The sequence below is a fragment of the Sebastes fasciatus genome, chromosome 22 (genome assembly GCF_043250625.1).
Source record: "Sebastes fasciatus isolate fSebFas1 chromosome 22, fSebFas1.pri, whole genome shotgun sequence".
Lineage (NCBI taxonomy): Eukaryota > Metazoa > Chordata > Actinopteri > Perciformes > Sebastidae > Sebastes > Sebastes fasciatus.
Window position 1 is genome coordinate 15,051,817 of NC_133816.1, and position 144,179 is coordinate 15,195,995.

Here is a 144,179-nt window from a genome sequence, read left to right on the forward strand (position 1 = left end):
ACTCTGTTCATAAGCCAGTCACTAACTGTGTCTGTCTGCTGTTTGGTACTGAGCAGGTAGTGTACAGCTGCCTGCTGTGGTTGAAAATTACACTAAGAGTAATGAGAATGAACCAAAAACAGCTAGTATGACATGGTTGGTAACAATGGATTCCTTAGGTTTTCTTGTTTCATATGATGCCTGTATCTTCACTCAGCTTTAAAATGTCAGCCCGGTACAACCTCAGAAAGATCGAAGTGTTAGAGAAATAAGTGGCGTTAAAACAAATTTGCGTGAGCGCGTTATTATCACGTTAACTTTGACAGCCCTAAAAAATAGTAATTATTGTCGAAGTTGAAGTTGGGTCTTGGGCATGAATTGAAGGGGTGATGGGGGCCCAATAAATGTACGCCCCAGGGTTAATCTAACAGGTTAATCCGGCCATGAAGATATGATTCCCCATTCTCTCAATGCCATATACAGGTATACTACCATTCACATGTAAAATAGCGCAATTTCTGAAAGTTTACGTGACTTTATTTGCCATTTGCTCAGGTATACAGCGTGCAAACATGGAGTTGGAGTTCTTGCGTGTTTCTCTGGGTGATTTAAAGAATGAAAACTGTCTTGTATCAAGGTTGAGTCTATAGTCTCTGTATACATGAATAATTGCATATTACAACCTGTATTTACAGTATATGCACAATGGACAATTTACAGTAGCTGCATGGAAACAAGAGAAGAAAACAAGAGAGACAAGAGAGGAGAAGTGAATGAAGGAAGATGATTATGAAGAAGCATTCAAAATCATACGTACATTATAATCATAGATGGATTGCTGAGCACAGACACACAGTTTGACAGTTATCAACATTTCTTATAACAATAGAAAACAGTGACAGTCAAGCTTACTTTGAAAGGAAGTCCTTGGTATGGGATGGCAGTCTGGAAAACATCTTAGGCACTCTGATTGTCAGTTAAAAATCTTTTATTTAGACAAGGATAACATCCTGGAGTCCTTGCAGAGCACCTGGTTTTCTACTTCAACATTATCAACACCCAAGTTTCCCGATCCAGTGCAGCAAAACATTTTTTTGTTGGAAATTCAAAGGGCTCAGTGATCTGTTATTTAGTGCTGTTAGATAAGAGGGGAGACCTTTTATACACCTGTACCCATCGTCTCATTATCCATCCACGATTATTATGATGCAGCACCACACTTCATCGGTAAATAACTGAAAACTGCACACGGCATAATAAGTGGAGCTCAGAGGTCAAGGCACCTGAGAGCTTTCATTATATATATCTCACCTCGCCTGATGTTGAGCAACTCCATCGATCGTAACCATGGCAATCACAGTGAAAACTATCCTCCCTGACATACTATTGTTAATTTACACATTGTGGATAAACTGTGTGCACCTCCGGGTCCCCGTCTTTGTCTCTGACCCCGTCCCTGTCAATAGCGCGCGGTAATGGATTTATTCCTATCTCTCTGAGCACATTGGCCTCAGGTGAGGCTGCGGCTCATCCCGTGATTGACAGCTGCTGATCGCGAGAGCCTGTTGCCAGGGGCTACAGGGGGGCGCTCCCCGCATCCATGCAGTTGCCATGGAAATATAGGGGAGTTCGGCCGCTCCGCCTGCAGGTGGCAACACTGCCCTCCAAATCAGGGCAGGGAGGAATGAGGTGAAATGAGGGGAGCCAGCAGATTTGGCACTGATGCCTCATAAAGAGCAGGATGTAGGTTTGATGCCATGGTTTGCATGTCGTCTCCTCTGGGTGCCGCAGTTCCCTTTAGGCCAGACTCTGCATTTTCTGTGTGCCAATCTTTGTGCTGCATCAATTCTTCACGAAGCATCACTAATTTTTTACACGATCCGATAAAGTAATGTTTGCATTTTTGGATATAGAAGAGAAAATGTACTGTAATTGCTGCAAGAACATAACTGCAAATCCTCTTTCATAATGTAAAGCAGTTGATTGTGCGGAGTTTGCATGTTCTCCTCGTGTCAGCGTGGGTTTTCTCCAGGAGCTCAGGTTTCCTCCCACAGTCCAAAAACATGCAGGTTAGGTTCATTGTTGACTCTATATTGCACATAGGTGTGAATGTGAGTGTGAATGGTTGTCTGCTTCTATGTGTCAGCCCTGTGATAGTCTGGTGACCTGTCCAGGGTGTACCCCGCCTTTCGCCCAATGTCAGCTGGGATCAGCTCCAAACCCCCACCGCGACCCCGAACCGAATGGGATAAGTGGTTACAGATAATGGATGGATGTTAGTTATGGCACATGAAAGACTGCATGTTTGGCATAAAAAACCTGGGAACTTGAACCCTTCTTTGGTGGCCTGCACTGCGCTAACCACTTCCATCTACTGCGGTTGCATTTCTTATTTCCTTTTTTTTCTGCTGCATGCACGTTTTTTTTTTTTTCGCTCATTACAGTTGGCAGACGTATGAGAACGACTAGGCTGACATGAGTGGATTTGCATACACTTTCAGCGTCCAAAAGGGCTGATCAGAAACATGTTTCTCATCGCTCTCCTCCTCCTGACAGTTCATCATATCACTCCAGCCGCCACAGTTTGGAGAGGCTTTTCTCTGCTGTCTGGGAAAAAGGTCATTGGAGGTCAAAAGCAGCGGTGGATTCCAGGAATTCACCTGCTGCTGCTGCTGCTGGAGTCAGCTTGCAGTATTTCTCACCCAGAAGGGAAATACTTCAAACTGCAGCTGGCTCTCTGAAACTGAAAGGAAGAAATGCACCCATGCGAGCATGTCCTCATGTATAAAAATCAGATTTGATATATTGCATCATGGCATGCAGCTGTCAATGCATCCCACTTATGATGAACTAAATTAAAAAAATGTGTGAAATAACAGTGAGATATTTGATGTATTCAGCCTTCAGATCCAGTTTGATAGCCACTGGTCTGTGCATGGTGCAGTACCAGCAGGTTTCCCACTGATTTTTTTGCAGCACACCGTGTTCCACATAGTCTGGAGTCAAACAAGGACAAGGCGTCTGAGGAATAATTTAATACGACCTTAAATGTTTGGATTAGTGCAGCATGAGAGATGCCTTTGTAAAGATGCAGCAGAGGAGATTAAAGTCAGTTTGAGGCTGTGTTGCAGCTGACACGCCTTTATGATGTCAAAATATGTGAAATTTGAGACATTTGTTTCATAAATTCCTCTACAATTTCAACCGTGACACCTTAAAGGCTTCACTCACTCCTCAGGTCTCCTCCAATAGAGCGAGGAGGCGTTCAGGAGCTGCTGGGAAAATAGTAATTCAGCTTTAAGAGCATATATAAAGAAGATTTTTCCTTTTCTTTCTTTTTTTTTTTTTGCTGTTATGTAACTTCAATCCTTTTCAGGAGACTATTTATGTAAAACAATAGTTACTTTTTTTCTTTTTTTTTTTTTTCTTTTGCTACCATTTGATATGTTTTATTAAAGTTTTACTTTATCAGTCTACTTTTACTCTTTGGTTACAGTTTTGTGTATGATAAATCAATTAAAACATCAAATAAGTGTATGCTTGTTGCAAGTTTTTTCCCACATTTTATAACCACTGCACATAAAGAATATATATAAAGAATAGTTTTCTTTCCCTTTCTTTTTTTTTGCTGTCGATATGTACCTGCAATCCTTTTCAAGAGACTATTTATGTATAAAAATATTATTATTATTTTTTAACTTTTGCTACCATTTGATAAGTTTTACTTTATCTGTCTACTTTTACTCTTTGGTTACAGTTTTGTGCATGATAAATCAATTAAAACATCAAATAAGTGTATGCTTGTTGCAAGTTTTTTTTTCCAACATTATATAACCATTGCACATAAAGTAATTTTTTAATACTGCTACATACAAACTCTGTGGCTGACACAGTGCAATGGAAATTTAACCAAGGCATATTGTTTGTTTATTGTTTGTTTATTTATTTTTGCACAAATTAAGACTACTGAATGAATAATATAAAGTGCAGGAAGAGGCAAAAAACCCGCTATAAAGAAATAAGATGACTACATAATAGTGATAACAAACTATTAGATATATAATAAGATATATATATATAAATATATAAATATATATATATATGTATATATATATATATATATATATATAAATATATATATATATATATATATATAAATATATATATATATATATACACACACACCATAGGTCACCAACACACTACTAAGATTATTTTCAATATCGATCAGGTTTTTAAAAAAATTAATAGATTAGCAATTTTGTCTATGAAACGTCAGAAAGAAAAGGGAATAAATGTACATAACAATTTTCCAGAAATGGGTGTTCAAAGTGCTTGTTGTTTGTCTTCTATTCTGGTATTCCTTTTTTGAATTATATAAAACAAAAACAGCAAATCTTAATATTTGAGAGCCTGGAATCAGCAAATAGACAGTTGTCAATTAATTTTCTGTCACTTGACTCGTTGATTGATCAACCTCTGAAAACCACATTGTTGCAGAATCAGAATCAAGTACTTTTATTTTGTTATTGCTGGGGTTTTTCATTTTTATGTGAAGCATTGTTTTGATAAGGGCTATATAAATAAAGATATAATTATTATAATTATTATTATTATAATTATAATTATAATTATTATAATTATTATTATTATTATTATTTATTTTGTATAAGAATTGAATCATGCCTGTTTTGGTACCTGTATATCAGTATGACGCCTATAGTTCTATGTTTTGTCATATTCTCCCACATTGTAATCAATTATTTCTACAGTAAATAATCCAAATTATAAACAATGAGAAATGTCTATAGAATCAGAATGACATTCTCTGTTAAGTTATTATTTATAAAATGTATATTGTATTTTTCTCTGTTTTTTATTTGACTATTATTATTATTATTATTATTATTATTATTATAATATATATATGTATATATATATATACATATATATATATATATATATATATATAATAGCCAAATAAAAAACAGAGAAAAATACAATATAAATTATATAGGTATTTTTTGGGAGAAATGTGATTTAATACCTACATTCTCTGTTAAGTTATTATTTATATAATTTATATTGTATTTTTTTTCTCTCTCTCTCTCTCTCTCTCTCTCTCTCTCTCTCTCTCTCTCTCTATATATATATATATATATATATATATATATATAATTTTTTATTTTTTTATAAGAATGGAATCATGCCTGTTTTGGTACCTGTATATCAGTATGATGCCTATAGTTCTATTTTTTGTCATATTCTCACTCAATAAATAAATGTGAAGAAAAAAACACTATATTCCGAGCCTACCAGTTGGCCCCTGAACGCATCACAGTTGTGAGATCAGCTGATTTTCTACGCTGCCATTTTGTGTCCGGCAGAGCAGCAGCAGCAGCAGACACCCAGACAGTCAGACACTCAGTCCGCTCAGAGAGGAGAAACCACTGGTGGAGACACTTTCTCAGACAGAGGACAGGACGGGGAGGAAAGAGAAAACCCAGCCGGATAATGTGGAGTCGACAAAAGAAGGAAAACACCAACTAAACCCGGAGGAAACCTCGAAAGGAAGTTAAAGGAGCTGTCACATTTTAACTCTTCAGCCTACAGAGAGAAGCTGGCAGGTTAGCTAGCTAGCTAACACCCAGCCAACCGCATCTCTTCCCAAGAAGAAACCACACCTGCCTCGGGCTTGTCACTTCCACAGAAACCTCTTATAAACTTTACAAACTCAAAAACAATGTGGTGTTCAACTGTGGATGACTTGTCACCTCCTCAAGGTGGTTTAACACACACTTTACCAACAAACCGCCAGTGATTACAGCTAACTATCCAAGCTGACGTGGAGGAGGAGGAAGTTTCCTTTTTCTGGGAGGGTTGATGTTCTTCTGCTCCAAAGCTGTGATTTATTCTGGATTACTTTTGGATTTACTTTTTTTAATATATAACCTATAAGGTGGTGTCCTCAAAGAACTCATCCAAGGTTACAAAACCCAACAAAACATGTTTATTTGTGGCCAGAAAGTAATTTCTAGTGTTTACAAATTCCACAGTGGGACTCTTTCCTGGTTTGAGTACTGCAACATTAGCTAACACACACTAGCTCTGATTAGTGTTGTGTTTACTTACCTAGATAGATAGATAGTGGGACTTTACTGTTGCCAAAAACTCACTAAATCAGCTGTTTGATTGTGGTTTTTTAAGCCAGTCTTGTACCTGTACCTGCAGTTTTTTTGTTGCCACCAACCAAGTGATCTGACATTACTTGCACAGATTTACCTGAAAAAGAAACAGTGGTTGATCTTGACATTACTTGCACAGGTTTACCTGAAAAGAAACACAACTTAACTCTAAATCAGCTGTTGATTGTGTTTTATTACACCTGTCTTGTACCTGTACCTGCAGTTTTTTTGTTGCCACCAGTCAGTCAAGTGATCTGACATCACTTACAGAGGTTTACCTGAAAAAGGTAACACAACAGTGAGGTGATCTTGACATTACTGCACTGGTTTACCTGCAAAAAGAAACACAACATTGAAGTGATCTTGACATTACTGCATAGATTTACCTGAAAAGGTAACTCAAAAGTGAGGTGATCTTGACATTACTGCACAGGTTTACCTGGGAAAAGGTAACACAACAGTGAGGTGCAAGTCTTTACCTCCCACTTGACAGTGAAGTCACGTTGAGTTGATTGTGCTATTTTAGCTGATTGAGGATAGAAGAGACACACAGAGAGAGAGAGAAGAGAGAGATGTCTGGACAATCTATCACGGATCGGATCGCAGCAGCTCAGCACAGCATGACCGGCTCGGCTATCAGCAAGGCTGTGTGCAAAGCCACCACGCATGAAGTCAGTGGACCCAAGAAAAAACACCTTGACTGTGAGTATATATATATATCCTCTTTTATTATATATATCTGTTGTCAGCCAGCCAGCCAGCTGCAGGGCTTCAAATGCAGACAGACCAGTCACCACTACACCATGATGATCTGATGTACACATTTCTTCACACAGTAGCTGTGCTGACTGGTTGGACAGGAAGACAGTTTAAAGATGATTACAGGCTTGGTTTGTGGATTTAACCTTCTGTACATTTAGCTTCTGTTAACTGTTGTAAAATGAAACAAGTGACATGTTAGCAATATAACATAACATAACTGTGGTGGTGATGCTGGACTCTATTCTTATCAATTCATTTGATCAATCCTTTGGTCTTTAAATGCCAGATATGATGACAAGTGCACCTTTTTTAAGTTTCCAATGTCCAAAGTAATGTCCAAAATGTCTTGACCAACAGTCAGATATCTTAAAAGGAACAGTGTGTAACATTTCGGGGGGATCTATTAGCAGAAATGGAATATAATATCCATAACTGTTTTCTTTAGTGTGTAATCACCTTGAAACAAAGAATCTTGTTTTCGTAAGCTTAGAATGAGTCCTTCATACCTACATAGAGAGCAGGTCCTCTTCAGAGTCCGCCATGTTTCTACAGTAGCCCAGAACGTAAAAAAACAAACGCTGTCTCTAGAGAGAGCCTTTCACGTTTTTACGTTACCTGAAGGCCACCGTAGTTCTCCGACACGCTTGTGAAACTGCGGTAACTTGAGCCGCAAAACCGTGGTACCGCCACCCGCTTGTCTGACTTCTGTTGCTCCTAAAGTAGTGTTATTATGGTAAGGATGGCCTCTGAGCGAAGTGAACCGCATTACCACGGTTTTGCACTAACTTACTGGTTGACATACAAAAATATGTAATCCCTGCAGGACTCAAAATAGCTATATTAAATTTGCTGTTCAACTAAACCGTCATCGACAAATCGTTTCACCCATAGACCGTGTATGAGAAGTGGACGTACTCACCGTGACGTCACCCATTGGTTTGTGGACTGACGTTTTGAAGCCTCCAGTTCGACATTTTGGCTGTTGCCATCTTGTTTTCTTGCAACGAGAAATGACCCGAGAGGGTGGAGCTAAGTATAACTGAACGCTGAATAAGACATTTTTAGGCGACCAAAAGGTTATAATTAACTTTCATGAACTGAAAACACACTGTGAAAGGGTTAAAGCTCAAAACACGGACAACTCCCACACCAGCCAACGCCGTGGTAGCGACCCGTCAATCACAAGGTAGCCATCCCCTGCTTTATGGTCTATTTGACTCTAAATGGGACCATAATTTACTAAATGAACACCATGCTGTATTGAAGAAGACTTGAAACTAGCAATTGAGACCATAAACTCATGTTTACAATGTTTACTGAGGTAATAAATCAAGTGAGAAGTAGGCTCATTTTCTCATAGACTTCTGCACAATTGGATTTCTTTTTGCAACCAGAGGAGTCACCCCCATCTGGCTATTAGAAAGAAGTTTAAGGCATTTCCAAGGTTACCTGTGGGGTACCACAAGGATCAGTTTTAGGACCTCTACTTTTTAATTTATACATGTTACCTTTGGGCAGTGTCATCAGGAGGCACAGCATCTCCTTCCACAGCTATGCTGATGATACTCGGCTCTATGTGGCCGTGTCTCCTGATGACACCAGGCCGATTGACTCACTTTTTAAACTGTATTTTAGATATAAAGGCCTGGATGTCACAGTATTTTTCTACAGCTCAACCAGGATAAAACAGAAGTAATGATAATTGGTTCAAAGACTCAGAGAGAGAAATTGGCCTCCAAACTAAATACACAAGGACTCAAGCCAAGTCAAGAAGTAAGAAATATAGGAGTGATTTTTTATTCTGATTTCAAGGCTCATGTCTGGAGTGTCACAAAAACAGCATTTTATCATCTGAAGAATATCTCCAAAGTGAGGCCATTTCTCTCTCTGAGCAACACAGAGAGACTGACGCTTTTATAACTAGCAGGCTTGAGTATTGAAACGCTCTCATTTCTGGTCTACCAAAGAATACAATAAATCAGCTACAATTAATTCAAAATTCTGCTGCACGAGTGCTGACTAAAATCAATCGCGCATTACGCCTCTGTTAAAGTCTTTACACTGGTTACCTGTTAGTTTTCGTATTGATTTTAAAATTCTTTTATTAGTTTATAAGGCACTACATGGCCTTGCACCAGACTGCCTTGCAGAACTGCTTTTGGGTTTATGAACCAGGAAGGCCCCTCGGATCCTCCGGTTCTTCTCTTTTAGTTGTTCCACAAAGCAGAACAAAAACATTTGGTGACGCTGCTTTCAGCCGTTACGCTCCCAGCCTTTGGCACAAACTTCCAGAGGAACTGAGAGGAGCTGAAAATATTGATATTTTTAAACATAAACTAAAAACCCATCTATTATACAGTCTTTCATCAGACCCGCAGCCCAGGAAGGACACACTGTGCTCACCTTATATCCAAGCAGAGACAGAAAGACGCAGCCGCATAGTGTAAAAAACTTAAGAAACATCATGTTTTGGGGAAACCTCTCGCACATACTTCAGATTCTTGGATCGTAGTTATGTCTCCAGATTCCTGGTTGTCATTTCACATCTTGCTTTGCTAATGACGAGTGAATTAAGTTGCCAGCAAAGCCCACTGAAATTACACTGAGTCATGTTGAAGGTGGCAATGATGCAAGTGGGACATAAGAGAGAATACGTTTATAAAAAATAGGAGTGAGTTGTGTGTTTGACATTACTGGGACGAAATGTGCTGAAGTTCTGTTTTTCTGGGAACCAGACTTTGTCGGCATGGGATGCACATGTTTGATCGATGCTTCGCCTCAGCTGCCTAGCATCCGTCAACTCCTCCTCCTCCTCCGCTTTAGGACTCAGCTGCTGACGTTCAACAAAAGTCATGTATTGTCTCCGCTCCTTTTGTGAACTTGGCCAGACCCGTACAGCCAATACGCCACGTCAAGCTTAATCATTGTAGGATATTGATTTCTCTGTGAGAGCAATGACCTCAGTGCCGCAGGGGGAACGGTCAGCGGGCGGCGCATCACATGAAGGTTCTGATTGTCATGTTGTTTGTGCGGTTGATGATTTCCCCGTGAAGGTAACATCGAGGCTGTCGAGTTCATTGCGTCGTCGGTATTGTAAGGGAAGGCGGCCAGCAGGCAGGAATGAAGGCAGGTTATAGGTGAGGTCGTCATTCACTCAGGCAGGTAGTCAATTTGTGAGTCGGTTAGCGAGCCGGGGAGGCTGGCAGGCAGTGTGTTCGATCATTACTCAGTCAACTAGCCAGCCAGCTGATCCAGCCTCTGGTAATGTGATGAACACAGGCAGCCAGGTGAGCTTCAGTCAGCCCTGTTCATAACAATGAAATAATCTGATCACACAGCTCTAACAGGTGGCAATGTGCCCAGAAGGTATGGCTAGTACACCAAGTTCCCAATGCAAATCTTAGATGGATAATCAATAACTTATATATATATTTGTTTTGCACGTTATCCAGCAGAGAGTTGCACCTTCGACGATATTATCATTTCACAGATGTCTTCAGTCCCACGGGCCAAAATATATTTATTCAAATTGCTTGTTTTACCTGACCATCAGTCCAAAATACTCTATTTACAATCATATATGACAAAAAATGGCATAAAATCCTCATATCTCACGACCTGGAAACAGAACATTTGACATTTTTGCGTGAAAAATTAGATTAATCGGTTATTAAAAACGTTGGATAATTTGCAACAAGTTGTTTCAGCTCTACTTCAAATTGCTTATTTTGGCAGGAAAACTGTCTAAAACCCAAAGATATTACATTTTTAATGATATAAAACAGTGAAAAGCAAAATTTGAGATGCTAAGACGAGCAAATATTAGTATTTTTTTGCTGGATAAATGACTAAACAACTAATCTACAGTGCTGTAGGAATGAGTCCTAAAATCTACCTTTAAGACACAATTTGAACAGATAAATAATGTGCGATTAATTGCGATTAACTATGGACAATCGTCAATTATAATGAAGTTAGATGAAGTATGATTGAAGTGAAATCTAACCAAGACACATTTAAGATGCATTGAGAAGCCAGGACCAAACTGCAGTCCACATCAACTGGATATTGGCACAATCTAGAATAAATACACCTGGAAACAACATGCTACAGGTTTCAGTTGCCAGCTAGCTAGCGGGTGAGTTGGCTAACAAGTCCACCGGTTAGTGAATTGTATGCCTGCAGAGCCATTTATCAATGGTAAAGAGAGAAACCAGGAGAAACGTGCAAACCTGACAGGCTTTGACACTATAATCATGGTTGGGTTGTGTTGTTGCTGACTTTGTTTATCTATCTTTCACACAGTCGGAGCCCCCTCCACCCACCTACCCACACACACACATACAGTAAACACACACAACCATCATTTTCTACCGCTCTCCCCTTGGCACAATTTCCCTTCAAGCAGCTGTGACTGTCTGACAGCAAGCTGTGAATGATCTCACCGGCATATTTGCATCTAGACCCAATAACCGAATAAACCCTGGCAGAATCCTTTCAGCGACCGCCAGCCGGCAGCCAGCGAGCGTGCGAAGGTTTCAGGGGTCCTCTGTTAGCCGGAGCAGCCGTGACATTCACGCACCACTGGCGAAAATAAGTGCCGTTTTAAAGCCATTTAGTGTCATGACTGGGACCGTCCACCTCAATTAACCCCCAGCTTGTGAGTGGGTGGCAGAAATGTCGAATCCTTCCCATCAGGTCTGAATAGCTCTTCTATTTCTGGAAAATAATCGCCATAAAAATCAATGAGGGATGGGTCAAATGTGTCAGAATGTCTGTCTGCTTGCGCACCTGCTTGCAGTTTTCAGGTTGTCAAGGTGAGAGTTATTGTGTGCCTTTTCTACGCAGTTAAGTGATGCCATCTCACATGCACACTTAGGCATCATTGAAACGCTGATTGTTTCGCCATGTTACAGCTGTTAAGAGAGAAGTTCTGACATTTAAACTGAAGTCTAGTTTCCTCTTCGCCGGTACTCTGTTGTCATGGCAGCAAACCGGCCAACTGGCTTGTGTTAAATGGACTTAAGTTGGCAGGGGGGGAAGTCGGATGGTGAAATCGTCTGCAGCCTCAGTAATGGTGCTGTTTTTACAGCCGTTGTTTATGCGGGTCGAGCTGGACATTTCTTAGAAGTAGTGAATGAAGCTTCCCGGTAATCCAGGTGATGGAATATCTAATAATGAAAAGCAGTTGAAAGAGTCAGCTCGTTCTCCTGCCATTTATCTGTTTTACTGAATGACTGGTGGGAAGTTTCTGCAGTACTTAACCTCTGTGAGCAATTTACACCCTGACATCACGAGAGCCACTTGCTAGTCATGGAGAGAGAGTCATTGGAGTCACATATTTGGAGGTGTGAATGAAATGATGTAAGTGGCTGGTAAAAGTGATGCTGCGGTCCAACCCTCCGGCTTTGTTCAGAGTCGGTTGTTTCAGCTTGATGTAGTGTTGATGGCCTTCTTCACGCCTCCTCTAAACCATCTGTCTTCTCTGTCCAAAATGTGTCATTCATTGTCGTCAAAGGGGGGAATGAGAGAGGAGGGGAAATCCTTTCCTTTTAACTTTATTTCCATCAGAAATCTAAAAGTAAGTATCTGTAAGTTATTGCTTTTATACAGTTAATTAAATTATATTAACCACTTTAAAAACGGACCTTCCGAGGGCAGCTGTGGGAGATCGTTGTTTGCAGGATCCTGTTTAAATCTGTCAAATAAAAACCTTAATAGCTAGCACATTCATTCTTTTTGCAGCAGAAAGCTACGGCTTCTGTCTTTTGCGTCAGCACGTTGAACGCTTGTGATGCCGTTACGTTACATGCGGAACGTAATGCCTTTGCACTCGATCTGCTCATTAAAATGAGCATATCTCAAAATCTAAAAATGTGCATAGTTCAAATGACTTACGGAGTGTTAAGAAATATTGTTCATGTATCTACATTTAGAAATCTTTTAGATCAGTATTTGGTTTATTTAGTAACATTTTATGAAAAAACATGTCACAAGAAGTGTAAAAAGAAATGTTCAAAGAAAAGAATACAGAAATAAATAATCTTGGGGAAATAAATAAGGGTGGAAATGCAAAGGGAAAATCGTGCATAAAATAAATAAATAAATAAATGCAAAAATAAAAAAATAAAAAAATGCAAAAATAAATAAATAAAAAAATATCAAAATAAATACATAAATAATTAAAACGGAAAATTAGAGAGTTAAGAGTAAATAAATAAGGAAATTAATAAAAAAATGAATACAGAAATATCAATTTGTCACATTTTGTCAATTAATTAATGGCTACATTTATTTTTAATATATTTGCTACATTTAATTATTTATGGAGTCATTTATTTTTGGTTCCTTCCTCCATAGTCCTTCATAAGGTTGTACAGATTTTAGAAATATAACGCTTGAAGAATTGAAGATTCTCCAAGAAATTACTTCACAATAAGCAAAAATACCAATGTAGGCACTGGCAGACCACTTCTATTGCAGAGTTCAAAGGGTTAAGAGCATTCAACAGTGTGATTTTAGAGATGGATGAAGTATCAATGTGTTGTTGCTCAGCTCAAACATACACCTGGTGAGAGAGTTGACCAAGCCGTGGTCACACAAAAGAGGACGATATGATGCTCAGTAAAGGCGTAGGCATGCTTCAAAAGTTTGTTTGAAACATGCCGACGCCTTTACTGAGACAGTCTAACAACTTTTTAAACCGTCTACCCAAACACCTTTGCGTAATCGACATTGGAGGGGCTGACATTTTTTTGTAACTTTCCAAAAGGAGGAAGGCTTTGAAGGATTTGAACGTTCCCTTTTGAGCTCCCCTTTTTCAATTCTTCACACAACTACTTCCGTCACTTTTCGTGTGTAAAAGGGGGGAAGGATAATGTGCACTGTTATGTCCAGTGCACATTATTGCGTCTTACCTTTCCTCATAGTGGGAGAACCTGCTTCCAGACGTGGTTGGATGCCATGTCGACGTTTGTTTCAAGCATACCCTGTCCTTTAAACCCAGAAGCTTTGCAGAAAGTAAAGTAAATGTCAGCACTACATTATGATTCTCTGATGCTTTTCTTTAGCTGATCTTCACCTTTGACCTTTTGGAGGACAGGAAAAGGTGAATAGAAAATCTCCCTGTAGCGAACACTAAAGAATCCCAGTGCATGTTCATTGTGTCTCAAGCAGCAGCATTTCTTGTGGAGGTTTAGCCTCAGTGTTGCTGCGTCATTACATTGAAATGTTGTGTTGCCAGGAAACATTTGACATGTTTTTGACCCTTTTGCTGGCTTCGTGGGTTGTTGCTATGCATCGTCCATGTGCATAGTTGTTGGACTCTTTATTCCCCAGGTAGCAGTTTGTGTGTACAGTTGATTGGTCGGTGAATAAATGCAACAACTCCTCGGCTCAAGACCCGAACTTCCTTTATCTTGCAACGCCGACTCAGACACTCTTAAGGCGGGCTGTTAAGGCGGACCAGCTTTTCTCCTTAAAGTGACAAGCCGCTCCTCTTGAGTTCTGCTCAGCTTTTTAATAAATTATTAATATTTCTTTTAACCGTTTAACCGATAGCGTTAATCAGTTACAATTCTTAGTGTTGAACGGTTAATTATTAACATCCCTAGTTAAAATAACTACGAAAATGGCGTTACTTAAGTACGGAAGTTACGTGACAAATGAGCCTATGTTTTGGGTAAAATAACTACTGAAGTGGCCTAACTTAAGTACGGAAGTTACGTGACAAATTAACGATGACATCTGGTTTCGCCGAGATACGCTGGGCAAAAGTAGTTTTTCACCCACCTATCCACCCCGACCTCCTTAAACGGCGTTTGTCGCTCTTTATACTTCCTGATTCACAATTCTGTGAATTACATACAAATTGATTTTGCTGGATATATACTGTATGAATTACATTCCATTACTTTTCATAGGTATAGCTATGAACGGTGTATGAGAACAACCTGCTTAAGAACAGTAAAACTTAGTAAAGGATTTTGTTTTTGTTTAAAATTTCTACAGAATCCTGACAGATTTTGTTTTCCATACTATAACAGGACCTTTCAAAAGACTTGCTAACCAAAGTCAAAATGACCATTTGTCTGGTACGCTGTTGTTGTTGTACTGCCCTGGTCAGGCAGTTTTATACCAACCGACATGCAATTCTAAACAGAAATCTTTACCACAGCTTTTGGCTTGGCGGTTTAGTCAGACTATCCTGTTATTGAGGGCATTTTCAGGCCTTTCTACTCAGGTTATAGAAGCTTAATACACACGGCACATGGTTTTTACCAGCTGGCTGAGCTGCTGGCCCACAGGTCCTTTGACAGCATGTTGTGTCGGGCCATTTTTAGCCAAAGCTTAAAACTAGGTTACACTTGCATGACAAATTGATGCGGTGCTAGAGTAGTCCAACACTTTGACTGGCTCTGTCTGGGCTACAGTGTGTCTCTGGGTTAGTTTAGGAGACAGATAGAGTAGAGACACGGTTTACAGCAGGTTATTGAGCTCAGGTTTGTGTGCTTTCAGCCTCTGGTTAGTTGGTGGGTCACCTTGACAGATCTATTCATTGTGCAAGAGTACATACTGTATGTTGTTGTGTTTAATGTGGGTGTATGGATGTGGTACTTTTGGGATTATTTCAAAGTTGCTATACAGCATTTCCCCTGTACAATAATTTATAATATTTTAAGAGTAATGCTGATTTTTCTTTTGATATAATTCACATTGAAGTTTATAAAATACCCTGAGAGGACACTTTGCTTCAAATACTTGTTGGTATACTGCTTTCTTTCCCTTAAAGTGCCATATCTGTATGGTTGATGGCTGTTGTTTTAGTCCAATCTGTGATTTGAGTACTCCCTTCATTTCTCACGTTAGTTATTACTCCATGTTGCTGCTGCCGTCACAGGACCACCTGTCGCTGTGAGTTTTGACAGTCTGTTATTTGTCATCACCACAACTGGACCCCATGAAAGAGAAGCAGTTAACGCTGGCCAGACAACCTCCTTTCTGTAATATGAGACAAACACGCCACTGAGTGTGCAGGAGATGCCGATTACTAAGCGGGTGTTGAAATAACAAGAAGGAAAATTAACGTTCATTTGGAATCCGTGGCTTCGTTTACATGCATACTAATATTCCACTATATGAGAATATTCTGAATTTGATACGGGTCATGTAAACAGCATATTCTAAATTAGGCCTTTCATGTCTTATTAGGACATGTGGGATATTCTGATATTATTCAGGTTTTAGGAGCATTATTTGGACTTGTATACAGCTCATTCAGAATATGCATTTCAATTGGAGCTTTTACAGCAGTTTGCGACACACAGCGTCTTGCCTATTCACAGCCAGCTCTGTGCGTTGTACACAAACCAACTAGCTGACAGTTTGCAGACATGCATGCCCAAAAGAAAAGCCCACATTTCTGTTCGTAAGGAGAAACGCATATACTTTTAAACGTTATGAAAAACTTGGGTATCAATAGATTTTTGGATATACGCAAATATCGCAACACCAACCTTTTCAAGAAGGTGGTTAAAGGAATGAATGAGGGATGCTGTGTTCCCTGCCGGTTACGTTAATTGGAGTATGCACGGCTGCATGTAAAAGTGAATATTAGTGGAATATTCGTTTAAATTAGCCATGTAAACAGCTTAGTAATGTGGGGCAATTGGATGAATATATTGGATATCAGCGAGTATGAGTACATCACCAATTTTTTGGATGATGTTTTTCATTTTATTTTGCTAATTTAATGGTCTGCCTCCAAAGAATGAGAGTTGCTCGGCCACGCGAATATTGGCAATTGCCGGTTCTGGTTTAACATATCGCCCAACCCTACTACTTAGTAGGAATATTGGCATTTTTTTTGGAATAAGGGCAAAAAACTGAATATTTTGTGCATATAAACATAGTTACTGCTAACTAGTTAGCCTATGTTGCCAGCTTCCACTTTCTGAGTGCAATACAAACTTAACAGCACAATGGGTCCTTTTAAATGTTGGAAGTTTTAAAGGGACAGATGTCTTAAATTGCTAATACATGTAGTTGAAAGTCAACGCTATGTGGGTTTATTGCAAATAGAATGGTGCAGGAATGAGTCCTAAAACCTGGGAAGGAGTTTGGAAGTCGATGTTTTTTTTTAATGGGGTTATTAGTTAGATGCCTGAAATAAGGTCTGTGGTTAACACAAGTTTACGAGATTTTAACGTTTTGTTCTGCGATATAAAATGCGTCAGTAAATGTCTCACTCGTGAATTTTGAAGCTTTTACGTGTCTTAAAAAAGGCGGTTGCTAACAAGTGGCTACGTCATCCCTGCAGCACTCTATGGCAAAAAAGGCTTGTTAATATCCACGTTCATAGGCTAAACAGGCATGCGGCATATCACACAACCTTTGCTCTTAAATGTCAGTCAAACACTGTCATGGGAAATGCCCACGAAAAAGCCTAAAGTTTAGCCGCCATTTCCACATATATGTTGATTTTATCCTCTTTTGAAAAATAGCTGCATTATTATTATAGATTATGTGGACTGTTGAATCTTGATTCCTCGCCATATTTAGTGTTTTCGTTTTTCTGCCATTCTGTCCTTTTTTTAATCTTTCTGCAGTCTCATTACACAGTGTGCACACATGGAGTGATTTATTACCATGCACTGAATACCACTAACGGTAGTAATCCCGGGAATTCATGTGATTTTAGGACATTTAAGAATACAAATAGTCCTGCTTATTTCCTGCTATTCGTGTTGCATTGATTCCAGCCCTGATAGAGCTGCTGCAGGGTGTAGCTGGTTGGGGGCATGGCGGGGGACGCCTGTGTCTTAAGTGATTGTTGGTGAGTCTAATGCTATCTAAACAGAGTGGGACAGCCCCTCCCTGGCTGCAGAGCTCAGATAGGCCCAGTTTAGACTGCCAGGCAGGAAAAAGGCTTACTGCTGACTGTCTGGATACGTCTGTTTCAAGCCCAGCCCAAGGGATTGCCCGTGAAGTGTTGAGTGTGTGAGACTGTCTGTGTGTGTATATGTGTGAGTGTGGGAAGAAGGATGAATTACAGTGCCTCCCGTGAGAGTGCTTCAGTGTCTTTGAGTGTGTATGGGATCAGTTGCAAACCAGCTACATAGTCGGCGAATATGTCATACTTACTGCGCTGCGTGCCCAAGTAGTGATTTAGTGACCAAATATCATCGACAGCACAGGACCTTGCATGACCAAATTCTGCTATGAAACAACACAGAGGAAAAGCAATATTAGCCTGCTTTTTTATTTAATACATAATTCAGGATCTACAAGATATTTGTGACAAGTCTTTAAATATACTGGGCTTTAAATTGGCTGGCTACATTTCATTACATTAATCATGTTATTGCTCGAAAGTCCCAATGTAATTAACTTTGTTTAGCATAACGTTTTCCCAGAACGGACAAACCAAACACTGGCTCTAGATAGAGATTTGCGTTTTAGCGTCAGCCACCATAGTTCTTCTGCATGCTTTGCACACGGGAGTAGCTTCAGTTTATTGCAATCTGCAACCTCACCATGAGATGCTGCCAAATTGTACACGCTGCACCTTTAAAACAAACACATTTGGTGATTTAATGTTTTCAAATAACTTCAAGGATTACACGTTCCTCTATGGGTTGAGAAAATACCTTATTTTTGTCTCAAAACACTTTCAGAACCCATTGAATTATCTCAAAAATGTCCTATTTAAATCAGTACTCTTATGAAAATTATGAAAGATATGCATTTCTTTAATTGGTAGACAGAAAAAAAATGGACATTAACCATACAGCAATAATGCTAAAGCAAGCAGAAAGCTAGTTCTTCACTAATTTATTGTGTAAACTACCGCAAGTTGGTTAACAAGCTAGTGTACTTGTAGGACTGTTCTGCTGTCACAGATCTCAAATTACAATAAGAATGAATTCAACCCTTCCTTATCTCAGAAAACTTCCCCAGACTATTTGGGGTTTATGCCGTTCTCAGGGGAACCCTCGCAGTCCCCTCGCCTACTCTGATCCAATGTACTCTACGATACAAAGGGAACACTACATGCTCATTTTACACATTTAGCGTATTAAGTAATGGTAGGACGCGGTTTTAAATAGGCTTTGTCTGTGTGCGTGTTTGGGAACATTCAGTACTTCTGTTGCCGTTCTTATGTCTGGTTATTTTGAGCCGTGTTCTCTCCGGAGCCGTTGGCTGGGTTCAACTGCTTGTTTTTATTCCCGTAGTCTACCTGTGTGCATGCACGTCTGTCTGCTTGTCTCTGTCGGCGTCACTTTCTTTTTTTTTTCCCCGACACAAACCGATAGACGTTCCCCCAAGTGCAGAGACATGCACGCAGAGACTTCAATCCTATCCGCTAGACAAGATTTCCCGAATCCCCCCCATGAAAACATGGCAGTTGGAGACGAGAGAGTTTGTCTGTCCCTAAATCTGTCTCTCTATATTTCTGTGTGACTAAGAGAGGCAGAGGAGAAACCACTCTTGTTTAAGACCTCAAGGGGGGAATTAAAGCTATAGAACGAGCCTATTAATAGACCAATTTCTGGTGACATTTTGTCTTAGTTTCTACACTATTTAGTCTACCCTCGTCTTAATCCTCTTTCCCCTTCTTTTTATTTCTCCTCCTCCCGTACTTCCTTGCTCATCTCAAATCAGGCCCAAAATTGGCTTGATTTTTGTGTAATGTGTACCCGGCATTAGTTATTGTTGGTAATATACGCTGACTTTGGATAAGGTTATGCATAGACTGTATGTATAGCAATGTCATCATGCAGAAATCTAAGTCAGGTCACATGGGAAAAAGTTTTTGGAAGGGCTTGGGAAAATAGCGCTTTGACGCTATTTGACATACTTCAACCAAAATTTGAAAGATCAGATTTGAATAATTAAGAAACACCACTTGGAAGCTGCAGAATGATAAAAGCCTCAAAAAACTCAAATAATGGACCCGCCATGTGGTTCCCTTAGACACATTTTTCTGTTTCTATTAACAGCTCAACTGTCGGATTAACAGGAATGAAATAGTGATTTGATTTCGGCCACTTAAGATAAAAGAAAAACGTCATTTCTATGTGAAAACGCTTCATTTCTGTCCACATTTTCACGAAGTTCTTCATCCACTCTAAAGTGGCAACACAGAAAAAACAGGAAAACACAAATCAATCTGTTCATTCTGTTGCCTCCTCCTCGCCGTGATTGCTTGTTTTGTCTTTTAATATAGCGGAAAACACAATTTAGTTGTTGTCATTGCCTGTTTTGGTTTTCAAAGAACTGCAGGAGAATAAAATAATGATTTGTTTGGTGGCTCGTAAATGCTACCTGCTAATCTGTGCTGCCGCCTTAAGGCAGTCAGTCAAATCACTGTGTTGTTCCGGAGAAGTCGTCCTGAAACATAAATGCAGATCAATGATATACCCTCTATTGTGGCTTTGATTGTATTGGCAGCAAAGTGAGCGATCATAGAAAGAATTGGATGTACTGCATCGCGTAGGAAAAGCTTTGTTTTTCCTGTCAACACTACAAAACAAATCTTTTCATATTCATCCACTCCTTTTTTTATAGTGTAGTATTTACAAAAAGCACTGTTAGTTAGGGCTTAGTGTGATTGTAAAGCCAAAAAAGAAAATGCTTCTTCAAATTTAGCAGGCTTACGATTCTTCACAGCTCTCTTCCTTGTATCAGGAGGATTTGAGAGGGGAAGAAAGAGGGAGGGAGGGGTGTACGGGGAATCCTCTTTTGAGGCAAACCCTGTCTGTAGTCCCTAACACAGAAGCAGACAGAGGAGAGAAGGAGATTACTAGTACATGCCAGACAAGGTGCTGATACTGCGCAGCGTTAATCTTTAACAGATTGGGGCTGCACTCCTGTGTCTGGCTTTTCATCTGCGTGGTGTCTGTTGGTGTGTGCAACCCCTCCTGTTACTCAGTACAGGCTTTGACTGAAGGTCAGTCAACCCTCTCTGTTAGAAGTGTTATAAAACCTTGATCGTCTCAATTGAGAGAGAGAGAGAGAGATCACAATGGAGTGATAGGAACGACAGGGTGGTCGAGCTGTTAGAGACGTCGTCCTTCAACTGGATGAAACATTAAAGCTTTCTCGTTGGCAAGTGTCCACCCTGCTGAAGTGTCCTTGACTAAAACATTGAATCCCCTACAAGAAACAGAGGTGTTATTCTGTCGTGTAGTTGACCTCCGACCTCCTTGGAGAGACGAAACCAGAAACAGAAAATCCCCTCGAGATCAGCAAAGAATTTTATTGCTTTTAGTTTTGTTTTTAAAGCCACTGGGAAGGCAAATCCATGATTGGCTCTTAATTATGTAATTTGGGATCTAATGTGCATATATATAGTATCGCCCAGTCCAATATTCTTACATTTACAGATATTGTATTCATTTGTGTACGTCTGAGATTCATTGCAGTGATATTCTGCGCTGCCGATGGTGGTAGAAATCACTATTTTGCAGCGATGCGGTTGAGTAAAGTGAGAAACTAAAATGAAGAAATAATAACGGCTATTGTAGTAACTTCTTGAACGCCCTCGTCAGAAGCTGCTGGGACTGCATTGTTTTCAGGAAGGTCACAAGTTCAGTGGTTACATTGGCATGTCATGTGTCCCTTCAAAGCATTTTGACAGAACTGTGTCAACACACTGTCTTCTCTTCATAAGAGTCTCGGTTAAACATTTAAAGTCTTTGAGATTTGTCCAGATTTTGTTCTCTAGAGTAGAGCCATCTCTTTAGGAATTCCAGCTATGTGAGCACAACCTTCCCTTGGTGGTCTCCGAAGGGACTGAAACTGTGTCAAGCACACAAAGCAAGGCACTGATGTCCCATCATGCCCGGCCAAAGTTTTAAAAGATGTCAAGATGGGATTGAGTAGCTGATTGCAAGTCTGGTCACAAGGGTTAATCCACCTCAGACTTTATCCCACTAGGAGAACTGTTGAATTATCTACATCCCACTTTCCAAATCTTGGTGTTGAGACTGAATGTGAAGTCCACTGATGCAACAAAGGGCTCCATACTGACTGATACCAGCTTTAAAATGTATAATAACACCAGACTCAATTTGTTTTTTCCATTTTCTTTGTTGTTTTGAGCTGCAGCAGGCAGCTGTTTACAGTGACTAAGCTCTAAATACCCTTCGTGCGCTACCTGCTCAGCATGAAACAACAGACAGACACAGTTGGTGACTAGCTGGCGCACATACTGGAGCATTTAGCAGCTAAAGAGCCGGATATTTTTCTCGGAAAGCAAAACAGAGCTAAACAAGAGTGAATATCCGACCTACGTTTGACAGAAACACGACTCCAAATGAATGCTAATGTTCCTCTGTGGCAACAGTTTGCTAAGATGTTTGTCATATCAACTTAAAAGTTAATAATAGTGTTGTGTTTACAGCTTGTTTCTGTTGACTCCAAATGTTAAATTCAGAGCATTTCTATTGACCCTCTTGCTGTGAGGCGACAGTACTAACCACTGCACCACCGTGCAGCCCAATTTCCACTCCAGTCTTTCCAAAATAAACACTTGTCTTGGTTAGGTTTAGGCAACAAAACTACCGCCCGTGAGAGGTCTGTTTTTAAAGGGTTAAGTAAAGGAGAATTTAGAGCTTTAAAATGACAATCAGAAAGGACCGGGTAATGAACGAATATGTTACATTAGCAAAACACGTGAACCGGATGAAATCTGAATCTTGTTAAAGGTTAATTAGTTTTATTTTCTAGCCGGTGGATGCACCAGACAGACAAGGAAATCAAAAGGGAGTCAGGACTCAAGTTTGTCTGCAGATCAGAGGAGATGAAGGAGGAGATGAAAGTTGTGCGCGTGTGCGTTTGTGTTGCGTGTGTGTGTTGCCCGGAAGTGGGGTGGATATGAGGGACTTAGAGGTGGATGAAGAGACGAGCGGAGAGCACTGATAGAAGGTAGCCAGCTGGGCCAGATGTGATCTCCGTCTCCTCCTCCTCCTGCCCTTCTTCCTCTGCTTGATCTGACCACCTGCTTTCTCGCTCACCAACACACACAAACAGGAAGATTGATGCTTGGTGACACGAATACATTAAATAACTATGTTACAAAACATTGATAGATTTCTCTCGGTTCATTGCATCAAATTGTACCAAGCACACGGTTCCTTGTGAGCTCTCAAGCCGGTCCCTCGGTACCAGGAAGTCTCTGGTCTATTGTGGTTCAGTCCGAAGCCCACAGAGGTCAACAGATGACAAGTAACAATGGACCTCAGATCAGAGAGGAACACAGAAGGCCACTGTTGGGAATGAGATCACATTTACTCAGCAGCCATGCCTCCCACATGTCTGTATGTGACTGTGTTAGTTAGGTTGTCACAGATGCTAATTTCTTGTACAAGGAAGCAATAATCAAACAAGATCAACAGATGAGGAATGTAAGGGAGAGGAGAAGGAAGAAACTATAAATAGACACATTTCCCTCATCAATCGATCAATCATTTTGTCTATAAGATGTCAGAAAAATAGCGCCAACGTCAAAGAGTAGAAGCAAAGAGACTAAATTAAACTAATCAAGAAAATAATTGACAGTGAAATTAATCGTTAGTTGCAGCCCTAGAGCGAAGGGGTACTGAGTTGGTTGCAATCTGCAACCACACGCCTAGATGCCACCAAATACTACACACTGTACCTTTAATATCCCTGGATACCAAAGTATAAGTAAGTAAAGAATGAAATAGTATTGTATTAGATTATCTGCCATATTGTACGAAGTAAACCTGCAGAATAGACCAATTGTATCCATACAGTACAGTCAAGTTCCCACCAAGACCTTTCGACTCAGCTTTGAGAGTATACATGTAGTGAGGACGGACTTTTGACATTGTGTTCTTTAACTATCTTGTGATGTGCCGGCGTCAATTAGCCGGGGTCAGATTCCTTTGTGCAGGTAATTGCTCGCGAGACGTTGACGTGTCGGTCAGTTGAGGACTGCATCTCGTGTATTTTTCCATTTGTGGTCAGAACAATTGCTCTGGGGTAAAAAAAAAACCCACATCCTCAGACCCGTTTCTGCTGCGTACCGCGTCAGGAAAAGAGAGGAGAGATAAAGCGAGGCGAGGAGGCTTGTTGAGCTGTGTCTGGATTCCTGCAAATTGTCTGGATGAAGAGACTCTCATGTCTCTCATGTCTCATTATCTTTTTTTTTATCTCTTTCTCCTTTCCCTCTATTCGTCTCGTGGTTTTCTCTCTTTCGCCCTCGTATCCTCCCCTCTTTGCCCCTACCCTCCTTTTTTTTATCTGTGCCATATGTTTGCCTCAATCGCCTTCCCCTTCCCTTTCTGTCTGAGATCAGTGGCATCTAATGCTTTCCACTCTGCCTGATTAAGTCAGCACATGTACCCTCTTTACATTATCACTCGCGCACATACACGCTCATGCACGGGGCGTCCCTACAGACCTAATCAGTCCTTCTCTTAGTCCTCTCTCTCACACCACCACCAGACCTAATGAAAAAACATGAGCTCTGTTAAAAAACGAAGGGGAGATGGACATGCAGATAGAAAAGGTAGCAGCAAAAATGAAAGAGATGGGGTGGATAGATTGAAAACAAAGCCACCAGTCGCTATTAATGCCTGTTTCCAGGTCAGAGATATGAATTGTATCTAATCAGCATTGGTGATGCCACGCAGGGATGCAGTAGGAGGGCGCAGAGAGACAGAAAGACAAGGTGAGGAGAACAGTCAGAGAAAAGAAACGACTCATTCAAAGTGCTGATGCATTCATATAAGCTGGAGCGTTTCATAATGGAGAACGGGATCGTGACGGGAGCGGCAGTGAGCAACGCAAGGCATTGTGGTATTTTTAGGACACGGATTGAAAGCTGCGGTAGAGAGCCGAGTGACTGGGAATCAAAAGAGGGATGGGACATACATGGAATAAAATATGACATCCACAGAGTCAAAATGCTCTCGTTATCATTAAAGTAGCTCGTTCTTGTTGTTGTGCGGAGCTCGGCTAGGAGCTTCATGAAGACAGCCAGCTAGCTTTAGCCCTCCAGCTGTCACAGAGTCAGTTTAGACTCTACATAATAAGCTGTATTCTCACTAACGTGACAATCTACAAGAAACAGATAATGAACCCAGTTGGCGTAATGTTAGTTATCAATGCTGTTAGAGTGCTAAAGACCCTGACGTTACCTACTGACATTTCATTACGGGAGACTTCACATAATAACGATAACGGTATCGACCGAAACAACCCAGTACCAGGTAGTGTCGAAACTTCTCCAGTCAAACGATACCTGTAATCGATTCCTTTTTGTGCCCGGATCTACAAAAAGATGACTGTTTAGCTCGCAGCCAATCACCGCAAGACAGTTATTGCGACGTGTGATTGGCCTACTACCACAACAGCTACGACCCATACAGCCGGAAATTCTTTGTTGATTTGTGTTTGTTGTCGCGTTGTGGTCAAATATGAATGAATCAAAATGAATGAATTCATGTAAACAACAAACGATATCCCGGATCATGGCGACCACTCCCCAGAATGCAATGTGACATGATGTTGTTGCCTATTCCCTGTAGGCATGAAATCCTGCCACTCTATGTGTTGAAAACTGCAATTCAGATGCACTCTGTTAGCCGCTGCTTGGCCATCATTCACACCACTCAATGCGGCTAAATGGATGTATTGTGCTGTAATGCACTTTTTATATTACATGACTCTCCTTTGTATCGACTAAATAGCCAACCACATGGTGTGTGTTGAAGTGGGAGAGGTGCCATGTTGAGTGAATGAGAATAATGCTGGACTGGAAGTCTGTTGTGTTTTGTTACTGTATGTGTGGGCAAGTGCTTGAGGGAGATGATGCGTTAAGTGAGTGAAGGAAAGATGGGCTTTATTGAATGAGCGCGTGCTCGTACGTACGTACGTGCGCGCGCAGCCTGATTACGCTGATGAAGCCTCCCGACGGGACTCTCCCAGCTACAGTCCTCCAGTAGTCTAATGAGAAGCTGTTTCCGTAGTTACCAGGTGTGAGAGCCGGCAGCTCGTAATGTCCTGTGGAGAAGAACAAAGGATGAGGAGTGGAGGTGGATGGAGAGAGATGGAGAGAAGGAATGAAAGGGGTGGAGAACGCCAGGGAAATGAAACAGAAAACTGGTGTGAATGATCAATTTAGCCGTGTGTGTCTGTATTGATGTTGGTGTATGAGAGGATCACTGTGTGTCACCTGTTGGGAAGGAAGACACTGGATCTTTGTAATAAGCTCGGGGACCCGAAACAGGAATCCGTTCAAATCAATCTCAACTAAAGTGGTGAGAACAGGGAGGTGGTGCCAAGCTGTTAGTATCCGGTCAGATCTTATCGAGCACCTTTCCAAATACAGTTGGCTCGTAGTAAATTAAAGAGGTTTTTTATGCATCGATGGCTGGATAAGATCTCGAGACTCGCAAATGTCTGCATATGTGGGGTTTTCTTAAGATGTAAATGGGGAAAAGGTCGGTGCTCATTGTTGTGAGAATGTGTCTATACTGTCTATATTTTTCTCTTGTCAGTGTATTTGGTAAAAGCTTCTCCCAGGTCTCTTAAAAACACCGAGTCATCATTCAGTCACATGCTTCTGCCTTGTTTCTTACCTATTCTACAGGTTCATTAAAATCAAAGCAGCATTTAACATGATGAGCACTAATGTAATACTTTAGCAGATTATAGAATACACACTTGTAGTTGTCAGGAAACCCTGATGGAAGTTAAAAAATACTTTTGAATTATATTTGGGGTCAATTTAGCGTTTTTGATATTATATTATATTTATAAATATTTTTTTCAAATGTAGACCTAGTCGTATTAAATGCATGTGCCAGTTAGCTTGTATTTACTGCAGTATTTAGGTCTGCACATTGTATATCAGCATGTGGCTGTGCTTTTTAGTGTTTTCTGTAATGTTTTTATGCTTTTGAGTGTATGTCGAGGTTAAAATAGTTGAGTTTTCAATTATTTATTTTAGTTTTGACTTTTCGATCTCATTTGAGCTAAAAAATTAAAACTGAAATCAATTTATGTTTATTTTTATTTTTATTTTATTTAGGTTTTTTTTCCCAGGCAATATTGTTTCAGTTCAGGATTTTGTTTTTATTTAGTTGAGTTTACAAACAGTATTTATCACTGCTTATTTTTGTTTTAGTTTTAGTTTACTATAATAATTCTAGTGTATGTGCTCCTGTGGCCATAGAATAGAAAAGATGGGGAATAGAATAAACTGTGTCATTCAATTCTGCAACTAACACAATATTGTTATCGATTAATCCAATTAATTATTTTCTGGATTAACCCCATGGTCTGTAAAAGGTCAGCAAATTTCCCAGAGTCTTCAAAAGTATTTTTTTTTTTCCGTCCGACCAGTAATCCAAAACCAAAGATATTTAGTTTATTATCATCGAAGACTAAGAAAACCAGAAAATGTTCACATTTCAGAGGCTGGATTCTGGATAGAAGAGCACTTCAGAACTTAGAAAGACTTGCACTTGTTTACTTGTGTATGTCACAACATACTGGCATCTCAGTGAGCCCTCCGAGTTGTGTAACTTGACATTCTTACGCCCGAAGGTTGAATTTTCCAGCAGGTTCAGTGAGTGAATGACACCTGAACTTCTGTTAACAGAGAATAGAAAAGAGGAGCTGGTGCAGCTGAGTGAGGAGAGGGGGAGGAGGTTAGAAAAGTTCATCAGCTAGCACCTGTCCTTCACACTTTATTCACTTAAGAATTCCGCTGGAGTGCGTGCGTTGTGTTCATCTGTCCTTGGCGCGTCTGCATTTTTCTGTCTTTGCAAAAGCAATTTGCTGTTGCTCTCGATCATGGTTATCAAACCTTTTTAAAAGCTTTTCTCGTCGCTGCTGTTGTATAACTCTTTGTGTGTCTTTTTTTTTTTTTATTCCTACCAGATCTGATCCACTGCACCAATGAGATGAACGTGAGCATTCCCCAGCTGGCGGACACGCTGTTTGAGCGCACGGCCAACTCCAGCTGGGTGGTGGTCTTCAAAGCCCTCATCACCACCCACCACCTCATGATGTACGGCAACGAGGTAAGAAGGCTCAAGCCCGGGCCACACGGGGAACGTCAGCAGCGCTTGGCGGCTGCGGAACATGTTTTTTTTTATTTCGGCGTCCATGTTAACAGGTTGTAGAGCAGCCACACTGCCCACGTCAGCAGCGCGGCTAGGCTGTGTGTCAGCTGCGTCTCTTCTAGAGATTCGAGGTCTCGCCTATTTTTTACCGCGATATCATACCAGCAACATTACTACACTTTCACTGTCTAGATATCTGTAGAATATGTCACGGACATGAAAAAAAGTACAAATTTATTTTTAAATCAACACTTCCTGCTTTCATTTCAAAATAAAAGCCGTCAAGTATTTTTTTCTGTGAGACAGAATTCCTTTATTTGTTACCACAAGGCTTTTATTCTGAAATATATGCAGGACAGTGTTGTAGAACATGCAGTGACTTGCACGGCTCCATAAGTGAATATAGTAAGGGGTTTAAATTGTGGATTATTACTATTATTTACAAATGAGAACACATTTCTTAACCTTTTTCTGTCTAAAATAAATATAAACAACATTTAGAATGAAATGAAATGGCCATTATGAAAGGCAAACTCTATGTAGAAAGAAAGGGCTGGCAGCAGCAGCAGAATCAGAAACGCTGCCGGCGTGGACAATCCACGCGTGAAACACGCAGCAATTCAGCGAGGCAGCCGTCACGCACTGCTCACGCGAGCAGTCTGGCCCAAGCGTCACACGCCAACACGCATTCAAATCATCAATGGAGGCTACATCAACAAGTTATTTTATTACTCAAGTCTGTCTCGCCCACTCACTCATAAATACAAACATACATGTATATTTGGATCATTTATTCCCATCCACATCAGCATTAGGATCAATAGTGGGGGGGCATGGGCAGCTACTGAGAACGTACACATTGGACACATGGAGTGAATAATAGAAATAGCTGTGGAGAAATTAATTAGCTCAGTATGAGCTGGAAGCAAGATGGAGGACAAGGATAGAAGTAGATGAATAATCAAATGAATTAAAAAAACATGGTTGAAAGCTGAAAGAAAAAAAACACTTTTCCTTCCATGGATTTGCAGACTTTCAAACGCAATAATTGTGAATTAAAAATCAACCAATCCCTGCTCTGTTTGGGAGAGCTTTTTGATTTTAGTAATTGTGGTTTTCTTTTATTTGCATGAAGAGGTCTGATCAAACCTCAAGTTTGCAAAATGTATATGCGACAGTGCAGCTTTTGAAAAAGAGAGAAGGGATTAATTCAGGGTTGTAGTTTTATTAATTTCTAACAAGATAGAAATAGTTTTGTTCTGCAAATAAACTATTGTAGCTTGCATTTACATTAATCCTCTAGTGTGAAGACTGTTAATAATTCAGAAATCAATCCCTTTAAAGCACAACTGATATACTGTACACTTTGATATTCATATGGACTGGTGCCATTTGGAGCTTACTATACTGGTATATTGTTTAATGTATATTTTATGAAAACAGCATTCCAAGCAGTTTGTTGCTTTGTTGTGACATACATATTTTCTTTGATCGCAACATAAAATGTATGATCCCTGGATTATTTGCAGTACTTTGAGTGATATACAGTTTGATACTATTATGTAATTTCATGTTACATTTTGCAGTACTCTTTGCAGTTTCTTTCCAATTTTAGTAACTTTTAAAATGGATCTCCCACGGGCCATCGTTGTTTGCAAGATCCAGTTTAAATCGATGTAAAATAAAAACCATAATAGCTAGAACATTCATTCTGTTTTCTGTCTTCCGCGACGTCATTACATTACGTTATGTGCGGAACAAAACTATCAAAACACCTTTGCACTCGAGCTGCTCATGAAAAATGAGCATATCTCAAAAACTAAAAAATGTGCATAGTTGAAATGTTTTGTTCATGTTTCTACGTTTAGCAATCTTCTGGATCAATATGGTTTGTGTGTTTACTTAGGCTGTCAATCAATTTAAATATTTAATCGCATGATTGTCCATCCCGATTAATCAAAATGTACCTTAAAGGGAGATTTGTCAAGTATTTAATACTCTTATCAACATTGGAGAGGACAAATATGCTGCTTTATGCAAATGCATGTATATGTCTGTTATTATAAATCAATTAACAACACAAAACAATGACAAATATTGTCCAGAAACCCTCACAGGTACTGCATTTAGCATAAAAAATATGCTCAAATCATAACATGGCAAACTGCAGCCCAACAGGCAACAACAGCTGTCAGTGTGTCAGTGTGCTGACTTGACTATGACTTGCCCCAAACTGCATGTGATTATCATAAAGTGGGCATGTCTGTAAAGGGGAGACTCGTGGGTACCCATAGAACCCATTTACATTCACATATCTGGAGGTCAAAGGTCAAGGGACCCCTTTGAAAATGGCCATGACAGTTTTTCCTCGCCAAAATTTTGCGCAAGTTTGGACCGTTATTTAGCCTCCTTCACTTTAAGCTAGAATGACATGGTTGGTACCAGCAGATTCCTTAGCCTCACTCTAGCTTTAAAACTGAGGCCGATACAACCTCCAAAAGACCGATTGTGTTAATGTGTAAAAGAAATGAGTGCCATTAAAACTAATTTGCGTTAACGCGTTGTTATTGTGTTAACTTTGACAGCCCTGGAAAAAACATGTAGGATTTTTGTGTTTTTTTAAATTTGACACAATTTCAATACTTTCATCAATTACTATTATTTATTGACTTTCAGAACCTTTTAAATTGCGTTGTGCAGATTTTAGGGAGCAATAGAAATAGTTCAACCTTTTGGGAAATATGTTTGTTTGCGTTCTTTCCAAGGTTTAGATGACAAGATCAATACCACTCTTAGACACCAGAGTGGTTTCGATCTTGTCATCTAACTCTGGCCAAAAATAAGCTTATAAAGCAGATTTTTCAAAATGTCAAACTATTATTTAAAAAACAAAAAGGATCATATTCTGCAGATTGTATCCATTTTTTTTAGCATATTTGTAAAACTGAGCATGCCTGGCCCCTGTAACCAAAATGTACATTGTGTGCTAATACACATCTTGAATGCAAAGGCTAATATAATGTACCTTTGTGTACACAAGCACACACACTTTAGTCAAACACATTCAGAAACAGACACACCCTGCACCACATTCCTTTAGATTTCCATTAAAATGGGGAAGCATTGCTTCCTTATTTAGTCAAGATCAGTTGTTTCGACATTACGCAACGCTTCCTTTTGTTCGTTCCTTGTTTACGTTCATCTAAACTTCCTCCTTTCAGAGGAAGACTCGGTGTGAGATCTTTGTGTTTTTGCCGTATAGGAAACGAGCTTCTAAAGTCATTGACACCCAAACGGCAGCATCGCTGATTCCACTGCTGCTAAAATAGTGTTTTAGGTGTAGAGAATTAGTACTTCAAGATTAGATGTTATGTTGGCGGGAGAGGTGCATAAGCCAAGACCTCACATGCAGTTCAGACAGACATCAGGTCATCAGATGACTCCGTGCTAAATGTTTGCTCAAGCTGTGGAAATTCCCGCAACATTTTTTGATGAAGCAAATCATAAGTAGGTCACTGCAGAGCGGCAGGAAGTGGTTTAGAGGTATTCCCAAAGCGTAGGCTGATTTATCTCTGAGATGTCGCTGTCAGATTGAACCTTTTTGATGTTGATATCTCAGCTAGAGTGACTTAACAATGACTGCAACAGTATAAATGAATCCCTAATTTCTATATATATTATATCTTCCTCCCACCTGATAAGGATTGTATGATAGGGCTGCGAATGGTGATTATTTTCTTTATCAATTGATCTGCCGATTAGTACCGCAATATATCGTGATATAGTGAATCGTAACCCCTGTATCGTGATACGTATCGTATCGCCAGGTTCTTGCCAATACACAGCCCTAGTTCAATCCATTGTGAAGTGATATTAAGGTAATAAACAGCATCCTTTTATCCTTTGCCAATTAGAACAGAAGCAATATTAATACTTGTTATTACATTTCTTCCACAATGCCCTGCAGCGAGTAAATAAGTCAAGCTGTGGATATGAAATGGTGCTGCATAATAATCTTGTTCCTTGAATTAATAACACTGAATTAGTAAGTGATTATTAAAGCCTTAGAGTTGCTAATAATTCAGGTTCAGTGGACATGTGAAATGCAGTGTTATGTTGCTCTTTAGTGGAAACTACTGCTATAATGTACAGTCATTTAAAAGCCCTTATTCAAACACACCTGCAGTACAATCGCAGCGCTGCATTTGTGCTGTGGTGAGGCGCCCGGCTGTAATGGAGCAGAGTGTGTGTACTCATCAGCCTGCATTCATCAGGGCTGTCAGGGCGGCGGTGCTGACTGAGGCTCGGCGGCCAGGTGTCCCTGCTCCCTCATGGCCGTCCCATCCATTACGGTCAGAGCTGAGAGAAATCTGGCCGTAAAATTAGAAACCACGGACCCACAGAATTGGGGTCAATAGACTGTACATTCCTTTTCAGATCAACACGCTGACTCGTTCCAGCTTGGCCGGCACTCTGGAAATGGCTTTGTGCGAAGTCCGATGAATGCTCTCATAGTAAAACACGTTTACATTAAATGAAACCGGACTGCTCTCTGGAGGATTTTTTATGAGAAAATAAATTGTCACATAATTTGATTTGAAGGATTATGATGCATATAAGCGTTCACGTGTAGCCGGCTCTGTCACTTTACATATTAGGTATCGGCCCACTTCTGATGTGATGAAGGCTTCACCCTGAAATGATATTTTCTCAGGTCACCCTGCCTTAAAGAGCCGCTAAGCCTGAAATAATTTAATTTGGTGTCAGTCCCAGTGTTTTAGTCTCCCCAGGACGGGCTTCCTAATTCTGATTGAAGGAAAAGCAGTACAGAAGAAAAGGAAGAAGAAGGGAATTAAATGATGAGATATAAAATAAAATAGGAGGTAGGGAAGTAAATGAGGGGGTAGAAAAGGAAAGAAGGAGGTAGAGAAGGACATAAGGAAGTAGGGAAGGAGAGATGTTAAAGGCAAGGAAGAAAGTAGGAGAAAGGAAAGGATGAAGTAGGGAAGGGAAGGAGTTACAGAAGGAGATGAAGAGGAAGAAAATAGGAGGTAGGGAAGGACAGGATGAAGTAGCGAAGGGAAGGAGTTACAGAAGGAGAGGAAGAGGAAGAAAGTAGGAGATAGGGAAGGACAGGATGGGGTAGAGAAGAAAAGAAGAAAGTAGAAAAAGACAGGATTTATGGAAAAAGAGGTAGAAGAAGAAAATATGAGGTAAAGAAGGATGTACAGAAGGAAAGGAGTTACAGAAAAAGAGGAAGAAGAAAGTAGGAAAGGATGATGGAGGAGTAAAGGTGTTATAGAAGGAAAGGAAGAGGAAGAAAGTAGGAGGTATAGGAAAGGAAGGATGAGTTAGAGAAGGAAAGAAGGAGGTATAGGAAGACATAATTTCTTTAAGGAAAGGAAGAGAAAGAAAGTAAGAGGGGAGTAAAGGAGGGGATAGAGAAGAAAATGAGTTGGAGAAGGAGAGGAAGAAAGTCTGGGGTAGGAAAAGATGAGGTAGAGTAGGGAAGGAAAGGAGTTACAGAAGGACAGGGACAATGTAGGAGGTAGAGAAGGAAAGGATGAGGTAGAGAAGGAAGTAGGGAAGGAAAGGAGTTACAGAAGGAGAGGAAGGAAGTTCCTTCTGTAACTCCTTTCTTTCTCTACCTCCTACATTCATCATACATCATTCATTCATACATCATTCATTCATACATCATTCATCATCAAATTAAATGATGAAATGATGATGTATAGGAGGAAAGAAGTTATAGAAGGAAATAAAGAAGAGAACGAGGTAGAGAAAGAAAGGAGTTACAGAAAGACATGAAGAGGAAGAAAGTAGGAAGTAGGGAAGGGAGGAGGAAATACGTTATAGAAGGAAAGGAAGAGGAAGCGAAAGAAGGAGGAAGGGAAACAAAATAGGGGGCAGAGAAGGAAAGGGAGAAGGGAAGGATGGAAAAGAGGAGCTAGAGAAGCGAAGGAGGGAAAGAAGGAGTAAGAAAAGGAAAGAGTCGGTGATCAACAGATGAATGTGAATCAACAGACTGTAATATCTGAGCATATTTAAATTTATTGTAAGTTGTTCTTGATGTCAGCAAAATGCAGCCGTTGTAAACGCAGCCTCTTTTATTCTGCTGTCCCCGGTAATATATGCCGCCCGTGCTTTCAGATCCAATGTGGGAATTTACCATTCACAGCAAATAGGAGGTAAATTAAGTTTCAATATCTCCTCTTTGCTTCAGCTGCCATATTTGTCAACGGGCCTGGGATCGTGATTAGAGTAATAGTGCATTTTATGTATGTGCGAAGGCATAGTCGACAGGCCGGTATTAATACTCAATTCAGTTCTTCACCTCCAGTTTTTTCCTCCCTGCCAAGAAGCGATCCTGGCTCGCTCCCCGGTGACACTCTGAATCTTATGAGCCATCAAGAGGCCGTCAATATCTTTGATCACTGGTGTGCTGCTACGAAGCTATACTTTAAGAGCATTGTTTCTACTCCTGGGTGATCATGACTGGGATTTTACAGATTAACAAATGCATAAAGGAAGAAGAGTACAGGATGAAGGGAATGAAAGGAGGAAAGAAGGAGGCAGAGAAGGAAAGGAGGAGATATAGAAAGAAAATAGGAGGTGGGGAAGTATATGAGGTGGTAAAAAAGGAAAGGTGAAGGAAAAGGAGGTAGAGAAGGAAGTAGGAAAGGATTGACAGAAGGAGAGGAAGAATGTAGGAGGTAAGGAAGGAAAGGATGAGGTAGAGAAGGAAAGAAGGAAGTAGGGAAGGAAAGGATGTATAGGAGGAAAGAAGTTGTAGAAGGAGAGGAAGAAAGGGATAAGGTAGAGAAGGAAAGAAGGAAGTAGGGAAGGAAAGGAGAGGAAGAAAGTAGGAGGCAGGGAAGGAAAACAGGAAGTAGGGAAGGAAAGGAGTTACAGAAGGAGAGGAAGAAAGTAGTATGAAGAAAAGGATGAGGTAGAGAAGGATTGAAGGAAGTACGGAAGGAAATGAGTTACAGAAGGAGAGGAAGAGAAAGAATATAGGAGGTAGGGAAGGAAAGGATGGAGTAGAGAAGGATAGAAAGAAGTACAATAAGGAAAGGGAGAGGAAGAGAAAGAAAGTAGGAGGAAGGGATGGAAAAGTTAGAGAAGGAAAGAAGGATGTAGGGAGGCAGTTAAGGAAAGGAGTAGGTATAGGAATAAATAAGTAACAGAATGATCGGGACTGAGCTTTACAGATTTTTTGACTTTCTCTACAGCTCATTGTCTAGCCGTTGTCTCAGTTCTCATGTGTCAGCGTGTGCCTCTGCTTCCAGGCCTTTGTGTGATCGGCCAATATGTACCAAAAACAATCCCGCAGGAAATTCCAAACAATGACTGGGAGAGCTGTTTTCCAGCCCGTCGCCTCTAGCCTCACCAGACTCCCATCCGTCCCCTCTAGGGAGCTCCATCCCTGGACAGGGAGCTCAGATTGCTGGGCCTCTCTCTCCTGGGAGCGTGGATGCTTCCAGATCTGAACAAGGTCATAGCAGGAAAGAAAGGACTCAATGATGCCGGATAAAAATGAAGAAGGTTAATTTGTTTGCAGAATTACGAGAACAGGGGGTGAAGATGTAGCGAATGATCGTAGAAGAAACGAGTGTTCGGAGAAATGGGGTCATATGGAAGTCAAAGTTATTTTAAAATCGATTTTGAGAGGCTAAAAGCACTTTTTCAAATGGTTACTCGACACATAATCCACCTGAATTTCTTTTCTTTCCCAGCATTTCTTGCAACTGATTCTCCCATACTGATTGAGTTATTTTCAATGTAATGAGATAGTTTTGTGGTAATGCTTTATCTGGTTTGGTTTCCAATAAACTCTTATTACTGCAACAGCTATAAAACAAAATCCCTAAAATAAAACAAGATGTCAAATTATATTAATACGGCATGATTATTCTAAAACTATCATCTCAAGGAACTTTATTAAATATTACATAAAATCACATTACTCAGTGAACACGTAAACTATCAATAACTTGTGAACAAAAGGAATTCATGCACATGGGTCTTATGTATCTAGGGAGGATTAATATAGCATTTTACTGGGGTACACATTGGGGCTGCACGATTAAGGCCAAAATGATAATCGCGATTATTTTTTTATCAATATTGAGATCACGATTACTCATAGATTTAAGGGACAAATTAGTTTTCTAATTCTAAATGTTATTCTTATGTCATCTATAGTGGTTATTTGCATAAAAACACACAATTCAAATGATTAGGAAATAAAATAAACGTAATTATTTGCTTTGATTAAAAAAAATCTTGGCATTAATAGTCCTAATTATATATTATAAGCTGCTTATAGCTAGTGTTGGGATGTTAAACAGGTCATAATTCCCTCTCTATTATCTATTTTATATTGCTGTGAAAACATCTCCTTCAAACAACTGGATTTATTTACGTCCAGTCCAGTATCGCCCACTACCTATTTTTACTGAGTAGAGCTTGAACACACCATAATGTGCTCCGTGCTGTCGACAGACTGGGTTTAGGGTTAAACCAGGGGAAATGGTCTGAGACACAGTCTGTAGCCAGAAATGATCAGGGTCAGGTGCTCCATGCTGTCATCTCTCTCTCTCTGTTGTTCTCTCTAGCAAACTACGGTAAACATTTGATTTGATTTGCTCAATGGAGTGAAACTATTGCCGTATTAACTGGGTTAGCTGTGCCGCGACCGCCAGAATAAAGCAACGTTTCGTGATTATTTATTGATGCCTGATGTAGGTGAATGAACTCAATGTGTGTCTCTTCAGCACAACCAGTCTGGTCTCTGAAATTGATGTTCACCGTACGGCTATTAGAAGATTATTCTGTTATTTAGTTCTGAAGTTGAAGATTGTTTCTTACAGTTGATCTTATTTATCCTAATGCCTAAGATTAAAAAGCAGTTTTGACAAATCAAGCTGTGTTTTTACTTTCTTTTATTCTAAAGACTTATTTATTCCAAAGAATAAATGCTTTTGCCAATTGAACACAGCAGAAAATCGACCCCCTGCAACCCCGACCTGTCAGCCTTAAACATAGTTATTTATTTTTAATGATGAATAGCCTTTTTAATAGCCCTCGTAGTTTTCCCTCAGCGACTTCGAGGAATGTCACAGTACAAAGATTTGCCAGACCACGAGGTACAGTATAACACTGCTGTGAACTGTTTGTTTTCAAGGACGTCAAGTCCTCAGAAATACTACCCATCATGCTTTTTTTCTTCGGGACAGGATAGTTGTAAGCGTCAGCGGGGAAAATTACAGTCTGATTGATTCCACCTAAGTGCATCGGGAATCTGGACGGAGAGCTGCGAGTCCGTACATCAAAACTGAATGCAGGCATAGGATGGCGTACGTTTGAAAGAGGGAGGGCGAAGGAAGGAGAGAGAGAGTAGACGGAGTGTGAGAGTCATTAAGGACATGAGAGGAGACGGGGACGGTCTGGCGAGGACACTGGTGAAAGTGCTGATGGCAGCAGGACGCTGCTTTCCTTTTCTGTGTGTGTGAGATAGAGAGGGAGGGTACAGTAAGGTGTGTGTGTGTGAGACAACAAAGTGTGTTTTTACGGCAGTGTGAGTCGCCACCGCCACCAGTGTCCCAGATAGCGGACGGCCCATTTGTTTCAGTGACGTCAGCGGCGGAGCACTCTGATCACTACGCTCTCCTCCGGGAAAGCGAGGACAGAGGCAGAGATTTTAGCAAAGATAGGGTGTGTGAGATATTATGAAAGACAAGAGAAGGAGGGAAGACGAAAGGAACAAGGGAGAATTAAAAGACAGAAAGAGAAAAGCGGGTGTAGAGATCTGCTGACTCAAGCACTGTGTCAAAGGGAGCTGGGACAGGGAGGATGTTATTTGTGTTTGAGGTCACCCTGACTCTAATAGGGGTCACTTGTGATAATCTGAAGAGCTTGAATGCACACCAAGTCATCACACGCGTGCTTCCTATCAGCTGCTGGTGTGGCGACTATAAATATGATTAGTGTAGAGGCAGATTGCAGTGCGTGAACAGTGTGTGTGTGTGTGTGAGTCAAACATCCTATCTCTAAAAAGTGAAAACTCCAGGGTGACCCACGACGAGCTGACACACTTCCTTATGCTCCTTCAGGCAGATAAACAAGTTTTCCCAGCTCCAGTAAATTGGCTGCATCTGTATGATCAATAGATGAAAGTAATGTGTGTGTGTGTGGCTGTCCTACCGGGCTCAGCAGACTCAGCCAGCCAGAAACTTGCAGGGTAAAACTAGCTCAATAGAGATTCTCCCAGTCAGGGATCTGGTTTTTTTTGTCACTTTTTGACTTGGTTTTTGGCCGTAAGCATCAAGGTTTTTGGCAGTAGGCATCTAGGTTTTTGACCGTCGCCATCTGTATATAAGAAGTGGCCGTACGTCACCCATTGGTTTGTGGACTGCCGTTTTGAAGCCAATCTTGGTTTTTGGCCTTCGCCGTCTTGGATTTTGGCCGTAGGCCTATAGGTTTTTAGCCGTAGTCATCTAGGTTTTTGACCGGCGCAATCTGTATATAAGAAGTGGCATATGTCACCCATTGGTTTGTGGACTGCGGTTTTGAAGTATTGAGTTCTGCATTTTGACCATCGCCATCTTTGTTTACAAGGTAGCCCCGCCCCAAAGCATCCCCTGCTTTATGGTCTATTTGACTCTAAATGGGACCATAATTTACTAAATGAACATCATGCTGTATTGAAGAAGACTTGAAACTAGTGATTGAGACCATAAACTCATGTTTACAATGTTTACTGAGGTAATAAATCAAGTGAGAAGTTGGCTCATTTTCTCATAGACTTCTATACAATCAGACTTCTTTTTGCAACGAGAGGAGTCGCCCCCTGCTGGCTATTAGAAAGAATGCAAGTTTAAGGCACTTCTTTGTGGGCTTCACTTTTCAGACCAGGAGGTTGGATCTTTACTTGGCAATCGTTCACACGTCGGGCGAAGTAGCTTACTACCAACAGTAGTAACCAAGCGTTACTTCCAAGGATAAGGAGCACATTATTAACTGCGTTAGTTTGTGGGGGTTGCAGACTGCGTTTGCAAGATACATCAGTGAACTCGGAGCTTTCAGAAACTTTCCACTTACAAGGTCATGAATACCACATGAGGGTGGCTTTCATATGGACTCATCTCGTGAACACGGTAAACACAACCCCATTTAAAAGCACCATTTATTTACAGCTGTCTAGAACTCAATGGTTGGCAGGTAACTAAGGGGGGGGGCGTGACTTAGCAAACAATCAGTTGACACTTTTTTGTGCCGTGCTTTGTAAATAAAACTTAAATGAATCCAGCGAGACAGAGACTGTTATCTAATTCAGGTTTGTAGTGAAGCCAAGTGTGGTCACATCTTCTATTAAACCCACAACGTGTCCTCATACCTAGCTGTATGGTTGTGGGGAAAACAGTGTCAGACGGTGTTTTAGAGATCAAACTGTATAGCGCAGCTCCTAATGTTCCATGAAATGGCGAAAGCCCACTTCCCCACCCCCTGAAAGCGTCCGGTCACGCAGGGCAACAAACTGAATCATGCCTCTCTTTTGTTTGGGCTGTTGTGAGGTAATCTTGTTTTTACAGCATCTCTGCTCATGTTTGCTCAGCAGTTGCACACTACATCTAAAAGGGTATTCTGCCTGTGAAGAGTTGTTTTACTCCTTCCACTAGACTCTCTTCAAGTGCCAGGTTTAATTAGTAGTACTGTAATTAGCTCTGCTGCTGCCACCCCTCCATACAATTGCACTTAAAACACTACAATTAGCTGTCTCACTGCATTTGACCTCCAGTTAAAAAATGATCTAGTAATATAAAAGTAATTGTTTTCAAGACTATAAACATGTCTCCCCAAGTTTTATATTTATGAATAAATCAAATTAAATAAAAAAAAACCCGGCACATTATTGTACTCTGATGTACTGTATGTTTACCAGATGTTCCAGTGACTAATGGCTTTCTATCAGGTCAAACACCTGAGCATTATGGCACACCCATATGTACATAAGGTGACATTTATTATGTAGGAATGCATGGGAATGTTCCTCTATGGCTCATTTTTGACTTGCAGGTGTTACCAATTGCGAGCTTTAGGTCTTCTTCTTCTGTGTGCACGACAACGTAAAACCATCATGAGGCACGTGTGTAATTTTGAGCACCCAAATTCAGCCTGATCTATGCAGGTCACCGGTTATGGACGATCGGCCGGCCGGTATCGACCGGCTGCCGATCGATCGGTGCATCTCTCCGCACAACCTGACTCTTTGCACTTCATGTTTCTGTCAATAGTGTACAAGTCAGGAGAGAACTGTACTCTTACCCAGTTTGTTATGCGTGTGTGTTTGTGCGTGCATTAGCGTTTCAAACGATGACTCATGTTGCTTAGCTGCATCATTGACCTCGCAGACACACTCATCCACCAGCAAGACACAACCGCTCCCATGAGAGCTGCAGCCCACACACTATCAGCCCTGTCACCTTGTAGGCACACACACACACACACACACACACACACACACACACACACACACACACACACACACGTTTAAACATAGACTTCTCTTTAATCCTATCACTCTCAGCACCCACCCAGCTTCCCTTTGACTCTATTTCTTTCACACTTAGGTTGAATTCAGAGGCTAAATGGTTGATTGCGTAAGAGAGGAGGAGAGCTACTACGTAGGAGAAAGGAGGAGGAGGAGGAGGACGAGGAGGAGATGAAGGGGGAGAATCCCAGGCAGTTTGGGTAGCGTGTGTGTGCGCACATGTATCTGTTCACACGTCTGTTTCCTTGTGTGCGTTTCTCTGCTTGCATAAGAGCTGCTTTCATTCAACGCAGCCCGATCACGACTCATTCTTCTCGTGTGAGTCATCACCTTTTCAGCGGAGCTCGGTCTGCACTCAGTTCTGTCATGTAAAGTAAAGTCGAGCACAGCAGCCAAAAACCAATTCCCACGAGGGCTCCCTGACCCCCCCGTCTGTATTCCCCGTAAACAGCAGTTACGATATGATGTGACTTAAAAAAAAAAGATATTTTGAGCTCTTTTTGAGCCCAGGTGGCCTCCTCCCTGCTGGCTCTGCTGTGTACACGTTGGCAGGTCCAAAGAGGGCAGAACGGGGAACTGTTTCAACTTCCCAGATATCATGTAATGTGACGTCAGTAAGCTGCACGCAGCGCACTCATGTTTACCAACCAGGCTGGTCTGTGATTTATTTTTTAATTTTTTATTTTTATACCAAAGGGAGGAGAGATGAAAAAGATCTGAAAGTCGGGGAAAAACAGCTTTTTCTGGGCAGATTACGCACTTCTGTTTCAGCCTTGAGTTACCGTTCATTACTTCCGTTGGGTAGAAAAATAAGAAAAAGTTAGGATTATATTTAGATTAAAAGAGGTAGCTTTAATCTAATATGTAAAGGGGTCAGTATGCTTCATCTGACGTCAAGATGCTATTTTCCAAAGCCCTTATAAAACTTTTTCCCATGTGACCTGATGTAGGTTTCTACATGATGATGCTGCTACATACACAGTATATACAGACGTAGGCAAAGTTGTTGGTAACGTTCCGTTAAAGAGAGAAAAACCCACAATGGTCACTGAAATAACTTGAAACTGACAAAAGTAATAATAAATAAAAATTCACTGAAAATTAACTAATGAAAATCAGATATTGTTTTTGAATTATGGTTCAGCAGAATCATTTAAAAAAACAAACTAATGAAACTGGCCTAGACAAAAATGATGGTAACATTAACTTAATATTTTGTTGCACAACCTTTTGAGGCAATCACTGCAATCAAGTGATTTCTGTAACTCTCAATGAGACTTCTGCACCTGTTGACAGGTATGTTGGCCCACTCCTCGTGAGCAAACTGCTCAAGCTGTCTCAGGTTTGAAGGGTGCCTTCTCCGAATGCATGTTTCAGCTCCTTCCACAGATGTTCAATAGGATTTAGATCCGGGCTCATAGAAGGCCACTTCAGAATAGTCCAATGTTTTGTTCTTAGCCATTCTTGGGTGTTTTTAGCTGTGTTTTGGGTCATTATCCTGTTTGAGGACCCATGACCTGCAACTGAGACCAAGCTTTCTGACACTGGGCAGCACATTTCGCTCCAGAATGCCTTGATAGTCTTGAGATTTCATTGCACCCTGCACAGATTCAAGACACCCTGTGCCAGATGCAACAAAGCAGCCCCATAACATAACCGAGCCTCCTCCATGTTTCACATTAGGTACAGTGTTCTTTTCTTTGGATGCTTCATCTCTTCGTCTGTGAACATAGAGCTGATGTGACTTGCCAAAAAGCTCCAGTTTTGTCTCATCTGTCCAAAGGACATTCTCCCAGAAGCTTTGTGGCTTGTCAATATGCATTTTGGCATATTCCAGTCTCGCTTTTTTATGATTTGGTGTCCTCCTCGGTCGTCTTCCATTAAGTCCACTTTGGCTCAAACAGTGACGGATGGTGCGATCTGACACTGATGTACCTTGACCTTGGAGTTCACCTCTAATCTCTTTGGAAGTTGTTCTGGGCTCTTTGGTTACCATTCGTATTATGCGTCTCTTCAATATGTCATCAATTTTCCTCTTGCGGCCACGTCCAGGGAGGTAGGCTACAGTCCCATGGACCTTAAACTTCTGAATAATATGTGCAGCTGTAGTCACAGGAACATCAGGCTGCTTGGAGATGGTCTTATAGCCTTTACCTTTAACATGAAGGTCTATAATGTTCTTTCTGATCTCCTGAGACAACTCTCTCCTTAGCTTTCTGTGGTCCATGTTCAGTGTGGTACACACCATGATGCCAAACAGCACAGTGACTACTTTTCACCCTTTAAATAGGCAGACTGACGTATTACAAGTTTGAAGATACCTGTGATGCTAATTACAGGACACACCTTAGTTTAACATGTCCCTACAGTCAAATTATTTTACATCTTTTCTAGGGGTACCATCATTTTTGTCCTGGCCAGTTTCATTAGTTTGTTTTTTAAAATGATTCTGTTGAACCACAATTCAAAAACAATATCTGATTTTCATTAGTTCATTTTCAGTAAATTTTTATTTATTATTACTTTTGTCAGTTTCAAGTTATTTCAGTGACCATTGTGGGTTTTTCTCTCTTTAACGGAACGTTACCAACAACTTTGCCTACGTCTGTATATACATCCTTATGGTGAGTGTATTAACGTTACATACTGTAACTTAGATGGCTCCCAGTTTGGAGAAGAAGACAGGAGTACCGGCACAGAAGCTAAGCAACGTACTGCTGTGGACGCCACGTTAGTTCGTATCAGAAATTCGCACAATAACGCAAACACACTGACTGATCGAGGCACCTGTAGACCAGCAACTCCTGTATTCTGCAAGGTAAAATGACTGTTTTTGTGAATGGAGTCTGGTGGCTTTGAAGACGGTGACATAACTGCTTCAGTTCACCGTCAGAAAATATAATAAGAAATAGCCCCAGACCAAAAGTATATGGACAAGGATGACCACATTCTGTTGGTCATATAGTGTACCTTAACCCTATTGTAGCATGCCTATATGACTAAAAAGAAGAAGAATCCGTCACAGTGTATTCAGTAATTTTAAACATTATGTTTTGCCATGGGGGATCTAATTAGATCTTCATCTCAGACACAATTTGTTGTTCAAATGCTACAACCGTCTACCGAGCTCCAGCCCCGGCTTCTCCTCACCATAACATGACTACACGATTCAAAAAAAGAAAAAGAGAAAACCACTTCAGGTCAGTGCTGAGGCCGTGGTGTTCGGTTACTAGGGAAACCACCAACTTGTGCACTTTTGAGAGAAAGACGTGGAAGGAGAAGAGGTAGAGAGAGAGAGAAAGAGAGGGTATGCTGGTAGCTCTATGTATAGCTATGTTGAGGTTGAAGAGAAGCAGGGAGTAGCCAGGGTCTACATGCATCAATAATACATGAGGTTGTTCTCCGATATGCTAACATGAATTATTTGACAAGCCGACCTGCTTCTCCGTCTCCCTCCCATCTCTATCTCTCGATACTCTCCTCTCTATTCTTGCACCTTTTTCTCAAAATCTGAATCTCCTCTCTCTGAACAGCATCTTTTTCTTGGAACCGTCTTCCCCGAATAATCTGGGGCTCAGCGGATTTTCCGAGTCTCCCTTCTGTGCCGAGTGTCTGCCCCTTTTATAGATTTTTCTCCCTTTTTAACTATATCCATGCGTTTTGTGTGGGTTCTCTCTGCCTCTGCCTTTGTATCTGAGGCAGAGGGAGAGACGCAGGCTCTCGTCAGATGGACTTTTGATGAGGAGGAGAGCAGTCGGCACACAAGATGAGACGGAGAAAGAAGAGCTTATGAAGTTCTCTCGCTATCTCTCTCCCTCTTTTCCCTTCTCTTTATCCGTGACCATCTTGTCTAAGTTTCTCCGTCTTAACCTGGGTTCAATTTCTACTCAGGCAGAATGCGAAAGTCATCATGTTCTCAATCTAACACATTTTGCATTTTGACAGTGCTGATCAGCATCTCAAATGAATCTTCAGGTTCCCAGCTTTCAGATGATGTACACCACTTCTATGTGACATCTTTTGTTGACCTGCTATCTCCCCCTAAAGACCCCCTAAACCCCCTTACAAAATACAATTGTGGGACTCAGAGGGTTAAACTGGTGCACAAGGCCAAATTGAGTGACTACACGTTGCTACTTTTCCTCCCCTCGGGCATCTTCTGGTCTGATTCCGTCGGGTTTCGTTTCGCCACAAGTTGATTCTGTTTTTTTTCCCCCGACATCCCCCGCGCTCCTTTTCTTGCCACAACCTAACGCACTACCCACATTCAAAAAAGATTTGGTGTTAATGCAGCCTTAAGCGTGATTAGGCTTGCCGCATCCGCACGGCCAAAGTGACGCCACACCATCAATCACAACCCTTCCTGGGGGTTGCGTGCGGCAGGCTTTCGCATGTCCGTGCATATCAGAATCTTTCTAACCACACAGACCCGGATGGGCGGAGAAAATGGAGAATTTTGAGGAGCTTTGACAATGTCTGAAAAACCTGCACGGAGTATAAAAGATCCAAACGTTTCCTCGTCAAGATTCCACGTCGCGTCCTTGCGGAAAGTAATCTTTACTTTCACCTTTACCACAGCTACTGCATGCACCCCCAAATCCGTACCTCAACCTTAACTTAGCTGTAACTCTAAAATGTCTTACTCTGAACCCTAAAATCAATGGTTGCCTTTTTGGAGCTAAATGTTTCTCCACAGATGGGAGCTGAGTCCGCACATGTGACAGCTAAACAAAGTTTTGTCCTCACAGTGTGAGCAAACACACAAGAAAAAGGACAAGAACAAAATCAAATCCTTTATGCTTTTTTAAACAGTCCCAGAGCCTTTGGAAACGTGTCAGTGCAGCTGAATCCAACACACAGGCCCGCAAGCATATTTGTGCTCACAAACGCACACACACACATTCTCAGATGCTCCAACCAGCCAGCGAGGGCTGGTTCACTGCCAGATCGGGAATTGGCAAACTGGCAAATCTCAGATCATTTTAAGTCGGTTGGACAGAGACGGCCTTAACGTTAAGATGCTTTTGGGACGCCTGAGGCCCGACTTCCCCAAACTATGGACGGCAGCCAAGAGTTATTCCACTGAACTGCACACGAGGGACACAATGCAAGTCCGGGGCTAGTCTTAGGAGACAGAGTCGGAGTTAATCTCAAGTTTAGAGTCCAGAGTTCAAGTCAGGTCTCAAGTCTCCTCGACGGTTTCACTTGGCAGCAATATTTCTGGGAAATTTCTCTGCAAATGAATTCTATTCTCTTCAGTAATAGATGAGCATATATAGGAAAAATAATTATACTTTTCAGTTGTAAAAATCTTTTTATTGCATTTTTTTTTGCACCCGCAGATAAATATAGAAACCATCAAGAAAATATAATTACTGAAAAAGTTTCAAGACTGGGAGGCCAAAAGTCTTAGCTGGAGTGTGAATGGTAGTAATTGGTAGCAGATGGAGAATTACATTCTGTTCATTTAGATTTAAGCTAATGTTATGTTTTGCTCATATGATCACATGAAACCGCTATAAAATCTGATTTAGTGATAAGCATAATTGGAATAAATAAACACTACAACTACAATTCGGTAAGTTTAAAGAGGACCTACTATACTTTTGTGCTTTTTCCCCTTTCCTTTAGTGGGTTGTATCGTTTTTTGTTCACATAAAAGGACTGCAAAGTTACAAAGTCCACACCAAAGGGAGTTCGTCTCCCCCACAGAAACACTGCTCCTGAACTGCCTGAAACGCCTTGCTTGAAGTCCCGCCTTTTCTTCCGTAACGTGGTGATGTCACTAAGTAACACACACCTGCGTAGCGACTAGTTTGACACGCCCTCAAACAAAGCTAGTCAGAGCAGAGTCCAAATAGTTTGGTGATCGCAACACAGCAGGTATGAGAAAAATAAAGTGTTTTTTGAACATTAAAGCATGTAAACATGTTTTAGGTCGAGGGTTAGTGACAAGTTGCAAATCATGTTTAAAGTCTTTGCAATGCAAGTCCCTGATGCTGACTCAAATAACAAGAAGATGATGAGCTACCAGCACCTGTTCAGGGACCGTAGTCCACCCAAAGGTCTGACTACGTTCTGAATCTCCAGCTCCAGCCAGAAAACAATCTGGGCTAGAGAAAGTGAATAAGTAAAGCTCTCCTCCTCATTAATATCTAAACATTGAGGTTCTCTCACGCAAGGCAGAAAACTCTCAAAAGAGGAGGTAAAGAAGCTGTAAGAGCTGCTCGGTAGCCAACAGTAAAAAATAACAGACGTTGCACTGGTCGACTCTCAGGTATGAGAGTATGAGGATGTGTAAATATCAAGTCAGGTGGTGTTGGAAAAAGAGCAGACACGCTGAGCAAACCTTCCAGCGCCTGCTTAGTGACATCAGATCTGTCAAAACGAACAAGTGAATAGTGTTGAGTTGTTGAAGGAAAGTAAGAGACGGAAAAATGATAAAAAAAAGCGATGGAAAAATGTTCAAATAGAAAACAGAGATGTCAAAACGTCTGTAAATGACAGCGATGACACGATCCATCACTTTCTGGAGACTTTAGATGTGATCTCGTTAACATTTTCACGGGATTATTACATCATAATTTATTATGTTTTGCTGCCAATCTTCTGCGTCCTCCCAAAGGTTAATGAATTTTTTTTCTGACCGCTTCCTCTTGCCATTTGTCCTCCCTCGCCAGTTCAGTGTGCGCCACTCAAAAGGACTCCTAAGAAATGACTGAGGGGAAAAAAAACACAGCAGGAGAGAAGTGAATTTTTAAACATGAACGGCCTGGCCTGAGGTGATGCAAGCGGCTGAGGTTGAGCCGTCTTAAGCTGCAGGAGGAAGACGGGTTAAATTTTCCTCCCTGCTGGTGTCTTAAGTGCAAAAAAACTGAATCCCCATTAGCTCTGCTGTTCTGTAGCTGAGCTATGACCTCTTTGCAGGAAAGCAAACGGAGACAAAAGACTTTCTGAAGACCTCAATTTATTATTTAATCATCATATTGTATTAAAACGTATTGAGAGATTAAAGGGAGACACCCCAGGCAAAAACATTGTTTGTTTTTTATGTGCTATGATTTTGTGCTATTTTTGCGATTATTTTCAATGTCGATTAATCTGTCAATCAATATATCAATTAATCGATTAGTTGTTTGGTCTATAAAATGTCAGGAAATGGTGAAAAATGTTGATCAGTGTTTCTCAAAGCCCAAGATGACGTCCTCAAATGTCTCGTTTTGTCCACAACTCAGATATTCAGTTTACTGTCATAGAGGAGTAAAGAAACCAAAAAATATTCACATTTAAGAAACTGGAATCAGAACATTTAGACTTTTTTTTTCTCTTCAAACTGATTAATAGATTATCAAAATAGTTGGAAATTAATTCAATAGTTGACAACTAATAGATTAATCGTTACAGCTCTATCTATGTCTATTTGTGTCTGTAGATTAATCCTAAATTTACCAAAAGTTACCATAGATAATGCCTCGTTTGCATATTTAAACATACAATTTCAGAAAAATTTTAATACAAAAAATTATTTTATTAATGTAAATAATCAACTGGGGAAGTTTCATGGTGATATCTATAAGTTAAAATTTTTAACCTATTCACTCGTAGTGTCTTCAAAATATATGGAATTTTACAATATTACAGGTTTTTCTCAAACTCTTGAGTCAGAAATCTCCATTTCAGTAGCACTTACGTACACACAACTTTCCAGTTTCATTCCCATCTATATTCTGAAGGTTTTTACAGAGGGGTCTGTTTATATATCATTCATAGTCTGAATTATACAACATTTTATTCCTAAAAACATGGCGAAAATATATATATTTTTTTATGGCTCTTAACAGTATTTTCTGATTTATAGAGTGATAAAAAGAGATATCCAAAATTCACCCTGTAAAAACCATTGACACTAATATGTCAACAAAATGAAACAAGAATGTTGAACCTGGCTTTATCCAATGTTCAGATTTCTGTTCTGGAAATGTATGCAAAGTAGCTCATATTTAATACGATTATGCCTCATTTGCATATTTAAACATCAACTTTCAGAAAACTTGTAAATACAAAAAAATAATTGTCTTAATGTAAGTAATCAACTGGGGAAGTTTCATGGTGATCATTATTAGTTATTTTTTTTACCCTATTCCCCTGGGGTGTGTCTCCCTTTAAGTGTTTGAGTCATAGCAGAAGATAGCTGCTGTGTGCTGCGTTCATGTCAGTGATTAATCATCTCATTCATCGTTTATTAGCTGTTGGCTAATGAGCACGAGCTACTGCCATCTGTCAGACAGTGTGAATGGCTTTCAGTTCTTTTCACTCATCTCAATAATCTTTGTAATAAGAGAAGATGGCCTTTAAAGGTGCAAGGGCATTTATTTTGTTTACAACTTTTTACAAGTTTTCCGTCACAAGAATACAGAAATCTGAATGCTTGAATAGACGTGACATTAGTTTGACCCTCGGCAACTATCATCAGGGCTGACAATTGGAATACAAAAGTGAAATTACAAAAATATACAAAAATAATAGTAAGCAGAAATAAAACAAATATCTATATACACAAATACATACTGAAAACAACAAAAACTAATCTAAGTAAATAATAAAACGTATGATATTAATAGGATTTCACAACCAATTTAAGAGAATGAATGACAGTTATAGCTCTTATAGGCATACTCATAGTCACTGACATAATTACATGTGTTTGTTCAAGGCATATTTAGGATGGCAATCTAATCTTTTGTTTAAAGGGCGGGTCCGTTTTGTTTTTTCCAAATGGAAACGCCCACTCAGCTGTTAGCAAAAAGCAGTGACGTAAGTTACCAAAGTAAGCTAATTAATAAGGTTATGAATAATGTGAACGCTAGCACTAGCTGAGTCAACAAGGGTTAGTTCAGATTTTTTGATGTGGGGCTGTATGTATACTCCCGTGTCCTGTAAAGTGAAATTACTGCTTTTGTGAATGGAGTCTGGCATAACGTCGGAAAGGGCTGTCTCGTTGACTGAAGCAGTTATATCACTCTCTTCAAAACCACCAGACCAGACTCCATTCACAAAAACAGTAATTTAACCTCGCAGAACGCAGGAGCTGCTGGTCTACCGCTGCATTGATCGGTTCATTTGTTGTGTCATTGTGTGACTTTCAGATCGACGTTGCATCCTCACAGTAGTACACTGCTTAGCTTTTTGCTTTAGCATTTGTTTTGTGTGTGTTTCATATTCATCCCATTTCCAACCTTCATTTGACCGAACATTAACTTTTGTCTTTTGTCTTTCTTTCCCCTCAGCGTTTAATCCAGTACCTGGCCTCCAGAAACACTCTGTTTAACCTGAACAACTTCCTGGATAAGGGAGCTCTGCAAGGTAAAGCACACAAACACCTGTTCTCTAAACAGTCCTGTGTACATAATGCACAACATTATGTTTTACTTATTTATTTCTAAAGAAGCAGATGGGCAGTGTATGCCTCAAAGGACATTACACAGAGCTCTAGAAAAGTCTGAATTGTTACCTCAGTGTGGTTGATCACTTGATTCAAATGCATCTGTTACAGTATAAGATATATATATATATAAAACAAATACACAGTCTATAGGAGAAATAGAAGGAATAATTTGTAGCTGTCACTCGGTATATTTCCTTCCCTCCAACTCCATCCACTCCTTTTCTCTCCCAGGTTATGACATGTCAACCTTCATCAGACGATACAGCCGTTACCTGAACGAGAAGGCCATGTCCTACAGGCTGGTGGCGGTGGATTTCACCAAGATGAAGAGGGGGTAAGGGAGGCCACGCACTCATACAATGACAACCCCACTCATCTTGTCACACACCAGAGACGAAGTTTAGCTTTTGGCACTAAAGTGAGAGGACAACAAAGGACAGAAACGGACAGTATACACTGTAAACGATGAAGTAACTGTTACAACAGAGTATTGTCTAAACCTCGCTAATGTTAGTTACAAATGGCTTAATATCTGCCTAGTAATACTTGAATTGTTCACTCTTTGTGTGGCTTTCTTGGATTTTTATTTATGTTTAGATACTGTTAACCTCTCCCCGTTTGTATCGAGGGCAACACTTTGCAAGAAAACAAAAATGCGCATTTCCCCAAATGTGAAATTTATTCTTTAAAGGGATAATTTGGATGTTTTTAAGTGGGTTTGTATGAGGTACTTATCCATAGTCAGTGTATTAACTACAGTAGATGGTGGTCGGTACGCAGACAGGAGTTACAGCACGGGAGCAAAGCAATGTACTGCTGTGAACAGCCGGCAGCAAAACGTATTTTAGCCACCTAAAAGAATCAATATCAGTTTAAGTGTACGCTATATTTACAATATTTTCACCGCTTTACCTTTTCGTCAGACAGCCCTTTCTGACAGGGAACAGAAGCCCATACAACCCCACTTTAAAACACCCGACCTATCCCTTTAATGTCAAGCCATTGTAATATTTGAATGCAGCAACTAATGCAGCCTTGCCGGAGACTTCAGTATGAAAGTGACAGTGGGAGCATCGTTTCTGGAGGTCGTGTTAGGAAGATCATTTCAATTTTCAGAAAGTCCAAGTATTGCAGAATGACACTGAATCCTTTGTCATGCTGATCCTGCCGAGCAGACTCTCGTTATCTATTTGCAAAATGTGTTTCAGTCGCCATTCGTTGTAAGACTTTTCACCTCGCCGTTACTTTGCATTACTGACAAAAACGTTTGTATGCAAAAACATTTCTTCCCATCATTTCTTCACTCCTGTTTTCCCCTAATTTGCATCAAAATTTGAATAAGAATTTCTCTCAACAAGGTGCCCGCTACAATTGTGTGTGTTTTTTGTTTCCTGCCTCACCAGCATTGACGGCGTGATGCGCACCATGAGCACAGAGAAGCTGATCAAGACGCTGCCCATCATTCAGAACCAGCTGGATGCTCTGCTGGATTTCCAGGTACTAAGTGTTGTGTGTGTGTGTGTTTTGCATACGTGTGTCTTTATGCACGCTTGTCAAAGCGGTGGTCGATTCACTTTCCAATCAAAATGTAAATTGAAACAGTTTGCAAAGTTTGAAACCTCTCTCTATTGATGGAGTATAAGAAGCAAATTATGGCGACAGATTTTTGAGTTTTAGCATTTGTGTGTGGGTGTGTTTGCGTGTGTGTGTGTGTGCGCAGAGAAAAGGGGATTGGGTGGGGACTTGCAGAAATTGGTGGGTGCATTGTGGTTTGTGCCAGCGAGCTTCAAAGAGCGATACAAATGGATGGTGAAGTTTCTCATTGGAATGCATATGTGTGTGTCTGTGTATGATTTTTATGTATGGTTTTCCTCACCTAAACTGAACTGACAGTTGCTGTTTGTGTGTGTGTGGAGGTGTGTTTGCGTCATACCACGGGAGAGAGAGGTGGTAGTAAGATGGAATAGAGATATCTCCTTTACCTCCTCCCTTCCCTCTTTCTCTTTCTTTCTCTCTCTCTCAGGCCAACCCTAATGAGCTGACCAACGGAGTGATCAACTCAGCCTTCATGCTGCTCTTCAAAGACTCCATCAGGCTGTTTGCTGCTTACAATGAAGGGGTCATCAACCTATTGGGTAACACACACAAACACGCACACACACACACACTAGAGCTGCATGATACGAGGAAAATCTGCGATAACGTTGTTGAATTTTGAGAATAAGATTAGGGATTTCACAATAACAGAAATTTAGTAGTTGATAGCAATACCAGTGATGGATTCTCGATACCAATTCAATACCACGGTGAAAAGCAAAAGTAAAATAATACACTACAATGCAGGGCTCGAGTTTAAGGACGTAATGTCATCCCGGGCCGGAAAAAATATGATCGGGGAGAAGGAAAATTAATTTTGGGACGAGAGTTGAAGGAAAAAATACCTGTTATATTAGAATGAACAGTGACGAAAATGACTGCACGTTTTGTGTAGCGCACCGTTACTGTTAAACCTCCTTGACAACATAAACGCATAAAAACAGTCCGCCAGAGTCTGACATCAGAACTGCGCCCATAGCAACGGTCTGTTATACATAGCAACGGTCTGCTATAAAGAAAAAACAGACTGTAGAACGCCGTGATTAACCAATCAGAATCGAGTATTCAACAAAGCCGTGTAATAATATTAGTTATTCTCAGACGGATATCGCTGACAGACAGACAGACAGACAGAAGAACATGTCGGCCAACGTTATCTAGCTCTCGTACTGCTGATTTCAACACAGATTTGTTGTTCACAATGTAGCATTATCAGGGAAAAATAGGGTGCGACCCCTGGATGCGTCGATAGTGAGTTTACTGCATCCCAAAGACTTTTGGGGATTTCATCCTCGTTCCTCCCTTCTGTCTCTACAGAGAAATACTTTGACATGAAGAAGACCCAGTGCAAAGACGCTCTGGACATCTACAAGAAATTTCTTTACAGGATGACGAAGCTGTCAGAGTTCCTCAAAGTGGCCGAGGTATATTCGCACACTCCCACACACACTGGACAGAACACGAACACACATCAGGGAGGAGATTTTTCTAGGGTCAAATTTTACCCTCCGATTTTTTTTTTTGTTTTTTGGGAAGAGCAACTCCCGTTTAAAAAAAACCCTTTTTACCCTTTTCCTCGAAATTTCTCGTGCTGACCACATCCCCTAAACTCACATATACACACACAGCCTCCAACACCTCTTTGTATCGGTGTATTTCCCACATAAAGACCCAATACTGCCACGTTTTTTGCTCACACAGCTACTGTACTGTACCGTGTGCAGACAGGAGTACCTGACTTACCCTCACTGCCCCACATTTGCTGTGCAGACACTTACACACACACACACACATACATACAGTATATACACACCCAAAATAACCCTAAGATGGAGGATGTGGTTTGGCGCTCCGTTAGCTCCCTCTCCCTCTGCTCCTCCATCTAATCCTCTCCTCTCCCTCTCTCCTCCTGACAAAGACGGATGCTCGTGCGGCTCTCCTTCGCCCAGTGCCCACAGAACATCCCTCTTTCTTTCCCTCCGCTCGCGCCCTCTTCCTTCCCTCCCTCCTTTTGTTTCAGCAGACCTGAAAACAGTGAGAATCAGCTACTGTCACATACATTGGTGGTTCACATTCTCTGCATTAATGCACATTCAACTAAACGTTCCCTTTGTCTTTTATAATTAGATTTTAAGGAGCTCTCTGGTATATTAAAACGTTTGATCTTTTACAGACGCAATTTAAAACAATAGAGCTTAATTAAAAATGCATACATTCAGTTAATAAACTTATGAGTTGCTCTGCTTTTTTATTTTTTAGTTTAACTCTGATCTGGAAACAGCTTTCTAAACATATTCCACCAATCTAAATGATTACCTGGGTGAGGTTTACTTTAAAGGGCATGAAGAGTTAAAAAATCAGCCCTAAAAGCACTCAATGTACGTGTTGTTTGCGCACTCACTGTGATAAGACATATATAGTATATATTATATCCATAAGTTGACAACTTTCTCAGTCGATTTTGCACGTAAACAGGCTGCTACATGTGGCCTTTAACTTTTTACCACCCACTGCTCTGCCCACAAGATGCTTGCACATTGTAGAACTTCCACAGACTAAAAGTTACATGAAATATAAGTTTTGATACATTAGTCACACGTCTTTATGGTCATTGTGGTCATTTTCAGAAGTGTTGCAAAAACAATCCAGATAAAATTCACAGTATATAATATATAATGGGGCCTTAAGAATATGGTGTCTCGTTACCATTAATGCAGTTGGCAGATAAATCTTTGAAAAGATTATATACAAATTCATCGCCAGGCTTTGACAGTAGAACCGTTAGGGGTCGCTTTAGACCCAAAACCGGCAACGGGCAAAATTCACCCGTTCTCAGAATGCATTGATTGTCAAGGTACAAGGTTCATTTCTTTATCATTCTGCAACACAGGGTTGCATAATGCAATGCAACAGTCCCTTTTATGCTACTCAAAACAGTCACAATCAACCCAGGACACAATCCTCAGCCCTGAAACCTCTTTCTCTTGTCCATAGTGAAGTTTAGCCTATGACTTAGCTCTTGTTACTCACAGTAGTAGACATCCCCATTCGTCAGTTAGACACAAAAACATGGGAAAATAGGGTCCAAGTATAAAAATACCAGAGTTATCCTTTAAAAGCAGGAGCTAGATGTCTGGAATGGCATCTTTTAAAGAACTTTTATCAACCATTATTCATATTTTCTTGCTGATAAATGTGACTATAAAAGTGTGTTCAACAACCAAGGTCATGTTTTAACAGTCCAGGACTTAATGTTCTTTATCTGTGTCTCTCGAAAAGTCCAACAAATGTTCCCTGTCTGCGTTGTTTCGGAGACGATTTTTTTGGCGTAGCTGTCCTATTTTATAAATGTGTTGTCACGTCATTAGCCATCAGTCGTCATGCCTCGCTCTCCCTCATTGGTCAGACATATTTATCACTGTCCAATCACCATCGTCATTCACTGTGAGGATTGCTCGGCTCAATCCAGATGTCGAAGACTTTTCCTTGTTTATTTCTGTTGTCGTTTATGTTGACACTGCCACTGCATGAAGTAATGATTCCCCTGTTTTTTTTTTTCTTTTTCTCATCTTCTTTCTTCTTCTTTTTTTTTTTTTTTTTTTTTTTTTTAAAATGGACCCTGCTCTTCTCTTTGTTTTGTTCTTGTCCATTTTATCCCACCTACCTTTCTCCCCTTTTTATTTTATTGGTTTGTTTTGTTTTTGACGACAGCAAGTTGGAATAGATCAGGGTGACATCCCAGATCTCTCGCAGGTCAGTATGCATCTCACCTTCCACTTCTTCCTCCTCTCTCTTTTCCTTGCTTTCCTACCTTTTTAATCTGGCTTTCCTTCAACACTACATGTGGTTTCATTCCTCTGTATTTCACCCCCACATATACCTGTGTCCCCCTCCTCTCCATCTCTCTACGTCACTCTCCACCCGCTCATTTTTATTTCAAACAGCCATCTCGTCTGACCCGATCTTAGTCGAGGCAACTCCCCTCTGGTTTGATTGATTTCCTGCTTTCTCTTTCACTTTCTAAATGCTCATTATGGATCCAACAGCAGGCCGAGGCGTGTTAAGTTGGCCTGCTTAAACAATGCGCCATCAGCAGGCCTCCTGCAGGTTTCATCACGTGGTTTAATGAAACCCTGAGCAACAATGAGCTTAGACCTTGGATCTGCAGAAATAATGATAATTGCAACAACAAAGGGCTTTAAAAAAAAAACAAGACGGCATCGCTGCAAGGGAATAGATTTCTGTTTTTAATCGTCAAGGATAATGTTTTTTTTTTCTTTATCTTATTGTGAATTCAGAGGAATCACTTCAAGCATGGTTTTCATCCTCTTGATGGTTTATGGGAGGACCTGAGAGACTATAGATGTCCCTGGTTTAGCTGCTACACATCAGGCTGAAAAAACTGAGAATTTATATTTGAATCAGCCAATTAAAAGTCATCTTAAAGGAATATTTCACCACAAAATGTGGTATTCCTTTCATTTTTAGTGCTCGAAAGAGAACAAAATTCAATTCCGGATATCAACGGATACTAGGGCTGTATTGGCAAGAATCTGGCGATACGATATGCATCATGATACAGGGGTTACGATTCAATATATGGCAATAGATTGTGCTTTTAGGAAAACTGTCATAGTATAAAGAACACACCACCACATGCATAAAATCAGAAGAGTGGGATCTCTATTTGCATTCATCACAGTCCCTGTAACATCCAACATCATAGTACTACTTTGAGACTACACATACACTGAGAGGGCTCAATTCTTAGCAAATGAAATAAAGTATTGATTTAGTTAATCTTTGCATGTAAACTGTTTATTAAAAGTCAATAGTGTTTTTGAGAATCGATACAGTATCAAAAACATGATATTGCAATATTAGATTTTTTCGATATTTTCTTACACCCCGAACGGATACCCTGAGTTTAGGTGTCAGAGAATGAAAATAATCGTTAGTTGCAGCCCTGGTTACGTTGACAGTTTCCTAAAGTACGGATACTTTGGCACAGACTTGTACTGAAAAGTTGGCACTTTTGAAATCTTTACAGACGGATCCAACTGTAACTTTTTACAGCCTCAGTGAACTGTGACCTTGGGTTTTGGAAGTTAACAGCATGTGGATTGACTGTGTGGGTGTTTAACTCGTATTAAAATCCGCTGTGGTCGTTAAATAGACGTTTTTCTTCTCCCTCGTCTTGTCGCAGAAAACAAAAGGATCATACATTGTAGGTGGTGGGTTGCACACTGTACTGCTTTACCCCCTCCAACCTGCTTAACCCCTGCATGAACAAACCCTACATGCACACTTTACTCCTCATACGCTCACAGGCATGCTCTTGGTTTGTCTTTCCTGTGTGGAGCGATATTGAGTGCAATATGTGTGTGTTGGCCTCAGGTGGCTCGCTTGTAGCTCTCGAACACACACACACATACACACACACTCTGGCACGACAAAGCTAAAAGGCCACGAAACCTCATGAATAGAAAATGAGGCTTCACCTCTCTGTCGTCTGCATTTGCATGAAAAGAATCCCTGCACCGGGTTTTCCACTCGCTCATTTATAATCCGCTGTTAAGATGTTGTTTATTTTATATTTATCATGCACAACATCATGGCTTCAACATGCATGGAGGCGATGCTTTAATAGCGGATGACCCTTGATGAGCATTACCGTGTAATCATTGTAAAAAAGAGGAAACACGAGAGAGAAGAAAGGGGGGGACAACTTCTTTCTACGTCTCCCTGCCTTCCAAAGTTAGCGCTATCGTTAAGCGTCTTTAGATAAATGCTACACTCGCAATTAGGGCTGTATCGGAATATTCAAATATTTGGTTGTTCGCTCGTTGGATAGGTAATTGATTTTCAATTTTGGTATTCAGGTATTCCTTGTTGTTGTTTTTTTAACCCCTCGGGATTACAAACATGCATAAAACACACCGAACCTTTTGGAAAATGCTTCTTATTCAATAACAAAAGTCAAACAACGATACTGTAGAATAACTTAAAGGTGCTATTGATAACATTCAGCCACTAGATGTCGCATTCTCCCTCCCGCGTTCCATTGCATTCACTTCAGAACGAGTCTTTGTAAAATCAGATACATGGAACGAAACGGTAAATAAACGCCGAGGGAACCAATCTTCCACAGAGATAAACAAAACATGAATTTTGGACCCGTCGAAATTTTTTAAATGATTAAATCGCAATAATATTTTTCAAGAAAAGCCATACTTTTATTCAGCAACTTTCCAAAGGCTCTGTGGATGTTATTTTGTTTTTGTAATATTCGTCTACATAAAAAATGTTATCAATAAGACCTTTAACTATTACTCAACCCTACTCCCAATATGTGAAAAGAAAGACAGTCAAGAGATGGGGAGACTGCAGAGTGTTTGTGTCAGAGCTAATATTGACTGGACGTACACAAGCTCCTCTTTTCACCCATTCAGACCCACTGACAGTTAAAGACGGCCTCTTTCTCTTCTGCGAGTCGCTGTTTCTTTAACAACCAGGCAACAGTTTGGCGAGAGCCCGCCGTCTCGCCAGCCGCAAAGCACCCAGAAGCCAAAACACTCCCAACTGTGTGTGTGTGTGTGTGTGTGTGAGTGTTTGTATGCAGCCCTACTGACAGCACACTTCACATTCTTGTGGACGGAGAGACAGACATGACGTTGTCATATTTTTTCTCAGTGGAAGAATTTCCTCTCCTCCTCTCCCCTCTCAGCCAAAAGTGAAGCTGAACTATTTACTTCGTGTTAAAGTTGTAGATGTGCGTAAAAAAAAAAGACCCACTTAATAATGCAGCTGTCTCGCTCGCTTTTCACCCTCTTGTTTCCCCCGTGGTTTTTAATGAGTTACCTAACGAGCACTGAAGACGTTGTGTTGTGCAACGCGAAGCGATTGGAGGTGAACTTGAATTTGCAGCTGAATTCTGTAGTAGCGTAGCAACGATCCCCCAAGTAACCTGATCACTAAGTTGAGCTCAAGTGCAACAAAGAGCATTTTTAGAGATGTTTTTTCTGGATAAAGGTTAAACAAATGAAGCTCAATCCCCCACGTGGAGTAAATATGCAGAGATTTGGTTCAACTAGAGCGGAGACTTACTGACAAGTCAGGGCCAGGACCTCACAGAGCGAGGGACACTGCGAGATAAGCAGGGTAAAACGCAGCAAAGGGAAGTCGAATGCTCATGTTAAGAAGAAGAAGAAGTGTTCGCAACCTCTCCTTCGCCGATCTCCACCTTTTTCCCCTCGCTCTTTTGTTTTTCAACCTCCTCCTTTGTTCTCTCTCTCTCTCCTTTGAGTCTCCTGCTAACAGTGCGAGTGTTTGCTGCATGTTGCCATGGCTATTCTTGGAGCCTGATGCACTCTGTTACCTTCCTGTGAGACCAACTAACTCTGGGTGCTGTGTGTGTGCTACTGTATGTGTAGGCAGGTCTTTTTGGTGCATATGAGAGAAAGAAAGAAGAGAGAAAGGATTCTTGAGAAGTGGAATTTCTTTCTCTTTTTCTCATATTTCTCTCTCTGTCTCTCCGTCAGGCCCCCAGCAGCCTCCTGGAGGCTTTGGAGCAGCACTTGGCCTCTCTGGAGGGCAAGAAGACCAAGGAATTGAATGCAGACACCAGGTTAGACGTCTGAACTGCCTGTCAGCTTTCAGTTTTCTTTAAACGTAGCACACCCAAACCAGAGGAGGCAATCCTGACCGACTTTACTGTCCTTCAGAGGCTGTACAGTAGCAGGTTTTAGAGCTAGAGTGAAGGTTAACCTAAGGAATCATTGCTACCAACCATGTCATGTTAGCTTGTCGGGAAGGAGGCTAAATAACGCTCCAATGTTAGGCTAAAATTTGGCAGGAAAAAACTGGCATTGACATTTTCAAAGGGGTCCCTTGACCTCTGACCTCATGATATATGACTGAAAATAGGTCCTATGGGTACCCACGAGTATCCCCTTTACAGACATGCCCACTTTATGATATTGAGTATTTTTATATTTCTGCATACTGGGGTCCCTAAACAGTCTTGGAATAACATAAATTGGGTATCACTGTAAAGCTGAGACTCTTGTGGATCCAATGAGTCCAACTGTATTCATGTGTGATGATGTTAGTCCCCATAGAGACAAATTTTTGAAACTTGACCTCACTGTATATAATGACCTGTGGTGACCTCTAGGATAATCACAGCCTCATGAAACTTTACAGCCACAAACTAGAGACCTAGAGCATTCAGAGGATGGATGGCTTTCCTAGGTAGATTGACAATAAGGGGGTTTCTGAGCAGTTTACACAACAGATGTGCTCGCCATCCAATCGCCGAAAAATGCAATTATTGCAGGAAAAAAAAAAAAAATCACAGCATGGCTTTTTCTATGGTGTTCCTCAAGGTCTTGGTGACTTAATGTGGTATTTTCAAGGGATTATTAATCATTTTTATCAATTCTTGAGCAGTAAAAAAACTTTAAATTTAGCACCAAATCTGTGTAACAGATAGTAGCCCTAGGTTTCTAATTTTTGGCTGTAAAGATTCATGAGGCTACTATGGGGACATCATCACACATGAATACAGTTGGACTCATTGGATCCACAAGAGTCTCGGCTTTACAGTGATACCCAATTTATGTAATTCCAAGACTGTTTAGGGACCCCAGTATGCAGAAATATTCAAACACACCATTTTTAGAATAGGCGAAAATAATACATTTATACTGCATGAAGAAAACCGAGGGACCCCTTTGAAAATGGCCATGACAAGTTTTTCCTCGCCAAAATTCAGCATAACTTTGTGGTGTTATTTAGCCTCCCTTGCGACTGTTGTTAAAGACACATAAATAGACCGTTTCAAAGTAGATTAAAATGGCTGCGTAAATCTATCTGAAAATGTTTTTTCGCAGAGCGTCCACTCTGTCCAGCGCCGTCTCATCTCTCTCCTCCACCGGCATGTCCTTCAGCCGCATGGACGAGAAGGAGAAGCAGCAGGCCCTGGAGGAGGAGCAGGCCAGACTGCAGGCTCTGAAGGTAACACTTTTTTATATTTTATAACAAATCCCCTCTGAATCTGACTCCGTAGCAGCAGCAGCAGCAGGTCAAGTAGATACTGCTGTCACCCTCTCACTCTGCTTTAAGCAGCTCTCAAGGATTTACGAGGGATGCATTCTAGATTTAGTCCCCGTTTACAGCTGGTAGTCATCTGCACTGGATATATTATTACGCCTATTGTTATCCTTACGATTATCACACTTCATGCATCTCCCTCTGGAGACACAAAAAGGCTTCACACAGCTTGTTTTCACATCTGCAGTAGTGCTCCCCAACACATGTAAACAGACTTGAATGTGTAAAATCTTCGGGTGTAACGATTCATCTACTACATCGATTTATAGTCCTACGATCCAGCTACATTGATAGGCGCTCGGCAAGTTGTCCTTTCAAGTCATTGAATCTAGATGAGCCAAATATCGTCCTTGAATCGTATCAGAACCATGGAAAGTGATTTGTATTGTTGTAAAAACGTATCGTTACACCCCGAGTAAAATCAGTGCACTCCCCCTTTTAATGTATTCTTCCTTATTCAGATAGGATATCCAGATACAGATCACACGCTAATGCCCCGTGTAAATGGGGTGTTTAACACCACATCCAATGTAGTAGTTCATAGAAAAAGAACTAAAATCTTCCCCTAACACATTGTTTATCCTTCGCTAGTTTGTTTTTCTTGTTTGAACTTTGTGTCTGTGCAAATATTCTCGATGTACGTTTTTGCTGTTTGCTGTGCTTGTGAGCACAGAGAGAACCAAAGTCTGATTTTCTTGTTTGTGTCGGGACATGACAGGACAATAATTCTGATGGTGTTTCTAAAATGTTTTATAACGGTTAGTTGGCCTATGAAGCATCTTGTATTGTCCTTTAATACATCATTTTAGTTTATTTCTTGTCATTTTAGTGTGATTTTACGTTATTTATTCATGCCATTGGGAGCTTTAGGCAACTGGACTGGATACACAAAATTCAGATTTTGCTTTTACGAAACTAGACATGGTAGCTATTAAACTCTTTATATATTTATATACTGTATGCTGGAAATAAAACATTTTAAGTGTATTCATTTAGATATTTTCCAAAGTAAAAGTCCCCAGAACTGTATGATTCAACTTCTTCTCATGGTAGGGTGTTACTTAATACTTAAAAATCGCAATACATATTGAATCGGCACCCAAGTATCGTGATAGTATCAAATCGGGAGATAAAGGTATCGTCCCAGCCCTAGCAAATGTTGTGTATTTTAATATGAAAATGTATCAGTGTGGATGTAGCTTTAGATCATCTGAACTAACAACAACAAACCACTGCAGTCATTGCCTTAGATTTAAGAACACGCTGTGACTTTGCTAGCAGAGCTACAATATACTTCAAAAATCTGCAGCAACTACTGAAAACTTGAGCCCTGACAAATGGCAAAAAATGTTGATACCAAAAAAAATATATAGCAGCGCTCCACTTTGCTGTGCTGTAGAAATCAGAGTGTGCTGTTGCTGATAGATTGCCCGGCAACTTTGCTGTTTGAGTTCTGAACTCCAGTTGAGGATAAAGGCCAAGAGTCTCAGTGGCGAGCGGAGCAATAGAAAAGTCAAGTGTAAAATGTGTTGACATTTCATGCTCCAGCCCCGGGAGTCCTGCCTTACAGCAAACTGTAATTGAGTAAGAGCAGCGAAGCTACAAAACAGGCACATAGCGGCGGCTCAGTGTGTGTGTGTGTGTGTGTGTGTGTGTGTGTGTGTGTGTGCATGTCAAGCATGCTTACATCCTGGCAGAGACGATACAGTGTGTGTCTAGCAGTGTTGCCAGTGAGCTGTGTTGATCTGTATGAAGCATGTGTATCTCCTGGCAGATTAGGGGCGCAGTGTGTGCTGCCAGTGTGCGTTTGTTTGTGAGTGCGGTTGATTGGATTTTAGCGCGCTGTTTACTCCGTGCCCTTCGTTGCCCTGTTTCTGCCAAGGTCCACTGATTACCTTTGGGTTTAGTCTGAAAGGAGAGGGGAGATAAAGTAAGAAACGGAGTGAGAGAGCCGGGTTGAGCAGGGGTCGTCCAAATACTCTAGTCCAGCTGTCTGCGCGCTCTGGTGTCCATATGGACTCGACACACACATACACACTCCGCTACTGTCCAGCTGGGGCCTTAACTCAAACAATAACATCAGTTCCCATTTGTTCCACGCTACACTGTCAGAATATAAATGAAGAGGACTCGGCCCCGGCTCAGGCTGCTACAGCGGGAGATCCTGTTTATTAATCTGCTCAAAGTCCAAATTCTTTTAAAGGTGGACGAGGTTGTAAAACCAATTGGATCATTTCCATACTTTTTAAAGTCGGGGTTTTAAACTGAATTAAAACCCCTGGGTGTCCGTGTATAAATAAAATAGGCAAGAGAAGCAGCATGTCTGCTCCCTCTGTGGCCATCCATACTAAGAATCTACACTGTAAATTGCTTTCCTCGCCTGCCAAACAGCACTGTTTTGTTTATCCCAGTAGATGTTCCTACATGATAAGAAACACATGTATTGATCCCCGTGGAGAAATGAGGTCATTGCTGCAGCAAAAGTAATAAGATCCAGCGAGAAATATAGGCAGATGGCACGAGAAATAAGCAATAAAACAGCAATTCAATCGATAAAGCAATACAACTGAATGTAGTCACTTATGGGATTATACACAAGCAGTACAGGCAGGTTGAACATGTTTTATAAACTGCATAGAGGAACAGTATGGATTACCTATAATGGATTTCATGAATTGTATTTATATTTACACTCACTGTCACACATTAAAGGTGCAGTGTGTGGGATTCGGCGGCATCTAGTGGTGAGGTTGCAGATTGCAACCAACTGAAACTGTGCCAAGCGTGTAGGAGAGCTACGATGGCCAGACACACCGCCATCCAACGTTAAAGAGGACCTATTATGCTTATTTTTGTCTTCATACTTGTATTTGGGGTTTCTACTAGAACGTGTTTACATGCTTTAATGTTCAAAAAACGCTTTATTTTTCTCACACCGGCTGTGCTGCAGCACCTCTTTTCACCCGCTGTCTGAAACGCTCTGTTTGAGCTCCTGCCCCGCCCTCTCAAAAAGCCCAGTCTGCTCTTATTGGTCAGCTGTATCACTGTTGTGATTTATCAACCGAACCAAACTCTTCGGACTACGCTCGAACTAGCTTTGTTTGAGGGCGTGTTAAACTAGCCCGTAGCCAAAATGTGTTACTTGGTGACATCACCGTGTTACAGAAGAAAAGGCAGGACTTCAAGCATTTCAGGAGCAGTGTTTTTGTGGGCGTGGACTTTGGGCTTTTTAACTTTGCAGATCTTTTACATGCACAAAAAACTATATAACACACTAAAGGAAAGGGAAAAAGCACAAATGCATAATATGTCCCCTTTAAAGATCAAAGTAAGAGCCCTACATACTGTATATTGAGCGCTGTCTTTTCTTGTTACATATTTGAAGTAATCGGTAACACCGGAAAATTTCCTCAACGTCACATCCCTAGTATGCAGAGATAAGCGTCTCATTCTAAGGTAGCGAAAACACGACGATTCTTATTTTCAGGTGATTATACACTAAAGAAAACATACTTATTAATATTATATTCCAATGTTACACCATTTTCCTTTAAAATGTGTTGTTATATAGCATCATCTAAAGTTATAGAGTGATAGGAAGTTGTTCACAGTCAGATTCCTCTGCTGTTGCCAGCGTGCGTCAAACTGAAACTGAAGCAAAATGTTCAAATTCATGCAAGAAATGAAAGTCTGGAGGAGGATGGGAGATGTCTTTAAAACTGAAAAATGAGTAGGAGCACCTTCAATGTACAGGAGTGTTGATCTGGGATCAGCGGGTAAAATAACCTCGGGCGGTTTAACTGTGTCATTAAGGTGGGTTTCTCCAGCAGTTATTGCCACTGTTTGTGCTAAATGAAAGCAATTTGCAGGCTTCTTACGTCTCAACTTAATCACCATGAATCAACTGAAAATGATGCAAAAGCCCCTCGCCGGTTTTGTTCTTGACGTTTCAGGTTAGCGGTGGCTGGACTTTGTTGATGTTTGTCACAGTCTACATTTCAGCTGCACCTGTGTCTCAGCAGGACAGGGTCAAGTACAGTTTGAGAGGCTTTTAGCATCACGAGGAAACAGCGCTGCAGAGCTTTTTGGTCACTAGAAACCAATATGATTTGTTTTAAAGTACTCTCAGCTAATCGTCCATCATTATATACACTGTGTATGCTGACTCCCACACCACCAGGCAACCTTGGCAGGAAAAACCAAGCAATAAACGGACTTTAGAAAATTCAGTTGGATGCAGGCCTGGATTTTAGACTTAAATCTAAAGCCAAGAACGGTCCGAATATCACCAAAGGATACAAATTAAAAAGTCTGCCTTCATGCTTTTACTCATAACGTCTCGAACATTGGACGTGTTTGCAATGAGATGCCTGACAGCTGAGTGAATTTTTGTCATTGTGCTCACCTTAAAGGCCGCGTGAGAGAATGTGTTTGTCATCTTCCAGGATTGTGAGTTTACTGGAAACAAAACTCGTATTCATTTCCAGTGGGAAATGACTGTTTAACCATTGTTTTCACATTGTGGTGTTTTTTCTTTCTGTGTGTGTATGTGGTGCAGGACCAGCGCCTGAAGGAGATGGGCGTGCAGACTCCTCCCTCTGCCTCCCCCAGCAGCCAGTCGATAGGCAGCGCCAACAACAACCACATCACACAAACCCCAGAGTTGTTCACCTCCACGCTGTCTGCCAGCAGGTACACACACAACACAGATAAACACACAGATAGTGCATTTTAAAAATGCACATTGGATTAAAACAAATGTCGACGATAAAGCACCATGTGAAAAGCTTATTCCCCACTACGGTCCTCTTAAACTGAGGAAAGCAGGACGTACGAATGGTTATTCTTCAACAACATATCACTTTTTGTAAAGAAGAAAACCTCTGCAGGCTGTTTCAAATTTATTCCCCAACAACAAAACAAATCCTTGTATCACAACCCCGACTGATTCCAGCTGTAGCAGAGTAACAATAAGACTATTTGTTCTTGATAATCAGTAGAGAATTTATACTCAGCATGCACAGACTGTTACACGCTCTGAACTTACTGGTCTAAACTGTTTTAATGCTGCCGTGGAAGTTTTAACAGCCCTTCAAAGAGCAAGGATTAATCTTTATCTGTGACAAAACGTACACTTTTAGCGGTGACTTTAGGTATTTATGCGTGATTGATTAAATATTAATGCTCCTTCTCCATCCGTCTTTCCATACCTCTTCTGTTTCTCTTCGTCTCTCGCTGACTTTTTCACTTTCCCTCATTCATCTTTCTGTCCTTTATTCTCCTCTATTCACCACTTTTTGTTTTTTTCCTCCTATTTTCTCTCTTACTTTTTATCTCCATCCTCTCTCTCTCTCTCTCTCTCTCATCTCGTTCTCTCCTCAGTGTGCCCAATCTGAACAGTGACCTGTTTGATCTTCAGCCGGCCTTCATCCCCGCTGTGCAGAGCACTCCTTCAATCTCCACCGCCAACAGTGCCTGGGGAGGTACGCTACCTACACACACACACACACACACACACTTGCACAAACACACACCTGCATGTACTAGTGTTGTCACGATAAATATCTCGATACCGATACTGAAACGATACCCCGGTGAAATCCAGGAAACCAGGAATCAGGAAAAGTAATGGAATAATGGATGACAGAACATGGAACTTAAAATTATTTTTTTTAAATAATTAATTAAAAATGTATTAATTAAAGTAGTAATCTGATGTCTCCTATACTTGAGTTTGTGATTTCATCGATATCCAACTTTATATTTTCAACCAGATATCAATCATTAAACAGCGTTTAATAAGGCTTATTTTTGTAAAACAGCGCCCCCGCCGGCCATCAGTGGCAGTTCAGGCAGAGAGTGGTACTGCAGCACGGAAGAAGGCGAGACCCACAAAATAATAATAAATTCAGATGGAAGTTCTGTGAGACGTGATGAAGGAAAAGCTGCTAAAATCAGTAAGACACCACAGTAACTGTAGAAAGAGCTGTGTTGTGTCAAAGTGGTGTGAAGAGAATCACTCTTTTCCTCTACGTCCTATTTCACGTTACAGAGACAGACGGTAAAATAATACTTTAACACATGCTCTTTTGGGGGATTATGTGTTTGCCGAATTACAAGAGATGCTTCGACAGATTCAGAAAAGATGGTGAATCAAATTTTATCGGCACGTTTGATCGGTAATTAGAGCTGCGCTGTTATTTCCTCGTTTTTTTGAAGGGAGTTCTGCTGATACAGACACCAGCTCAGAGCGAGACTGTGCAGCCGCTGAGCGGTTCATTACTCCATCCTTCTGGTTGTCACTACAGTTTAGTCTTTGTAGTACCGGTACTAATAAAACAGGGTACCGTTTTTAACGTCCGGGTATCACGATACCTTTTTAGTATCAGTATACCGTGCAACACTAGCATGTACACGTATATGAAGGCAAAGGCAGATGGACACCTACCTACATGCACACACAGATCAATTCATGTCTGAGCACAAAGTCTGTCATTTTTCAAAGTGTGTTTGGCATTGTGGAGTTATTCTCCCTCTGCTCATCCATCTGTTGTTTGTCTTTTTATGTCAACCATCCATCCACCCATCATCATTCCCCTCCTTTCCTTCAAACGCTAATGTTGCATGACCCAGCCGGTGTCTTGTGTAGACACACGGTTAGGGGTGCAGGTGTTTACATTGTGTATTTTTTGTGATAATGAATCCTGCAACTCCGATGCGAGCAGCTTCGAGGAAATGTCAGCCTCGTTTTCTTGTTTGTCAGTGTGGAAAATGAGGCTGCGGCAGAAAATGCTGAGCAACAACATTGACTTTTCACATATTAGCTTTGCTGTACAGTATATATTCCCCCCCTCCTATTTCCGTTGACATTTCAGCTCAAAATCAGCAAATCAAAAAAAAGCAGCACAAAGATGCATCTGGAAGGAAACCCTGTTAGCGCGGAGTATTACAGGATTTATGACAGAGGATTAAACTGGAGCCGTTTATAAAGAGTTTGGCCAGACTTCAGAGCCAGAGCTACTTCTTAGCTCAAATATCAGCCCCCCTACGCTATCAGTGGCTCTGACACGGGAGCTGCGATAATGATCCCCTTTTGCTTTTCTCAAAAACAACACAAAGGATGCTTACTTCAGTTAATGCCCAAGGCTTTAAACGTCAGAAACACTCATGAAGTGTTCAGTCAGGCAGGAGAATGGAGAACATATTTTAAATTGTTTGCCATTTTTGGGGAATATGCTTGATTTGCTTTCTGGCAGAGAGTTAGACATGAAGATTGATATGACTCTCATATGAAGATGTAGCTAGATGTAGCTACGAGAGTGGGATCAATCATCTCATCTAACTCTCGACCAGAAAGCCAGTTAAGCATGGACATGCTAGTTGGGTCACGTAAGAAAATTGTGGTTCTCACTGGGAATCCCAACTGGAAGCGAGACGTAAGCGGCGCGTAAACGTTCTGTCATCCAATCCACACTGACTCTGTCCTCCATTAACGTCTCTGCCCGTCTGTCAACGGACAGCGGCACGCTAACCTGGCTTCACCTGACTGACACAGCAGACATTTACTGAATCAAAATAGTTTTCATGTCGGCTCCATGGGAAGAAATCAACAGTATTTGTAGGCCCAAGTATTGATTCATTGATTTTATTTCCTTGCCCACTGTAAAAAGTGAGGGGAATCTGCCTGTAGTGAAACCGGTGAGCTCACAGACAGACTGGGAGCCTTGATCAATCAATGTAGATGCATTAATACGTTTGAAACACATATACAGCAGGATAATTGTGTGATTTTACAGTTGTCTATGCAGATAACGCTTCACTAAACGCAACAAAAATAGACTAGTCTCCATCAGATGCGGGTCTCACGGAGTCAGTGTGGACGTCAAAAACGCTTCTAAAATCACTTTCAGTGGCCGTTACACATAAACTACCATACTGTAAATTAGTATACCGTTTTCTATATGTCGCCATCAATTCTAGATCATCTTTACGAATCTCTGTTATGTTTCCTGAAAGGTTACCCCGCAACAGTGGCGGACTGTCTGTCTTGTGAATTTTCTAGTGTATTCTTGTTTCCTGGACTCCACAAAGACGACCGCTCTCTGAGGCGTCAAGCCCTATAATCCCCGACAGGGATGTGCATGGAGACAAAAAACAAAACAAAAGGTGCATCAGTGGATTTTCTCGTGCGCAAGGCTTAACGCTCCTCTGAAAGCCTGACATTCCCGACAGCCTTCACAGAATCCCAAGTTACTAAGCAACAACAATGGCAGCACGCTGGAGACCGTGCTGTCCGTGTTCCTAATCTAATTGGATTAGTTTAGCGGGAGGTGGTGGAATCCTTAACAAGAGCATTTTCCATCCATGCTAAATCACTATTTGATGTATATATCTACAGTTATTTCAAAGCTGTGTCAAGATAGTCCAACAGTTTCAACAGCCAAGCAGGGTTTTTAATCGGTCACATCTAACTGCATCCCTCAGGATTGGAGAACCAGCCTCTGCAGCAGACCACCGCAGCCATGACTGTAGATTTCGATGCCGTGTTTGGGAATAATGCCACGCCCAGTAACAATGGCCCACAACCTGCAGCCGGTAAAGCCAGCTCTGTCTGACTGTCCAGACAGACTGAAAAACTAAAACCTTTTGACTTTGCTGGCAGCACAAGCGAATAGCATTTCACTAACCCTCTGACTAGCTCCAGCGACTTGTGGTTGTTCCTGCTACTGGGTTGGGTGTTTGTAGCTTTATCAGCTCTGTCAAATAGCCTGTTGTTTGAGTTTCTTATATACAGTCTCTAATTCCGTAATGACAGTAATGTCTAACTCCCAGAGATGAGGGATCAGTTCACTTTAAATTCAGATGGATTTTCAAGTAACTTGAAAAATCTTAAATCTTAATTTGTAGGTATTTATTAAAGGGATAATTTGTGTGTTTTGAAGTGGGGTTGTATGAGGTACTTATTCATAATCAGTGTATTACCTACAGTAGATGGCGGTCGGCACGCCCCCAGTTTGGAGAAAGTAGCAGTACCAGCACGGGAGCAAAGCAATGCACTGCTGTTGACTGGGGCAGCAGCAAAAACGTATTTTAGCCACCTAAAAAAATCTATATCAGTTTAAATGTACGCTATATTTAGAATATTTTCCCCGCTTTACCTTGCTGTCAGACGGCCCTTTCTGACGGGGAACTGCAGCTGTTATCTATGCTCTTTTACAAAGCCACCAGACTCCATTGAAAAAAGCAGTAATTTTACCTCGCAGAACACAGGGGTCTACCGCTGCCTCGATCGGTTAGTATGTTTGTGTTATTGTGTGACTTTGGTGAATCCAAACTAACCAAAGTCACACAATAACGCAAAAACAGGCAGGGGTAGACCAGCAACTCTTGTGTTCTGCGAGGTAAAATTACTGTTTTTGTCAATGGAGACTGGTGGCTTTGGCGAGAGCATAGATAACGGCTTCGGTTCCCTGTTGGAAACATAGACTGTATAGCTGTCTCCACAGCAAGGTAAACCGGGAAAATATTCTAAATATAGCGTACATTTAAACTGATATTGATTCTTTTAGGTGTCTAAAATACATCTTGCTGATGCCCCCCGTCCACAGCAGTACATCGCTTTGGTTCTGTGGTGGTACTCTTGTCTGTTTCTCCAAACTGGGGGCGTACCGACAGTCATCTACTGTAGATAATACACCGACTATGGATAAGTACCTCATACAACCCCACTTCAAAACACCCGAACTATCCCTTTGAGTTTAACTCTCAAAAATTCAGCTAATCAGCTTCTTCAGAGTGTAATTTGATCAGATTTTAGTGACAACTTACGATAACAACCCCACAATTGTGATTAGATTTGGATGTAGGTATCGCTAAATCCTTATTGGTGCATGGAAACTTGTGACATCACATTTTTCCCCCAGAGCCACGCTCACTTTAAACTAGTAAGAGGGCCTTTAAGGATTCTTTTTTTACTTGATTGAACTAAAAGTTAACTGATCCCAGTCCTGATTTTCCTCAGTAACTCGTCTTTTCTTTCAGGGTTCCTACACATGTCTGCAAATTCTACAATCAAACAAATCTTTTCCAGATGATGCACCTACTGAAAACTAGCTAAATACTATTGTTAAGTATTTTTATGTTGTAGATCTTGTCAGTAATATTAGTCATAAAAGGGATAGCCAGTTATTTACTGTAACTCTTTAATCGCACACCAAACTCCATTGAAAAAAAGTAACGTTTAGAAGTGTTGAATGGACTAGACACTGTGAAGGAACCCTCTCTCCACTACTTCAGCTTGTTCTGGTAACGGCTTCAGACTGAGGGCTCTTAAATGTCGCAGGTCTGGGACTTTGGCTCCGAGCTCTCTTATTGGCTTACTTCCTTTTAACCTCTCTGCAGCAACTGACACAATCAATCTCGGTACTTCTGAACCCTTTTCGTGTCCCAAGACACTCCTGCGAAGCGTATGATTTTGAAAGGCAGGGGCGAGATATCGACAGCTCCGAAGGAAGGCACAGCAGATGAGAGCGACTACCTGCAGAGGTCGTCCAAAGACTGCTTGCATCATAAAAAGAAGAGTTATGTTCAGAAAGAGGTGCAGGTTTAAGTTCAGAGGAAGTTACAGATTTATTTTTAATTAATTTATGAAAAGACCAGAACCAAAGGATTGTCTTTGAAGCCAAAGCCTTATAAATCTAATTCCTCTGTGTCTGTTAAACTAAACTATTAAAAGCACAGCCGCACTGTTGCCCTGGGAGACATGTTCCTTCATCATGATGGTCATGGTCACTGTAGCTTTTATTTTTAGATTCAATCCCCCACACACCGTCAACGCTGCTGTGAATACTCCCTAACACACCGAATGTGTATTAATCCAAGCCTGGAAATAGATTTACTCCTATTTACTCCTGTTTGGGTAATGTTTGCTTACATTGCCCAACTGTTTTTGTAAATTATTAAGCCTTTTTATAGATTTATGTCTTACCTAGGAATGTGTGCAGGCTGGGATTCTCGGAAAGTATTGGATTGTTTGGATTCATGGGATTTTTTGGCAATAACAGAATTATCCTTCAAGTTTTAGTGGAAATATTTATTAAAAAATGGTGATACTTTATACGTTGATACGTTGAAGCCTTTACACACCGGCGGAGTGACGAATAAACTACACAAAATTGCGAAATACTCTAATGATTTGTGTTTAGGGCTTTTATTGTGAAAGGTAAGAATTATTTTATTATATATAAATTATATTAAATAGTGATTTTTTTTGTCCACAACGCAAAGGTATTCAGTTTAATGTCATAGAGCAGTAAAGAAACCAGAAAAATTCACATTTAAAGCTGGAGAGGGTAGAAATGGAGCAAATATGATTTTAAAAAAAAGTTATGTTTTATAAAATGGTCACTATATCCTGACAGTAATCAGACAGGTAATCTGAAAAAAATGATCGACAATGAAAATAATCTTTAGTTGCAACCCTACTTGTTTCCACTGACGTTCATAGTCATTGATATAACATTTTAATCTGTTTAATTGCCATTATTTACCAGTAATTTATCAGACAACTTTCTTTTTTTTCTCTATTTTTATAACAATTAATGTTGAAATTTTTTGTCCAAAGTGAGGTCCCACTCTAGTCAGTATTCTAGGTTCAAACTTAATCTAGTCTTTGTCAAACCGAGCGTATTTTCACAGCGATGCTGCCCATCAATTACTTTTACATTACTGGAAATTTGCCAGGATTAATCAGCCAGCTGTTTCACAGCAGCAGCAGCGGCTGCACATGATTTAATCGAAGCAGTATTCTCACACAGAGCGAAATCTCAAATTTTACATCTGGAAAATGGACTCTGAAGCAATTTCATCAATTTTCTCGCATGATTTTCTTCTATTTTTCCATCATTATTAGGAGTACTAGTTGCGTTTGTACAGCTGCATCAGTGCTACTTCAAACATTTGCCAGATAAAGCTGTTTTCTTTAGTTTCTCAAATGTTTAAACAACCCATAGCGCTGCTTTTTTTGGCACATTTCTGGCTCGCTCTAATCTGGTTTAACCCCCGTCGAACTCTTCTGCTCTGCTCAGAAGTAACAGTTGGAGGCTTGTGGCTCCGGTGTGCAGCTTGGTTCTGGCTTTGGACAGACTAACTTCCTTCTATTAATAGAGCCTGTGTTGAAGCTGCCACTACAACTACCAATCCACCACCATCTGGGCACCTGGCAGCATCTCACAAAAATCCCTGTGTGTGTGTGAAGCTACTGTACTGTGTCTTGTGTTTCCTTCTACATTGTCTTTATGCGTCCACATGTGTATTTATATGTTAGTGTTTGTAACTGTGTGTCTGCGTCTGTTCGTCTGTCGTTTTGCTCCGTCCCGTCTGTCTGCTGCTGCTCGTCTGTTTTTGTTTTGTTGTTGTTCACACCGTTCCCAACCTCCTCCTCCTCCTCCCTCCTCCCATCCTTTATTTCATCTCTGTCTCCGTCTCTGCCTCATCGTCTCCCCATCACACTTCACAAGGCAAGAATCACCCAGGCAACTCCTTTCCATCTGCTCTCCTCCTCCTCCTCCTCTCTTCTCTCCCTCCTTACAATTCAAAATCCTTCCTCTGTGTCTCCTCTGCAAAGTCTGTATTCTTTATCCAATTTTTTTTGGTCCACTTTTAACCCTCCTCTACATGGGGAGTTTAGGGGGAGATAGCAGGTCAACAGTAGATGTCACATAGAAGTGGTGTACATCATCTGAAAGCTGGGAACCTGAAGATTAATTTGAGATGCAGCTCAGCACTGTGTGTCAAGTTGTTCTAGTCATAAGTCTGTAATAAACATATATATACACAAGTATATGATGGTCATCCCCATGCTCTATTACGTCTCATAAGTTGTTGCAGCAATTTTTGGGTTAATACCATTTGTTACACAGATTTGGTGCTAAATTTAACAATTTTTTACCACTTGAGAATTTATAAAAATGATCAATAATCCCTCCAGAATACCACATTAACACACCAATAATAACATTATTAATTATTATGCAATCATTGTGACTCTTTCTTGTAAAGATCCTGTTATATCTGAAAACCGTAAGGAATGACAAAAAGCCTTTACTCTAACCAATAGATGAAGCCTGCCGTGTTAAAGTATTCCATGTGTGAAAGGAGCTTGTAGATAATCCAACTAAATGGTAGTAAGTAACCGATTTCTCCCTTCCAGCGTTTTTGGGATTGAACCCTCGACATGGATTTACTTCCCCTTGCTTCCCTTTGATCTTGAACTCTATTGACTGTCAAATCCTCTGCTGAAACACCTAAGCTAACACTGATAGCATTATCCTCCCAGTTCAATGCAACGCTCGCCGTGCTCGCTTCATCACCTCCCAATTCCCTCCTTCCCTGTTTTCTTCTTCTTCTTCTATGAGCCCTCTGGTGTGTGTGATCTACTGAGAGACTTGCTTTTCTTCTCTTCCGCCCCGTTTTTTTTTATCTCCGCCACTCTTCTATTGCTCTCTTGGTTCAATTTAATTCACTGGGCTTTACTGACACGCTGGTTTAAGAAACAAAACATCACCCACATTGCCAAAGTGTTTTATCACAGTGGCAGCAATAATGGAAACGCCGACAATGGGAGAGAAATTAGACTCGAGAGAATTAAAACGATAGTGGTTGCTCCCCCTCTTCTCTCTTTAACATTCCTCTCCCTCTCTTTTCTACTTCTTTTCTGTCTCCGTATGCTTCTCCCTCCTTTTCCTCATCTGCTAAGCTAGCAGGAAAAGTATTTTCTGAATCTCTTGTGTCAGCACCGCTGTCAGACCTGCACACCGCTTCCTAACTAAATATTATTCCTCCCTCTTTTTTTTCCCACCGTCAGTTGCCTCTCTTTCTTTTTTCCCTTTTCTCCTCCCTCCTCTGTGTTCTGCAGGGACGCTGTACGTTTACTTGCATTTGCGTCTTGCTCTTTCTTGTTTCTTCCCAGCTTTGCATTGTCGCCTTGTTCCTGACTTCATTTTATTTCTGCCACTCGTCTACATGTATTTTTTAACCCCTAATGGTTCAGGCTGTTCTCATACACCGGTCTATAGCTATACCTATGAAAAGTAATGCATATTCATTTATACATATCTCACAAAATCAATTTGTATGTAATCCATGTGGTTGTGAAACAGGAAGTATAAAGAGCGACAAATGCTGCGTAGGGAGGAAGTCGGGGTGGGTCAAAAAACACCAGACTCTTTCGCCTAGGAGACCGATGTTCGTACCCCGTGTGAAACCAGAAGTCAGCGTTGATTTATTTGTCACTTTTCCTAAACCCTACTGAGGAGTTTTGTTACCTAAACCTAACTAAGCATTTTTTTTGTCACGTACTGTAACTTCCGTACTTAAGCACACCACTTCTGGTGTTATTTGAACCCAAACCACGATCTTTTCCTAAACTTAACTAAGTAGTTTGTCACGTAACATGCGTTCTTAAGTTACGCTACTTCCGGTGTTATTTTAACCCTAACCACGATCTTTTCCTAAACTTAAAGTACTTTTGTTGCCCAAACCTAATCAAGTCGGATCTTTTCTTAAACCTAAGTAGTTTTTGTCACCTAACTACCTTGCTTAAGTTATGCCACTTCCAGTATTATTTTAACCCAAACCAGTTTTTTTTCCAAAACCTAACTACATAGTTTTTGTCACAGAACTTCCGTACATAATTTACGCCACTTCTTTTGATATTTTAACCCAAACCATGATCTTTTCCTAAACCTAACTAAGTAGTTTTGTTGCCTAAACCTAACTAAATAATGTTGTTGCCTAAACCTAACCAAATCGATCTTTTCCTAAACCTAACTCAGTATTTTTGTTTCCTCTGACCTCAAGATATGTGAATGAAAATGGGTTCTATGGGTACCCACGAGTCTCCCCTTTACAGACATACCCACTTTATGATAATCACATGCAGTTTCTGGCAAGTCATAGTCAAGTCAGCACACTGACACACTGACAGCTGTTGTTGCCTGTTGTGTTTGAGTTTGCCATGTTATGATTTCAGCATATTTTTTATACTAAATGCAGTACCTGTGAGGGTTTCTGGACAATATTTGTCATTGCTTTTTGTTGGTAATTGATTTCCAATAATAAATATAAACATACATCTGCATAAAGCAGCATATTTGCCCACTCCCATGTTGATAAGAGTATTAAATACCTGATAAATCTCCCTTTAATGTACATTTTGAACAGGTAAAAAAATGTGTGATTAATCACGATTAAATATGGACAATCATGCAATTAAATATTTTAATCAATTGACAGCCGTAGTAAAAAATCTACAGTTTATCATGAGGTTACGCTCATGTTCCTTTTTTGTTGCTTGTCTTTTCGACCACTCGCCATGTTTACTGCCACCATATACACACAAACACATACAGTATAAACACACACACACACACACATTGTCGCACCTCCAGGTTGCTACCAGCGGAATAATACTGAGCCATTAGCTGGATGAGTGCTGACATGGAGAGTTGTTAACAGGCACTTACACACACATCCGCACGCCAACACAGGAAATTACTCATTTGTCATTTGCACCTACCGGCTATGGACAGTCGGTTTACACACACTCTTTCTAATACACAAACAAACACACACACACACACGCATGCATGTTCAAAACTAGTCACCGTTGTGTGTACACGACGGCTACGAACAGATAAATCAATCATCTAGAACAAGTGCTGCAAGCTACTGAGTCAGGGATTATAGGCTGGCTGCTGATAGAATGAGGCTGCTGCATGACAGTAATAAAAGAGTAGAGTCTATCTGCTTTAAACAGGAATCTCTGGCCATGTAGGTAAATGCTGAAAATAGAGCAGGACGAATTCAATTAAGCAGTGAGATTTGATAGTTCACGCTAAGGAGGCATAGCTCAGCAATATTCTCAGATCAAAACGGTCCAGCGCTGCTTCATTAAAGCGGTCGAATCGTGAGTTAAAAAGTTTGGAAAGTTGAGTCAACTCATTAGATTCAGAATTAAAGGCCTTTGAAATCAGCTCTTCTTCCGCGCTTTAACTTTCTTCACCTTAAGGGGAGTCACAAAACTAATGAAGTAACTAGTAGATATCAGCATGAAACTTCCCCAGTGGATTACTTACATTAAGATAGTTATTTGAGTTTTCTGAAATTGTATGTTTAAATATATAAATGACGCATTATCTTATGATCTTATGTTACCGGTTGGCAACCTGTTTCACTACTCTACCTGCGGATTACAGCCATGTGTAGCCTATAGCGCCAACTTCAGACCAAACTACGTTGTAGCCGAGTTCATTCGCTCCAAACCAGTTGATGAAAATGTACATATATATATATACTTTTACTGCGTTTTTGTTTTTTGAAAAACCTCCAAACTCTCTGGGAATCTTTCTTACTAAAGCTCCATGCACACTGCTTCAACATGTGGAGAAGTTCAAAGCTTAACAGGCCTGCCAATTGGGCAATCACTGTTTTGGGGGAAGCGAATAATCTGATATGTGGTTGTACTTCTACTAATTGCGTTTCTCTATGTGTCTGTGTGGTGTACTAACTCCTACTTTTTGTCCGTATGATTTTGTTACCAACCTGTCTTATAAAAAAAAAATCTATTTCAGATTATTTACATATGCGAGTTTGTTTCTCCTTCAGGTTTCGATGCTCTAGACCTGTTGAAGCCTACGATGCCCACACACACTGCACCTCTTCCTCCTCCTCAAATGGCCATCCATCACGGAGGAAAGCTGCTAGCCAACGACCTCGACTCCTCTCTGGCCAACCTCGTGGGCAGTGAGTGTCGAGATACATGTGCACGAGTAGCTGAATGTGTCAATAAAGGGAGAAAAGAAAAAAAACACTTAACCAGTTGCAGTATTTTAATGGTTGAACATTTATGTAATTGGACACTTGAAATGCCTCGCCGTGAATGTACTCATACACACATTGAGGCCCTATTTCTTATGTAATCACGCATTGATTGTGCGTATAGATACAAGGACGCACTGTTTTTTTTTATTCTAGTATCCTTTTTTTTTTTTAAATGAACCATTCAGTCAATCAAAACTTCTATACAAACTGGTGAAACGATGACGCAAGAGAACAAAGATGAAGTAAAATCAGAGAGAAAAACAGTATCTAAAGCTGAAATACCTCTTTCGTTTACTCTCTTTCAACTATGATCACTCAATTTCTCTCTGTTTCTATTCCGTCCTCAGATCTGCAGTTTGGTGGGACCCCAGCCAAGAAGTAAGTGTCTTGAGTTGCGAGGATACTTTTCAATGTCGTGCTCGTAGTCGAGGCTGGATGATTCATCCACTGACAAAGCAAATACACCAACCTGTTATACTTATCCTGACTGTTGCCAGCAAGTAAAGTATCTAGTTTATTATGAAGTATTCAGTTGCTTAGTTTTGTGACAAAGTGCTTCTGTAGCGTCTTAAAGGCTCTACAGAGATTCCTCTTCGTTCATTCACTATTCTGCCGTACTTGCAGCGTTGTTAGATTTGAGGATGCGCCTCAGGGGGAAATAAAAAATACAACAAGGTAAAAAGAGAGAAGAATCTACAAGTAAGACATGGTGTTGTTTTTTGAATTGGCCTGAGGTTGAGCAAGTGAACACGCAGAATAACGATGTTTGTTTTGTTGCGTTGCTCGTCCGTGTACAGGCCAGAGATGCAGTGGAACCAGCCCGGTGAGAAGAAGCTGACGGGAGGCCACAACTGGCAGAATAAGACCATGTCGACCACACAGTGGGGCCCGGCGCCCATGGCCCCACAGCCCATGCCTGTACAACACGTGGTAAGGAAGGCAGAAACGCACACTGAACATGCAGATACAACAAATACAAAAAGACCTGTGTGACCTATTTGCCCTACAAGGATCCATCAAGGTGTCTGAAAGTCCTACAAAAGAATCTTAAAAGGATGATTTCAGTTTATTATTTTCATAGCTTAGGCCATCATTCCTAATCAAGCATTATTACCCAACATTTTTGGTGCACTCACTTTCAGTTTTCCCCTCCAAATAAACTTGTTCAGATAATCTGGGTCATCTGTGAGCTTGTTTTACAATCAGTCTGATTGTCTGAATGCATGTTTCTTAACTGTGTGACTTTCCAAGATCTCAGAAATGATGGCCAAAAACTATGAAAATAAGAGCCAAGTTGTAACAGAGCAGAATTATCCTTAATGAGGATCCATTAAGGTGTCTGGAAGTACTGGAAATGTCTTAAAAAGTGTTTCCTGGGCTAGATTCTGGCTCTTCAAATGTTAAATGTAGCTTGTTACTAGGTTGGATCTGTCAAATGCTAACACAATCTGCCTACCAGACATGAGAGTGGCATCAATCTCCTCATCTAACACTCTACAGTAATTACATGTCCCAAAACTATTCCTTTAAATGCAAAAAAAAAAATCAGTGTATGGCTGTTTCTATTAGTTTAAGTATTTAGTTTGGATCTTAAAAATGATACATTTATCTGAATGAAACTTGCAGACACCTCGCTAATAAAATACCAGATCTAAAACTGATGCACGCACTGAATGCTTGTCTGTGTGCATGTGAACGTTTTATGTTTTAAGTGTTGGTTTATGTGAGTGTATTGGATTTATATAGTTGCCTGTGCATGCTCTGTGTGTGTGTGTGTGTGTGTGTGTGTGTGTGTGTGTGTGTGTGTGTGTGTGTGTGTGTGTGTTTATGTGTGTGTGCTGATCTTGGCATCTCCTGATTGTCCTCCTGATCTCCGGACAGCAGTTTCTGGCTGACGACGACAAACTGTCACTAACCCTCCGCTTCCTCTCTTTCTCCCTTTTCCCCCCCCAATATCTATTTTTTTCTTTTTCGCTCTCTCTCTCTCTTCACCCCTGCTGTCGCTCTGCCTCCTCATCTCTCCTTCCTGTCCCGTATCCTCGTCCTCTTCATGCATTTCTTTCCTTTTTGCACCGTCATCCACTCGTCTTCCTTCCCCCCTTTCGCTCGTTTTATCACGTCTGTTTTTTTGCGTTGTCATCTGCTCGTCCTGTTTTCGCCACGCCACCCTTTGACATCTGCACGTCCACATTTTGACCCCTCGTACTTCTTTTTTAACCATTTCCTGACGTTGCGGTTCTAACCTTTCTTTTCTTTTTTTGTCCTTCCATGCTCTTCTGAATTACTTTTCCTCACCATGTTTCATTTCATTTTGTTCTTCTCTCATCCTCACTTCCTCTGTCACATCTTCTTTGTACCCTTTTCTTCCTCACCCTCACGTTCTCTTGGTCTCTACCTTTTTTTTTTGCTTCCCTCTTTCATCATCTCCTCATTTTCTTGGATTCTCTCTTCCACCCTCATGTTGTCACTTTCTCCCATCACGTGTCTCTTTCCTTCCCTCTCCATCTCATCTCCGTCTTTCCCTCCGTCCGTCTTCTTTTGTCTTTTCTCCTTGTTGCGTCCTGATGCAGAATGGAATGTTCTATACTAGTTATGTAAGTACTTATCCCTGTTTAGTAAGACAAGTCTTAATGATTCCTATAATGTGCTTCCTCTTGCTGTCTTCCTCTTCATCTCTTTCTCTGTCACCTCTTTCTTTCTTGTGTTCTTTGGAGACGCTCAATTTTCCTCAAATAACCCTCTCACCTCTGTGCCACAGGCTAAATGATCTGTGCTAGTTATTTAAGCACTAAATAAACCGTCTGATACCAGAAAGTCGGAATTGGGCGCTACTTTTCTCCTCCAGGGCGCTACAAATATCTTATCTATGGGAATTAATTCAGTAGCACATTAAAAAGAAAATTAAAGTAATTGTTTTCTCAGCAAAACAAACTAAAGTGTTGTTTTTCCTCCTATATAATACAAGATAGAAGTGCATTTTGTTGTCAGCAGTAAACTGAGTCCTTCCTTCAACGTGCATTTAGCAGGACAAGCAAATGAATCAGCTTTGACTATGAGCAAATAAAGCTTAGAAGGGGGAAATATAAATCGAGCTTGTCATTATTGTCCCTGAGAAAGAAAATATATCGTCTCAGAAAAACGGCAAACATAACCTCCGTAAGCTGTAACGTGATAAATAAGTCATGGCGGCATGCGGTAGTGATATATAAGACATCACAGGTAGCAGAGCGGCGGATAAGTGGAGTGTCATGCATAAGTGAAACTCCCACATCTGAGATTCTCGCCAGAAGGGCAAAGATGCAACGGTCGGCGCTCGCTTGATACTTAAAATGCCAGCCGGAAATCCTGCAAAACTTCTTTTTTTACTTTTTAAACCTGCACTTAAACAAGCAGGTCATGTGAGGTCAGGAGTCTGGAAGCAAAAGAAAGAAAGAAGAGAGTCACCTTTAGACGGCGAAAGGGAATAGCAGAAGTTCAGTCTGAGATGAAAGATGGAGAGAAAAGACAGATTTAAATAAAAACAAATGCACCGGTATGAGACAGACAGAGGGATAGAAAACAGCAGGCGGGAGGTTGAGTATAAAAAGACAAACATGAATGTCAAACATGATGCGTCGGGCGCCGACAGCTGGGCCGAAAGACAGATGGACAAACATACCGATGGAGAAGGTGTAGTGGAGCATAAACGGCGTCTCAACTGCTCTGTTTTTCTCTTCTTGTCACGCTAAAAAAAATTAAATATAGTGATGCCCCCTGTCATTTAGCACAAGACAAGACAGTAGGAGTCAAACTCCGAGACAGATGGTTTGCTAACTAAAGCGTGGTTCAGGTGCAGATGAAAGTCAGTTAAATCTTTAATCGTGGTTTCAAATACCGAGCCACTACTAAGTGAGCGATAAACGTACCTGACAGATAAAATTCAAAGACTTTGGGCTTGTATCGGATTCTTTGTCTTACCTGTCTGACTGGCTGCTGGCCAGCTCTGCTGCTAGGAGAGTTCAGATTGATCAATGGTTATGATCAGCTTTCACAGCCTGCTCCTTAGAGGCAGGAATGAAATGATCAATCACATTGATTACCCCCTGAGATCACCAGTTCACTGGTTCACCTGACCCCACTAGAAACCTTTTGCTTTTACATCTCTTAGCAGAGAATACCATTGAAGCTCAGCTTTTACTGCATTTGTTAAGTTTCACAACAGAGTTTCAATTTTCAGAATTCCTTAAAGCGAAAAGCTCTAAATGTCCTAATGTTGGCCTTCAAATCTCACATGGCAACAGAAAAAAATCTGTATCAAATGAGGTAGTGCGTCATGCTGAAAGCTTATCACGGCATCACAATGTTGCATATGTTAAAATAAAATGGTCATTATCTAAAAACATCTTTTTAAAAAAATGACTATTTAAAGGTGCAGTGTGGCGGCATCTAGTGGTTACCAACTGAAACTTCACCTGAGTGCCAAGCCAATTACGGTGGCCGACACAAAAATGTGGAAATGCGAACGGCTCTATGTATAGCCATTGTTTGGTTTGTCTGTTCTGGGCTACTGTAGAAACATGGCATCCAGCTTCTTGAAGAGGACCCGCTCCGTATGTACTAGGCTTGCCGCGGTTGTCGGATTTAGCGGTGTGACACAGTGTTTGGGCATAAACTGATTAAATTACTTGCCCACTGTGGTTTTGCTTGGACCACACCCATCTTTGAACTTCATTTTGATCTCAATTACACATCTGTAAAGTTTTGTGACTGCATCTTGTACGGTTGTGACGGTTGCTATCGTGGTTACAGACATAAATACTTGGCAAAGTACTCCAAACTGCCTCTGTGGTAGTTCCTGCTACAGTACTGGTATCCAGGACCACATTTTGCCGACGACTTACACACAGACTCACAAGGTGAAAACAAATACCAGCCACACGCTGTCACAGCTGTTAAATACTGTAAGACTCTTTTTATAGATCAAACAGCTTAACTCGCTATTTGTTAAAAGCATCGATTAAGGCGTCATTGCATAAGCAGCAATTAATGCTAGTGTAGATTTATTATTCCAGCTAAAAAAACTCACCATTGTATTTCCTTGATTAATGTCATCCATCATTTTAGGTAAGACAGCTACGGTAATAATGTGATATAACACAGCTAATTACTGCGTTTCTGTACCTTTCTCTGCCCTGTTGCGTGATCCAGCTGGAGTGGAAGCACTTTTATTACCTCTGCAATGATTGAGGCGTTATGAAGTCACGTTAAGAAAAGTGCCCCAGTTGTCTTATTTACAATGATGGATTAGGTTTGTGAAGGCAGCAGCAGCGTGTTTCTGCAAGCTGTTTTTTAATGGGTTTTTAAAAACAGTGGGAGCCTGCGACTTCCGGGTGAGCAGGATGACCCGAAGCAGAGAAAACAGTCGCAACTTCTGACTGCAGCAAATACTAAAACTATTATATATGGTCGGGGGTGGGGAATCACGCTGGTATTATATTAGAAAGATCTGCAAATGCTTGCAGATATTCTCCTAAATCCCACTGAGAAATACATATTTGTTATTTTTTAAAGAAGTTGTCAGCCTGCATTTGCGTTATGGTGAAATTACTGCAGGTGATACAAACCCAACATCTGTTAATATTAATACTCCTGCATGCTGTTATAGATTCCCCACTGTTGTGCAAAGAGGCATCTCCACTTTCTTATAAACTGATTTTCCTCCGGTGCATTCGCTGATACGATGCCGCAGTGTACCTCAAAAACGCTCGCTCCTGTGAATTGCCAATTTGTCGAGCAGAAATCGGAGGGCTTTTGTCTGATGAGGATGTGCGTGGGATGTAAACGACGGCTGCAAATTGCCCGTCACGTCGAATTTGAGGCCCATTCAGGCGCAGTGGATTTGATTTGTGAAGTAAGGAGGGCAGGGCTAAACGCTGTCCTATTGAGCCACCCCCTTTTAAAGCTGTGGTAATGATTGCTCCCAGTGGGATTCCACTAAGTACCTCTGCTGCATGCTGTATTGTTGCGCTCCTAATGTGCACACTTTATCAGCATTACATGTGTTCTCCTTACATTACACTGCGTGTATTCTGTTTATTGTGTTCAGACGTGTCTAACACAGACAGATGAGATGTTTGTCAGAGCTAATGACGCTACAATTATCTAAATGTTCGTTCAAGTCCTTTATGCTACGGCCAACCACATCAGCTTTCCACATATTCAGGCTGAGAAAAGCCATAAAATGTGTGAAGCAGGTATGTTTTTCTTTCCACCTGCTTTACGTTGACTCCTGCTTTTTGCTCTTCTTCTAGGCTCCAGCTCCCATGGCTTTTCCCATGACCACACCGCAAGTGCCTGTGTATGGAATGGTGAGTGTCAGATGCACAATAAACATTACTCACGTTACAGGCTGAATAGGGCTGCAACTAAGTATATCCATAATTGGTTAATCTGTAGATTTTATTTCTCCATACATTTATTAATCATTTGATCTGTAAAATGTCAGAAAATAGTGACAAAATCAAGTTCTCAGAGCCTAATGTACGGCAGTGTATTGCTGCCACACCGGGGGAAAAAATATATTTCATGTTATTACGACATACAAACTTATCACGTTATAACTTTTCTTGTTATAACAATGAACTATGTATCATGTTATAACATGCAACTTGCCATATTAAAACTAGGGCTGTCAAAGTTAACGCGATAATAACACGTTAACGCAAATTATTTTTAACGCCACTAATTTCTTTAATGCATTAACACAACTTGCGATTTTTAGGTTGTAGCGGGCTCAGTTATAAAGCTAGAGTAAAGATACTGGTATCATATCAAACTAGTAAACCTAAGGAATCCATTGGTACCAATCCAGGGTTTCTGGACAATATTTGTCATTGTTTAGTGTTGAATAATAAATATATACATGCATTTGCAACAAGCATATTTGATAGTATTAAATACTTGACAAATCACCCTTTAAGGTACATTTTGAACAGATAAAACAATTTGATTAATTTGCAATTAATCACAATTAACTGTGTACAATCATGCAATTAATCGCGTTTAAATATTCTAATCGATTGACAGCTCTAGTCTTAACATGAAAAGTTTCACGTTATAATAAGATTATTAGTATATTGTTATGATGTGATAAGTTTGAATGTCACAATAAGGTGAAAATATCTTGTTATAATGTGAAAAACATCTTGTTACATCAATAAACCTTTCACGTTATAACGAAAAAAAACTTTTTTTTTTGGTGTGGCAGCAATACGCTGCCGTACTAATGTGAGATCTTCAAATGTCTTGTTTTGTCTGACCAACAGTCCAAAACCAAAATATATAGCAACAGATCCTCACATTTTGAGAAAGCTAGAAGCAGCTAGTGTTTGGCTTTTTGGCTCGATAAATTATTCAAAGAATTAGTTGATGATCAAAGTAGTTTTCCTCCATTTTCTTCAATGAATGTAATCAAGTAATGGCTTTAGCTCTAATGCAGATTATACTGAAGGGCCCACAAGTAGCTACTTTCACTGTTTTCCTTTGTCCTCTCTCTTTTTCATCCCTGTTTTTCTGACCTTTTTGCATCAATGGTTTCTCACTTTCCTCTTCTTCGTGCTTCTCTTACTCTGATTCTTGTTTTCTTTTTGTGTCCCATCATTCCATAACTGGCCCCCTTCCTCTGTGTCCAGGTTCCCCCTCAGATGGGTCAGATGGGCGGGGTACCAGTGATGGGTCCTCAGCCAATGATGTACAACCAGCCTGTTCTCAGACCCACCAACCCCTTCGCACCCATGCCCGGAGCCCAGGTCAGCTATCCAGTACTTGTGCATTCATACACACAAAACGACAGCTTTGCCACTGAAAAGGTATTTAATCACAAAATGGAATAAAAACCTGTTTGTGTAACATGTTTCTCTGTAATGTAATACACTTTTTCTTTTACAGGTATATGTTTTCGGGTTATACGTTCGTCCGTGCCGTTCTTGTGAACGCGACATCTTAGGAATGTCTTGAGAGAATTACTCTAATTTGGCACAAACGTCCACTTTGACTCAAGGATGAAAGGATTCGATTTTGGTGATCAAAGGTCAAGGTCACTGTGACCTCATGTCCGTCCCATCCTCGTGAAATCTCAGGAACACTTTGAGCGAATTTCTTCAAATTTGGCACAAACGTCCATTTGGACTCAAAGATAAGCTGATTAGAATTTGGTGGTCAGAGGTCACTGTGACCTCACGTCCGTCACATTCTCGTGAACGCGATATCTCAGGAACGTCTTGAGCAAAATTCTTCAAATTTGGCACAAACGTCCATTTAGACTCAAGGATGAACATATTCGATTTTGGTGGTCAAATGTCACTCTGACCTCACGTCCCTCCCATTCTCGTGATATCTTAGGAACGCCTTGAGTGAATTTCTTCAAATTTGGCACAAACGTCCATTTGGACTCAAGGATGAACTGATTTAGATTTTGGTGGTCAAAGGTCACTGTGACCTCACGTCCATCCCATTCTCGTGATATCTAAGGAACTCCTGGAGGGAATTTCTTCAAATTTGGCGCAAACGCCCAACCTACGAGATTGGTAGGTAGGGAGACTTGAGATGGGTAGGGAGACTTGAGATAAGTAGGTAGGTAGGTAGGTAGGTGGGTGGATGGGACGATGGGTGGGTAGGTAGACTCAAGATAAAGCAAGTGTGCAAATTGCAGTAAGGTGTACAAAATTATTGTAATGATGCAATTAGATGTATGATGTATTATTTGAGTGTATGTAAATGTTGAGACAAAGTTTTTCAATGCATTGGTAAAGTGATCTAAAAAACAAATTTTCTATTGTTTTTCACTCTTTCTGCTTATTCAGATGCAGTTTATGTAATCCAGTCAAGGGGGAAGCAGAGTGCCAAAAGCGACAAACAAACAGCAGAAGAAAACACACAAGAAGAGGAACGATCAGATGGACGGAGGAATGATTTGATCAAGCTAAAACGACTAAGAGACAGACAGACAGACGACAAGATAACAAACCGACACCAAAAACCAAGTTGGAAAGAGGAGAGGAGAAGATGACCGAACAGAGGATGGAGGGATCTGGTGTGGGGGAGATGTCATCCTGATTGGTCGTTGTCTGAAACAACTCCTTGCATGTGTGTGAGTGTGTAGCTTCTTTCTGTTATTCTGTCTAATTTGTTGATTTAAATCATATTGATGGAGTGACGCTTCAGGAGAAGGGAATAAGGATGAGAGAGAAAGATGTGAAGAAGGAGGAGAGTGGAGGGGATTGAGGAAAATCCTACCTCTGGTTTTCAGACCGTGAGAGTCTCTGCTGCAGAATTAGCTTTATTTCATACTGGTGCTATTTTGTCCTCTCCGGGTTTCCATCCGCCTGCAACGGCCACTTGGGAGCACTTGTGAGGGGACAAGTGTTTGTTTAGTGTGTGTGGAAGTATGTGTTCTTGCACAGCAGTTGTTTCAGACAATACCTTCGCAACCGACCTCCTCTTCACCCCCTTCGTTCGCTGTCTGTGTCCACAACTGTCCAATCAGTGAGAGATTTAGAGGCAAATCTTCTCGGGTGTGTTTCCCGTAATTTTCCGCTCTGTTGGGGGATATCTTTGTATTTTTCAAATCTGTTTTTCTTCTGCAGCCTCTCCTGAATGTTATCGGGGCTTGTACAGCAATTTGTTGAACCATTTGTTAAAAGTAGTTGAGCATTTTGTTGTTATGGGTTTTTAAAGTCTTTGTTACTCATACTGCATTGTTTTCTTCTCCTAAAAGCTACAGATACACACAGAGAGACGGGGAAACCAAAAATCTTTAAGCCTGATCACACCAGAGAATGGTACAGCGAAATTCATCAGTTAACTGTTTGCTTAGTTGCTAACAGGGACAATAGCTTAACACAGTTTATTCAAAAGACGTATTTTGGTCTACAAACTATTCCTCCTTCTAACAGAGGAGGTTAAGCAAAACTGGATGGACATCGAAGCTAATAAGCAACAATAGCTTCCTTCATTTTGGACTCCCAAGTACCACCAAAGTTCAGCACCGTCAAGATGCTTTGATTTTGGTTTTAACGACATCAATTTGTGAAATTTCGTTGTTTAAAGTGCTCATGTGACCAGGAATTTAGCCTGACATGATTTTACATGTTTATCTTGACACAGTTTTGGCTGCCGTTACTCTCAGTAGAGGGTAAAATAGAAGAAATTAGCATTTTTGTTTTTAGGCTAAAGCGACTGCAGAGTGTTTATTATATCAAACTGCCAGTTAGCAGGTTCGTTAGCTTGGTTGCTAACGGGACAATAACTTCACACAGTTTATTCAAAAGACGTATTTTGGCTCTACAAACCGTTCCTCCTTCTAACGCAGGAGGTGAATTAAAACTGTCTCTCTCTGAGCTACCGAGTGTTCAAACTGTCAGTTAGCAGGTTTGTTCGCTTGGTTGCTAACGGGACAACACAGTTTACTCTAAAAGATGTATTTTTGGTCTACAAAACCATTCCTCCTTCCAACAGAGAAGGTGAAATAAAACATTTTGAACTCTCCGTTCCGCCAAAGGTCAGCAGCGCTGCCGAGATGGCTGGTTTAAGGGCGACAGTTTGTGAAATTTCCCAGTTTAAAGTGCTGGTGTGACCAGACATTTAACGGGACTGCATGTTTATTAGCCTCATTAGCTGCCTGTTAGCACCTGGTTGACCTGTGTGTATCTGTACTTCTTGTTCTCATCAGCCTAACCAACCAGATTCAGAAGTCAAAGGTTTCTAAACTAAGAGCTTTTTCATGAGGTACACCCTATCGGCAGATCCACATTACGTGCCAATGATTAACGACAGCAGCACTGAGTGAGTGATTAAATGTTACTGAATTAAGTTGAATTCACTTTAAATTGCACTGAATCAAAGTGGAGCGGCTTTAAGTGCGACTCCCGTCTGCACCGAGAGCCAAAAACGACACTGAACTTTTTGGCATCGCTCTCTCGCTCCGTGGCTCACAGGGAAATTTGGGGATCAAAATTTGAAAGAGGTCGTGGCCATTCCTCAGCCAAAGCATCCGTCACCATGAGTTTGACTGTTTGGTATATGTGTGCATAATGCATTTTTTAAGTGTGTGTTCACGTGTGTGCTTACACATATGTGTATGTTTTCCATTGAGGGCTATTTCTGAGGGTCAAATTGTGTCAAATTTTCGAGCCAAATTTGAGCCAGCGAGTTTGACACGAAATGTGCTTTTTGTTTTTTTTTTGTTTTGTTTTTGTAAAAATCAAAATTTTGTTGCAAAATGCACATGTAAAAAATGTTTCGCACTGAAGTGACTATCCTGCCGTAAGTAGAGCTGTTGCCAGTTCTCCTGGTGTGAAAAAGTTAAGATTGAAGTTTGTAGAAAAATCGTTTGAGGTTTTACAATAACACGTTTGTTCTAATCTGCCAGCCACTTTGGCAGGTGACTAAAAATTGTTTTTTCCTGCCATTCTAACTATGAACTTGAAACTTTTTGTAGTCCCATCCCCATCCCCATCCCAGTCCAGTGTCTACATCCCAACGATAGCTCATCACACACATGAAATCTCTAGAATCTCGCTTCAGTCTCCTAACTTTGTCTAGTTGGTCTATCTCTAGAATGCTTTTTTAGCCTGCTTCGTCACTGTTTGGTATGTGTAGATAATGTAAAAAAAAAATAGTACTAATAACCAGTTTCTGTCTAGATTGTCTGCTCCCACCCATCACTGTTGGATAGATATTGCTCTTAGACGCTTCTTGTCGCAGTCTTGTGTTAGCTTAGTCTCTCTTCATAGTATCCTCCTTATAGAAGACCTCTTCGCAGTAGGTTTCCCACCTTGTCCTCACCTCTGCCAGTGTCTAGTGACTATAGCTCTATTATCTCTCTTGGTGTCTCTGTCTTTTAGCTGTAGACGAGACCTTTCCGGAGGCTCTCAGGCTTTGTGGTTCGCTTAGAGTGCGCTCTTTTCTTCTCGCTGTTAGCATCGCTCCAGTGTTAGATAAGGTCCTTGTCTCTTTTTTTTTCTTTTTTTTCTTTTTTTTTTTTCTGTCTCGACAACATCGGCCATCTCCGCCTCTCGCTATGATGTCAGCAGCCTACAAACTGTCTCTGATTGGACCGTTGAACCCAACAGTCAATCAGATGCTTGGATATCCAGGTTCTTTTGTGACAAATGGGAGACTTTGTCGGCTATAGGAGTGACATAGAAGTCAAGTACAGTATTCGTAGTCCAGCCAGGTTTGGAAATGGGCTTTAGCTAAATGCTGGTGGATTTCTTGCAGCAGCTTTAAAGGAGCAGTGTGTAGCATTTAAGGGGATTTATTGGCAGAATTGGAATATAATATGAATAAGTATGTTTTCTTTATGCACAATCACCTGAAAATAAGAATCGAAAATATTTATCAAATCTTAAAAGATTTTGAAAATGGGGAGACCCCCGCATTGTTAAATTTCAAACGTAAACAAACTTGGCCGACGACGGGCTGGAAGAATTAGTGATGTTAGTTTTTTGCGCTACTTCGTACTGAAAATAATGGATGAAGTCATGGAGACGTGTTAAATGAACACTCTTATTACACGGCTTTGTTGAATACGATATGAATTGGTAATCTACGGTTTGTTATTTCTTTATAGCAGACCGTTGCTATGTATAACAGACCGTTGCTACGGGGTTTATTTCACAACAACGACCGGCTCTTTTGGCACACGGGAGAAGTTTCAGTCGGTTGCAATCTGCAACCTCACCACTAGATGCCGCTAAACACACTGCACCTTTAAAGTTTGTCTGCTCCACTAGCCACTTATAAAGTTTATTTAATAGGAAAAATGTGGCAAGTAGCAAAGGTATCCACGTATCACTGGGACAGATAAGCATTTCCAAGCCCTGATAGTAAGGAAACGTGTAGGTTATCTTTATGTCCAGCCAAAACGTATTCAGAAAATGCCTTCTGGTGTTTCCATTGTCCTTAAACTGAACTCTTATCAACATGAACTCCCTCTGGCCTCCAACTTGGGACTCTCATTAACTATTTTTTCTTAATGGACATATGTGCTTTGGCACCAAAAGTGAGCTCTAATCATGGCTCTTTATTCTCTGGGACAGCTGTCTTACTGTCTCTTAATCTGGTGGTGATGAATTGGCACTTCAGAAAGAAGGGAGAAGCCGTTACCAGCCGTGGCACCGATCCAGAGTCGGATCATCATCTACCCTGGATCTTAAACAATGACTCATATCAGGTCTAAACGCAGAGCTCATGATTCCTGATGTTTTGTAATTACCTCTTCAGAATAGGTTGGCTTCGGTGTGAAGGACAGTAAAGTCAGTGCCAGGGTGTTTTTGTTTGTTGTTGCAAATTTACCTGACGAATCAAACACTATGTTTGACCCAGTCAGACTACCTTTTTTAAAGCTCAGTTCTTTCAGGCTAAATCTACATTTTGTGTCAGTTACTTCCTTTCCGTTTTCTAAATTGTCCTCTGCATGGAATCCAGTCCTGCCTGTTGCGATGAGATTGTCTTTGTCTGTGTGTCTCAAGTGGTTTCAAAATGGTCAAAGTTTGGACGGAGAGAGCGCGTACTGTGGTTTCCGAGTCTCACACCGGCTCGTCTCCTTAGCGTTGATGTAACTGCCGGTAATTATCACAGCTTTATCATGTAGGTCATTTTGTTACGGTGTATATCCAGGGAGGGGTTTGGCCGAGCATGCAGACTCTCTTTTCGGCAACTCTCGACACTTTCTCACATTCACAGCTGGGAGTTTCTCTCAACAACCACTGTTTAGTTTTGTTTTTTATGTTGGTTTGTTTGGGATCAAACCAGGCAACCTTTAGTTTCTCTCAAAGCTGCTACCACCTCTCTGCATTGTTGTAGCATGAATCTAGGTGGAGAAGGATACACGGATCGATGTCATATTAAAATGTCTGTTCTCTGCTAAGGCCAAGTGTATCAAACATTCAGAGAGCAGACTTCCTCTCTGGTGAGCCATCTCTCTCTCTTTCTGGGGTCGGTGAGTGCATGGTTGTACCGTTGTTTGTTGTCCCTTTTTCCCCCCCCAAAAAAGCATGACAGTGATGGTGATGATGAATATGAATTCTCTCTTGTTGTCCCCCGTTGTCTGGGGCGAGATAGATCACACTTTCTCGATTTGCCGTCCACGAACAGGGACTGAATCTGACAGACGTTTGTGCTGTCGATAAACGAGCCACTGTAGCAAAAAAGAAAACGGAGCGCCAAACTTTTTTTTTTTTTTTGTGTTACCCAAAGATGTCACATTTGTTACTTGCAGCACAGAATCTCCTCTGTTTTGCGGCGCCATCTGCGGGCCGCTGTGCGCGTTTAGAGAGAGAGTCAAAAACCCACAAAATGAAAGAGAGAGGCTGTTTAACAGATCAATTTCCTCATTTTGTCAGTGAGTCGGTGTGTCGAATCAAAGATCTCTTGTGCACGTTCTGTTTTTTCTACATCTGTGTTTTTTGGTAAGAACCCTCGGATTGCTGCCTCACTATTCTGTATATAAAGAAATGCACACATTCACACTCACAACACAGAGCTTAAACACATACTCTCATAATCCGCATTATTTTTCTGAACGTGGAAGATGTTAGCGTTATTTACAGCAAGATATAGGTATGATTACTCCTCAGTGGGGACGGGTTAAACGAGACAGACGATGCAGACGGGCTGCAGACCTCCCTGTACATCAGGATCAGCCATGAATTCTCAATGATGCCAAATGTTTTTTGAGCAGAGTACATCTTTTAAATCTGTCTCTCTCTCTTCTCTGTCTCCTCCCCTCATCTCTTTGTACATTTTTTTTCTATTTATTTAAAGCAGAAATATATGGATTGTATCAAGCATGGAAAGGCAAACAAATGTTACAGTTGACAAAAAAAAAATCACAGGCTTTTATTTTACAGCAGTATATTTGTTTATTCTAGGGATCTGTTTTCTCTCTCTTTTTTTGGAAGAAATTAAAAGTCATTTTCCATTCCTAAATGTGTCGTCTGTTTTTCTTTATCAATTCTCTATAGGTAAAGAAAATTGTTAAATTTAGAACCAAATCTGTGTAACAAATGGTATCAACCCAAAAATTGCTGCAACAATTGCTGTGTTTATTTCTGATTTATGACTAAAACAATTTGTCACATTCTGCTGAGCTGCATCTCAAATTAATCTTCTGGTTCTCAGCTTTCAGATGATGTACACCACTTCTATGTGACATCTACTGTTGACCTGCTATCTCCATCTAAAGACCCCCTGCACCCCCCTTAAAAAAAGACAAAATTTGGTCAATTGTGTGTCTCAGAGGGTTAATAACACTTGTTTGTTATAAAAATTAGCTGTTAAAAAGTAATATAAATGTGTGTTTTCCTAAACTTGCTCTGATTTTTTCTTCACAAGAGCATTTCTCTTACTGTAGTAATATTTATAGCTCTTAAATCATGTGTGTTTATGAGTAATGAAGGCTTGTATGTAGCAGAAAGATGTTTTATAAGCTGAGTTTTTGTAGTTTTGTTCTTCAGATATCCGTCATCCCGGGCACAGAGAGATAAATTGGCAACGCAGCGACCGAAGGTGGTTCGACTATAAATTATTCACTGAAGACAAAACACTGCTGTTTGTCAGCCTCGGTACGTTTTGAGTGATATACTTCCTACTAAGAACCATTTAATCAAAAACACTGAAATATGATCAAACGCATCACCCCTGGCATCTGCGAGAGCCTCTTGATGTGATTGTGTGGAACAAATGTACACAAACAGTTTCATTATTCAGAGCTCAGTGGGAGTCAGGAGGTGGGAACCTGCTTTCTTAATCCCTCACCGTGGGAGCGCCGGAGATGTCGTAACAAAATCAGACCCAACGTGTCACAACAAGCAGGGATACACAAGTGTATATGTGTATACAGGTGTATATGAAAACAGTAACTACACACTGGGAATGAGTTGTAATTGTATGTTTTGTATGTTTGAAGTTTTCCCATCGTTAAAGGGTATATGAGACATTTCAGTCCCAGGAAGGCTATTTCTGTTTTAAGTTGTTTGAGGTGTGAGAAAAACCTTCTTTCGTTTAATGGGGTGGTTCAAACCCCTTGACGTTCCAGCTCTGTAATTTTAAGTGCCTATTAGGGATGTTAATAATTAACCGTTTAACCGTTAACCGACATTAAAGTGGCAGTATATTTTTGGCATCATTGGGCTAAAATTCCATAATAACCTTTCAGCATAATGTAATTCAAGTGTTCTGAGAGAAAGCTAGACTTCTGCACCTCCTCATGGCTCTGTTTTCAGGCTTTAAAAAATCCCATGACGGGAGACTTTGACCAATCACAGGTCATTTCAGAGAGGGATCGTTCCTATTGGCTGTGCTCCTTTCCATAGGCCTTGACTGCAGTGTATGTGAATGTCATCAGCTGACAGGAAGTACACATTGACCCAAGCTGTTGCCTAGCAACGCAATTCTGTTGCAATTCCGTCAAAATGCACTAAAACGGAGCTTTTCATACAGAGGGTAAATACAGGTATATTCAGGCTGACAGTATGAAGAAAATAAAAGTTTTTTTTAACATTACAGTGTGTAAACATGTTCTAGTAGAAACACAAAATACAAGTATGATCCTGAAAATGAGCACGATATGGGACCTTTAAAATGATGGGGCTGCCTCTGGACAGGTGACCCCGAGCAGTTGTAAAAGACAGTATAGGCCAAAAATATAAATATAAAATATACTGCCTACTGCCACTTTAAACGGTTAAAAGAAATATTGATAATTTATTTAAAAAGCTGGAAAAAACTCAGAGGAGCGGCTAGTCACTTTAAGGAGAAAAAGCGGGTCCACCTTAACTTAATTATGGTATTCTGAAAATTATAAGGTTTAGTATAATTATATTGAATAATTTAAGTGACATATGTTCACACATACTAATCATAGGTCAAAACGGTGCTAAATTTGGCTGAATTATATAAAAGGCAGAAGTGGTAAAAAGAAGAGCCGTTTGGGAGCCGAAAGAGCCGGCTCTTCTCTTCTTGGTGAGCTGAGCCAAATGATCTGGATCACTAAAAAGAGCCTGAATTCCCATCACTAGTCCACCTTAACAGCCCACCTTAAGAGAGTCTGAGCCGGAGTTGCACATACCGGAAGTTGGCTGGCCACGTGGATTCAAAAAGCTTACCTGCCTGCCCACCATGCCTCTCTGATGAGGAGATCCTCTGTCTGATATCGGTGCAGGTTTAGCAGCTAGGGGGCAGTGTGTGCCCTGTCGGTTTCTGGGAGGGATGGCAGTGTCTCTTTACCAAACACCTAGTGCAGAAAACATGAGAATAGTTCAGTGGGACGCCCGCTTTCAATGGCTTCCTGGAGGCGTGTGTTGTAGCTTCTGCTTCCGCTCTCCAGGTCAGTAACTCTAGCCTTTAGCTTAGCGTTATCTTCCCTCAGGGTGATAGTTCAGGGGTCAGCAACCTTTACTATCAAAAGAGCCATTTTAGGCAAAAAAAATAAATTAAAATCTGTCTGGAGCCGCAAAACATTTGAGCATTGTGATGAAGGCAACACAGTTTATAGTCTAAGTATATAGTATATAAGTCTAATGCAGTGAGGGCCAAAGAGACAATATACGACGGAGTATTAGGGCCACATTGAGGGAATAAACATCAGAGATTTACATAATAAAGTCATAACATTAAGAGGAAAAAGGTGTATTAGTACGAGAATAAAGTCATATTAAGAGAAAAAAGGCGTATTAGTACGAGAATAAAGTCATATTAAGAGAAAAAAGGTGTATTAGTACGAGAATAAAGTCATAATATTAAGAGAAAAAAGGCGTATTAGTACGAGAATAAAGTCACAACTTTACGAGAAAATAAGGCGTAATATTACAAGAATAAAGTCACAACTTTACGAGAAAAAAAGAGAATAACACGGAAAATGACTAATTTATAATATTATGACTTTATTCTCGTAACATATATTTTTTTCTTGTAAAGTTATGACTTCATTCTTGTAATATTACGACTTTTTTCTCGTTATATTATGACTTTACTCTGGAAATCTCTGATGTCTTTTCCCTCAATGTGGCCCTAATATTCCGTAGTACATTGTCTCTTTGGCCCTCACTGCATTAGACTTATATACTATATTTTTAGACTATAAACTGTGTTACCTTCATCACAATGCTCAAATGTTTTGCGACTCCAGACAGATTTTTTATTTATTTTTTCCTAAAATGGCTCTTTTGATAGTAAAGGTTGCTGACCCCTGTTCTAGTGCGTCTACTCCATCTGCCTATCAACCGGAAGTCCAAGTGTAAACTATATTTAGAAAATTTTTCCGACAGTTTACCTTCCCCTCAGACAAAACTTTCCAATGGGAAACTGAAACCGTTGTATCCATTTATGTTCTCCCCAAAGCCACCAGACTCCATTGAGAAAACCTGCAATTTTGCCTCTTGGAGCGCGGGAGTCGCTGGTCTACCGCTGTCTCAATTGGTCAGTTTGTCTGTGTTATTGTGTGAGTTTGGTGAATCTGAACTAACCAAAGTCACTTAATAACACAAACAAAAACTAAACGATCAAAGCAGCGGTAGACCAACAACCCCACGTGTTCTGCGAGGTAAAATGACTGTTTTTTTAAATGGAGTTTGGTTGCTTTGACAAGAGCATAGATAACGGCTTCAATTATGAAACATAGACTGTATAGTTGTCTGACGGCAAGGTAAACAGGAGAAAATAGTCTAAATACAGTGTACATTTAAACTGATATTGACCTATCCGACACCTTTGGGATGAACTGTGAGCCGAACGGGAGCAAATCCCTGCAGCCAGCTTCACAAATCTAGCGGGAATCCTTCCAAGAAGAGTGGATGCTGCAACATATTTTAACTCTTCTTATTGGGCCATAATCCATCTTTTTCCTAAGGTTATTTAGTACATTTTGGTACTGCAAAGGTGAAATAACACACTGCTTGTCCTGAGAAAGTAGGCCCCCAATGATTTGTCCCGACTGCAGTGGATCCAGTAAGACAAAGTGACAGGAATCCAGAAGTTGTCAGTCCTACTGTGGCTCGGGCCACAGCCTGTGACAGGCGACGCTCACCAGGAGGAATGTCAACCCCCACCTCCAGATAAGTTTTGACAGCTGTAAATTGAGGAGGGAGCTGCTATTTTTATCTTTCATTCAGCCAGGCACTCAGAGACACCCTCTCTCTCTTTCTCTCTCTCTCTCTCTTTCTGCTCTCTCTCCAGAAGGCGATCACCTCTTCTGGATCTTTCCTCTCTGCTTAGCCGAAGAAACTTCTGGAGGTCCCGATTACAGCAAAACCAGGAGAGACCGCCGGGTTGTAGGAGAACATATCTGAGCAGACACGAGCTGTAGAGTGAAGAAGAAGAAACCCCAACAAGCCAACATGGCTCTGCTGTGCTACAACAAAGGCTGTGGACTGAAGTTTGACGCCGGCAAGAACAAGGATGGTAAAATCCTGTCTGTTTATTTTCCTTAATTCTCAGTCCAGTCTGGGTTTTGTTGGTTAGTTTGGTCATCGAGGACACGAAGCCTCAGTGGAAGTCAGTCTGTAAAGTGAAACAAAAGCCGGAAATTCAGCATGTACGCTTGTTTTTTACGGTGTTAGTGGGTGCTGATTTGCTTTGATGAGGTTAAAATTACAGATTTTTTGTAACTTCTTTACTTTAAAACTTTAAAATGGCACATTCAAAACCTGTAACAGTCCAGAAATACATCACCTGCAAGCTGAAATTACTATTTTCCCTTAAAAAGTGACGCTTTTATTCAGATTTTAACATTTTACTAACAGTATTTTAGTCCGAGATTGGGTTTTGTCTGCTTTTATTTTGAAAAAATGCTCTTGTGACTAGATTTATTGCTATAAATACACAAATTAGTGTTTAAATTTAACAAATTAATCACAAAAATAACAAAATACATGCAGTGCAAGTGAGCAGGGATCAATGTGAGTGTTTAAAGTGACTTTTACTGAACACAACAGGTGGATAGGAAACCAGATTTATGATCCAGATTTACTGGCAAAAGCTGGATAAACAAAGTGTTGTGTTTGTGTGACGTCAGATAATTTGTGTCCTTACTGTCATAATATGCTTTGTCAGTCTGAGAGAGAGAGAGATCGTTTGTACAGTATAATAGGCCACGTGTCATTGGAAGCATGAGACGGCTATCTCTCTAGCAAACTGACTTCCTTTTATGGGACGCTCCCTCTCAACTCTAGTGACCCGCTGAATGAACAGCTGGTCCACCCGGCTGACTGTGTGTCCATATACAGACTGACTCTTTGTTTTTTCCTCCTAAAGATTCCTGCGTCTTCCATCCAGGTGTCCCCATCTTCCACGATGCCCTGAAGGTAAAAGACTAATACAAAAGTCAACAAATGAACAACACTTTTATTTAGCTGGAGGGGGAAATAATTGCATGTGTGTCCTTCTCAGGGTTGGTCCTGCTGTAGGAAAAGGACAACGGACTTCTCAGAGTTTCTCTCCATTAAGGTAAAAACAGCTCATCCACGTCAATATCAACGTCATATTGTTCACAACATTAAGTTTCTCTTTCACTTTACAAAGTAACTTTTAAGCCAAACCATGATGTTTTTTTCAAAAACCTAACTATTTGTTGCCTAAACCTAAACAAGTTTTTTTTGTTTGAATCCACAACATTAAAGGAACAGTGCGTAGCAGTAAGGGGATCTATTGGCAGAAATGGAATATAATATTTAATAAGTATTAGGACTGTCAAAGTTAACGTGATAATAACACGTTAACGCAAATTTGTTCTTAACGCCACTAATTTCTTTAACGCATTAACGCAACTTGCCATTTTTAGCCATGTCATACAAGCTTGTCGAGAAGGAGGCTAAATAACGCTCCAAACTTACGCTACATTTTAGCGAGGAAAAACTGTCATGGCCATTTTCAAAGGGGTCCCTTGACCTCTGACCTCAAGATATGTGAATGTAAATGGGTTCTATGGGTACCCACGAGTCTCCCCTTTACAGACATGCCCACTTTATGATAATCACATGCAGTTTGGGGCAAGTCATAGTCAAGTCAGCACACTGACACACTGACAGCTGTTGTTGCCTGTTGGGCTGCAGTTTGCCATGTTGTGATTGGAGCATATTTTTTATGCTAAAAGCAGTACCTGTGAGGGTTTCTGGACAATATTTGTCATTGTTTTGTGTTGTGAATTGATTTCCAATACTAAATATATACATACATTTGCATATAGCAGCATATTTGCCCACTCTCTATGTTGATAAGATTATGTTGATAGTATTAAATACTTGACAAATCTCCCTTTAAGGTACATTTTGAATGTATAAAAGAATGTGAGATAAATCTGCGCTTAATCATTTTTTATGATAAATGCAGTACCTGTGAGGGTTTCTGGACAATTATCTTATTGTGTATTGTATTATATAGGACGCAGCTACTAAAATTGAGTTCCACCGAGAAGAGAAATAATATGTGAAGTTTCAGATCCTGATCTGACCGCTCTGTTTTCGCAGGGCTGCACTCGGGGACGCCACAGCAACGAGAAGCCCCAGGAGCCTCTGCGGCCGGAGGTGTCATCAGATAAAGGCGAGATTAAACACACCAACGGCGAGGAGATAATCTACCGCGGACCCAAATCTGCTGAGACGCTGCAGAAAGAGAGACCCAGGTGTTTGTTTGTAATCACAATATTCCTCTTTTTTTTTTTATCTGATTTGCATAAGATAACTGGAATGTGTCTTTCTGCATCCACCTCCCTGTTACTCACATACATGCAGCTGTCATGTATTCATTCACTGAGGTCAGGATGAGGTTACATTGCTGGAATAAATAATTCAGTGGATAACACCATGCATCAGGCCTGCAGGTCTGTGCAGATGTGCGTATCTGAGCTTGTGCGTTTGCTTCTTTGTGTTAAAATGAACGTGTGTGTGTTTTTTTTTGTGCAGTTCAGATGAGTCTAAGACCAAACTGCCCCACAAAGTGTCGGCATCGCTGGCCCAGGCGCTGGAGAAACTGGACATCAGCACGAAAGCTGAGATAGAGAAGAAAGGTCAGTGTGTGTTTTTAATAGAGAGGCTTCCAGATGGAAAACAACCTTTTTTTTTTAATTTCAAAATCAGCTACTGTGGAATTTTATTTCTTATTTTTTGCTAGTTCTGAACACATCTTGTACACAGCAAAATAAAAAATATATTTTCTGACTGTAATGGAGTCCTAGAACAATATTACCTAAAAAAAAAAAAGTGCAAAAATCTTAAATTACAGTAAGAATATTTCAATAATTTTATTATAAAATATAATTTGTGTCAATAATTTTCACAAATTTGAGCATCTGTCTTCAAATAACATCAAAAAACAGCAGGTTGCAGCACCAGAATCAAGAAAAATAATAAACTTTATTTAAGAAAATACTTAAAACAAGTTGATTTGTATTAGAAACAGCTTGAAATATTCATACAGTACTCTCAGATTTTTTTAAACTTTTTACACAAATTTGACCTAAACAAATAATATTTTTCTTATTTATAGAACAGGCATTTCTGCATATACTTTTGTTTTGTCTTTGTTAATGCACGTGTTCAGGGGTAAATGTGTGTTTGAGTTAAAGTGATTTAACAACTGTTAATTTTTTTTCAAAAAAATCTTGATTTTATGTACAATTGAGACCAAAAACTGTATTTACCTAAAGCAAGTGAACAAAAATCTGCCAGTGCAGAGCAAATATTTAAACCTGCACAAAGCAAATCAACTTGTCTTTAGAGTGCCTATATCTTGAAACTTCACGAAAAAGTAGTAGAATGTAGTAGAATCAATAAAAAATAAATTGTACATTGTAAAATACTGAAAACAATTAAATTTGTATTGGAAACAGTTTGAAATATTCATACTGAACTCAGATTTCTTTTCACGTTTTAAGAAAATTAAACATTCAAGACTCAATTACAGACTTTAAAAGACTTGATAAGGACTATTTTTTATTATTTTGTGTATTTCTGCTTGTATGCATGTTTTGGGTTTGCTTATGCACGTGTGTTTAGGACTAAATGTGTGTTTGATGATGCATAATTCAACGACAGTTTATGTTTTTGTAAAAATGTATTGCAAAAATTGCCATCTTATGAAGACATTTCTGTTTAGAGCTGGGTCCAAAAATGTTCTTGAAACAAGTGAAAACAACTCACTCAGAATATTTCAACATGTTTCCAGTGGAAATCAAAATAATTGATTTCAGAAAAACTGATTTGCACTGGAAACACGTTGAGATATTCTTACTACACTGGTAGCAGATTCTCACTTGTTCTTTAAGAAAATAAAACTGCGAGTGCAGACAAACTGACTTGATAAGAAAGATAATTTTCTTGATTTCCCTCTCATCTTCTTCTTCTTGTGTTTCTCCTCCGTCAGAGAGTCAAACAGTGATGCCCGGGACCCGATGCAAGAACGCAGGATGCAAAACAGTGAGTTTCTCTTTATTATCTGTCCATTTGAGTGTTTGTGTTTGTAGGCAACTTCTGGGGCCCAAAATAGTTGAATATCTGACATCAGCCAAAAGCCGACAAATTCATCACTTACACGCACGCACGCGCACGCACGCGCACACGCACAGTGTTTGAGTTTGAGTTCAGTTCATCATTCCTGTACTTCAGTGTTGTAAAGCGTTTTAACAGCTTCATCTAGTGGACAAGACAGGAAACAACACATGTGACCCCGTTACTATTCTTTGTCACTTTATCAAACTGTTCAGGACGATTTGTTTTCCCCAAAAACATCACCCAAAATTTTCACGGTACTTTTACTTAACTTAGTACTTTTATTTCCACTTAATGCAACTTTTTATTTTCTACTGTAATATTTACTCCAATACATTCGTTATTAGTTACATTGCGGATTAGAAATTTATGATACAAAACAATCATCTTATAAAATATGATGCATTGTTACAGTTTAATCTACCCAGCAGTACTTGAAGTTGTTGAAATTAGCTCGTCCAGCGGCATTAAAATGCTGCTTACTTTTTAAAAAAAACGTAGTGATACATATGACAATCGAAAGGTGGCATTTTTCTGCTTAATGGTTGCTTTTACTTTGAATATTTTGGCAAATAATCAGTAAAATATCGGAGACTTTTACATTGTGGTATTGCTTCTTTTATTGTTTAAAAGATCTGAATTCTTATTCCACCACTGCATAACCTCGGCTGATTTGTGTGCTGTCATGTACATTTTAATACTGTTTTCAAGACTGTAGAGGGAAGTTAGTTGGGATTTTTTAATTTAAAAAAATACATGTATCATATGGGTGTAAGAAAATATTGAGTATCACGATAGCGTACTTTATGATACTGTATCGAGTGAGCGGAGGGGTACTCAGTTGGTTGCAATCTGCAAACACACCACTAGATGCCGCCGAATCCTACACACTGTCCCTTTAAGTTTGGGAAAATGAAATCATAATTAGGTATATTTACGTATGTTTAACATTTAAAAACTTAGTTAATCAGCTTCATCCGGAAATCTTTAATGTACAATAATCAAAACTGTTCTGATTTAGACAGAAAACGTTTTCCCGATTGACCTCGCTTGAGCTCCCGACACTAAAATTAAGAAATGCTGCGTTCAAACAAACAACACACCAGACTGGTGACCAGAAACTGTAATCTGTTCCACATTACTGACTGTGATCATCAGCGTTGTGTTTGTGTGTTCAGGGCTATCAAGGCCCGGAGACGGACAAGGAGGTCTGCACCCACCACCCCGGAGTTCCCGTCTTCCACGAGGGGTAAAAGACACAACGACACACTGCTGCATGTTTTCCACTTCTTTAATCCGGATATTACAAAAAGGCATTATGCACAAAATAACAAAACCATTACAATCATATTATCATATTGCAATCTTTATTTGCATAACTCTCTTTTGAAAGCGTAATTAGAACGCTTCCACAAAGAGATAAACAAAACAAAATTGAAGGCCGTGTAAGCAAAGCAAGAAACACAAAAAGCTGAAGATCAGACGATTAATTAAAGATCAGTAATTCAAAAACAAAACAAATGCGACATTAGAAATTAGAAAACAGACTTCAGAAGTAAATTAAAACTGCAACTGCTCTTTGAATAATTGCATGAGCATCATTCTCTGTTATGGAGCCCTGAAGCAAAGCTCATAATACCCAGACCTCTTAAAATCTTCAGGTAAAGAACTTCTGCTTGTATCATTATATGAATATCAAGTCAGGTTGGTGCTTTCCATTTCCTGCATGAAGCCGCTGTTACAAACTGTTTCTAACCTTTGTTTTTGTTTTAGGTATAAGTACTGGAACTGCTGCTGCATAAGGACGATAGATTTCAACGCGTTCCTCGACCAGAAGGGCTGCAGCACGGGGAAACACCGCTGGGTCCCGAAGCAGGTACATGCACCACCTGGGAGGGAACAGAACAGAAGTACATGTTCAAAGTCAGCAGGATATTTAACTGGAAATGACCTTGAACGCCAACATCTGTTCTTTTTTGCAATTCTTTATCAACTCAAACAGCAGAACAAGTCTGTAGTTGTTCTTGATACTTAGAAATAGGGATGAACCGATACCAGTATCGGGTCCGATACTGTACTCATACTCGTACTCGCAAAACGACTCCGATACAACGGCACCGATACCACTTTACAGCAGCGCGACGTTAACCTCTCGTCACCATCTTTCGGGTCTTCACGCTCCACCTCCCTGACGGTGCGGTCGAGACGATGGTGCGCCTGCACTCCATGGCAAGGATCCCACCTCAGCCGACGCGCGCCGACCCGAACTTTCATTGCGCCACGGGGGTTTTGCTTGCACCCTGTTACTCGCGCGTGCGTTAGACTCCTTGGTCCGTGTTTCAAGACGGGTCAGGTGGGTTGCCGACATCGCCGCAGACCCCTGGCGCCTTTTTACGTGGGCCGCGGTTGACAGTGGCACCGGGAGCAGGGAGCCCCGTCAAGATGCGGCGAGGTCCGGGCGGGGAACGCTGTAAAGCTACCTTCGCCCCGAGCCTTTCCAAGCCGACCTAGAGCCGGTGGCAGCGCACCGTCTCGTATGTGGGACTCCCCAGCCTGCCGTGTGTCGCTCAAACCCTCCAGCTGGCTGTTAACGAAGGTCTTTTGGCGAGTACCCAAATGTAAGTACTTGTACTCGGTCTGAAAAAAAGTGGCATCGATGCATCCCTACTCCCTAAACGTGTGAGATGAACATGACCCTCATCTCCGCCCTCAAAATCATGCGCTTAGCGGAAATATCCAATGTTTGTCTTTGTGACTGACCTTTTGCATTGTGTGTGTTTACAGGACAAGAAGAAGGTGGCGTGTCGATTCGACTGGCACCAGACAGGAAATAATGTAGTCGTGACGATTTACGCCAAGAATGCACACCCAGAATTTTCTTGCATAGAGGCCAACCAGACAGTGGTGAGTGTTTTACACACATACGGTCACACACAGAAACAGAATAGGAGTAGAACGTTCCCATTCAAATCAACGTATAAACTAATACGAATGACCACGGAAAACAGTCTGATGTCCGTTCTACCCTTATTCTATTTCTATGATCACACACATCCATTGGTAAACTCTATATTCAATACCAGTGGTGTAAAGTAACTAAGTAGATTTACTCAAGTACTGTACTTAAATACAAGTTTTGAGTATCACTACTTCTACTCCGCAACATTGACCAATCAGAATCAAGTATTCAATAAAGCCGTGTAATAAATAATAATGAATTCACCTCTTTCTTCTTGCTTATTCTCTTTTTAGCTCTCATGTCAAATCCAGTTTGAGAACAATAAGATTTTCAAGAGAGACTTCCGCTTCTGGGGCGTGAGTACCTGCTAAATACATCAGACAGTGAATACAATTCATGACATACTATACCAAGACTTTTTTTTTTGACATACTATACTATGATTTTTTTTAATTTTTATCGACAATAAATATGCATTGCAATATGTGTGCTAAGTCTTTTTCCAATTTTTTGGACTAACTATAATATGACTTATTTTATTTTTTCTGACATACTATAACACTTTTTTTTAATTTTTTGACATCCTATACTATGACCTTTTTTTTTTTCCTACATACTATCCTAAGACTTTTTCTCAATTTTTTTGACTTACTTTACTATGAACATTTTTTTATTTTTTTTCGGCATACTATACTATGACTTTTTAATTTTTTTGACATAGTATAATAACACTTTTTAAATTTTTTTCGACATACTATAAGACTTTTTTGACATACAATACTATGACTTATTTTTTCGACACATAAAACACTTGTCCTTGATTTCTTTGACCTTCAGGTGGTCAACGTCAAGCAGAGCTCGGTCAACATGGTCCCATCCAAAGTGGAGATCACCCTCTGCAAAGCCGACCCGGTGGCATGGGGCAAACTGGAGGACCCCAACTACAAACCTGAGCCCGAGCCAGAAGAGAACTCCGAAACCACAGAGTCTTACCAGCCCGACTACGACATCGACGACAACGACATCAGCGACTCGGACGAGGAGTGGGCCTACGACACGGAGGAGAATAAAGCGCAGGAGCAGAAGAAAAGAGACGAGCAGAAGAAAAGAGACGAGCAGAAGAAGAAAGACGAAGACGAGCAACACTTAAAGAGGAAGGAGGTGGAGGAGGAGTTGAAGAAGGCGATGGAGAGGAAGATGGCGGAGGAGGAGAGGAAAAAGCTGGAGCAGCAGAGAAGGCAGGAGGAAGAGGGAGGATTCGAAGACATGCCAGAGCTCGAGTAACTCCTCCAAACAACAAGATGAAGGTCTGATTTGCATTAGAGAGGTAGAGAACAACTTTCATTGAAATAGATTTTTGTAATGAAGCAAATTAAATGCTTATTTCTGAAATAATTAGACTTTTGTAGCTTTAAATCCAAATGAAATGTGCTACTTTACAACCGCTCTCTAACTTCGGAGGGGGAAATTTAAGCGGTTGATTCTCTTCTATGAACAAGTTACATTTTTGGTTGAAAACACACCGTATCGTTTATATTTAGTTTAATTATAATACTTGAAATAGTGTGTTTTGTCCTCTTAAAATGTGAACATGCTCAACTTCAATACAAGAAATAAAGACCGTCTGTTTCTATGTCCAATTTTCCGTCTTTTTTATGTCTGTGTATAAAGCAAGATATTTTTTTTTGGAGCGCGGCCTGGGTTCGAATCCGACCTGTGTCCCTTTGCTGCATATCCTCCAATCTCTCTGTCTCTGTCAATGAAAAGTAATAAAAGCCACCCAAAAATAAATGAATGACTTTTTTGTTACATTTGTGATATACTAAACTATTGCTTTTTATGACAGTATAAAGTGACTTAAAAAATGACATACTGTATTATATAACTAAATAAAAAAATTTATGTAATACAATACAATTACATTTTTAAAGACAAGAGCTTATCAATTATGGTACTTTGGTGCAAGTGTAACATTGACATGGCAATTTGTGTATTTGGTTGTCTCTTTGTGGGTTGTCGTATTTTATTATTTACCAACATATCTCCGGTTATTTGATCCAGATATGAAGTTTTGTATTCTTATTACATTTTCGACATACTATGACTTTTTAAAAAAAAAAATCAATATACTATGCTGACTTTTTTTTCAACATACTATGACTTTTTTCGACAAACTACTATGAATTTTACTATGAATTATTTTCAATAAAGTCATAGTATAGTATGTCAGAATTTTTTTTAAAAGTCTTAGAAAAGTATCTCGAAAAAAAGAAAAACCAACTTGACATAATATATCATTCACAGAGAGAGCAATGGCTCCATCTAGTGGTTAAGAGGGTAACTACATGATGACGTCCACCCACAACCAGCATGTCCTCCACATGTGGCGACGTTAATTAATCAATTAACTCTTTCACTGCAGCATAAACAGTACTACTTAAGACTTAAACATTTATACATGCTTACAACGACTTATCTTAATTCACCAGCCAATTACAGTACTAGCATCGTGACATGGCATAATCTGCAGAAACATGGTGAAATTGTAGGATAAACATAACAAAGAGGCAACACTTACTTTCCATCATTGGATTTAATACTCAGGAGAGTCCCACGACTGGATCACATAGGAGGAAAACTTTTCAGGCCAAGTGTTAATAAACTTTAATGCAAGGCTATTTGTAGCTGGCAAGACGCCAGCGAGGCACATGGGTTCACTCAGCTGTCATCAGAGACGGACGTCGTTTCACTGAGGCTTCAAAGGAAAAGGATATCTCTCATTTCCCTTAAAACATTTCTCCTCGTTTCCTCTGTCCTCGCATGGTTTCCTTGCCTCTCTCCATGCTTCCCTGGTGGGAGGGACTGATAAGACGCAAGGAAAAGACGAAAGTGAGGGAAAACGTGGATGCAATTAAGAGAATTGGGATGCACCCTATTAGTGATGGGAATTCCGTCTCTTTTTAGTGATCCAGATCATTTGGCTCAGCTCACCAAGAAGAGCCGGCTCTTTCGGCTCCAAAACGGTTCTTCGTTTTTACCACTTCTGCCTTTTTATAATTCAGCCAAATTTAGCTTTAGCGGTTTTGACCTATGATTAGTATGTGTGCACATATATCACTTAAATTATTCAGTATAATTATACTAAACCTTATAATTTCCAGAATACCATAATTTTACATGCTGCTTCGTTTCCGACTGTCACTCATCTTGTCTGCTATTCGCGCACTGCACTTCTCTCTCTTTCTCTCCTCCTCTCCCTCCTGCTGTGTACCTGTAGACCGTCAGCGCGCCGCACACCTCCGCCCCTCCCCTGCTTGATGATCTGTATGATCCTTGTCTTTCATCACCTGATTGGTCGCACGGACATCATCAACGCAACATTCAGTCACAGCCAGTGCATGGAGTATCGTGGCGCGGAAAAGATCGTCCTATCATTCTGCCTTGAATTAATAACAGAAAAAACGTCTCTCTGATGGGAGCCGGCTCTTATCGTTCACTTAAAAGAGCCGGCTCGTTCGCGACCGACACATCACAAAACCAACAGACAAGTTATGGGAGTGATTTATTCCAGGATGCAGGTTTAGTGCACTACATTTCCTGATGAGAAACACACAGTTGTTTTTAATAGCAAAATCAATACATCAAACAAACCCATCAGAAAGAGGAAAAGAATAAAAGAAAAAAATGGTGTGGTCAAAATTACATGGTCGTGCCTTCAAGTATGAAATATCATATCGGAATATCGTAATTCCCATTTTCCCTTCTTAGAAGCACTGATAAATGATGACACATCAAAATAAGAATCAGTTGAACATGAGCAGAATTATGTACAACAGATGAAGTAAGGTGTAAAATCAGAAAGAGTGACTATGATCTTCGGTTTGTATCAAATACAAGGCGAACCAAGGGGGTGATCTTGGCGGCAATGGTAGCATTGTAAAGGCTTTTTTTCTTATCCAAAGACCTTTTTGATTCAGAGTCTGTAGACATGTTCAGTTGCTGTGCGGTACGCGTCGGCAGCACTGCTTAACATCATCAGTGCAATCGAACAAAACAAAAAGTACTTCAGCAAAAGGCAAACAGAAACAATAACCAGTGTTTACACTTACTGAGAAAAAGAGTGTATCAAAAATATCCATATACATTATATACTGTGTCGTTGTGAGTATCTTTAGAAGACGAGGAAATTATTTCCAGTTAACAATGAAAGACCATAAAATTATCTTGAGATTACGCTGAAAGTATTGAAATTGGATACGTGTGAAGCAGGCAATGGCGATGAGGAAACACTCAAGTGAAGATTTGCTCCTAAAGAAATTTGCTGTGTATTTTTATAGTAGTGTAAAACACTCACACACACACGTCAAAGGGATATGTATGTACAAAATGGAGATCATATTTACACATTTACAAACAAACCAAACCATGATTCCGCCGCGGGCTACGCCTAATATAGGCTGATACAGTAAAATACATCAACTACCCCTTCCCTCTGTGACGGCGTCGGACTCCAGGGGAACAAGTCTGCTTTGACCTCTGACCCAGAAAGTGTGGGGAGGAGGAGGAAGAGGAGGAGGAGGAGGAGGAGGAGGAGGAGGAGGAGGAGGAGGAAGGGGTGTACTGTTATTAAAAAATAAATAAACTTGACGACAGGTAAAGTCACTGAGCAGATTAATATCTGCTGTTTTTAGGCACCATGGGACAGACGATGAGCTCCTGCAAAAAGGTGGTCCACACCTTTTAAACACCACAAAACAAGAATACAAACGCAGTGGGACTTTGAAAACAATGCTTTGTGGATATACAGTATTTTCCTTAGAAACTGAGCGCTCCAACCTGTGAATGGGAATTTTAAGAAAGTGCAACATCGCCCTCTTGTCATGCAAACGTTTCCTACATCCTACATTCCATTGGGAGACCATTATTGCCTGTGAAGAGTGAAGAGTGTCTACTATTTGTGGGAAGTAAAGAAAGGAAAAAAAGGAGGGGGAGGAAGAGTAAAAAAAAGAAAATCTGATGATTTTGCACCCGTCTTTGGCCACTCACTACCTTCAGTGGCTATTGCCTCTTGGTAATGGATAGTTCAACCCTTCTCCGACTGTGATTATTACTGGAAACCAGTGCGGTGAGCCATGCTTGCTGATTTTGAGTGTCTACAAGTGAGAAAGTGAGAGACAACATACATTTTTTTTTTGTTCAAATAATGCGATTGTCCTTTGTTGTGACGTACCCCTCCATCCCCCCCCTGAAGTGTCCGAGGAAGAGGAGAAGGAAAAGAAGAGGAGGAGAGAAGGAGGAAGGCCCGAGCGGAGTCCCTGTGCTCTTTAGGCAGCTTTAGGCTAGGCAAGGCTAGCTCTTTAGCTATTGCCATGGCAGCCATCAGCTGGTCAGGTAACTGTGTAGTTCTCTGGAGTTGATGCTCAGGACCACACCTGAATGGTTGCCTGGCAACAAGAGGGAAGAAGAAGAGATAAGACACAAACAGACAAACAAAATGAGCAATGTTAAAGAACAAAAAATCCAGATGTTTTACATTTTACCTCTCTACATTTTACATTTTACAGCAACAGTTGCTGACTAATGTGTAGCGGGCGGGGATGACCATACTCATGAAAACGTTAGGCTCGTTCAAGATGAACTGCATAACCGAGATCAGGCGGTAGCAGCAACGGGGGGTGGTGACAAAAAGCTGCGGTCAAGTCGGACAGTTTCGAGCCGCTTCGAGCAGACTTCCAAAATTTTACAGGAAGTCACAGAACCACACAAGATGTGTTTGTTAACAGATGAAATCTTCATTACACAACATGAGACTAATACAATCTAGCGTTAAATATTACAATTACACAGAAAGTTGTGACTTTCTACAACACGTGGTGTTTGCTGTCAAAACTAAGAGCCAATCAGCTCTTTGAACAGGCGCGAGCCAGGCGTTTCCCATAATGCCCTGGGTTGTGCAGTCTGTGAAGAGCAACTGCGGCGCCTGTTCTCTAAAAGCTGCGGCCGCCTCGATCTCATGCGGTTATCGTTTCCCACGCGTGCATGACGTCAGAGCAAGTCGGCATCAAGTCGGACACAAATCTAACTGGCATGCATCGATCGTTTCTGCGCAGGCCTGGCTCATCTCGAACGAGCCCAGGAACTCTCTGCTGAGTACAATGACATCTCCCACAAGACTCTACGACAAACTGTGATATTAACCGTGGTTGTTAATATCACCATGAAGAGGTGGTGGCCTCTGTGAACTTTCCACTATATCCCTGATAACAAGGCATTTCATCGCTATCATATGCATAGCCATCATATCTTATGATCAATTTGAGACAGTTATGAGCTCGTTATAAAATACCTTTACAATTATGACCACCAGTTAACAGCTGTCCGAATGAAGGAAATAATAACTTAATTTAACCCCATAAAGTGATATGATCTCCTATTGTGTTAAGTCCACATCAGTATGGCGCAATAACATGATACGGCATATTGCTATGATATGATTTGCATGTGCATGTGATGACCATACAGTGCCTTGTGACCAACCTTGGAGGCAAAAGTAAATATTTGAATAAAGAAAAAAAGGCTTGATGATAAAAGGGGAAGTCCTCCCGTACCTTGGTGTGTGTTAGCTGCATGTTAGTGGCTTGGGGTTTTTAGTAGCAGTGGTTAGTGGTAGTCCTTATAAGGGAACGGAAGGCGGGGCTACCTCCTGCGTTACCTAGAGTCTGTGAGTCAAGGTCGTCGTCAATGAACTCTTCACCCTGGATGATGTGCTGGGTGTCCTCGCTGTGATTGACGGGGCTGGTCATCTCCTGCTCCTTCTCGTTGTGCATCTGAGCGTAGACGTTGCGGCTGCCCGGGAGCTTTCTGAAAAACAGTGGGGGGATAGGCATCCAAGGACTGTGAGATTTGTTTTCTTCAGAAGATGGGGCTGTAGTTTTACACTGCATGTTTTAATTCAAGTTATTTTTTGTATTGGATGAATTGGATATTGATGTTGTATTGAATATTTAATGTATTGGATATTGGATGTATTGGATATTGATATTGTATTGAATATTTCAACTGAGAGAGAAGGTGGCTGCAGCTGCTAATAACCTAGGTGTGTTCGGCGTCTCTCTGGCGTCTTCTCATCCGGATGCCCCCGGCTTCGCTATCTCAGACTGACATTTTGGACGGGAGCTTCGGCCTAATGAATTATCTGATTCAAGCTGTTGCAACAGCCGCGGACCGTGTGATGTCTCTCTAGCCCGTCATACTATACGTGGCTGGGACTCACAGCTCTTCCGCGGAAAGATCGAGATGATCTCCTGAGGCTCTCTGCACCACGGAAAGGGCTTTTTGGATCGATTTCATCTGTCACTCAGCGCTTTTTACGTCTGGATGAGGAGAAATCCCAGCTTATAGCTGCCAGCGGCCACTCTCTCATCATCAGAGCTGAGGCGAGGCATAACGCTGTGACGGGGGAAAGAGAGAGTGTTCTGCCTTTTTCTTTTTCCTCCTGTATGTATTTATCATCTTGATGCACCGGAGGGTATTTTCAAATCTTGTCTCCTACCAGTATCGCTGTTGATGCTTTGAAACTCAACTGTACAGTGGCGTAGGACCGGTGGGGAAAAGAGAAGAGTATACAGGGCCCTCATGTGAATGAATAGTCGTGGATGCAAGGAGCGGCCCAGAGAGAATATCTGTGTACAGGTTGATGTTTTGAAAAGTTCACAGCTGAACTTTGCTGATATTATAGTTTTAAAATGATAAATTTGAACCTACTCTTGAGAACAGAGAACGCTGATTTACAGGACAACATAGCAACTGTCGAAATGCTGGGAATTTGGGGGCTTGGTAATTGAATTATAGGCCAGAACCAGAACCAGGCCAGAACAACCATTATATTATAGATAGACACCAATGACAGCCAAATATTTTTTGGCATACTACTAACTAATTCTAACTGAAGAAAATGCAATTTCTATTTTTGGTTAGACAAGCTGTTTTGTCCTCTGCTGTAAAGACTGGTTTATAAATTACTGAAATTGGGTCCCAGCGTTATATGTCTTGGCTGACAGACGTTCCACAGCTCTTGACATGGCTCACCTTTTAAACTTGTAGAGGATGAAGGAGCTGGTGGCAATTATGCTGACGAGGAAAAGGACAGCTATAGCCCAAACACCCGGACCTCCAGTAGCTCCAAGATAACCTGGGGTGATGGTATACACAAAAAAAACAATAAAAAATGCGTATTTGTTGCACAATGAGAACATAATTCTTATTTAAAAAAGACATTACTATTGGCAAGTTCAAGAAAGTACAGTGAGAAGAAGAAGATCTTGATTCTGCAGGAGTGAAGGGATAGAAGTCGTAGGAAGAAAACATCCAACTGAACTAACACTTTCCTCAAAGAGGCCAACCTCCACACCAAACAAGACCATTTTAAACTCAGTGAAGGATGATCAGGTGGATTGAAAAAGCACAGCACGGCAGACAGATTTAAACTGGACAGGATTTGGATTTGTTGGGAAACCACGAAAAGAAAAGGCTCAGGAATCAAAGAGCATTGGAGTTACGCATCCATACAGAAAGCAGCTGGTTCATGAACGCACCAGTCTTTGCTGCTGTAGCTGTTGAGTCATTAGCAATTAGACCTAGACCTTGGAAATAATAAATAACATGCAATTAAAAAAACATTAAAAACTATGTTTTTAAAAAGCAGACTATTATGGGAAGTAACGCAAATAGCAACGCAATATACAGTACCTGCATTTGGGTCAGCTAGCATCACCAGCACTTGTAGTCCTCCTCGCACCACAAAGCTGACATTGTTACTGCTGAAGGCTTGTATGATGGCTGGAACACGCTGAGGATAAGAAAATATGAAATTATGGGAAAAGCCTGAGTGTCCATAAATTGAATGGATATGCTTTTCTATACATGTGTATGTACCTTATCTACAAACATGCTCCTCTTGGCTGGTTTGCTGTCCAGCGGGAGGACGTACAAATCAGCAGTGGTGGGGAGACCTGGCTTTACCACCGTTACCAGGGACTCCAGAGGGACACCTGTGGTCTGAGATCAGATGGTTAAAGGTCAGTCAGAACATAATAAAGCAACACTAATCAATATGTTATGTTATGAATCAAATGATGAATGATGAACTCACAGAAAATTATCACTCTACAGAGCTTTTTTGGCTTCTTTTAGCTTATTGTTTTGGTTTTGCGGCCCACAAATTGCTCTCGCAAACCCGCCCCCCCCCCCCGGGATCAATAAAGTATTTCTGATTTTGAACATTTAGCAGCTGAAGAGCCAGATATTTTCTCAGGGGTTCAAAACAGAGCTAAAAAGAGAATGAATATTGGATTAATATCTGTCTGAAGGACACAAAAACTCAAATTGATGCTTATGTTTCTCTGTGTCTACTGGATGTGTTAATACTGTAGCAGCTGTTTGCTTACACCTTTGCCATGCAAAGCAGCAAGGCTCTAAGGAAAGCAATGCTTGTCAGTCTGCTGACATTTGTGGTGTCTCAACATCTACTGGTTGGATTACCAATGACATTTGGTGCAGATATTCATGTCCGCCACAGGATGAATTGTATTATGAAAACTTACTTAATAAAAGCATGAACGTAATTTTAAAAGTCCTACCTTAGCAAGTATTTTGGTGACCACCTGGCCGATGTCCTCTCTCCACTCCGGGATGTTTGGGTTGAAGCGATCCAGATTTGTACTGAAGCTCAGAGGGATGACCTGGAAGTTATCTGGGATCAGACAGAACAGCGGGGCAGTGAGCAATCCTCACAGTCGTCACTCAAAACTCAAACTGAATCATTGCATCGGTATAAAAATAAGCCACAGATGTTACATAGTGACTGCTGAAGATTAAACAGCATATACAATATATAAACTACAGATCCAGAAACACAGATGTGCGCTGAATGGACAGATACACATTGTCGGCAATCACCTTGGAGAGAACATATATAAGTCAGCTATGGTAGGAAGAGAGACACCTATGATCCTATAGTTTCATTCCTATATTCAGTCGATATTTGCCGCTGCTGCATCGACCCAACTCTACAATGAGGTTCTTTAAAAATTCCATTGTTACCGTAGACTCGAACCGTCCTGGTATCCTGCACCATAGATCGGCCGTTAGAAGCCTGGACGGCAACCGAAACCTCTCCCGTCTCTGGGAAACGAGTCAAAAGGCTGTTCTGCAGAGTCAGCGTAGGCTACGGGAGAAAAGTCACAACAGGTTGGCTGTTAGTTAGGTCAACTGTGTAGCCTATAGGGTGTGTCTGAAAAGTCTGGGGTCACAGAATGGCTTCCTTGATGAGATGATGGAATCGGGCTCAAACTGTCATTCTTACTTAAAGTGGCTATAACTGATATTTTACACTAACAATGTAGTGTAGCGCAGGACAATATGAAAACAATGTGACAATGTGAAAGGGGTCGCTCCTACGAGTGATGAACCGATCGCTCCCCTTGGCTTTACAGAGCTTTATAGTGAGTTTCAGCTCATTGCTTTGCTGTCCGGCTGAAACTTTACTGTTTTGGTTCAATCTCACTGCTCTCATGGTGTCATTTTCAGTAGCACATGACAGCTGTTTTCAGACAAAGAGCAATAAAAAACAATGTACACTACCAGCTCAGCACCAAACAGCAGACAGACAAGTTAGTAAATAGATGACTAAAAAAACTAAAGTTTGGAGTGTGGCCTTTTACCCGCAGGTTGTCTCCTATCCACCAGTAAAAGACAGACATGTTGGCCTCAGTGGGAAGAACTATGGCTGTCAGATTGACCTCATGGTTTCTCCCAGTGATGGGAACCACTTCCAGGTGCACCTCCTGTAGAGGGGCTGTAAGAGAAAAAAACATAAGAAACAATTTCATTCAAACACTGAAAACTGCAGGTGCATCTAGTTCTGTATATTGTCATGAGATATTTCTGTAAGTAGTGTAGACAATCCCTTTGGGAAGTTTGTATAGTTGTGTTAGATTTTGTACACTTAGAAATAAGGGTTCCAAATGAGTTCTTGTTTTGTTGTGGGTTGTGCTGCACCACATCAGCCCTTTAAGGCCCTTCAGACAGAACGGGACAATGTCTGCACTGTGCTCTGAAATCCATTATTTCTAATGGCTTGCAACGCGCCACACATTGAGTAAAGCGTGGGCACAGTTCGCTGAGTGCTATACACAGCATGCTGTTGCTGTATGTGCTGAACCCAGCGGTGAGCGCAGCACAAATCGTGTTCTGTGTGAAAGGACCTTAAGGGGGTTGTAGATGAAACCTTTGGAATATCAAAGAGAGGGTTCTGGGTGGAATCTTTCACAGATGGTTCTGGGTATAGTCCTTTATGTTGGGTCCTATAGGTAGAACCCTCTGAAAGGGTTCCAGGTGGAAGCTATATAAAAGGATCTACCTGGAACCAAAAAGGGTTCTCATATGAAGACAAGTCAAAGAACCTTTTATGGTTCTTGTTAGCACTTTTGATTTCAAAGGGTGTATAGTACACTGTAAATATGGAGCACCTTATAGCAGCAGTTTGGTAGGAGTGAGAAGCCCTTGTTTGCTGTCGAACATGTTTCTCTAGTTTAGGTTTAGGAGCTTGTTTGCTTTGTTTGTGTCTTTTGTTTTTAAGTTTAGGGTTTTGATTGATATGATTATTATCATATATAACTAAAGACTTGAGACTTCAATTGTTCTTGCCCTCTAAGGACTTGAGACTTGAATTCGACTCTCCTTCTAAAGACTACCTAACAAAAAGACAAATTATTCACAGTTGTGCATTAACCACATAAAACCAGTAAGTGACTGAGAGGCCGACCTGTGACCTGGATGTACATGGTGGCCTCGTCGTGCCCTGCCGAGTTCTCTGCCTTTACTGTGACCTTGTACACCCCCGGATTTTCGTAGCGATGCTGGATGGGCTCATCCGTCACTGTCAGGTTCTGGTAGATGGCCCGAACCCCGTCGCCGAGGTCCACCTGGTACTTTGTGCTGCTGCTGTCACCCTGGTAGGAAAGAACGAGGACTTTTTAACAGATTCAAATTGAATAGAAGGAAAGGAAAGGATGAACCGACAAGGAAACGACTTTCATTGTACCTGTTCCTGGTGGACGATGAATGTGATGTCATCACCAGGTGCCATGGCCAACATCTGCCCTTTGATGCCGACCTGTAGTCCTTTAGGGGGCAGCAGAGGGCAGTTGTGCTGTTTGGTGCTCTGTTGCTTGTTAAGCCCCCCTTCACACATGTTAGATATCACCTTCCTGTAGCTGAAACACAGCAGAGGACGGTGCTTTAGAGGAATATTCATCAGTTTAGGAAACAGGCTTATGTTATTTTTCTTTATCATTAAACCTGCTACAAACAATAATGCTACACTCATATCTGTGTCTTAAAAAGGAGCTGGAGATAGGAGGCAATTAGCTTAGCAAAAACGCTGGAAGCAGGGGGAAAAAGCTTGTCTGATGCTGTCTTAAGTTCAAAAACTATGCCTAGCAACACCTCCAATACTAACAGATTATATGTAATTTATTTAATCTGTTCACAAATAAAAAGGTAATGTAGAAAGAGAGAGAGAGAATGTGTTTGTGCACATGCACAGACCCAGTGCTGGACACGTAGGTTTGTCCTAGATGGCAGTCTTCGGGTGGTGAATCTGGATCGTGCCAGAAGTCAGCGAAGCAGTTATTTCCTTCCGTGGAGGACCGTTCAAAACCATAGTCACTACACACACACACACACACACACCACAGACACACACATATGATTGAACAACAGAAGAAATAACGAGCGGACGTATTGACCTGCAAATTTACCACCGTAGCACTCTCTCTCTTTGTGTCTGTCTGTCAAAATGAACTCAAATTCATTTTAACGCATTAACACAACTTGAAACTAGAAAAAACCTAAGGAATTCATTTGGTACCAAAAATAAAAAATAAATAAAACAACTTAAATCATTGTACACTATGCACAAGAACTTTGTATCAACCCTGAGATTATGAGACTCAATTGAATAACATCAAATCTCTCAAGTTTTCCCTGTTTTTTACAAAAATCGGATGATGCCTGGTTGAATTATTCTAATATTAAAACTAAGCTGAAGCCGAGTGCCATCACTCCCCTTCACCTTTTAAGATAACTAATGTGTTTATGATGAATCATTTAGAGTTATTAATTATAGATACATATTTTGATACTAATTAATGATTTATTTTTATATCTGCCACAAACAATAATGCTACACTCATATCTGTGTCTTAAGACGGAGCTGGAGATAGGAGGCAATTAGCTCAGCAAAAAGGCTGGAAGCAGGGGGAAACAGCCTGTCTGATGCTGTCTTAAATTCAAAAACTATCCCTAGCAACATCTCTAATATTAACACATTACATCCAGGTCACATTATATATTCCATTAATTAAAGATACATATTTGTATATTAATTAATGATTGATTATTAAATCTTCTACAAGCTTGTCGCAAAGGAGGCTAAATAACGCTCCAAACTTGCGTAAAAGTTTGGCGAGGAAAAACTGGCATTGCCTTGTTATGATTTGAGCATATTTTTTATGCTAAATGCAGTACCTGTGAGGATTTCTGGACAGTATTTGTCTTTGTTTTGTGTTGTTAATTGATTTCTAATAATAAATGTACATTTGCATAAAGCAAATTTGCCCACTCCCATGTTGACAACATATGAATACAGTCTATTCAGTGTTTTCTACATGTGTGGAGTTCTCACCAGTTGAAATCTTTCTCTGTGCATTGACAGGGATTAGTGGTGACAGCTGAAGTGTAGCTTTTTCCTTTGACACAGGACGCTGTGTCCTTCCTTTTCCTGAAACTCCGCTCTTGACCCATAATGCACTTCTCTCCCTGAGGATGACCATGAAGAAATGAGAATTCAGTTTCAAAATGGCACACATGTACTGTTATTATGTGTGTATGTACTGTATTGTGTGCATTACCTGCAGGTCTGTGAGCTGCCAGGACTCGTAGTCAGACTCAGTACACTGATGGGGGAAAGACTGCCTGAAGTCCACTTTGACCAACTCCCAGTCTGATCTGTAGCTGATGTGGCCAAACACACTGCGAAGATACACAGAAAACAGATACAAAATGTATGTGCTGCCTTACATACTGTGGGACTCGCACATATTCAGGTAGGCACATCCTGATAGGCCGGCTACGTTCATGCAAAATTTCAGTGGGCAATTGCATGCTTGTGAATCTTGAGCTCCCTTGAATGTAGTGTGCCGGCAGGCAGCGCTGCCCTGTCTGACCCTCTTAGACGACTCATTAGAAGCGAGCATAGAGCGGAAAGTGTGAAAAGCAGGATGGAAGGTTAAGCTTTTGGAGATGTAGGAGATAATGTTTCTTTAATTTGCGATTCCACAGAGATTTCTCAATTCAGTATATTATAATTTACACTCATACTGTAATAAAAACTCAGATTTGGAAGTGTTTCTGTAGGGATTTAAAGTTTTCAGACCATTTACGATGAATTCAGCTGAACTTTCATTCTATTTTTCCGACAGATGTCCTGAAATTGAACATTTTCCCTTTTTGAAAATTGTGATTTCACTCACGTCATAACGAGGGTCTCGTCTCCTGGCTCGCTCAGGAGTCCATCGACGAACACAGAGGTGCTGGTGAAGTTGTGAATAATCCACGTCCGTCCTTCATCAATACTAAACCTGAGGAGAAACAGGTAGCGTTCACAATCACCAAAAAGTCACTTCAGATGGAGGCCGCTAAACAGCCTTGCAGTAGCGTTAGTAATGACTAGACCTATATCACAAACAACACACTCCCAGGAAATTGACCATTTATTAAACCCTGGTCGATTTAAACCTTTAAAGAGTTTGGAGCGATCAGAGGTAAAATGGTTTTAATAAAATAAAAATCAATAATATAATGATCTCACCCTGTTAAATGATGTGTTACAGTAGTAAGGATTGCTATTGACATGGTAACATACTGAAAAAGTAATCTTACTTGAGTATCTTGAGGGGAATAGAGGTGTCCTTGATGGCAACAATGACCCCACCATGGTCCAGATACAGGATGTGATGCTCCTCCTCGAAAACCTTAAAAGAAGTAACATAAAAAGGTCGGGGTGTGAAATGAAATGGAAATGATATTACTAATGTTATAACTTATTTATGTCTGAATCATGAAAATATTCATCATGAAAAACAACACATTAAAGTTAACATACCATATGGTAAAAGTCATACAGTTTGGAGTAAACGAAAGCTGGACAGATATCAAAATCAATTTTTTTTTTATCTCCTCAGATTGTGCAACATTCATGATAGCAGAGGGAAAGCGCAGAGAATGTTAGGAGTGGAACAGCAAAGAAGAAGCAAGGAAGGACAGGATGTACCTGTCGCCACGTCTTCCCACAGTCTGGAGTGAGGTACATCTCTTCCTTATACTCTACTAGCTTGGAGCCAAGGTTACCTGAAGGGAAGATGAGGAATTGAAAATTTGATCAGGCAGAGAGTCTCTTATTAGGCATGCAACAACAACAACATTAAAAACAACACAGATTCAAAAAGGAGAGGGAAGAACATATAGAGAAGAGATGTCCCAAGACTTAAAAAACATTTATTACAATACATCAGGGAGAAGGTTATGTAGTAAAAAAAAAAAAAAAAAAAAGAGACTCACCAGCACCCATGATGAGACCTGGAGCGGAGTCTTTGGTGTGGACAGTCCCAGACACGTATGGGTTGTCCGCCCAGCGTAGGTGGAGATGGAGGTGACAGTCCGGCTGCAGAAGGCAAACAGAATTTAATGTAATTCTGCCACAGTACATATACACTGTTCCACTTTCTAATAGACTGTTTCACATTGGATTTATAACAAGGAATTTTAATACGAGAAAATAATATCACTTCAGTGAAATGGAAGGCAAACTGGAGACACTCACAGTCCTGTTTAATGAGTCTTACCACACAGATACCTGATAATCCTGCTGCAAATATGCAGCTCAGTATGGGGGATTTGGCGCTCTTAATCACATTTACTTGGGGAAAGATGTAATGGAAGCTGATTAATTTCAAATGAGAGAATGAGACTGGACTTGCAATGCAAACATTTGTCAGAGGCAGAGCTGCTCTGCTTTATTCTCAACGGGCAGAGCTGAAGACGTCACTTTATGTCACAAATAACACTGAAGTATGTGGAGACATTTATCTAAGACAATTTATCAGGGAACCGTAGTTGTGATAGGACAATCAGTAACCATTTTCTGAATTCTGTATTCACATCTAGCGCGATCTCATTTCAGGGTGGACACTAAATACCTCTTTGTCTTTTGTACTTTGTGGTACCTTTCAACACTGGATTAAATACAGCTTGTAGCTATACACATTCATCTTGAACACACTTCATTCAAACTGCTTCTGTGCCTACAAAAAGTCATATACTCTCAGTCAGTCCGTGTCAGGTGGTACGGTAATGAATAAAGCTGACCGTGCTTGCCTGATACAACGACGCAATAAATAGTACATCTAGTATCTTTGTCTAGCTCGGTGACGTGTAATGTCAGTGAGGTGAAGTGTGTGATGCCAATGTTTTGAAATAAAGACAGACTCAAAAGACGTGAATCCAGGAGAGCTGATTTTCTTTGCAGGACATTATATTGAGTTATGGATGAGGCCAAAGAGAAGAAGAGGTCAATATCAGAGCGAGCAGCCAGCGATGGTAAACAAGTCTCGAGCTGATATCTGTGTCCCCCCTTCAAATTTGTCAGCTGACTAGAGTGATGGTTCAAATAAAGGATCAGACTTGCTCTCCCTCTACAGTATCTCCCTTGAGGTATGGATATCAGACTGCGGGTGACTCATTGCTCATTCATCAAAGCACAACATGCTTCCTTCCTTCTCTTACTTTGACATTCTGAACAACTAGGTTGACAGGTCTAGGGTATGTATAGGGTAATTAAATCATAGCAAACTAAAACTACATGTAAATGTAGTCTTAATAAAGTAAAGTCCTCCACAACCCAGGGAAGATGTCCCCCTAAAGCCTGGTTTATGGTTGCTGTAGTGAAGCCGGCGCGAGGTGCGCGTGCCAGAAAATGACATTATCACGGCTTTCCTATGGTGCGCGAACGCTCCGCAAATTGTTGTGCACCTCTGAATTTTTGTATCTACGCGCCGACAGCGAGCGGTGCGCTTTCGTTTCGACATGGATGCCTTCGAGGGAAGACTGGCCGAGCAGGTTGGCCTGAGACATCTCTACAACTGTTCATTGAGAGACCACAGGGACAGTCGAATGACATTAAATACTAGGAGAGAAATAGGCAACACACTGGGGAAAGACACTTACCCCAGTCTACCCTATTGTACACCATTCTGATTGGCTGTTAACTGATTAGCTGGTCCGCTTTATTTAGCCAATAAGATTCCTGATTATTTTCACACTAGCTGAGTTTTGCGCTCTATTTGAAGCTGGCTTGTTGTTACAGGTATGTGGACATACAAATAATTGCAAAACATACACTTTAAAGCTACAGTAACATATCACACTTGTAGCTCTATTGAGGTCATAACATTTTCATTTCAGGTAGTAGATTAAATAAAGAAAACAAAAGTAAGAGGGACTTTTTGCGGGGTCAGTACTTACTGCTTTGCAGCTGATGGACTTGCCGTTCATGTCAGTGGCAGGCGGGGCCAAGGGTTCCCAGTTTTGTCCTTTGTTATAGGTGATGAGAGTTGTCACTTTGCCATCGATCTTCTGATTGGCCAGGAAGACTCCTTTGATTCCACGCACCTGGGAAGCGAAGTGGAAAAGCTATGGTTAACTTTGCAAAGAATTATCTGAAACACTCATTTAGAGTGAGCCTATGTAACTTTAGCCAGTGGCCACTGGTGGAAATTACAGTATCATGGTAAAATGCTAAAACATGTGTAACAGTAGCACGAGAGAGCGGTAAGGTCATGAAGTCAGCAAACTGACTCAGTAATGTCAGTTACAGAGAAATATTAATCTAGTTTTTAGCTCACGTTAGTTAACTCCTGTATGTTTATATTGAAAGAAACAAGGGTGCATTTTATTGCTTATGAATTTAACTTTTCATTTGCGAGAGAAATACTGTGTTATTTATTCTTTCAATATAGTCTAACTTTAATCTAGAAACTTCCTAAAAAAACAAATCTCCTAATATAGGCACAGAATATGGGGTGAAGGGAGAATGTGGTAATGGCCACGTAGAACTGCTATACAGAGGACAGGAGCAGCTCAAACAGAACATTTCAGACGGACGGTGAAAAGAGGTGCTGCAGCACAGCCAGGGTGAGGAAAGTAAAGCATTTTTTTAAAGCACGTGTATGAACAGCTCAATTGATTTACAACCCCGTGTCTCCATCTGCAGACTCGCCCAGTTCCTATCTATAGCACTGATGCTTATAGAGTGAAACAAGGTAATTAAGTACATAAGCCCGCTTGTACTCTCTCTGGACTTTCTAGCTTCTCTCCTTTCTGTCTTCGCTTCTTCATCTCTCCAGCATTTCATCTTCTTTTAATTTTTTTGCTCCTTCTGCCTCATGTCTTTATCCGTCCTCTGTATACTGTTCGCCTCTCTGTGTCTCTATCTACAGCATGTGATGGGAGTGCAGCCCGAAGCGAGGGATGATAGAGGAGGAAGGAATTAGTTCTGCAGTGAGGGCCTTTGCCTCCATGGTCCACTGCCTCTTCTTCTTTTTTCCTCCAACACTTCTTCTCTTCCTCTTCCTCATCTACTTGCTTCATGTCCTTCGCTTATATATAGGATGAAAAGAGGGCAAGGTGGGAGCTTCAAGATCAACACTTCTCCATTTAGGTAGAGGACATTTATACATGTATCTTCATATTTTGGACACATAATCATTGTGTCTATAATTGACCGATCGATATACCCCGAAGTGGTGTGCATTCTCTGCACTTCTTCAGAGGGTAACCCCGGGTTCACATCAGGAACGAAAGTGCTGCAAAGCGCCACCGTCTACACATTTCAATACGTTTTCAATTGTCCCAAACTCCTCATCACCACTATCCTCTGCACTGTCTCCACTCGCACTGTCAGGTGGTTGGATGAACATTTGTGTCATATCCACATCTTCTGATTGAAATAGTTCAATTACCTGCAGTACATTGTACTTGTTCTTGTCAGCCTTTTTCTCTCCATCTGTCCTCTGGCCCGAGTCGTGAGACCCCAGCAGATCGGTAGGTTAAAAGTTCAAGACCTATATCAAAGGCCTATATTAGTAAATACAGCTTCTCAGTGCCCTTATTGTGTGTGTTTGTGTGTGTGAGAGAGATGGGGGGTTCCTATATGCATTTGAGAGTCCGTAGTTACATTAAAAAAAGCATGTTCTGATGTTTAATAGAAGCAAACAGACATACTTCCTTAATGTGCGTTGAAACCCATTGAAACTAATGGAGAATGGCTCCTCAAGCGAATGTTTTCACCAGCTGTATGACATAGTATAATAGTTCTGTGCAACTTTTATTTATATATTTACTGCTTATTCTAGGACATTTTCTACCATTAAAAAAAAAAAAGTAGTCCCATAGACTAGATATAGTATGATAAGAAGTAGGACCGATTTTGAAAATATCTTCAGATTTCTGCTTAGGCTCCCAGGTACCCAACTGGGAGTTGGGTATGCCATTCCACTCGTCCGCCCCGTCTCACCTCGAGTATGTCGATGAGGACATTTTCCTCTGGCTGCTTGGTGCTGCGAACATTTTCCAGGACGATGGAGTAGTAGACGCCCTGGGGATCTGACTGGTACAGGTTATATGTGTCTGACTGGTACCACTCCTGGAGGGCGAGGAAGACATGGTTCTCATCCGTACTCACTATCTGAACATCCTGTGGGGAAAGACGGAGGGATGGAGGGAGGAGAGAGAAGGAGAAGTGGGGGTCAAAAAAGGGACAGTCAGTATTTTTCTGAATCAGTGGTGTTGCGAATGAATGTTTATTTTGTGATACATTTTTTATTGGTACGGCAGTATCTCAGTCCGTATGGATTTGACTTGGGAACCGGAGGGTGGTGCTGGTTCAAATACTGCACGGACCAAGTACGAAGTCTGGACGAAGCTGGGCACTGCCGAGGTGACCTTAAACAAGTCACCAAACTCATAACTACTATAATTTTTCTCCAACTGCTGCATGTCTATGGGTCCCGTGTGTGTGTGTGTGGTTAATCCATAACTTGGGTCAGGTCTCACAGGACAGATGCAAACTGCTTTCTCTGATGGCCTCTGCATTTTTCATCCTCCAGCCTTTCAATTATTCACAGTGGAAAAACATGGTGCTCGAAACAGTCCCTCTCTCTCTCTCACACACACACACACACACACACACACACACACACACACACACACACACACACACTTTGCCCTCCTCTCCTCCTTTCGTTTCTCATTCCATCCCTCTTTTCCTTCTCTATTTCTCTCCCCTGTGTCACTAGACCTAAAAGCTTTGCCACGTGTGACCTATCTGCTCACCCAAGTAAGAGGACACATGTAGAGAGACAAGAGACAGAGAACAAACACATATATACACACACACACACACACACATACTTGTTTATAGACAATATCAGGACTTTTGACAAGAACATGACAAATGGGGACGTGCCTTTCCGAAGGTCCTAGAGACCTGGGAATAAAAGTATTTCCGAGTCATGCTTCTACGAATACATCCATCTGTTGAGATTTTGTCTAAGGCTATACTTTGGTCAGACACACACACACAAAATGATTTACTAGCCGCTTAATCAAATTGATCCTTATTGTCTCTACTTGCCGGAGGAGGAGAAATAAAGTGTGTGCGTGTATGTGTGCGCACGCAATTCAATCCCTTTCACCTACCTTGAGTATCACTGAGTACTGTAGTTGAAGCAGTCAAGCAATTCAGGCATAAGATCACCCTAAGTGGTGGAGCTAGAGTAATTCAATACATTTGCTGGAGAGTGTGTGTGTGTGTGTGTTGGTGGAAAACACACTCCACACAGTCCTCTCTGACAGGGTGTCAATGGCAGTGATTGTCTTAAAGGGTTTTCTGTTCTTAGTTTAAGGCTGAAAAAATACACGAGACGTCTCCCCGGACTCTATACGTTCAATCAGTGCAGTTCAATAGCACTCAGGCTGGTGTCACGCTAAAACGGGCCCCTGTGACACCAATGCTGACAGCAACGGTTCCTTGTCTTGTATTGGAGTAGAGATCATTTATCGTCTTTGCTTATGTCTGTGAGACGGGATGTGACTGGATCAATGCTTTGTGGTGAATATTTAATAGGAACTATCGTGTATCAGCCCATTACCAGGATTCATTCGGGTACAGGTGCTGTACTAACATCTGACAACAACGAAAGAAGTGGAACATAGTGGGTTGTAGAGTTGCAGGTGTGAGTGAAGGAAAAGGCATTTCACCCTCAATTGCATGTATTGGCTTATTGGGGAACATGTAAAGGTTGGTAAAGTTTCTAAGTAAGGGATAATGTACAGCAAGCTGGTAATTGTTGTGAAACAAACCCCAACAGGGCGATGCTGCACCTCGACGCGGAGTGGAATGGCTGCCTGTGGAGACTAAGCTTTGCTAAGCACATAAAGACGGAGGACGTAACGTATTGATGCTTCTCAGTGTGAACTGATACATTTGTAGAGATAAAGATGTATTTGTTCCCTGTACCAGATGAATAAGCTGCTCTAAAAACACTTTAAAAATGCTGATGGCATGGACAGCCCTTTAGTTATCTATGTTAGATAATCCCCAACAGGAATTGGTGTTTTCTGCAAATATTCAACAAAATATGTATTCATACTTGTTCATTGTTTGAGTGAGAATCGTACTGTTATTAGTGCTTTAAAGCCTCCGAAACAGACCAGTGTGAAACATTTAAAACTGATGTTCCTCAGGATTATGAAAAAAAAAAAAAAAATCAAAAATTGCTATTAAAAACAACACAGCGTGGTCGATCTGTGTGAACCTACATGTAGGCTTAGTGTTTGGCTTTCGCTATATGAGTTGTTGAAAAGTCTATTGTGTCAGTGACAAAACGGTGCATCAGCAAATACCCAAAATTTAGTTTGAAGTGACATCAGCAATGAAAAAAGCTTTACCTTTGGCAAGGCGTACTTAGGAAACCTCATCTGGACAAACTCGTTGCGCCGGTAGGACACATAGTGCTTGGTGCGATTCCCTGTGGTGACCTGGAAAAATAAAATAAATCACAGTCTCAACATTGTAACCTTTTCCTTGCAACAATCTGCACACTACCCAAAACTTATGTAACTGTCTTATCTCTACTTATTATTATTATTATTATTACAGTTTTTCTCATTCACTTTGGCTCAATTCTTGAATGGACCAGTTTGTGAATTGAAAGTGAGTTAGATTAAAATTGACCGTAGAGTCATTGACACTGGGCTCCAGGAAAACAGGATACAGGACAATGACTAAATTAAAGGCTTTTATTTTGGAAAATGCAATTTAGAGTAAGACATTTAATGTTTCCAGAGGAAAGAGAGAGAGAGAGAGAGAGAGAGAGAGAAAACTTCAAAAACAAAATCAAGTAGTCGGCCTCCACCAATGTGCAGCTGGTGGAGTTAAGGTGCAGAGATCACCATCTGCTTCTGGTGACTCACACCGTGCTGAAAGGTAAATATTTTAAGAAATCTCCCCCACGCTGCACAGACCTTGGCATTCACCACACAAAACTTGGACCTGTGGGTAAAAGTCTGAGTCACGATGCCCCCCTCCCAAGAGAGCTGATCAAAATGCTCACAAGGTGCTGAACCAGAATACCCAAACAGCTGAGGCTACAATTTAGCAGACAAAGCTCTTGAAAGAGAGAGCGCTGGTGACTGACATGGTAACAGAATCTTGATTCATATTTGATCAACACTGCCTAGTTTGACAGTTTGATTGGAGTGATTCCCAGCTGCACAGAGACTGGCTGGCTCAAGCTCGGCTGTGGTGGTTATTTTTTCAGACAGGAACTTGCAAATGCCATTAAGACCTTGAGGGGGAGGTTATTATCTGTCTCATGCAATACTGTAAAAATATAGCGACAATTATATAAAAATACTTTTTTATCATATTTGCTCAAAGTGACATTGTTCAGACCTGGTATTAACATGCGTCCTCAGTGATCCGCTCCTCAGGTGAATAAACAGGCAGACACGGCCATCGTCAGCATAGAAACGGCCTTTGTGCTCTACTGTATCCTGTCGGTACAACTGTATTTTATTAAAATATATATTATTTATAGGCTACATATCTACAGACTATCAGACTAGGCACGCAAAGTGCATTATTCTCATATTGTCGGAGATGTGTCGCTGTTTTTGTTCTGTCCACATATTTGTTCCTATCTAATATCAGTGGGTTAGTAATACTGGGAGCGCAGGGGGGATAATCTATTGTTGCTTAATGAGGGTTTAATTATTCTCACACATATTCACAAACAGTCAGTTATGCATACATGCATTTACACACAGTCATATACATGCACAAATATGTAGACACATGCCTCCACAAGATATATAAATATGACTAGGGCTTCTGCTCTACTATAGCAGCTCATGTATAGTCTGCTGTTGCAAATGTGATTCAACTCTCTGCCCCTCAGAGTGTACACTACTGTACCGCATGGCAAGTCAATTATAGACATGGCAAGATTAATTCTGCACACTGTTCCAAATAACAATTCTTTTCCATTTCAAGCCAACAGTACTGTATGTTATCTGAGCAGCAGAGGTTGTCAGCAAAACAAAAAAGACAGCTGCAGCCTCAGTTGTGATTGAGATACACAGACAGATACCATATATGCTCAAATGCTGAATGATAATAAATAACAGGGGAAAAGCGGGTTTCAGGCACACAGACTTAAAGCTACAACACTATAGTATTAATATAGTAATGACTGTATTCATCTTGGTGGCAAGCAGTGTAATTAAAGTTTCACTAAAGACCCCAAACCACTTTTTATACCAATGCATATGGGTATTCAGTAGTGTTGATGGATTCAGGTCCAAATCTTGACACTTTAGTGTAAAGTATTTGAATTCTACCTAATTTGTGTAGTAAATATGCATACCGACGATTTTTATGTAGCGTCAAATCATAACAGAAGTTGTCTCAAGACACTTTTCACATAGAGCATGTCTAGACCATACTCTATAATTTAGAGAGACCCGATGAGAGATCCCCCAGGAGTGACAGTGGCAAGAACAAACTCCCCTTTAACGGGTAGAGACCTTGGGCAGAACCAGGCTCTGAGTGGGCGGCCATCTGCTAAATTAAATTATTATTTAATCAGAGCAAGATTAAAAGACTCAGCCAGCTGCATACATTCCCTTACGAGAGGCTTAGCCGGACAGCAAATATGAATTTTAAAATCACCAAGAATCAGAACTCGATCAAAGTTGGGCATAGTGTTTGAGAGGAAGTCAGTGAATTGAGTGCTAAACTCTTTATGTAATTTTGGTGGATGATACACAAGAGCAATTTAAAGGGAATTGACCAGGACAGCTTTAATTAATTGCACCTCGAAGCTGGGGAAATGATAAGAGTCCAGTAGGCGACAATTAAAATGATTCTTAAACACAGCGGCTCCACAGATAGCCTGGCGAGCAGCAGTCTGCAGTGGTCTGGTGTCCAGGTCTGTGTCTGGGATAATTGGACGGAGAAACGCGTACGTGGTCTCGAGGGAGTGCCGAGGAACGGCATGGCCAATAAAATGTTTTGAATATTAATTTCCTAAACCTTTTCTGGACCCGTTGTAATACTTCCGACAGCTACATATTCTACATTCAAGAAAAACAATCTCTGAATTGAAAAATGTGATAGAAATCTTTCCATCTTTGGGACATTGAAAACAGGATGAGAAACTATTTCTGTTTCACAAAAATAATTCTATAACACACAGCTCTCCCCCAGTTACTGTGATGTTTACCTTGACAAATGTATAGTCGTCCTGCACCAGCAGCGAGTTGTGGTCGATTCTGCCAAGAAACTGAGCCGTCACCATTTTGTCAGAGCAGTTCTGGATGAGACAGGTAACATACAGGTAACCTGCAGTGGCACACAGAAATGAACAGAAAAGATTTAAAAAAAAAATAAAAAAAGTTCTTTACAAAAATTAATATATTAAAAATGTTGGCTTCATGAACCTCTGGAATAACCTGCTAGGCCTGCTGCCTCGCGACCTAGCCTCGGATAAGCGGAGGTTAAAGGTAGTGCTGGAAGTTGGTGACGTAGGGGCTACTTTCTCTCTTGCTTTGCCTTGTTGGCTTCTCATGGTTGGTTTGTAATTTGTCAATAATGTGACTTTGTGTGACAAAGTTAACCAAAGTTGAACTCTATATGAAGGTTCCACACATTTACTTCAAATCCACCGATTGTGGCAATTCCATTAAAATGAATACATTTCAGTCTGAAATATCACTGTGCTGGTGTGACCAGGCCCCTAACAGTATCATGAAAGAATATACAAATAATGCATGTGCAGATGGAACATCACTGTACCTCCACTTGTATCTTGCATTTCCATGTGCACCAGATCAGGGTCCACATCCACACCAGATATTGACCTGGAACACAGATGAGAATTTCATTGATCAATGGCATTTCTGACATGGGGGACAGTAAATTCGATCAGAAATTTTAGACTTATGAACACATGACACCAACTTTAGATTTTAGATAGGGAAGCAGTAAAAACAACTATTTCTTGAAAGTTAAATGTATTTGGTCTCATTTTTCAGTCCAGTATTCCTAGGAATTCTGTACACATTGGATGATTCTGCAACTCAGCATTTACTTCCAGTGCCACAGTTCAGTGCCAAGGCAGGAAGTATGTGGGAATAGCTAGTCCACCTTAAAGATCAATCCACCTTAAGTAAGCCTAGGCTGAACGTTGTCGCCAACTTCGGGGCTAACCCCCTTCAGGTGGCAAGCAAGTCACAGGAACTTGGCTTGGGGCTTGAGGAGTTGTATCACAGGCTTGTAATACACTGGCAGAAACCCTGATGACAACCATGAGTCTAAGATACAGTATGAAGTCACGGAGACAGCTGATGATGGCATCATTCTTTATATAGTCCAAAGACATGCAGGTTATAGGTTAATTGTAGAATTGTATACCCCCTTTTCCTTCTTCACAGCACACCAACGTATACTACAGTACACTCTCTCAGTGTGCCCTTCAGTGAGCAGTAAACTACGCATTTCACCTGATTAGACTGCATAATGCAGTCTGTGAAATTTAAAACACCATTACTTTGCCAGTAAAGACTTTACGAGCAATTAGCAGGCCATGGAGGGAGGAGAAGGTGCATCACAGGAAGTGCTACAGAATGATGGTTCAGTCTTCTTCAAGTGATCTGAGGAGTTTGCCTACTGGTTTATTAAAATAAAAAATCAAGCAATGCATATGACTTCAAACCAACAGAAAGTCAAGCAACCTTAGGAGCTTCGCAGGTGACGATACCAGTATCTACTTCATATTACATTTTACAGCTCTCATTTTATAGCAGCTAATGATTCCGAGGCAAATCCAAATGACCTTCACAAGTGTTTTATAAATCTAGTTCTACTGGCGTCTGAGAAACATAAATTAGGCAATTCTCCCTATTTGCATACAAAACCATTTTACTGGCCTTTCCCCCCAACTTCTAGAAAGGTTTTAGTTGTCTAGTCATCAGTTGAAAAGGCACCTTGAGTAAAAGCAGTTGCACCACAAAAGTTAAAAGAGTAATACATGTACAAGTATAGTATGGAGCCCAGCAGTTGTCACAGGGAAAAAAAGTAGTGCCACTAACATGGTAATCATTCTTACATACAAATGAACAGAACATAATGTTTAACAATTAGTTGTGTCTTTGCATACAGTGCTGTAGCCAGGCTGGCAAGTGCTGCTGAAACAGTGTCCAATGTGCAGTAGCATCACAAAAAGGGCACAATGATTAATAACAATAATGATACTGATACAAATTAATAAATTAAGTGTTGTTGTTAACACTCTGGTAACCCCTCTGGCAATCTCAGGGCTTTTTTCATATAGATCTTAGGTCTAGACAGTACTCTTTATATTATTATTTACCGAGACCCAACAATTCCCACACTGGCAAAGACAAACTCCCTTTTAAAAGGCAGACACCTCGAGCAGAACCAGACTCTGGGTGGGTGGTCATCTGCCTTGACCGATTGGGTTGAGAGAGAGAGAGAGCAGGAGGAAAGAGAACATACAGACTCATCCCACTCCAAATAAACCTTCATCACCATCTAAGTGTGTAAGATTGCATTCTCCTTTGGTCAGGGAAAGCAGACAGAGAAGGCTGAAAAGGAAGCAGGGGAAATGAAACGAACGATAAACATGACTGACTGGGGAGTTGATTCACAAAGAAAAGATAATTGATTTAGAAGAAAAGGAGGAGGAAGTGCAACATGCTGCAAAAAACATCCCACCTGGAATGGAATTCAGTTTCATCTGAGCTCCGGTTTCATTGCCATTTGATTACGCATTTATCTGCATGCTTTTTCTTGCATTTCATTTTCATTGCCTATCCTCAAATGCTTGCTTTGGTTGTCAGTTGGGTGATGTGTGAGATGCCACTTCAATTTTAAAAAACTGCTGTTTCTTTTCATTCAGGACGGCAAACAAACTTTACCACCCAGGATCCAAAAAATCAAGGTCCACTGGAACATATTTTTCCAGACAACCTCAACAGCAGATTGGTTTTAATGAGTTTTTTTCTTTTCTTTTTCTAAGTGAAATTAAACAACAACATGGAGGCGCCGTCGTCCGAACCAAGACAGCAAATTGTTACTCCTTTCAACCTTGACAAAAGCAGCACATACCAGATCCACTAATTATAACCTTTCACAATAAAAGTATTTCACATTTTTGTGCAGTTTATTCGTTACGCCGCCGGTGTGTAAAGGCCTGTAACCAGACCATATAAAAAAAATATGTATTTTTTGTCACACTTAGGATACTGTATCATGAAATCCAGATGTGAAAAGTAAAATGTTGAAGAACTTTAAAGGAATAGTCAAACATTTTGGGGAAATATGCTTATTTGCTTTCTTTCCAAGAGTAAGATGAGAAGACATGAATCTCATGTCATTAGAGCTGAATGAAATTATTGTTTTGGCAATTTTATATTGATATATATAATATTATAACCTTTCCGGGTCCCATCGTGGAGAGGAGGTCATGTGGCTCAGGCTCTAGCTGTTTGGCGACAACTGGAAGCTGCTTGACATACTCCCAGATCAATTTCCTTCATATTCTTCTTACATTCTATGTATAATTACCTCTGCCAAGGCTAAGGGCCTTGGAAGGAGGTTATGTTTTCACCGGCGTTGGTTTGTTTGTTTGTTTGTTTGTTAGTCTGTTAGCAGAATTACTCCAAAAGTTTGAGATGGATTTGAATGAATTTCTTTGGAGGGGTGGAGTGTAGCACAATGAACAAGCCATTAGATTTTGGTGGTGATCCGGATCATTATCATGAATTCCGATCAGCCTGAGCATTAAGACCGCAGGGTATAACACATGCAAGAGATACGTGTGTGGATGTGTGGCGAGACTCCGAGGTGCGGGAGCTGCTGGCCGTCCGCGGTGAGAAAAAAAAAAGGAGGATGGTACAGGAGATAAAGAGGGAGTGATACATGATACAAGATAAGATGAAGGTGAGAATGAGGAGCAGAAGCAGAAGAGCTCTCTCAAGCAGTGAAATATTATTTGTTCAGAGGATACCTCCGCCTGCTGTGGATTCTTTTTCTGCCGGAGGAACAACAAATCTATCAGGAGATTCCTCTATAAAAAGGTTCTGCTGCATAAACTTCAGTTCTTATTACTAAAATCCAATTCAAATTTATAATTCAATAAAAATTGTAGCAGACATTTTCTTTATTATGATGAACATAAAACCTGATTCATTAGTATCTTGGATATACCTGCTGTCAATATAATTTTATTTAGCAATATTATTAAATGGCAGCAAAATTAGATCAGGATATAGTAAAAAAAATGAACCTATTAACTCTGCAGGAGATCAAATTTATGTTTCATGAAGCAAATATAGTTTTACTCTATATTACTATTGTTAGATTGCTCTATGATGATAATTACAATAAAGGCTATTTATAGTTCAACATTTTTGGAAAAACGTCGATTTGCTTTCTCTCTGAGAGTGAGATGATACATTTGATACCACTCTCATGTCTGTGCATGACAGATCTGATGCCAAGAGTTGGTTTTCTAGCTTAGCATAAAGACTGGAAGCAGAGGGAACTAGCCTAGCTTTCTCCAAAATTCAAAATAATGTCTACCAACGACTCTAACCCATGTTGTTTAACCCATACATGACCCAAAGTGTAAAACAAGACTAAGGGCTCCACTTTTGTGGTGGTGCAACGACCAGCACAAGCATCCCTATAGAGTAGAGGTAGAGGAGGACAGCAGGTCTCCGTCCTCCCTTAGGGCGGAACCTCTCCTATCAAATCAATGCATTTTATTTTTTCATGCTTATCTGCGATTGGCCTGTCAAATGACGCTCAACAGCGAGCAGAATACAAGACTGACAGCGGGTTGGTCCAATGATGATGTCCAAATGTCATCTTCATCTCTATCACTGTATTGTTCATGATGAACTGGGAGTAAAGTGTCAGACAGCCGCATATCAGGAAATTAATTATAACGTGTGAATTGTGAACTACTTTCAAACACATATAAAAAAAAATCATTTCTATTTAGGCCTTTTACTGAGCTGTAGCTAGCGGCATCATTACCCCCTTTAATATACTACGTTGTGGACTTTTCTTCATCTTATCATGCACCATGTAATAAATGATTGTTCATTCGATATGGAGTCTCTCCTGATTGATCTAGCAGTAGGTACGTGCTGCTGACATGTTTGCTACTGTTTTATACATGTGTATGTGTTCATGAAAAAGTCATTAACTGAGACATTGAACATTGAGCTGAGACTTAAAGTCCATATTCATCAATAATGAGAAAATACAGTTTAACTCACCAGAACACTTTGTCCTTGGTCACCCTCTCCTGGAGCAAAGTCCACTTGCGGCCCAGGTCTGTGGAAGCAAAGAGCTGGACACAAAAAAAAAAAAAAGAGAAAAAAACACAATTAGACAGAAAAACACACTCAAAGCATGTAGCATTAAATTATAAAGCCTAACCCCCGAGCCCTATTACCAGCTGTATCCTTTAAAATGGAGGATAAAGGGAGACTATTTGGATCAACGCAGTTCACCTAATCAAGCTACTGAATTTCACGGTTCACCAAGTTAAGACTGAGCTCAATTAATTATTAATCATAGCAGGTTTCGCTCGTGTGCCTAATATTCTACGAGTAGTGTGTTTGTAGTAGTGTGTGTGTGTGTGCTGCCGGAGCTTGTACGGCATTGATCACACCCATAATGAAAGTCTATTGATTCCTAGAAATCCTTGATGTCTGAAAAGCTGGAGCTGAGAAAAGTATTTCACACAAACTTCACAAAAACACAATGACACACTTTCTCAACGCTCGTCATTGACAGAGGCTTAGTTGTAAAAGCATTACATTCTGTCTGCTCATAAAACAACCTTTCTCGCTCAGGGTCGTCAGAAAATATGAGTCAGCAATGATCAAACGCAATACGAAAGCACATTCCAACTCTCTGAAAAAGAAAAGCTGGCATTGACAGAAATCTGTCCCTGCCCTTAAAAAGCGTTCTTAATTTACACACGCAGCTAGCTACGCATCCTCCCAATCATTCTCTAGCTAAATGATGATTTTGTTCTGTTTGAATGGATTTCTAAACTCCATCTGCAGACTGCTCGTATGGAACAGATAAAAACCTAATTGAATTTCTTATTTAATTACGTGTAAATGATTAAAGTTGAGGAGGAGTTGAGCCGGCCCAACTTTATGAACTATTGGACCTATAATGTCCCACCTCTATGTCTCTAGCTCCATTTCCACTTTAAAATACACTCTTTAATTAGGAGGTGAAGAAATGTCTTTGTATTCAACGATCTAAAATGCGGAATGACACAGATCAATGAATGATTTGACTTATTAAATACTGAATTCGAACATACTTTTCTATTATTTTTGCAGTATTTCACCTCTATTTGACGGTTCATGTGAGGAAGTGGCAGGAAACAGAGAAAAGGAATGGGGGGTGACATACAACAAAAGTCTCTGTTGGGATTTTTATTATGGGCATTGTATTATTTTGTTGTGTCATAGACAAGTTTCCAAATTGTATTGGTTTTCTATTCTTTTAAAATTGTTTTTTGGTTTTCTGAAATATAAATATATAATAAATTACAACCAAAAAATTGTTGGCTCAGGGTTAGATAAATGAGCAACAGCTATAATGTGTAGATATATAGATATAAATAAGCTGTTCCTTAAGGAATAATTCAACATTCATGATTGTATCATTAGTTAATTAAAGCACCTTCTTTGGAGAAGAAATTCTCTCTAGAACAGAATCATAGAGTAAACCAAAACTGTCCCTGTACCCTAATAAAAAATAAATAAAATAATAATAAAATGTAATTAATTAATTAAACTGTATTCATAGTTATGAGTTAACCGTTCATGAAAAATAAATAAACTTTTTTCTAGACATACATACACAGATAGACACTCACAGCTCAAAGGACAACAAAACAAATACATTATAACAACTATCATCATAGTATTAAAATAGTATCAATGTTAAGAACCCCTAAGAAAGTTATGACAAAGACATTGGTGGGATAAGGGTACAAAAAGTGTATACAAATGGACTTATGATGTGTATTTCTTGCATCTAAATCCAGACTTAATTTCCTCTTTACAGACAAAATACTTCAAAGAACTTCCTACAGAAAGCCAAGTGAGACTGCAACATGCTGTCAATGTGAAATGCAATATCTCTTGGAGTGTGTGTGGGTGTGGGTGAATTTGCATATGGCCACTGTTCGATTTATTTCACGTACATAAGAAGAGTTGCCCTACGGCTGTATCATTGTACGATAAATCATACATCTAGTTTTTCTTTGAGGTCCGTGTACTGCTGGTTCGTGTGAAAATTGAACTCGAATGCATTGCTACACTAACAGCAGAGACATCTCGCTGCTGTATTATCACTGCTCTCTTCTTGTTCATTCTTTCAGCTACAGAAGCTGCAGTCTTATTTTCATGTTTCTGCAGTGCTGTGATACCCACCATGCCCTCCTTGCAGTAGGCCAGGAGCTTGTCTTCTTCCTTAGGGTGGAAGATGAGCGTGTCTGGGGTGAAGGAGATGGACTGTCGCTGGAAGGAGGAACCTTCGTCTTTGCTGATGAACAGCATCTGATCCCTTTCATTTATGGATGAACCTACAAGCACCACCTGGAAGACAGACAGACAGACAGAGAAGGAGGAAGGGAAGAGGTCAGAGGTCAAATGGTCACAGGGTAATTTCATGCAATGTATTCATTGCTCAGTCAGCAGTCTGTGGAAGACGCAAAAACACTATCCTCCTCATGTCAGTACTTATGCATATCAATTTCCCTACTTGTACTACAAAACTGATGAATATCAATGCATGCATGACCATGCATGCATTGATATTCAAGACCATAAGAACTTTCCATGAAGCTTACATGGTGTTTTAGACCGAGGTGACACTGTATTAATTATCTATTCAGAGTTTTGTTGCTCATAAAGTGAAGGCATTAAACACAAGGCACACCAGCACCTATCAAACCACCTATGTTATGTTATGCTATGTTCACGGACACCCAGAAGTACCAATAGGGGTGATGCGTTGTTTCCTCTTGGTCTCTACAGAGAGCATTTGTTATAATATAGAAACATTTTTAACAGTTTTCTTCAGTCAACCAAATAATGAAAGCCATGTGCTGACAGCTGTGGTCTTCTTTCTAAACATCTGTGCCATTCTGTTGCCAAGGTTTTAGATTAATAGATGCAAAACATTAAAGAGACAAAAAGTGTACACAAGGAAAAGGAAAGTTCAGCTTGTAATGATTATATAAAGCATTAATTACGCTTGTTTTGCATGTACACAAATAAGCATGCATAGATATTATCAATCAAGTATTTAGAGTATGCCTTCTTTTTTTTCAATTTCTATTCTCATTTTGACTCATTTCACTTATTGAAAAGAAATCAAGATATATAGACTGTTTCCTGCTTGAACCACAATTTCAAAAGTCAAAATTATGAGAAAAAAATCTGTATGTTTTTAACATCTTATTTCTCTTGTCTTGTCTTTCTACTGTCGTATCATACAATCTTCAAATTGTCACTCCCATAAGCTTACGACTTGCCACGCATTGAACTCCGAGGCTGCAGCTGAGTCATTTTGTTATTATATTAGATAATAAAATGAATTTGTATGCATTGAGACACACAAGTATGCACACACACACACAAATTCTTTTCAGTATTCTCATCATGACTGCAGTTAGGCAGCGGGCATAGCATGCCCCACATCTTGCTGGCTGCACTACTTGAGAGCTGTGTGTGTGTGTGTGTGTGTGTTTTTGTGTAACTCTTGTTCGTTCTGAACACACTTCCTTCCTTGAGCAACATGTTCAATTAAAGGCCCAGTGTTTGTTTGGCTGCCAGAGGAAGGCCTACAAGGACAAGCAGTGGAGTGGTGAAGACAGAAGCGGCACAGAGGAGTGTATTATCCCTCTTAACAAAAGTATCCATCCATCCATCCGTCCATTTTCTTCGGTTTGCAGAAGCAGCAGGCTTAGCAGGGAATTCCGGACGTCCCTCTCTCCAGCAACATTCTCCAGCTCTTCCCCGGGGCGTTCCCAGGACAGATGAGATATATAATCTCTCCAGCGTGTTCTCTTACCAGTTTGACGTGCCCAGAAAACCTCCAAAAGGGAGGCGTCCAGAGGCGTCCTGATCAGATGCCCGAAACCCACCGAAAAATATTTATTTGTATTTATTTTGTGATGTCTGTAATTGCAACTGGGAGCTGCCAACAGTGTTCGCTGATCCACTAGAAGGCTCATGGTCTGGTGCTTTGCTCAAGAGCACCTTGAGAGTATACTTGTTCAGAGAAAGCAGCAGAGATTTTCCAGTGGATTTTCAGGGATTTGACAAACACATCTTCAGTCACGATCCTGCATTTCATCAACAGGTATGCTGTTAGACAATGGGGCATTTATTAGCATATCAAATTAGGGAAGTGTTTGAGAGATTCCTTATCTGAATGCACATGTCTCACTGTGGTTTCTCTTCACAGAAATTGTACAGCGAGTCAAGAAACACCTGGAAAACATCATGTTTCATTCATGCGGCATTAATGTGTGTATAATGCATGTGTTGAATCTTTAAAATTAGAACCTTATGGATATTAAGATGTTAGTAGACGTAGTGGACGAGACAGTTTCCACACAGTGGATGAGTCAGTCCCAAGCAGGGCTCAGCCGTTTTACAGACATTCCACATTTATACAATACACAACACAAATTTGAATACTTTTAGGCTAATAAAATTATTAAAAATTAAAAAAAATAAAGGCCGTCCGGCAGTGTCAAGAAAGATTTGATTTTGACTCCCGTTGTCCCTTTTTAAAATGTAACGTACAGAAAATAGTTAACTGAATAAATACATGGTTTTCCAGTGAAAAGCAAACCTAAGCCAAAATGATTTACATTGTACTATCTGCACTGGTGAACATTACACACACAGGCCCAAAACACACACACGCATGCGTTAACAGGACCTATACACATGCATTAAAATAGAGATCTCAAAGTGATGGGGCTGCCAGTGGACAGGTGCCCCGAGCAGCTGTAAAAGACAGTACAGGTCAAAATGAATGGCAATATTGGTTTATCTTCCACAGTTTCGAATGAGTTTGACCAGGTGAATCCAGCTGAGATCCTTTATTGATCTCTATCACTTAAATCATTAAAAACATACAGAAAAAAAATGAAAGGTTTGAAAAAGTATTCATGTGTTTTTGTGGCTCCTACGTAATATGTTGCAGAAATTCACTGACTCACAGTGTCCTGACGCAGTAACATGACTTGCCAACAAGTGGCACTCTTGTCAAACTGTAAGCATATAAGCCAGCCTTCGACTCTTCATACTGAAGCTGAAACTGAGCCTGACTCATCAACTCGCAAATAAAAACTGTGAACTTTACGAGGGAGCTAGAAAAAAGAGGATTGGGGGGGAGGGCAGATACTTCAACACCTCTCCTGTAGCACAAGTCATGATCCTCCACAATCAAAAAAACCTTTGATACGTTCTTCCTCTAACGATTTCCTCCGAGTAATAACTCAAGCTTTGGGAAGCACAGCGATGCTATTGTGCAAGGCAGATAAAAGCAGGCTCTAAACTTCCCGTGAAGCTCTGGAGACTGTAGGGGTGTGACACATTAAGGGGATTTATAGAAACAAATCTCGGCTCTTTTTAATCAGCAAAGGGCTTAAACACCAGTGTGGCTTCACAGGGCCCATGCCGTATCCGTGCAACGTTTGATAATCTTTTCCATCGCAGTCACTCTGACAAGAGGGAGCCGATCGCTGAAGACACACAAGCCCTGCACATATCAGAAGGTATCAGCCCTATAATCTATTATAAAACAACACAATCTACTTCGCAGCTTAGAATAGTTTATGGAAAGAGTGCTGGCGTGCAGCCGTAGCATGAACAGCATGAAGGTCTACGAGCCAGAGGAGGATAAGAACGCTTGTCTACGTTATCTCTGTATTGCAAAACTTCAAGCAAGATTGAGAAAGCTTATAACATGGACGCTGTCACGCACTGTCCATGCGGGCGGTGTGGACAAGCCGTAAGGTTTGTATCAAGAAAATGTTACTGAATTAAGTCAATCCTTCAAACAAGTTGATTCCCAATGGAAACAACAGATATGATCTCCGCTCTCCTCTGAAGCCTGAACTTCTACAGAACAGTCAGTCACCTCACACTCGCAGCGTTCTGAAGGCAAGGTGAGAAACGACACGTTTGGTTTAGAATAGAGAATCTGGGAAGCAAACATGGGCGACACATCCCGCGAGGTGTCGGGTACAGGGAGATGAGAGGTCTGAGAGCGTTTTCGTCCACCTTGGCTACGGCGCGAATGCATTAGCTGAAGGTGTCCTTGTGCATTATGCATTATTAGCTTTCTCCCCGGCTGCTGCACTTGTACTACAGCGGAGGTGGCGGGCAAACACGCTTGGCTCCGGCAAATCCCACAACTTAGCTCAAAGGAAAAACACACACACACACATACTGTAAAGGCAGTCAACTTCTATACATACACATTTTGTATGTTTTTGTGAAAAGACACATGCATGTAGACATTGTGCACTCACACCCGTGAACATCACACATGTTCTCATTTTTAGAACTGGTTCATAGTAAAGTATTATTTTATTATTTGTCATAAAGTGTCTTTTCTCTGGTTGTTCAACATGATTTTTTTTCATTTCTGAACTTCTTGTGCATTAATGTAGATCACTGCCATTACTGTAGCTATGGTATTGGTGTATTTGTGTTTATTTAATGCCAATGAAGCATATTTGATCATCTAAATTGAATTAAAGGAAAAAGAAGAGACAGAGAGCGTTATCGGTTGGCTACTTCTTCCATCTGAAGTCTCCCAAATCACAGAGATTGTAACTGACACACTCTCCTCTTTCTCTGTCTTTCTCCTTCATCCAGTGTTCTACATCTTCCTTTGGACAGTTTTGTGGGGATTTAACCCTGAAAGTCTTTCAATGGTCTTTCTGAAAAACTAAAGTATGTTCCTGGAGTTTATTCTCCTTATCCTGAGACAAATAAGCTCCACTACACAAGTTGCTATTAGAAATGAAAACCTTTAACAAAGTCAGACGTCGATTACTTTGTGAGCACAGCACACACGTAAATAAAGCCATTCATTACTATTAATAAACCCTTTGAAAATGGAGCCTTATTTGAAAGTAGCATGATAATTGGTAACAAATGTCTTTCCCATTGCAAATTGTGACAATGCACAGCGACACAACGACTTTCATCTTCACTGTCCCTCCTCCTTGATCTGTTTCTCCACATCTTTTCAGTTTCTCTGCCTGCGTGATGTTCTGCTTGCCTCAGCTGTCTGCTTGCTGTCATTCTCCCTCTCATTGACGGATCTCTCTATTTTTATCTCCCGTCCGATATTTCCCTCCCGCTCCCTCCGAGTCTCCCTCTCTAGATGTCCATGATAGGTGGCGGGTCAAAGCTCTTCATTAGAGGATGGAGACAACGTTCAAACCTCAGGGAAGCTCTCTCTCTCCATTTTTTAATTACATTCCTCTGTCAAGTAAAAAGAGGAAATGAGAGTGCGAGGGAGGAGAGGAAGAGAGGAACCTCTTAACAATTATTTTAGACTTAATTACATAAAGTAAAAAAAAAAATTAAAAAAGAAACTGTAGCCTACCTCCTTGCCTGAAGCTGTGTGTGTGTGAGTAAGAGTGTGTGTCAGAAAGAGAGCCTCACTTTATAGGAATACACCTGAAAGATTTCCCTACCACTGATGCCATTCAAGTGGCAACGATCCAAACACACCACAGTCATACTCTCTCTGGCACTGCGAGCATTCGTCTCCTTGACAACTCTATTCTGGCAACGATATTATAACGCTGGAATAATAAACAACGAGTGATATGAGTTGAAATTGAGGATTTTCATTACATCTATTCACAGATGAAATATCTCACTGTGAATGTATTTATGACTTCATTTGCTATTTCATTAATGCGTGAAGTGAAAAAAAGCCTCCTATAACTAACTCGACAATGTATAACCAATTCAAAATCACATTCAATGATAACTACGTCAATGGATTATTATGTGAGGCTAATGTAAAGTGACAGGAAGATGTTCTTTAGTAGGGATATACACCGATTAGGGTCAGGAAAACTGGTGAACCGGCGACAGGGTCATTGATGCACGTTGGGAGCGAAAGCTGGCCCGTGTTGTCCGATCCAATAGAAGAGCTACTGTAGCTCAAATTGCTGAAAAAGTTAATGCTTGTTCCGATAGAGAGGTGTCAGAACACACAGTGCATCGAAGTTTGTTGCGTATGGGGCTTGCATAGCCGCAGACCGGTCAGGGTGCCCTTGCTGACGCGTGTCAACCGCCAAAAGCGCCTACAATGGGCACGTCGTGAGCATCAGAACTGGACCCCGGAGCAATGGAAGAAGGTGGCCCAGTCTGACGAATCACGTTTTCTTTTACATCATGTGGATGGCAACGAGTTCGAGGTGTTGACTCGGCCTCCAAATTCTCCAGATCTCAATCCAATCGAGCTTCTGTGGGATGTACTGGACGAACAAGTCCGATCCACGGAGGCCCCACCTCGCAACTTATACAGGACTTAAAGGATCTGCTACTGACGGCTTGGTGCCAGATACCACAGCAGACCTTCAGAGGTCTAGTGGAGTCTGTGCCTCGATGGGTCAGGGCTGTTTTGGCGGCAAAAGGGGGACCTACTCAAAATTAGGCAGGTGGTCATAATGTTATGGCTGATCGGTGTCCAGTATATTGTAATATGCTGTCTCTTAACTGGGGGCCTGGCACATAGGCAGCACTGAAGTGGCGGTATAGGTAGAGCAGGTCGTCCATCAATCGAAAGCTCGGTGGTTCGATACTTGGCTCCTACAGTCAAAGAGATGATGTTATAGTATGTCATAGTAAACATCCTTCCTTTTGTTTTTGCTAAACAGTGAATTTGCAGTGGCTGGCATATTTCTTTTTCCTTTGTTCAATGATTCTACAGTATGATGCTGCTAGTCAGCAAGTCATTTTACAATAACCTCAACTATATCTTAGCTGCTTACGGTTCTCATTGCTACCACAAGGTCAATTCTGTGCAATAGAGTGCTCTCATGATGAAATGACTACAGGTTCTCAGCAACTCAAGTGCATTTGTGGTCACCTTATGCGTTTTAACAAGATCGAAAGTACACAGCGTGCACCTAGCTTCAGATTCAATCACAGTTGAACCTGCATGAGCGAAATGGACCTGAAATGGGCTTAAACAAAAACATGAGGGTGGATAATGATCTTAATTGCTGCAGAAAGGTTTGATAATGTCTGCGTGGGAACAAAAACCCATTAGCTCAATCATTTCACAACAGTGTTGTAGGGCACTTCCATGGTGGAGATAATCGATTTGAACAAATATGGAGTATTTAATTGGCTGACTGACAATGTTTTGGGAACTGTGTGATGTGAATCTATGCTTCTTTGTGCTTTAGGCAGTTGAAATACAAGTGGAATTGTGGATTATGTAGTGGAGTTTGGCAAGTGATATGCTCACACTGCATTTCCCTTCCCAGATCTGACGCTACTCTTTTATGAACTACAGCTCAATAAAAAGGTCTAAATAAACAGGATTTGTTTTGTGATGTGTTTAAAAGCAGTTCGCAATTTACACATTATAATTAATTTCCTTATACGCTGCGGTCTGATATTTTACTGCCAGTTCATCACGTACAATGCAGTGGTAGTGACTGAAGATGACATTTGGACCATCATGAATGGTCCACCAGATGTCAATCTTGTATTCTGCTGGTTGTTGATTGGCAACAAGCTAAGGGAGGTTATCCTACCTTGGAGCGTCATTTTTGACGTGTTTTGGCCAATTGCACAAGCATGAAAAAAATGAAATGCATTGAATTGATAGGAGAAGTCCCGCTCTAAGGGAGGACGGGGACCTACTGTCCTCCTTTACATCCCACGATGCCCACAACCACTATCGCTGTTGAAGCATTTTAATGAGATGTTATTAAATAATGGATTTTTTCCAAGGAAGAGAGAAAAAATATTTTATAAATGATACTGAGATTTGGTAATGGTTTATTCTCTGTCTATAGACCAGCCTCCACTGGTCCATAGTCATTTAGAGTTGCATACAACAAACACTCACATTTGCACAAAGGTACAAGCACACATAAAGTCGTCCTATCTCTTTTTTAAATGGTAATGTACTTTTTTCTGTGCAGACAGACTGGATGATGAATATATGTTGGTCCAGTTTGTTCTGCAGATAGACAAGAGGG

General features: G+C 40.7%; 3 protein-coding genes across 21 annotated transcripts in view; 2 read left to right on the plus strand and 1 right to left on the minus strand.

Moving 5' to 3' along the window:
* The first annotated feature begins 5,347 nt into the window (after positions 1–5,347).
* Positions 5,348–92,592, plus strand: LOC141760617 (phosphatidylinositol-binding clathrin assembly protein). 15 transcript variants are annotated; one of them, XM_074623560.1, is made up of 22 exons: positions 6,732–6,866; positions 27,846–27,988; positions 49,874–49,949; positions 50,263–50,365; positions 51,435–51,528; positions 52,055–52,166; positions 52,945–53,051; positions 55,339–55,380; positions 56,834–56,854; positions 59,169–59,254; positions 60,522–60,645; positions 65,300–65,433; positions 66,124–66,224; positions 69,226–69,336; positions 77,407–77,544; positions 77,970–78,000; positions 78,247–78,297; positions 78,420–78,552; positions 80,193–80,216; positions 83,913–83,969; positions 85,293–85,409; positions 86,463–92,592. In XM_074623560.1, the coding sequence occupies exons 1-22, from the start codon at positions 6,737–6,739 to the stop codon at positions 86,475–86,477; spliced, it is 1,950 nt and encodes a 649-aa protein (XP_074479661.1). In that variant the 5' UTR covers positions 6,732–6,736; the 3' UTR covers positions 86,478–92,592. The 15 variants fall into 15 exon arrangements, with proteins under 15 accessions (XP_074479667.1, XP_074479669.1, XP_074479661.1 ...); XM_074623555.1 differs by lacking the exon at positions 80,193–80,216 and having other exon boundaries at positions 85,293–85,469; XM_074623561.1 differs by lacking the exon at positions 80,193–80,216.
* Positions 92,593–95,607: 3,015 nt separating this feature from the next.
* LOC141760626 (cysteine and histidine-rich domain-containing protein 1) lies at positions 95,608–105,743 on the plus strand. The gene is made up of 11 exons (XM_074623598.1): positions 95,608–97,062; positions 97,915–97,964; positions 98,050–98,106; positions 99,126–99,280; positions 99,561–99,664; positions 101,020–101,072; positions 102,323–102,393; positions 102,918–103,020; positions 103,929–104,048; positions 104,397–104,459; positions 104,941–105,743. The coding sequence occupies exons 1-11, from the start codon at positions 96,999–97,001 to the stop codon at positions 105,385–105,387; spliced, it is 1,287 nt and encodes a 428-aa protein (XP_074479699.1). The 5' UTR covers positions 95,608–96,998; the 3' UTR covers positions 105,388–105,743.
* A 1,905-nt stretch (positions 105,744–107,648) lies between these two features.
* Positions 107,649–144,179, minus strand: part of sorcs2 (sortilin-related VPS10 domain containing receptor 2) — a 223,546-nt gene continuing 187,015 nt past the window's right edge. For 3 of the 5 annotated variants that reach the window (XM_074623541.1, XM_074623540.1, XM_074623537.1), the window contains 25 exons: positions 136,342–136,506; positions 134,155–134,228; positions 129,641–129,705; positions 129,069–129,187; positions 126,232–126,321; positions 123,797–123,976; positions 121,747–121,893; positions 119,785–119,887; positions 119,498–119,574; positions 119,107–119,198; positions 118,698–118,805; positions 118,077–118,197; positions 117,851–117,984; positions 116,713–116,832; positions 116,207–116,378; positions 115,928–116,114; positions 114,825–114,958; positions 114,205–114,328; positions 113,742–113,854; positions 113,038–113,160; positions 112,852–112,951; positions 112,698–112,745; positions 112,192–112,294; positions 110,816–110,964; positions 107,649–109,547 (listed from right to left, as the gene is read on the minus strand). In XM_074623541.1, coding sequence (XP_074479642.1) covers positions 109,483–109,547; positions 110,816–110,964; positions 112,192–112,294; positions 112,698–112,745; positions 112,852–112,951; positions 113,038–113,160; positions 113,742–113,854; positions 114,205–114,328; positions 114,825–114,958; positions 115,928–116,114; positions 116,207–116,378; positions 116,713–116,832; positions 117,851–117,984; positions 118,077–118,197; positions 118,698–118,805; positions 119,107–119,198; positions 119,498–119,574; positions 119,785–119,887; positions 121,747–121,893; positions 123,797–123,976; positions 126,232–126,321; positions 129,069–129,187; positions 129,641–129,705; positions 134,155–134,228; positions 136,342–136,467 — 2,874 coding nt within the window. In that variant the 5' untranslated portion in view covers positions 136,468–136,506 and the 3' untranslated portion in view covers positions 107,649–109,482. Of the gene's footprint in view, positions 109,548–110,711; positions 110,965–112,191; positions 112,295–112,697; positions 112,746–112,851; positions 112,952–113,037; positions 113,161–113,741; positions 113,855–114,204; positions 114,329–114,824; positions 114,959–115,927; positions 116,115–116,206; positions 116,379–116,712; positions 116,833–117,850; positions 117,985–118,076; positions 118,198–118,697; positions 118,806–119,106; positions 119,199–119,497; positions 119,575–119,784; positions 119,888–121,746; positions 121,894–123,796; positions 123,977–126,231; positions 126,322–129,068; positions 129,188–129,640; positions 129,706–134,154; positions 134,229–136,341; positions 136,507–144,179 lie in introns of all 5 variants that reach the window. The other 2 variants (XM_074623538.1, XM_074623539.1) reach the window with 2 other exon arrangements.

What these genes read in the sequence shown, in the direction of transcription:
- LOC141760617 (XM_074623555.1), top strand. Translation starts at nt 6,737, where the DNA reads ATGTCTGGACAATCTATCACGGATCGGATCGCAGCAGCTCAGCACAGC. An exon ending in AAACAAAAGGATCATACATT is followed by an intron (nt 56,855 to 59,168) that starts GTAGGTGGTGGG and finishes TCTCTCCGTCAG; the next exon opens with GCCCCCAGCAGCCTCCTGGA. An exon ending in TCTGGCCAACCTCGTGGGCA is followed by an intron (nt 77,545 to 77,969) that starts GTGAGTGTCGAG and finishes TTCCGTCCTCAG; the next exon opens with ATCTGCAGTTTGGTGGGACC.
- LOC141760626 (XM_074623598.1), top strand. Translation starts at nt 96,999, where the DNA reads ATGGCTCTGCTGTGCTACAACAAAGGCTGTGGACTGAAGTTTGACGCC. An exon ending in CGCCGGCAAGAACAAGGATG is followed by an intron (nt 97,063 to 97,914) that starts GTAAAATCCTGT and finishes TTCCTCCTAAAG; the next exon opens with ATTCCTGCGTCTTCCATCCA. An exon ending in GAGACTTCCGCTTCTGGGGC is followed by an intron (nt 104,460 to 104,940) that starts GTGAGTACCTGC and finishes TTTGACCTTCAG; the next exon opens with GTGGTCAACGTCAAGCAGAG.